Source organism: Lactuca saligna, chromosome 5 (assembly GCF_052625555.1).
Source record: "Lactuca saligna cultivar CGN05327 chromosome 5, ASM5262555v1, whole genome shotgun sequence".
Lineage (NCBI taxonomy): Eukaryota > Viridiplantae > Streptophyta > Magnoliopsida > Asterales > Asteraceae > Lactuca > Lactuca saligna.
Genome location: NC_136421.1, coordinates 127,961,866 through 128,106,044, shown reverse-complemented (window position 1 = coordinate 128,106,044; position 144,179 = coordinate 127,961,866). Strand labels below are relative to the sequence as shown.

Below are 144,179 nucleotides of genomic sequence, written 5' to 3'. Positions count from 1 at the left end.
ATTCGTGTAATCCTTCCCAAGAAGTCCTAAGGATGAATTCCTACCTCTCTCCTCTCTCTTTATACCTTCTCCATTTGCTCTTGGTGTTTGTAAGCCATTAGAGGAGTGATACTTGTGACTCTAAGCATTCCAAAGTCAATTCAAGGAGGAATTGGGATTGTTATTGCTACATAACAATGAAGGTAATATCTTAAACCTAATTATATGTGAATATCGATTTCCATATGCTAGAATTAGGGTTTATAGTCTTGGATTCAAAGCATGTACAATAGACAAACCTAGATCCAAGCATTAGGGTTTGTATGAGCACATAGGATGTCTTATGACCAAAACCCATCAGTGGTCTCAGAGCCTAGGATGGTTTCAGTTGTATTGATGCATTGTATATCTAAAAAATTCGATTTTTGATGTTTTAGAGGCTGGACTCGCCGAGTTCATAGCTGAACTTGCCGAGTCCAGGGTGACTCGACGAGTCCAGGATTGACTCGACGAGTCAACTCGTCAGATAATGCTTATCTCGGGATTTCTTGTTGTTTTTGCATATGGATAGTTACCTTATCATGTTAGATCAACATTAATCCAATTATATGATATATTTGACTATATTTTTGATCTAATTGAAGATATTTATCAATTAATAAGATAATTGTTTCCTTATAAGATAATTGATTAATTATTTTGAGTAAATTGATAAATTGTTTTGCAAGAAATCATTAAATAAATCAAATATGGATAATTATATGATTAAATGTTAATTTAAAATCATTTGTTATTTGATCCTTGTTGTTATGAAAAGTTTCATATTTTCCCCTTTAGGTTTTATAGTTTAAATTTGAACCCAAAAGTTTTGAAGTTTTGAAATTTAAAAGGTTAAAACCCTAATGTTTTGAAAAAGGTTTCAAAACTTACCCTCAAGTTTTAGAATTTAAAAGCTGATTAAAAGTTAATTAGGAATGTTAAATTCTAAAACCCTAGTAATGTTTTGAAAAAGTTCAAATACACCCTTATGGTTTTATTAATTAATTAAGGAGTATAATTAAAAGAGATTTAATAAATCCATAAAAGTTTAGGTTAACCATTTAATTGAATTAAAAGTGTAATTGTTAAAGTTAACCACATAGTATTTTAAAAGTATAAAATGCACCCTATACTATATATAACATTAACAGTCTAACATTATATATATGTATGAGTAAAAGTCAGTCTTACCGTTAGTAGGCCTCATTCACGAAGCTAGTGTATAAGGGGTGTTTAAGGAAATTGCCTATAATATGGCGATTGAATGGGTATCCACTATTACCCACCGTACTGTTGAGTAGTGGAGGGTCGTTAGCCGAACGGGTAGGATAGGACGAAACCTTCCATTATAAGTATAATGAAATACAAAGTAACTAAATGTTTTTCTAATTCCCAGTCTTAGTTACTTAGGCAAAAGTGAATTGATGCAATTCCATGAAATTACACTTTGTGCCCTTGCGAAGACGTTAGTGGAGCGTGTGTGGTTTACCGGCACACTAAATGGTTATAAGAAAAGGTTGCAAAGGGTGACTCAATGTTTGTCATAGTTCGGTGGAGCGTGTGTGGTTTACCGGCACATCGAATAAGTGATTGTAACATGTGAGGGCACCATGTAAGTTTGCATGGTTATTCACACCCGCTTTGTGATCCTCGGCATCCCAGTCACAAACAAGAGGGGCATATCGAGATTTAAACATGCCATTGAAAGTTCAATGAATCTCAAAAGATCTAGGAGTTTTCATAGATTTAAAACTTAAATTTCTTTTTCGTTTTTCATGGTGGAAATTAGTGAAGCGTCATTCACTTACCTTCAAATATTCTACAACTAGATTATGGCATCCCTTTTCTTGGTTGTAGTGTATTGTGTTGGGTCCTAGCCTTGGTATCTCATTTGGGTGATTTACTAAGGACTCAATCGATCAACTAACTTGAATTTGTTTTCTCCCGTTTTATAGATGTCAAAGTTCGACAACTATGGTCTTCCCAAATCCCGTGGAACAAGCATTCCACATGAAGATGATATTTCACGATTCGATCGACGAATAAGAAATCATGCTTCACTTCTTCCTCCTCCTCCTCCAATTATTCTCCCTAACCCACAAGATTGTAAAATTGAAAGGTTCAATATCACTCAAGCCCTTTTGGCAAGTAAACATAAAGTCAGTGTGTGCACACGTCTTAGGGATGAAGTCACACATTGATAGGTTAAGAATGATGGGATCCGTTGTCGGTGAAGAGATGGCTGTTGATTGGGTTCTTCAGTCACTTCCTAACTCGTATGGTGAGTTCGTAAGAGAGTACTATATGATGAACCACGACGTGACCCTTATTGATCTCACCTATATGCTTATTGCTGTTGAATCAGCAATGGTTTGGTGCAATAGAAAAAGCAAAGTTGATTGGTGAATCTGCCTTCAAGACCTCTATGGATATAGACAATGGCAATGAAAGACATGCAATGATCGAAAAGTTTGATCATAAGAGAAAAGCGATGTCTGAAGTAGTTCCATGTGTTGTTCCAAAAGAGTCAATTTGCTTTTATTGCCAAGAGAAGGGGCATTGGAGACGAAGTTTCCCTATTTACCTAAGAGATCTAAGAGATAGGAGAGTCAAAAGTATGACTACGCTTCAGGTAAAATCCACTATCTAACTCCGTTAAGTTCCTATTCATTAATTCTTAATACATGATGTGATAAGATTGCATTTGAATGTTTTGAAGGATCGGTGAAAAGAAAGGAAGCTTGATAAGAGAGCAAGATGAATCTAATCACAAGAGATGGATCTTGATCGCATTGACTTGAAGATTGGATTTTGAGCTTAGATAGTTATGATAGAGTTGTTAGAAATCTTCCTTTTACATAGTTTTCAATAGATTTTACATTGTAAGGACAAATGTTTTTCCGCTGCTTTTATAAATAAAATAAATTTTGACTTATTTATTTGCTTACTTCCTTGCAATGAAATCGTTATGAAAATTGATGTTTGAATATTTCTACAACGAATGGATATGATTCTTAGTTATGTTATTTATGGAAATGTCGAGAATTTACCAAATAAGGAGAGTTTCTCATCGCCCAAAGTTTCAATTGGACTGAAATTTGGAATCACACAACTTGGTTGCATGATGAATGAGAAATTTCATATTTGGAAATTAGACAAATTCGTTGACAAAGTGTCAAGTGAAGGACTAGGAGATCGAGTACACAAAGTTGTGTGTTGATCAAGTTCACCATAAGAGTAACAAAGATATTCATCATTATTTACTAAAGGCTTAGTAAATATGATTACACTTACAAGATTAAGTGTAATTCTGAATTGATTAAAGGGTTTAGATCAATAGTAGAACGAATAAGAAGAATCAAGTAGGCAGAAAGATAAAAGTTTCTCCATTCTAAGAAGAAGGGAGAGTAGCTTTTATACTTTGTAATGGGTCTTAATGATTAAGAACCATATCTCAATTGATCCTCTAAGTAAGTCTTAGTACAATTGTATGTTTAAGAAGAGGAATCAAGGATTGAAGAAATGGTTAAATCAATAAGTCTATCATACTTCGTTCCAATAACAAGTCTTAAAGTTAAGATTGTGACAATGAGTGAAAAGTATTAAAGGTTTTGATAAAAGCTACACTAACTCTTGAATATTTGTTTTGTCAAGAAATGGTTATTGACAAGAGAATCTTATATGTCAAGGAGTCAGTGGGAGTCTTAATGATCTTGAAAGGTTTCAAGAACAAATCAAATAAACCTTATTGATCATCACTAGCACACGAGTTGAGGTTTTGCAACCTATCGTGTTGACATTATTTTGTTTCTGTGCTATTCCAATTGAGTTAATTATGCATGTGAGTTCTATGAGTTCTCATTTTGAACGCATAAAAGGCAAGGCACCTTGATCAATGAAAGGTACATTGATAGGAAAAAGGTGAGATGCTTAACTACTTGGAAGACGTGGTGGACAGTTGTGCTACCATAAGGCAAGAAATCAAGATTAAAAAAAGGCTCGGTCCATATGAGTTTGAATTTGTCGTAAACTATGGTTTTAACAAATTCACTTGGATAGGAACAAATACACCATTTAAATCTAAGTGTCATAAGATTTCCTCCTTCATGAAAATGATTGTGAGGAAATGCTTTCACTACGAAAGATTTTAAAAAGATAGTGATTGTAAAATTGCATTCTCGAATTCGATCATGGTTATGGTATCCCTTTCCATAATTTGAATTGTGAGGTTTGGCAATTAGTCTTAATTGTTAAGACACACATATGAACTATCTAAGGCAAAGGTGTATAAGTTCAAGAAGCCTTGATAAAAGATTATCAAAGCACTAAGTATTAGAAACATGGACTTAAGAAATTCAATAGGTATTGTCTTTCTAAAAGTTAAGATGTTTATGAATACATGTCGAAGCTAGTGGGAGCATAAGTGTTATGTTTTATAATAATCATCATGATAGTGGGAGCATAAAAGTTATGATTGTATGATTATTATGGAAAGTTTTGCAAGTTGGCAATATTAATTATAGAAAACAAGAGTTATACCTTGCAAAGTCGTAAGGGTTGTATAGTTGTTTTGCTATAATTAAGGGAGAGAATATTATGCTTCATTTCAAATCTAAAGGCTTAGGTTGAGAAATGTTAATAAATTTAGTCAAAGGTACATAGTGTGTTCTTAAAATTTCGATTATGATTACGGCATCCCTCTTCACAATTCGAATTTTGAGAACATAGCAAATAAAACATTGTGCATCGTGTCCCATACGCTTCGGGTATAGGATCGATTGCAAATGCTTTAATGTTTAACCATTCTTAAATTTTCCAAATGTCTAGCGCATTTAGAGGGAAAAGGGACTAGAATTGGTTTTGACTAAAATAATTAAACAACTATCAAAGGACAATCCAAAGTTCGACGAGGATTGGTTGCTTGTGAGTAGTTGGAAGCATGGTATTGAATGGACCATATCGACATTATTATGAATAGAAAAGATTCTATTAAGAAATGAGTTGTCATATGGAAAATATGGAAGCGTGTCCATATTGGGAATTGAATATTGAAAATCTATACCTAGATTAGAAACTTTTATGCAAAAGGATGTTCAAAGGAATGTACTTTGAATGAGAGACATCATATCTAAGGAATTATCTTGTAACAATCTCCGATAGAGGACTTTGTAATATCATTGGCAATAGTCTTTGTGACTTTGGTGCAGTGACATTACGAAACGATAGTTGCATAGAATGTTAGAATCTAGCATATTCTATAAGTAACAAGAATTTGATATTCTTTAACTTATGAAAAAAGGATTCGGATGAATATAACAAGAAGACTACTACTGAAACAATTATTTATATTCACAAATGCTTACTTGGATCCCCAACGCCAACATCATCCCCAAAAGATGACGAACCATATAAACTCCTCCTTTCAGCAGCTCGATCCCTATAACCACTATGAGCCTGTTGTTGTTGTTCTTTACCAGACATTGCTGAGTGTACATGTCCATGTACATGTACAGGCGCCTCTGAAAACCGTCTTCTACTACTCACTGTAGCTGGTGGTGGTGTGTAAGACCCCAAAGCAGATGCATCTGTCCTAAATGGCACTGCACATGAATTATTCACTTCCATACTTGTAGTTGTTGATGCAACATTATTTGACCCTACTAATTTTTAATACTTGTTGTCACCTGTATTACATCAAAACAAACAATAATTTAAAAAACAGTTCAAATTTTCATAAATGGTCCCTACTAATTTTTAATCTCAAGGATGGTCCCTGTTCCTGTGGTTTGAAAAATTTTAATCCTCTTTTACAATACCACAGAGGGACCATTTATGAAACTTTTTTAATTTTTGACTATTTGTAGTGCCAATGTTTCCAATGGTACATCTAGAAATATAGTAACACCCTTCTGCATATATTTCCTGACAAATTAAACGCAAACAATATAATTAGCAACACACTTTGCTGACAATTTATATATATATATATATATATATATATATATATATATATATATATATATATATATATATATATATATATATATATGCATACCAGTTGATAGGCTGAACAACAGCACCTCCACCCGTGGAAATCACCGATCCATGCATCGATGATAGCTTCCTCAACACCTCAATATTAAGGAATTATAAAACAAAAAGTATGATATCATCAGTGCAAATACATTAATGAAAAAAAAAAGAGTTTTTCAAGGTCCGAAAAAATTAATAAATTCATCAAAACAAACAATAATTTAAAAAACAGTTCAAATTTTCATAAATGGTCCCTACTAATTTTTAATCTCAAGGATGGTCCCTGTTCCTGTGGTTTGAAAAATTTTAATCCTCTTTTACAATCCACAGAGGGACCATTTATGAAACTTTTTTGATTTTTGACCTCAAGGGCAAACTCTTCTTTTTTACATTACCTTACTCCAATGGAAAACTTCACCATCATCAAACTCAAGTGTCAAAAGTCCAATAGGGTCAAGCTGAATTGATCTCCCCCAAAATTTTGTTCTTATGTTGCTGCCCCCCCCCCCCCCCCCCAAATTTCCACCCTCTACCCTCACAGTGGCAGGCTATCAGGGTAGGATGATGACTCACCTGTCATGTCAGGTCAGGGTAATTTAGTAATTTACAAAAAAAAAAAAAAACTTTTTTCTTTACATGCCAATTTAATTTCATTTAGTTTATTAACTTGACATAACAAACAAAGCATGATACTGGAATGTAATCATTTATTCCATTCTAACATACCAAATGTATAAACAAGATTGAAGTACACCTAAAAAGATACAGACTTTGGTGCATATATCACTACTTTTCTATTTAGTAAAAACAAAAACTTTTTTTCTTTACATGTCAATTTAATTTCATATAGTTTTTTGAAGCAAGTTTTATTTCTTTCATCTTCTCTTTCTCCTTATTTCTTTCATCTAAGTTTGCTGACTGGACCGATGTGTTAACAGAAGAAGGTGCATTTATATATATAAATAAAGTTGTGTGAGAGTAGAATAAGAATAGAATAGATTTATTTATTTAATTAATTAATTACCTGGTGAGGATTCCTATCAAGAAGCAGCATCATAGTAGTAACCAGATGATCTTGTTGCCCATTAGATTGTTTCTTTGTGTAGAATAATACACCAGACTTTATCTTTTTTCTGTATTTGGATCTGTGTTTTATGTATGTTAGTTGTAACAAAGTGTCTAACATTCAGGCTTTATGTTTAGGGAATTTTTACATATGAGAGGCAGCTGAAGGACAAATCAGCAAAAAAATCTTTACCAACATTCAAATATAAAAATACTTACTTTGATTTAAGAAAAAGTCATTATTACATATATTTTTTAGCATGTGTTAATCATATAACATTAACAACATACAAAGTTGAATGGATGAACTAAAAGCTTTATGATTTTCTTTTTCTTGCTTATGCAGGGTATACAACAGAAAAAGAGTAAGCATTATAGTTATTGGACTTAGTTTTATTATGATAACTCTTTCAACTTTTTTCTGAAAAACAATGAGATGAAGAAACTTTTTTTTTATTGTAAATGCCAGGTCATCATATTAATGAACTTTTGGCTCCCATTTCATAATAATGTAGGAGGAGCTTATGGTACTGAAACCGCAAACAAAAAAACAAAAGCAAAGATGATCCTAGCAATAATTAGCAGCATACTATGTAGTATTCCATATGAACATAATAGGAGGACCTCTGGAGCCATGTAATATGGGCTTCCAACTATTTCAGAGAACTTCTCACCTATATATTTAACATCTTGTTTATTAGAAAGTTCATTAAAGATTTCTAACTATTCCAACTATACTCAATCTTCATGTTAAGTAATGTTTTCTAATATAGATCATTGAATTGAATTTGTCTTAAGATAAGGCAGCTAAGTAGAATAAGACAGTAGATTGTGTGTATCCAATAGATACAATGATTAGGAACCTTAATTGTCTACTAATTTCCTGACTAGAAGCTGTAATCCTTAATTTATGGTAATTCTGGAAGGAGAGATATAGTCACCTGGCTTGAAGAAGATAGACATGCCAAAATCAATAGCTTTCTCAGGTCCCTTAGATTTCTCAGGTCCCTTATCACATATCATAAATAATGGATTTTTCATCTTCTTCTTAACTCATTTCTTACTGAACTCATTCAACGATTTCATACATGATCATGTGGGTAATAGATTAAAGATATTAATAATCAAATGGAAGAGACAACTAGCATATGATCCCTTCAACCTTTAAAATAAACAGAAAAAAGTAATTCACTGTCAAAACCATGTTTTCAATTTGTATCAAATCTATACATAAGCTTAGAAATAAGCAAGACACTTTTGGTCCCTATAGTTCTAGTTTTCCATAATTATCTTTTTGGTGATGCTTTTAATAAAAATAAGTATTTCATATAGTATAACTGTAGTTTCCAAGGATGCTTTTAGTAATGTGGATATGATTGCATTATCTAATTTCTAAATAATAGTTATATATTTGTTTGTAGCTAGTCATTATGTCAACACTTTGAAAGAGGGAAATAAGCAAGACACTTTTGGTCCCTATAGTTCTAGTTTTCCATAATTATCTTTTTGGTGATGCTTTTAATAAAAATAAGTATTTCATATAGTATAATTGTAGTTTCCAAGGATGCTTTTAGTAATGTGGATATGACTGCATTATCTAATTTCTAAATAATAGTTATATATTTGTTTATAGCTAGTCATTATGTCAACACGTAGTGATAGAGATTGGATGTACAAAAGGTTAGATCATGGGTATCTTAGCACAGCATATCATGCATCCGTCAAAGGATTTTTGGATGTTGCTTTTTCTAATGAAGCAACTGTTGATGGGGATTATATTAGATGTCCTTGTTATAAATGCAAGAACATGTATTATAAAACAAGAGGTGATGTAGAGCTTCACTTGTTACAAAACGGTTTCACTCCTAATTACACAACTTAGTGGGCACATGGTGAAAGAAATACGATATCTCAGCATGAGGAAGAATCTTCTAATCCGATGCAGGATCCGATGGAAAATGATGATGATGTTAATGGGTGTACACAAATGTTGATGGATGTAACGGAGGAACTCCCGAATCCAAATGCCAAGGGGTTCTATGATATGTTGGAAGACGCTGATGAACCTTTGTGGGATGGATGTGAAAATTATTCAAAATTACAAGCTGCAACAGAGTTGTTGCATTGGAAGTCAGAATACAATATATCTGAGGCTGCTTATGATCACATACTTCCTATAATTAAGCGGATGCTACCCAAAGGTGAGAAACTAGTTGAGAACTTCTATGAGACGAAGAAGCTTTTGAAAAGAATTAGACTCCCAGAAAAAAAGATCCATGCTTGCAAAAACCATTGCATGATATTCTATGGGGCAGATTTTGATTTGACTAAGTGTCGAGTGTGTGATCATGATCGGTACAAGAGTGGCAAACTGCCTTATTTGGTTATGAGGTACTTGCCAATTGCTCCTAGACTCCAAAGGTTGTATTTAACAAAAAAGACGGCAAAGCAAATGACATGGCACTATGAACATCAAACGGAACCGGGTTTGATGGTCCATCCAAGTGATGGTGAGGCTTGGAAGCATTTCGACTCAATGCATCAAGAATTTTCAAGTGAACCACAGAATGTTCGCCTTGGGCTATGCACCGATGGGTTCTGTCCAAATAACTCAAATACGACCCCATATTCATGTTGGCCTGTTTTCCTTTCAATTTATAACTTGCCTCCTTGGATGTGCTTAAAAGAACCATATGTTCAATAAAGCATAGTTATTCCTAGAAAAAAGAGCCCAGGTAAAAATATAGATGTGTTTCTCAGGCCGCTAATTGACGAGTTAAAGATGCTATATACAGACGGTGTTGTCACTTATGATGCTTCGACTAAATGCAATTTCACAATGAAAGCTATACTTCTTTGGACAGTTAGTGACTTTCCTGCTTATGCAATGTTATCGGGATGGAGCACACATGGCAAGTTAGCATGTCCGTATTGTATGGGTGAGTTGGGGTCGTTTCGGTTACACCATGGTAGTAAACCATGTTGGTTTGACTGCCATCGAAAGTTTTTACCTGAACAACACACATATCGGGGTGACAAAACAGGATTTCTGGCTAATAAGGTTGAGCGATCTAGCCCCCCACCAATATTAACCAGTGATCAGATTTGGGAGCAAGTACGACACTTTCAAACTGTTTATGAAGGCAAACCTTTTAGAGAGAAGAATGCAAAATTGCCTGGTTTTACGATTACTCATAATTGGGTTAAGAGGAGCATCTTCTGGGAGCTACCATATTGGCGGAAGTTGTTAATACGACACAACCTTGATCCCATGCACATTGAGACAAATGTGTTTGAAAATCTTTTCAACACCGTGATGGACACTCCGAAAAGCAAAGACAACATGAATGCAAGAAAAGATATAGAAATGTATTGTAATCGAGTGCAATGGCATACATGGAAGAAGGGAAATAAGGATATGAAAAATAGAGCATCGTTTTCTGTAAGCAAAGAACAAGTAGCTAAAATATGCCAATGGTTGATTAAACTTAAATTCCCGGACGGATACGCCTCAAAATTGGGGGGGTGCGTTAATGTAGATGATAATAGCTTTTACAAATTCAAGAGTCACGAGTGCCATGTATTTCTTCAAAGATTGTTGCCTATTTCTCTAAGAGGTATGGTGCCAAACTCAACATGGGATGCAATTACAGAGTTGTGTACATTCTTTCGTGTAATATGTTCAAGGGTGTTACGTGTAGATCACTTACAACGGTTGCAAACTAGTATTGTTGAAACCATTTGCAAGTTGGAAAAAATATTTCCACCTGGATTCTTTGATTCAATGGAGCATCTTGTTATCCACTTAGCTCGAGAAGCTATGCTTGGTGGTCCGGTTCAATATAGGTGGATGTATCTTTATGAAAGGTATATTTTTTACCATACAAAATATTCTACCATAAAACCTATGGAATTTCTAATAAGTCTTTTCCAACATCTTTTTAGGAAATTGGGATCAATGAAAAGAAAGATAAAAAACCATGCAAATGTTGAGGGGTCCATTGTTGAGGCTTACATGATTGGAGAAATAATAACTTTTTGCTCACAATACTTTTTGCCTACAATTGAAACCCGGTTGAATCGTGAGTCGTGTAATTTTGCCCCAGACATTCCTAGTTATACCATGGTCGACTCTCGATTAAGCATTTTCAAAGTTCCATCTCAAAGATTATTCGAAAAAAGTGCTCAACGGAGGCCTTTGACAGATGATGAGATGCGTATTGCTCATAATTACATCTTGATCAATTGTGTTGAGGTTCTACCTTTTTTAAGGTATGTCAAATTATCTATTTTTCCTTGATTTCGTGAAACTCTAAAATTTTTGTTATTTTTTAAGGTTGTTTGAAAATTATGTGATCCAAAGCCAACCTGATATGGATGGTGGAGCATTTGAAAGGTTTAGGGATCAACATTTTGCTAAGTGGTTTAAAGATCATGTGAGTATGATACGAGAAAATTGTGTATTACCAAAGTGTCTTCCCCTGTGAATTAGTTAACAAATGAATTTATCAATGTAGGTTTTTCAACAATCAAATTATATCAATCAACATTTGAAATGCCTTGCACGAGGACCATTACGACATGTTAGGTCCTATAAAGGATACTTTGTCAATGGTTACAAGTTTCATACTGAAAAATATGGTGATGGATGGGTCACACACAATAGTGGTGTATGTGTAAGAGGTACTTGTTACAATGAGACTGAGTGTGACTATTATGGGTTGTTGGATGAGGTCTTGGAAGTAGAATATCAAGGCATAGGGCGTTGTGTCGTAGTATTGTTCAAGTGTACATGGTTTAACCCTACTGAAGGGGTACGTGTGGATCGAAAGCATAATTTGGTTGATATTAAATACAAATCAAGGCTAAGAAATGAAGATCCGTTTATCCTAGCGTCACAAGCAGAACAAGTGTATTATGCACCATATCCTGCAATGAAGGATTTGAAAGATTGGTGGGATGTCGTCAAGACGAAACCAAGGGGTGTATATGATCTACGACAATGTGTTACTGAAGAATATGATGATGAGGATGAAGAGGACCAATTCTTTCAAGAAAGTGAAGCGACTTTACCTTCTACAAGTAGCGGTGCAAATGAGGTGGCAGGACCCCTTTCTCATGTAATTGAAGGAGAAATAGAAGAAGTTAATGACAATGACATTGAGAGAGAAGAGGATGAAGAAGTTGATGATAACTTGGATGATTCATCCGAAGATGATATTGAAGATGAAAACATATGTGATGATAATTCTGATGATGAGTAATTACTAAAAATGTAGAATGAAACAATGTACTTGGAACTATATATTTTGCCTAATGGACCTTATAAATAACTTTTTAGCTAAAATGATCGTTTTCTTTTTCTATATACATTGCACTTTCATTTATTTGTGTATTATAGCATGTTACCTTCTCTTACTTCTATAATTTTCTATTATAATACATACTTGTTCTAACCAATAGTTTATTAATTCTTGATTTTAAGGGTTATTTTTTGACTAATGGCGCAACGAGGAGCCCGTGGTGGTGGTCACAGTTGTAGTCACATTAGTGGTCGTGATGCTGGAGATAGAAATGCATCCCAATCATACAATGATGCAGAAAGTCAACCTTCGTCTTTAGTTAGAGGATCAAACATCTTAGAACAAGTTCCAAGTAACCCATCAAAAAGGAAGTTCATTGAAGTCGATTCTGAAAAGGAGTACTAAAGTTAATTTTACCATTGTTTATGAAAATGAATTTACTTGTTAATGATAATACTAATGCTAATTTTTTAATTTTTAATTTTTTGCAAGATTTACGGATCAGATTTCAGTGATCAGAGCCATCACATGTATACTGAAGACGATGTTTGACGGCCCATGGACCTCATGGAAGAAGGTTGACAAAGAACATCGTGATGCAATGTGGGAACACTTCAAGGTTTGTACTTATTATTTTTATGATTTATCAAAGTAAAAATTGGTATAAAGTGAAAAAGATAATTGTATGCGTGATGTACATGTAGGGTTTGTATGTTTGGCCCGAAGAGACTAATGTTCTTGCTCGCAAGGTATGGGAAGACTGTATGAAGAAACGATTTCCTGACATAATGCGAAGAGCACGTGAAGCATCTTTAAAACTTGCCAAAGCTGCAAATGTGAATGCCTCACTAGAAGGTGATTTAAGTTTGCTAAAGGACTATCGCCCAAATTGGATAAAAAAGGAGTATTGGAAAAAAATGATCAATGAAGGTGATTTAAGTCTGCAAATGAAACTTTTATCACAATCAGGGAAAAATAACAGAAATAAATTAGAAGATGGCTCTATTTCCAAACATACCGGGGGTTCTATATCTATTCGTCAACATAAGAAAAGAATGGTAAGATGTTTGCATCTCACGTTAGTATCCACTTAGATTGTTGAGTTTTGTTTTGTTTTTTAATGTATTACTAATGGATTTTGTAGCAAGCAATGCTTAAACGCCCTCCTACAGGAGTTGAACTTTATGCAAGGTTGCACACTAAACAGTCTACTTAAGAGTACATTACACCAAAGGCAGCTAAAGTTAAGGTATTTTCAATTCTTTTGTAGGAAACAAAACTTCCTACTACTCGGGTTAATGACTTTGTTAAAGCAACTAATTGACAGAAAACAAATCTTTCGTAAGTAGTAATCAACTTACAAAAGAAAAGAAACAAATTATTATCTATAAATGTTTGATCCTCTGCCTAGTTGTAATTAAGTGTTTTGTAAGTAGTAATCAACTTTATGCAAGGTTTGAGTGTTATGAATTTAATGGGATGGAATGAACCATTCTATTCCTTAATTCATGTTACTATTTTTTAATTGTTTTTTGCTATAATAGGAGGCTTATGAAAGTGCTATGGTGGCTAAGTTTGGCGATGATACTAGTTGCCATCCCCTCTTGGATAATGAAACATGGTGTGATGTTTCCGGAGGAGTCAAGAAAGGAAGAATATATGGATTCGGATCTGTGTCTGATCCAGCGAGCTTTTTGGAAGGAACATCTAGTACAATAACATCCCAAGAGGTTCGTTTAATTTTGTACTTTATAAAAATTTCCTATCATAGCATTGTACTTACAAAGTTTCCTATCATGGCATTGTACTTGCAAAGTTTCCTATCATGGCATTGTACTTACAAAGTTTTCTATCATGGTATTATACTTACAAAGTTTCCTATCATGGCATTGTACTTACAAAGTTTCCTATCATGGCATTATACTTACAAAGTTTCCTATCATGGTATTGTACTTTAGGTTGTCTATGAACGTGTACGAAACGAGATGCGTGGCGAAATGGATACTAAAGCTGCAGAAATGGAAGCTAAACATCAACAAATGCGTGAGGAAATGGATGCCAAAGTTGCAGCAATAGATGCCAAACAACAACAAATTGATGCAAAATATGAAGCAATGGAGAAGATGTATGCAGCCTTGCAAAATATGATGGGAAATTGAAAAGTAGAGGTAATATGATGTTAACCATTAGTATTTGATGTTTTTGAATGACTTGTTAACCTTTTTGTATTTGATGTTTTTGATTGTTTTGAATAATGTTTTATAGGAATGAGAACCGATGATGATTTGATGGACATGAAACGAATATAGCAGCTAAAATGTTATTTTGAAGGTTAAACTTTTTTCTGTTTGTACCTCTTTTGCATACTTTGGATTTCTTGGTTCTAAAATGTTATTTTGAAGTTAAACCGTTGTGAGTTTGATGTTATGTGGATAGTTTCGTTTTTGGATGTTTCTTGAATGCACTTTGGTAAACTTTAATAGTTTTGGTATTGTAATGCTTGGTTGTATCATTATTTGATGTTCTTTAATATAATAATTTGATGATTGTAGTATTTTTTTCTTTTAGAATCATAATAAAAAAATAATATTACAAGTTCGTGGTGAGAAAATAAAAAGTATTTTAATGCATGAATTTTGCGAAGGATTAGCTACGGAAAAAAAAAAATCATGTCTAAAGTGTACGACGGATCAGCGACGGAAAGGAAAAAAATTTAATGTATGAATTTTGCAAGGGATTAGTGATGAAAAAAAATTCATGTCTAAAGTTTGCGATAGATCAGCAACGGAAAAAAAAATAGTATATGAATTTTGCAAGGGATTAGCTACGGCAAGAAAAAAAAACTGTTCATGGAAATTTGCGACAGAACAGCGACGGAATGCATTGAGTGACATTTAGTGACATTTAGCGACAGATATTCTGTCGCTACCTTTGTCGCAAGGAAAAACCCGATCCGTCGCTAAAACCCTAGCTGAGAAATTAGCCACCTTTTTATTACCTATGGAGTGAATCTGTCGCCGATCCATTGCAAACAACATTTAGCGATGGAATAGCGACGGATTTTTCCGTCGCTAAAACCCATGTTTCTAGTAGTGTATATATATATATATATATATATATATATATATATATATATATATATATATATATATATATATATATATATATATATATATATATATGGGGAATATACATTACAGCCCCACCTAAGCTTAGGTACTAAACTTCTAAAATATGTCATTTAAACATGCTAGATATACCCGGTTTGGTTTCACTTGGTAAAGATATCATCCTCCACAACATTTTTTTATTTCATTATCGTTTTACCATCCCTGTTTTCTTTCCTCAATTATTGGTAATTACTTTACCCAAGTGAACATTACTAAACCCTAAACCTAAACCCTAAACCCTAAACCCTAAATTTAAACCCTAAACCCTAAACCTAAACCCTAAACCCTAAATCTAAACCCTAAACCCTAAATCTAAACCTAAACCCTAAACACTAAACCCTAAATCTAAACCTGAAACCCTAAACCTAAACCTAAACCTAAACCCTAAATCTAAACCCTAAACCCTAAACCCTAAACCCTATTGTGTCGATCTTGAATTTACATCTTGAATCCATTAACCGTAATCTTTATATAGTAAAACAATGTATTTTCAAGAGGTTTAGTACCTAAGCTTAGGTGGGGCTGTAATGTATATTCCCTTTTCCCATATATATATATATATATATATATATATATATATATATATATATATATAGAGAGAGAGAGAGAGAGAGAGAGAGCGAGAGAGAGAGAGAGAGTGAGAGAGAGAAGAGGGTTCAATTGAGAAAAAACAAGTTGAGAATGAGGGAATCATTCTCACCCAATCATTGAATCTAAGCATAAAAAGACACGGTGGTAAACTTGTAAATATGATAATAACCTTCACTCTCCTAATCGATCATTCATTATCCAATTTGTCCTCCAACCTTAAAAAATCATCCAGATTTCTTCAATTAAACCCTCATCAACGTCATCCAGTGTCATTAGATCATTAGATCAACATCATCGATGATTTTAATCCAACCTTCAATTCTTGTTGAATACACTCATATCTTCAACATTTACGATTAATTATACTCCCAACGTCATTAGATCAACATCATCGATAATCAACAAAAAATCCGCTTCATATCACTCATTCAACATCGATCATCACATAAATTTTCAAAATTAAGGTTAGAAAAATATCAAATCGTTTTTTTTATAATTTCATATAATTCTATATCAATCTACTATTATGTAAGATTTAAATGGTCAAAGTGTCATGTTTTTAACATTTTTAATAAAGTTAACTTGTATGCACTCCAACTGTTAATGAAATGCATATACTAAAATACCACGTTATTGTAACACCCAAGATCAGAAAGGCCAAGTAAGTAAAGAAAACCCTAAGTCAAAGGGGTCAACTCGTTGAGTCCAGGGAGGAACTCGACGAGTCGGAGCGTGATCTGTGTCGCGGATTAAGTGACTGACTCGACGAGTCGGGGAGACTAACTCGGCGAGTCTGGTCTAGGTTGAGAAAGCCCTAATTCCGGGACTTGTACCCTATTTAAGCATCTCATTCTCCTTCTATCAGTCTCATTTGTAGCCCCCATTGTCCAGAAGCTATTCCACGAAACCCTAGTGTTCTCTTTGACTGTGTGAGCCATTGTTGAAGAGTAGGAGTGTTCTTGAAGCCTAGAAGGAGAAGAAAGGGTTAAGGGTTCAAGAGGAAGGTTGTGGATCCAGAAGATTCATCTCTTTAGCTGCTCATTTTGGTAATCAAGTTCCTTCCTTGCCTTGTTAATTGTTGGATCATTTCATGTCCCTCTTTATGAGATTTTGGACCAAGTATGATACACATTGGGTTTGGACGTCCCCAAGCTGAATCCCTTCAGCTCCAGTTGTGTCTTGGCCAGAGAGTCATAAAGTATCATCCTTGAGAGTGTAGGTGATGCGTGGTTGTCTTAAACCTTAGTTTGTGGTGTGTTTAGCCTAGATCTCCTTAGCTACACCTAAAGGTTGCAACTTTACGTGGAGAAAGGGCTTTAAGAGTGTGGATCTACAGTTTGGAGTCCCTGCATGACTCAAAAGCCTCTGAATGTATGAAGGACTGAATAGACTCGGCGAGTCCTTCGAGTGGACTCGGCGAGTAGTATAAAGATTGGGAAGAACTCAACGAGTTGGATGAAAAACTCGGCGAGTCTGTTGAAGTTTGCCTTGGACTCGGCGAGTCAGGTCGCGAAACCCCGAATCGTTCGAGGTAAGACTCGAATCAGTGAGTCAGGTGGACACTCAGTGAGTTAGATAGGTTGCGACTCGGAAATCGGTGGACTCAGCGAGTCATGGGTTGACTCGTCGAGCCGAGTCGCGAATGGAAGGACTCTGAGCATATGAACTCGGCGAGTCAGTAGGCAGACTCGGCGAGTAGGGTTGACCTGGAAGGTTGACTTTGACCAGGATTTTGAATTTGACCAGAGTTGACTTAGTTGAATTGCGGGGGACAGGTAGACTAAGTGTTGCATTGGTATTGGTAGCTCGAGGAGCTAGCAGGAGTTCAAAGAGTTGTCGGGCAGTAGCTAGAGGGTTTATCAGCAAGTTCAGCAAGTGCATGTGAGTTTCCCTTTGTGTGAATAGGTCTAAGCCCACAATGTCGGCCCATGTAGTTATGAGTAGAAGACCCTTGGGTTAGCCCTAGGCACAGTATGCTAGTATGATTTTCAGGACGAGGTCTAGTGATAGCGGGCGGGTGCCCAATGAATGGTTTATATGATAGTTTATACTTATTATCTGTGTGATACTTGTATGTGCCTGGTAAGGAGGTGAGTGTGGGCGAGGTCTCGTATCTCACCACTAGCAGAGTGTGGATGGTGTTCCACATCTCATTAGCAGCAGAACAGGGGCGAGGCCCAAGTTAGGGAAAGAATGAGTGTGGGTTGGGCCTGTATCTCACTATCAGTAGAAGCTTGGATGGGATTCCATGACTCATCAGTAGCCGGACGAGGGCGAGGCCTAGGATAGGAGAGGCCTTAGGATAGGATCCATTAGTATATGTTTAGCTTATGTGTTGTGATATGTTTATGTGCTATTATATGTTTAGCGGGCGAGGCCCAGTGACAGGCGAGGCCTAAGTGAAACAGATCTGTATCCGAGCCGGGCTCGAAGCCAGGCGGGACCTGGAGCGGCGGGGTCATTGTAGCGGGCGAGGCCCAGAATAGTGGGTGTGGCCCAGTATGTGCAGTATCTGGTTATGCATGGTATATGGTAGGTTGGGGAACTCACTAAGCTTCATGCTTACGGTTTTCAGTTTTGGTTTTAGGTTCTTCCGGTAGCGAAGGAAAGAGCTCGGGGTAATCGCATGGCATACACCATAGATTAGACAGCCTGGGAATGTTTTACTCTGATAATGAACATATGTTTTTGAAATTAATACTCTGATTATGTTATGTATTGATAATTATGTTTTATGTAATGTTTTATGAAAGAAATTTTCAGTCTTGAATTTTGTGACGTTACAAGTTGGTATCAGAGCCTTGGTTTGAGGGATTCGGACGTACTCTCGGGTGTGTTCGTACTCAAACTAAGAGATTGGATAAAAAAGTTTTCAAAATGAAAAGACAGTCTTGTAAAAAGCGTTTTAGAAATGAAACAGTTTTAGAAAAGTCAAAACAATTCAGAAAGAAAAGAATTTTGAAAAGAGAAAAGGGGTGTGGTGCATGCAATCAGCCGAGCTCAAGTAAGTACCCCAAAATACCCATACAAGTTATGTTATGATTATCAGTTAATAGAACAACATGCTAGATTAGGACTAACGATCTAGGTAGGATGCCTTATGTGCCTGTTATATGTGCTTTTGAGCTGCATGATAGTGCTGGTTAGATAGTAGTAGGATAGCCTGTTTAGGTTATGCCTGAGTTTATGAGTTTGTGATGCATGCTAGTACAGATTCTTGTTACGAGATTATGATTGCTTGAGTATGTTATGGTTAGATTTCCCCTTATCTGAATGTTGCTTCCTTTGTGCATTGTGGGACTCTGAGTGATAGGAGCTAGCAATTAGGTGGATACGTCTCGTCACATGTGATCAGGTTTGAATATTCTCAGAGTGCTGGATTTGGCCCTATTGCGCAGATCTTGCTTGATTCCAACCGTTGTAGGGACGAGACTTTTACTCGAAGGATTATCTGAGCCTTGTCACATGTGATGGTATCCAGGTGATGGCTAATTGGCATCATAAGGAGGCCTTCAGCGGCTGAGGACTGGTTGGTTTGAGTTAGAGGTTTCCCTAGGGTAAGCCTAGGATGAGGTAGTGTTGGGAGCAGTATTAGTGGAAAAAGGACCTGGTGGAGTCAAAGCAGTACTTGAGGAAAGTACGGATAGATGTGGAAGGTAGTATGGGCCCGTACTACTGAAAGCAGAGGATCTGTACTCGATCCGGGAAAGGCCGAGATGAGACCGGGGATCTGGTAGTGCGTATGTTTGGTCTCGCAATAGTGATAAGTATTCTGATAGTTATTGTGTTATGTTTTCAGCATGGTGACATTACGAGAGAGGCCATTGGGCGGATCAGGCGCCGGAGAGGGATCAGGCTCAGGTTTAGGGACCGAGCAGCTCGAGGAGCGTATGAGAGAGTTTATATCCGCAAAGGTTACGCGCAACATGCTAGACCAGACTCTTGTGATCATTGGCATGGTCCAGGAGGGTATACTGGAGATTTTGGATGAGAGGCTGGGAGCCTTCCGTACCAAGATGATGGCTTTGATGGGAGCGCGTACTTTGACATTCCGAGAGTTCAGGGCTTGCGGGGCACCAGATTATCATGGGGCTAGGGACCCCATTGCTAGCAACAGATGGTTGGCTGATGTTGCCAACGCTTTCCGTACGAGCCGATGTCCAGAGGGGGACAAGGTCAGACTTGCCTCCTATCTACTGAAGGACAGAGCGTGGGATTGGTCGGAGGAGATTGGTCATGTTATTGGTGATGATGTCGCGTTGGACGCGATGACATGAAGCGATTTCTCAGCTAGGTTTAGGGCTAAGTTTTCACCGATTATTGAGGTGCAGCAGTTGGCACGGGAGTTTCAGGATTTGACGCAGACTACTGAGATTGTGGCGGAGATCACTGCCAAGTTCAGGGAGAGGGCCCTTCTGGTTCCGCAGTATGTCATGGATGAGGAGATGAAGAAGGCCCAATATCACAAGATGTTGAGGGATGACATGAGGCAACTTGTGAGCAGGTCCAGCTGCAAAACATTGGAGGATATGATCGCACAAGCTAGAGAAAGGGAGATTGATATGGAACAGAACCGGAAGAGGAAGTCCGATGAGATTCAGACAGTCACGAGTTCGGGCAAAAGGCTCAAGGGGTCAGACTCGAGATTTAGGGATTACCAGAGTCGTGGCCGATGCGGAAGGTGTGGCAGGATACACGAGGGTGCGTGCAGGAGTGATAGTGGTGGAGATTCGGGCTGCTTTAAGTGCGGCCGGACTGGTCATTTTAGCAGGGATTGTACTGTTACCACCACACAGGGATCAGACTTGATATGTTTTCACTGCAATCAGTGGGGCCACAAGAAGGCCCAGTGCCCCAGATTGCTTCCAGCAAGACGGGTGATGGCACCTGCCCCTGCAACTTTGAGGATCACAGACGGTCGTCAGGGCCGTGCAGAGGTGCCTGCGGTAGGAGGCAGGGCTTTTCAGATGACTACCTTAGAGATGCGAGCAGCGTTGGATGTTGCAGGTATGCGACTTCCATTTTCAGTTATTTTTTTGTGCATGATTATATTGTTATGGTTCTGCATCATTATCAGTATGAGTATTTTATTTTTGTGCGGCTTGCTGGTGATCGAGTTATATGCCATCTGCAGACCTTGGATATTTGAATGGTAGTTAAGGGATGGGCTCTATTGGAGAAGGTTACTTAGGATGCAGTAACTGTAGCATGCCTGGGAGGGACTTGGTATGTCTTGCTAGTTCGGAGTCATATAGTTTTAGAAATGGACTGGTTAGATCCCTAGCTATGGTAAGCTTGGGTCCCTCAGCAGATTTATTATGGAATGGTAGCAAGGATTGAGATTTCTTTTCGAGCATTGAGCAGCAAGGTGTAAGCAGGATCGAAGTGGGGGAGAATCCTCCGAGTGTACAAGGGTAAGAGCATGCAGATCCAGAATGGGTACACGGTCTCTAAGAAGGAAAGAGAGTGGCCCAACGTTTGATGGATTGAGGAGTTCAGTTTTGGGAGTTTGAGAAACTCCCCATCAGTTAGTGTGTTTGATGGTGAGGGTTAGTATGTGGTTGGGAATTCAAGTTGGAGTATCGCCTGTAGGACTGGAGTGAGTCGGAATGAAGATCTTCAGGATAGTTAGCATGGGATGTTTTCGCGTTATTAGTTAGCGGCAGAGAAAGCATGTAAAGTATGGTGGAGCGACGGGGGAGCCGCAACATTCTCCAGCAGCAGTCAGAGATGGAAGGAGTTGTAAGACTACGATGTAGCTGTAGCATTCCCTAGTAGCTTCATTAGCAGAGTTGCGGCGAGGCCCTTATCTCCTAGTGATCAAATAGGGATCAAGAATGGGTAGTGGATGAGAATAGTAGGGAGCTTGCATGTATTGCCCTAGAGAGATGAGACCTTGAGAAAGGCCGCTCCAGGATGTAGTTGGGTGAGACCCATGGGTGAGGCCCGTATGAGAGTAGCAGTATAGGTGAGACCTAAGAGCATGGTTGTTCAGTAGTATGGTTGGGTGAGACCTATGGGCGAGGCCCGTGCGAGAGTGGTTAAACAAGTGAAACTAGAAGGATAGAGGCGGGTGAGACCCGTGGGCGATGCCCATGAGTTTTAGTAGCACAGGTGGGACCTGGTAAGGACCTTAGTGTCAAGATAGGGGATCAAGGATCCCAGGATTATAGTGCCAGAATGGCAGAATAGATTGAGCAGTTATAGGTAGTCGAAGTTTCTTCGAAAGTCGCTGGGAGAGACTAGGAGTTGTGTTAGGACTAGTGACCGGTAGGAGATGGTAATCCAGATATTTATAGATTGATAGGGACCAGGGTGGTCTCGGTTCATCCGGTAGGCAGATAAGGAATAACAGAAATTTTCAGTAAGTAGCATTGCTGGTAAGCAGTCTTTGGTGGAATTCAGTTAGTTGATCGTGGGGTGCTCGACACCAAATTATAGTCAAGAGAAATGCCCAGTGGATACTAGCGGTAATGACCTATACTGGAGGTAGCGGGAGTAATGGATTTGGTGAAGGATAGGACCTTCACAGTGACAGAGGGAGTAGTTGATATGGGACGTTGCTTGGAGAAGGCTAGAAAACACGAGGAAAAGAGGGGTGAACCCCTAGGAGGTCCAGCATGAGTACTCGGGGAGTACCAGAAGGATTGTCAGTCGAGTAAGTTGCGTTCCAGGAGGGTCAGAGATAGGGTAAACCTAAGAATATTATCCGCAGGAAGTAATGATAGTCAGAGTGACCGGGTGGAAGGCCGGCAGAGGTAGCCAGCGGGTGTTAGGTTTTGTTAGGCAGAGTATTGGAGGCAAATCTTAGGTCGGTTGGCCATAGTGAACTTCGAGGATGAATTTTAGTTTAAGTGAGGGAGAGTTGTAACACCCGAGATCAGAATGGCCAAGGAAGTAAAGAAAACCCTAAGTCAAAGGGGTCAACTCATCGATTCCAGGGAGGAACTTGACAAGTCGGAGCGTGATCCGTGTCACGGTTTAAGTGACTGACTCGACGAGTCGGGGAGACTAACTCGGCGAGTCTGGTCTGGGTTGAGAAAGCCCTAATTATGGGACTTGTACCCTATTTAAGCATCCCATTCTCCTTCTATCAGCCTCATTTGTAGCCCCATTATCCAGAAGCTATTCCACGAAACCCTAGTGCTCTCTTTGAGTGTGTGAGCCATTATTGAAGAATTGGAGTGTTCTTGAAGCCTAGAAGGAGAAAAAGGAGTTAAGGGTTCAAGAGGAAGGTTGTGGATCCAGAAGATTCATCTCTTTAGCTGCTCATTTTGGTAATGAAGTTCCTTCCTTGCCTTGTTAATTGTTGGATCATTTCATGTCCCTCTTTATGAGATTTTGGACCAAGTATGATACACATCGGGTTTGGACGTCCCCAAGCTGAATCCCTTCAGTTCCAGTTGTGTCTTGGCCCAGAGAGTCATAAAGTATCAGCCTTGAGAGTGTAGGTGATACATGGTTGTCTTAAACCCTAGTTTGTGGTGTGTTTAGCCTAGATCTTTTTAGCTACACGTAAAGGATGCAACTTTATGTGGGGAAAGGGCTTTGGGAGAGTGGATCTATAGTTTGGAGTCCCTGCATGACTCAAAAGCCTCTGAATGTATGAAGGACTAGATAGACTCGACGAGTCCTTCGAGTGGACTCGGCGAGTAGTATGAAGATTGGGAAGAACTCGACGAGTTGGATGAACAACTCGGCCAGTCTGTTGAAGTTTTCCTTGGACTCGGCGAGTCTGTTCTTGGACTCGGCAAGTCAGGTTGCGAAACCCCGAACCCTTCGAGGTAAGACTCGAATCAGTGATTCGGGTGGAGACTCAGTGAGTTGCACAGGTCAGGACTCAGAAATCGCTAGACTCGGCGAGTCATGGGTTGGCTCGGCGAGTCGAGTCGTGAATGGAAGGACTCTGAGCATATAAACTCGGTGAGTCAGTAGGCAGACTTGGCGAGTAGGGTTGACCTGGAAGGTTGACGTTGACCAGGACTTTGACTTTGACCAGAGTTGACTTAGTTGACTTTCGGGGGACAGTTAGAGTAAGTGTTGCATTGGTATTGGTACCTCGGGGAGCTAGTGGAGCAGGAGTTCAGAGAGTTTTCAGGCAGCAGCTAGAGGGTTTATCAGCAAGTTCAGCAAGTGCAGTTTTGTGTGAATGGGTCTAAGGCTACAATGTCGGCCCATGTAGTTATGCGTAGAAGATCCTGGGGTTAACCCTAGGCACAGTATGCTAGTATGATATTCAGGACGAGGTCCAGTGATAGCGGGCGGGTGCCCAAGGAATGGTTTATATGATAGTTTATACCTGTTGTCTGTGTGATACTTGTATATGCCTGGTGGGGAGGTGAGTGTGGGCGAGGTCCCGTATCTCACCAATAGCAGAGTGTGGATGGTGTTCTACATCTTATTAGCAGCAAAACAGGGGCGAGGCCCAAGTTAGGGAAAGAGTGAGTGTGGGTTGGGCCCGTATCTCACTATCAGTAGAAGCGTGGATGGGGTTCCATGACTCATCAGTAGCAAGACAAGGGCGAGGCCTTAGGACAGGATCCATTAGTATATGTTTAGCTTATGTGTTGTGATATGTTTGTGTGCTATTATATGTTAGCAGGCGAGGCCCAGTGAGAGGCGAGGCCTAAGTGAAACAGATATGTGTCCAAGAAGGGCTCGAAGCCAGGCGGGGCCTAGAGCAGCGGGGCTGTTGTAGCTGGCGAGGCCCGAGGTAAGGGGGCACGGCCCAGAATAGCGGGCATGGCCCAGTATGTGCAATATATGGTTATGCATGGTATGTGGCAGGTTGGGGAACTCACTAAGCTTCATGCTTACGGTTTTTAGTTTTGGTTTCAGGTTCTTCCGGTAGCGGAGGGAAGAGCTCGGGTTGATCACATGGCACACACCATAGATTAGACAGCCTGGGAATGTTTTACTCTGGTAATGAACATATGTTTTGGAAATTAATACTCTGATTATGTTATGGATTGATAATTATGTTTTAAGTAATGTTTTATGAAAGAAAATTTCAGTCTTGAATTTTGGGACGTTACAGTTATATTCACATATGAATATGTTTTCTCACCTGAATCAGTACATGATTATTAAAACACAAAACAAATATGCAAGTTTGTATTCTATTTATATGTGAATAACATATAAAATTATATATATTTGTGAAAATACTGTGTAATATTCATATATGAATATACTGTATAATATTCATAAGTGAATATGTCACCTAATATTCACAAGTGAATATATTATGTAAAATTAACATTTGATATACCATATAATACTATGTAATATTCACATATAAAAATATCTTCTAATATTCATAAGTGAATAATATACTATCTAATATCCACAAGTGAATATACTATGTAAAATTTACAAAGTGAATGCATTGTCTAATATTTAAATATGAATATATTATATTTATTATATGTTATATTCATATATGAATGATAGTTAAATTGTAAAAAAAAATTAATCATAGTTTTCATTCCTAAGTGAATAACTAATGTACTGTAGTAAAAATCTGATTCATTTTTATTCACTTATGAATAACGATAGTTGTAACTATAATAAAAATAAATATTTTAATTTATTTTAAAACTATATCAATATGAATGTCTATTTATAAAGAATAAAAAATTATGAATTTTGATATTTTTAAAAACATTTTTTGATAAAAATAGCTCCTTAAAAATAAAAAAATGATAAAAACTTTGTTTTTGTATATATTAATATAATGATTAACATAGTTTAAGAAAACATATTTTGTTGGAAAACACACGTGTATTTCTTTCCCATTTCCGCTGGTACGATGGAGTCTCTCTCTCTCTCTCTGTATATATATATATATATATATATATATATATATATATATATATATATATATATATAGGCTTAGGTTATTTTGTTTTTACTAACTATTGTGTGCCATAATGCACAAATCTGGACCAACGGATGGAATTCATCAATAGACATGATTTGAGAGTGTATGATATTACAATGGGATAGCATGTACCATATAATCACACAAATTTTAGCAAAAGGGTATTTTGGACAATTAACTACAATTATAAAAGGAAATTTTCGGATATTTATGGATAATTAATTCTCTTAATTTTAAAAATATGATTTTTTTATTAATTCAATTTTTATTCTAACATAATTTGTAAAAAGAACCGATTTATTCTGTCAGAATATTTTTTTAGCTAGAATGATGCTCTTTCAGAATTTTATTCTATTATAATATTATTGAATAATAACAAAGTTCTGGAATCCGATGTTGAAAAATAACTACATTGTAACATATTCTATCAGAATAACATAATGTCAATCATAAACTACTAAATAAATTTTGAAAAAGAATACACAAAATAGATTCTTGAACTAATAATATACCAAACAATTAATTGTGATTCTTTGAATAATAACAACATTCTGAAAGAATAACAAGTGTAATTCTTAAAAAATAACAACATTCTTAAACATTGAGTGTGATCATTCTTTAATTCATTCTTCAAACCTTTCCCATCAGTTCTTCAAGCAATTCTTCAAACCATTCCTATCACAAATTCTGTTAGAATGCAACAGCAAAATTCTGTTAGAATACATTATCAACATATAAAATATTAAAATTTTATCAAAATAAAACATCAAAATTCTAGCAGAATTTATTATCAACGTATAAATAATTAACCAAAACCATAATCGGAAGACATGAATAAAAAAATACCTAGATTTCACCGGAGAAGAAGAATCAGCGACCACCACCACATCCTCTCCACCCCCTGATCTGCTTTGATCGGAGCAACAGCCCCACCCCGCTGCTTCTCCCTTTGTTCTTCGGTCTAGTCACTCATCGGAGATCGATACCTCCTCCCCTCGCTTTCTTTCTCTTCTGTTCGCATCGATCAAGGCCTATGAAGATTAGACTTCATTGTTGACTTCTTTGCCCTATCGGAACCCCTCCTGCCTTCTGATCGAACCTCTAGCACATCTCCCCTTCTACGGTAGCCCAAAACCTCCGAAACCCCGCTGAATAGCAGGGACCAATGCTGGGAAAACGAGAGGGAGGATAAATAGTTGTAGACGTGATCGACTAGGGTTTTTTTCAACAGATTTTGACTACATCCCATATTTAAAGGAATAATAAAGAACATATTAATTATCTACCATATTTAAATATGTCAATATTACTATAATACCCTTAAATGATTTATTTAATAATTAATTATTTCCTGAATTCTTATTGGTGCATACAGAGACACAATAGTTGTCAAAACATTTGAACCTATATATATATATATATATATATATATATATATATATATATATATATATATATATATATATATATATATTAAAGTGAATATACCCTTAATGGCTATATAAGCTTGCCTACCCAAACACATTATAATACGTCGTTTTGTTTAATATATATTCATTATAATGTTCTTAAACTTCGATCCCTAACCTGATTTATTTTCAAAATTTTCGAAATTTCACTATTATATTTATCTTACATCGTATCTTTTTGCCGAACAGCTCTACTAGGCTATATCTATTGTAGCTGAAAATGAAAATTATATAAGAAAAAGATAAATGTGTAATATATAAAACTCATGGAAGTAAATCAAGTTAGAAGTTAAATTATAAGAACATTGGATAATTAAAATATATTATATAAAACAAAACGACGTAATATGAAAGCTTTGTGTACCTAAGCTTATATATATATATATATATATATATATATATATATATATATATATATATATATATATATATATATATATATATATATATATATAACAAGACTGAGAAACAAAAAAACGCACACAATAAAAATTTACCCGTGAAAGTACAGTACAGAAAAATAGTGATGTGAATGTGTGTTATTTGTTTTCTAATCTTGTAAAAAAAAAAAAAAAAAAAAAATTGTGTCAGTGTTCTTCTATACTTTAACTTATACTTTATCTAATAAAATTCTATTGTAATCACTTCATATTTATAAGAAGTGTAAGGCAAGGTAACGATTGTCAAATTCCGATGTTTTATGCCAGATATCTTTAGTATCAAGAGTTTTTCTCGTAACATCTTGAGTTGTTTTCCACATTTCTATTTCTTGACTCCAAAGTTGTTCTACAAAAACATCACTCCCATTTTACTAAGTCTAATCACTTTAAATATTTTTGATCTAAATAATCACGACATCACAAGATATAAAGCATTGAGAAATTATTAACCGGATTATTACGTAAATATGAAGAAAGTTATATATATATATATATATATATATATATATATATATATATATATATATATACACGAGATGGTTAACTATTATACACAAATCCAAATATTACCATGTTAATTCATGATATTGAGAACCCAAATCACAAAATAAAATAAAATTGACATACTTATAATTCGAATAAATTATTATACATAAAGTTTACATTTGACATAATTTTTAAATTGAATTAAATTAATGTATAACGACGAGTAATAATTGGTAACATGTCCCTAGAAATGGAATATCAGATGGTGTTAAATGACCACGAGCCAACTTTATTCCTTACTATGAATAAATAGCAGATAAACTAATTAGAAATAAAAATGAAAAAGAAAAAGAATGTAATACTTTTCTTTTTAATTAATTAATTTGAAAAAAAAAAAAAAGAATTTAAGTGAATTAGGTCCATTTTTTGGATCACCGACACCACCGCTATTTTGATTTATTTAATTCTATTTTTCTCACTAGTGAAAAGTATCTTAATATTTTATTAAACATTTGTTTATAATTAGATTTGCTCAATTATTTTTCTTTTGTCCTAGATAATACGGAGAGAGCTTGCAATTATTAAGAGTTGGAGATTTTGAGACATTGTAAGTATACGGATCGATGCTAAGTTATGAATCTATAAACAAAGTGATTTAGATAAAACGAGGAAGACAGAGTTATGTGGGTAAGTGGGTTGAGTAATAATATATTATTTATTATTTATTTAAATTTCTGAATAATTTATATGTATAAAAACCAAAATATGTCAAAATGACATATTACCTAACAATTATATGCGCTTTAATTACTTTATTTTAATTTCATTTGGCTTTCTACTATTTCATTTAACCTTTTAGTCATTAAATTATTAGTAAACAAAAGATAAGATTTATACATGGTGTTAATGACGTCATGATATCACATGGTAGTTAGTGGAACAGAAATCAAGGATCGCAACGTCAAAAGGACTAGACTGCTAAGAAGGCGACGGTGCTAAAACGACGCGTTATCGCCGACGGTTTCATACATTATTTTATTTAGAGTAAATTACATAAATTGTTAATTTAGTTTGTTTAAACGTGTACTTTGAGTCTAAATTTCAAAAAATTGTTAAGTTGTATTAACGTGGTTTTTGAATTTGTTTTTTATATTGAGAAACTAGGTGTGAGATTCGAATATTATACAGCTTGATTAAAAAAGTTAAATATAAGGTGTAGACATTAAGTTTTTTCTAAAGTAAAACTTTGAAATAAATATAAATGAAATGATAAATAAGTAATTCAATCTATACTAATAAAAAATTATTATCGTGTTTTAAAAAAATCATGCTGAATATGAATGTTTAAAAACTAAGTATTTTTTAAAATAATCTTTCAAAATAAATACAATAAATAGAATAAACCACAACGACCATTTATGTAATTTGTTTTAATTAATCTATACTAATAAAATTAATTAATTAAAATTCACAAATGGAATTCATTAAATGCAAATAAGAATTCACAAATGGAAAGTTTACTATATACATTAATTCATATTAATTGCTATGAGGTGACATTGAATGAGTGAAAGTTGAATAAAAATGAAAAATATAAATAAAAATGACAAGTGGAAAAAAAAAATTTAAAATTCTAAGAAAATGATTTGTGTCAAATCTCTAAATATTACTAAAACAAAACCTTAAATTGTTCATTGAAGAAACATCAACCCTTGATTGCATTTCCCTCCTTTACTCTCCACCTTATGATCATTTTGCTGACATCATCCTGATCCAGCATAATACACGCGCCTCCCGAATAAAACTTCCTTCTTACGATTCTTTCCTTCGTTCTTTTGTTTTCTCTCTAAACAATCAACACAATCAGCTCCCCTGAAACTCAATATATATGAACCCTAATCCCTTCCTTCTCGTTCCTGCTGCCGATATGCATAACCCCATCGTTCCCGATTCCCCATCAACTCTCTGCATCGACCATTTGTCGTTCATTACCAAAACAAAAGGCATTGGTTACACGACTTGTTAAAGAGGGAACCCGAAAGACGACATTAGCAATCGGCGATGGAGCTAACGATGTCGGAATGATTCAAGAAGCCGACATCGGAATCGGAATCAGTGGAGTTGAGGGAATGCAGGCGGTTATGTCGAGCGACATCTCAATTGCTCAATTCTGGTTTTTGGAACAATTGCTATTAGTCCATGGACATTGGTCTTACCGAAAAATTTCTTCAATGTTAAGAATTCTGTAAAAAAAAAAACAAAAAAAAAAACCCAAATTTGATGCACAAAGGTATGTTGTATGTTGAATATTTGATTGATTTTGTTGGTTTAATTTTTGCAGATATGCTATTTTTTCTATAAAAACATCGTATTTGGAACCACGATTTTCTTGTATGAAACTTATGCATCATTCTCAGCTCAACCTGCATATAATGATTAGTATTTGTCTCTTTACAATATCTTCTTCACATCGCTTCCTGTCATTGCATTGGGAGTATTTGATCAAGATGTATCTTCTCGATTTTGTCTCAACGTATTGAAAATTCAAATATTGTATCTTTTTTATTTAATGGATTTAATGGAGACAAGACTTATTAGGGTTTTTTTTTTCTTTTCGACTTATGAAAACCTAGAAGAATGTTCTTTTCTCTATTTGGGAGAAGCTTTGGGCATTTTGTACAAGTTGTAAGGAAAGATGTCGATTTTCTCAAGAAGAATTTCAGTCTCCTTCTTGGCCTCGGCCTTATTATCCAGGTTTTGCTTATTCTCACTTTCTCAATAATCTCTATTTTTGGCATAATTTACTTGTAGTTATAATTTCAAATTATTTCCATTTCCACCTTTTTTTGATATCTACGCTAAATGACCAATTTCAAATTAATTTGGTGATCAAAGTGAGACTAATTAAATATGTAAGGGTTGATTATGACAATCATCAATTCTTTTATGGTGGATTAATGATCCATGGTTTATGGGTTATGGATGTAACCATTTGGAGCTCCATGGATAGTCCATGGGAGTTACAAACCCATGGGTCATGAGAAATGAAGAGCCATGATAATTATGGGTCTTCTTAATGAAACCCTAATTGTGACACCACTATAAAAGGAACCCTTTGGCTAGTAAAATCGGACCTAAGGAGGTGACTAGAGAGGGCATAACCGATTTTGAGTGCTACAAGTATTCTCTCAAGTTATTCCAAGTTTTGTGGTGTTGTGTGAAGCATTTGAGGCACAAAATTTGGGGTGCTAGGCTCACAAAGTCTTGAAGGAATCCAAGCAACAACAAGGTATGTATTTCTACTAGTTTTATGTTTTATGTAATCCCCATGCCATGCTAGTTAGGAAATAACCTTGAAAAAGAAATTTGCATGTATATAGAGAAACCATAGATTCAAGGTTATTAGGGTTGCATGTACACTTAGGAAGTGTTAGAATGCTCAAAAACCATCAATGGTATCAGAGCCTAGGATTGTTTTCTGTATACTTGATGCAAAACTGCTTGAAAAACGAAAATTCTGCATTCTGACGACTGTACTCGCCGAGTCCACGGGGAGGACTCGCCGAGTCCATGAACAAATTCATCCTACTCGCCGAGTAGGAAAATGCACTCGCCGAGTAGGATCGAGCTGGACAGATTTTTTCGAGTTTTTGTTGCTAGAAGTGGATTAGAATCATTATCCCAATCTGTTTTGGACTTGTAAAATCTGTTTTTTTTAAATGATAATGATTATGTTAATCCATTTTACATGACTTTTAACAATTTCAAAGTATTATATATGTTTATATGATTTCTTGAAATTGCTTGACATGAATTTGTGTTCTTATGAGTTTTTAGAAGATCATAGGAATTATGTGTAACCACCATGTGTGTTTAATTCTTGATCTTAATTGTATTAATGGTGTCCATAACTTGTCCTCAAGTTATGGATAACCAAAGGTCACTTCTTTAATTTGTGTTTAAAGAACAAAAGAGGTTTCATAAAATGAAGAGTCTTCATTTTTATGAACCAATAAAACTCATAAGTTACAAAATTGAAGAGACTTGGAATAGTTTCAATTCTTGCCCTCAAGTTTTGGAATTTGAAAAGTCTTACACTTTAATTCCAAATCAAACCTTAGATTTTTAAAAGGTTTAAAAATCAACCCTTATACTATTATTATAATTTTATTATATAGATATGTATAAGAAGATGGCGTTCTTACCATTAGTAGGCCTCATTCACGAAGCCGGTCTATAAGGGGGGTATAAGGTTGTTGCCTATAAAATGGTGACTTAATGGGTGTCCACTCTCACCCACCGCTTCCTTGATCGGTGGAGGGTCGTTAGGCGAACGGGTAGGATACGACTTTAAATTCTCATTAAAAGTATAATGAATTATAAAGTAACTATACATTATAAATTCCCAATCTTAGTTACTTTAGGAAAATGTGAAATTGGTGCTAGCCCATAAAATTACACTTTGTACCTTACCAAGTCGTTAGTGGAGCGTGCGTGGTTAACCGGCACACTAACATGGACTAGTAAGAGTGGCAAAGGGTAACTTGACTTTATTATAGATCAGTGGAGCGTGTGTGGTTAACCAGCACATCGATTAGGTAATATTGTTAAGGGTACCAAGTCAATTTGTATGGTTATTCACACCTTGTTTGTGATCCTCGGCACCCCAGTCACAAACTTGAGAGGGCACATTCGAGATTCAAACATGCCATTGAAAAGTTCAATGTATCTCAAAAGATCTAGGAGTTTCAAAAACCAATAAAACCTAATAATAAAATATTTCGTTCTTAGGGTGGAAATTGGTAAATCGTCATTTACCTACCTTCAAATATTTTATAGTGTGGATTACGGCATCCCTCTTCCACCTATAAATAGTTTGTTGGATCCTAGCCTTAATATCTCATTTGGGAGACTTATTAAGGACACTTAATCTAATGAAACTTATCTTCCTTCTATTCCAGATGTCTTTCAATAAAGCTGCTGGCTCAAACCTTACAGGCTCCTTTTCCCTAATGAACTTGTGTGGTAAGGTCATCTTTGATGGATCCAACTTCAATGAGTGGATCAGAAACATCAGGATGATTACCTGCTATGAGGACAAAGAATATGTCCTTTATAGGGAGCTTAAGGTTGTTAATGAAGCCACTGCTACTCCAGAAGAGCTTGCGGAGTTCATTGCACATGAGAAGGATGCCACCAAGGTGTCCTGCATCATGATGGCCACAATGACTCCGGAACTCCAAAAATCTTATGAAGATTTCTACCCCTATGAGATGCACCTAGATCTTATGGAAAGGTACCATCAGAGCACGCGTCAAGAGAGGTATGAAATCATCTCCTCCATGATAACCGCAAGGATGAAGGATGGTGAACCCATCACCGGTCACTTGCAGAAGATGCAGAGGTTCGTTGACCGGTTGCTAAAGCTCAATGTTGACTTCCCTGAGGAATTGGCGATTGACATCATTCTCCATTCCTTACCTTCAAGTTATGATCAGTTTCGTATGACTTATCATATGAATAAGGAGGAAGTCACACTTAGCAAACTTCAAGGACTCTTAAGGACAGCTGAAAATGGCCTTAAGGGTAAAACGGTTGCTACTTCTACTCCTTTAATAGCCCCTGTTCTTGCAATTGGGCAAGGGAAGAGTAAGAAGAGGAAAAGCCCTTCAAAGGGTACCAAGGGTAAGACTCTTGATGGTTCCTCTTCAAGTGGGACAAAGAAAGGTCCCATTACTCCTTCTTCGAACCCAAAGGAAGCACAGTGCTTCTATTGCCAAGATAAAGGACACTTCAAGCGAAGCTGCACCAAATATCTGCAAGATGTAAAGGATGGGAATGTTAAACCCACCCATGCAGGTATTTACACAATATTGTCTAACAACTCATCTAATGCTAATTCTTGGGTGCTTGATACAGGGTGTGGTATTCACATTTGTACTGATTTGCAGGCACTAAGAAGAAGTGAGCAAGTGGAGCACGGGAAGATAAACTTAGTCATCGGCAACAGGAAATCATCACCTGTTACCAAGATAAGAGTTTATTCTTTATTGCTTAATAATGGGTTAATGTTAGATTTGAATAAGTGTTGTTACTCGCCCGAAATGGCGAGAAATATTATTTCCTTTCATGGCTTGTAGAAACAAGGTTTTACATTTTCATTTGATAATAAAAATGGTGCTATTAATGTTTATTACAATGATGTATTTTACTTTAAAGCAATACCTTGTGATGGTGTATATGAAGCCGTGAATGTTGTAGACAATCTAGGAAATAATGTGTTGTATATTGATTCTTCTGATAGCTTGGATGAAGCATCTTTGTGGCATTGTCGTCTTGGACATGTTAGCAAGAAGCGCATAGGCCAACTCCAAAAGGCTGGAGTCTTGGAATCGTTTGACCTCAAGTCAGATGATAGTTGCGAGTCTTGTTTATTTGGAAAAATGACAAAGTCACCCTTCATAGGTACATGTGATAGGGGTGAAGGTTTGTTGGACCTTGTACACATGGATGTGTGTGGGCCCTTCAGAGTTGCTACAAGAGATGCTAATCGTTATTATGTGACTTTTACTGATGATTACAGTAGATATGGATATATTTACTTAATCAAGCATAAGTCAGAAACCTTTGAAAAGTTCAAAGAGTTCAAGCAGGAAGTTGAGAATCAATTGGGCAGGAACATCAAGATGCTCCGATCCAATCGGGGAGGAGAGTATCTTAGCATTGAGTTCCTTGACTATCTTAAGGAATGTGGGATTGTCTTACAATTGACACCTGCCATGACACCACAGTTGAATGGTGTGGCTCAGAGGCAAAATGGAACCCTGCTAGATATGGTTCGTTCCATGATGAGTCGAGCTTCGTTACGAATCTCTTTCTGGGGGTATGCCTTAGAGATTGTCGCCCATATCCTTAATCTAGTCCCTACTAAAAAGGTTGCCAAAACACCTCACGAGATGTGGACTGGGAAAGTGCCCAATTTGAACCACATCAAGATTTGGGGTTGTGAAGCTTTTGTGAGGCGTGAGGCTCATGACAAGCTTGAGCCCCGAAGCGAGAGGTGTATTTTCATCGGCTACCCACAGAGATCCTTTGGTTACCTCTTCTACAGACCCAGTGATAATGTGGTCTTTGTAGCAAGAAGAGGAGCCTTTCATGAGAGAGAATTCATAAGCCAAGGGGACAGTGGGAGGAAAATTGACCTTGAAGAGCTTCAAGAGTCAAGTGGTGAAGGAACCTCAAATACTGTCAGCCAACCTGAGAAGGAAACTTCTGTTGAGCCGATAGACGAGTCTGTACCTCCAAGACGTTCCACTAGGGTGAGGAACACACCTGAATTTTATTATGGTTATCACATCACCACTAAAGGTAATACATTTATCATTGATAGTACACTGATAGATTTGGATGAACCTAATAATTATAAGGAAGCCATGGCAGGCCCTGAGTCTGCGAAATGGAAGGAGGCTACGGACAGCGAGATTCATTCCATGTATGACAATCAAGTTTGGAACTTGGTTGACAATGTACCAGGTCGTAAGACAGTTGGGTGCAAATGGATCTTCAAGAAGAAGACCGGTATGGATGGGAAAGTACACACTTATAAAGCGCGACTGGTTGCGAAGGGCTTTACTCAAACTCCAGGAGTTGACTATGATGAGACCTTCTTACCAGTGGCCAAGATTAAGTCTATTAGAGTGTTGTTAGCTATAGCTGCATTTCATGACTATGAAATATGGCAAATGGATGTCCAAACCGCTTTCCTTAATGGAAAGTTGGCTGAGGATGTTTACATGGATCAGCCAGAGGGTTTTGTCAATCTAAAGTACCCTAATAGAGTGTGTAAGCTTGAAAAATCCATTTATGGATTGAAACAAGCATCTCGCAGGTGGAATCTTTGCTTTGATGAGAAAGTCAAAGAGTTTGGCTTTTCTAGGAGTGAGGATGAGTCTTGTGTATATGTCAGGGCTAGTGGGAGCATAGTTAGCTTCTTGTTGTTGTATGTGGACGACATACTTCTCATAGGAAACGACATCCCAACATTGCAGGAGGTTAAGGCCTGGCTTGGGAAGTGTTTTGCTATGAAGGACCTCGGGGAAGCTGCCTATATCCTAGGGATAAGGATATTGAGAGATAGGAGTAAGAGACTAATTGGACTTAGTCAAAGTACTTATGTGGATAAGGTACTAAAGAGGTTCAGCATGCAAGATTCCAAGAAAGGAGAGTTACCAATCCAGAGTAATGTCAAACTAAGTAAGACTCAGAGTCCGAGTACAGAGGCTGAGATAGCTGAAATGAGTCAGATACCATATGCTTCTGCTATGGGCTCGATCATGTATGTTATGACTTGTACTCGCCCTGATGTGGCCTTTGCTTTGAGCATGGTGAGTAGATATCAAGAGAACCCTGGCAAGGCACACTGGACAGCGGTAAAGAACATTCTCAAGTATTTGCGGAGGACTAAGGACTGGGTCCTTACCCTCGGAGGCAGTGATGACTTGAGAGTGGAAGGATATAGTGATGCTAGCTTCCAAACTGATAGGGATAATTTTCGCTCTCAGTCAGGCTGGGTCTTTATCCTAAATGGAGGAGCTATTACTTAGAAAAGTTCCAAGCAGGAGACAGTAGCTGATTCGACTTGTGAATCAGAGTACATAGCAACAAGCGAGGCAGCAAAAGAGGCGATATGGCTAAGGAACTTCATCGGAGACCTTGGAGTTGTACCAGCTATAAAGGATCCAATGGAAATTTTCTGTGACAGTGAAAGTGCGGTTGCTTTGGCGAAAGAACCAAGAGATCACAGGAGATCTAGGCACATTGACAGAAAATATCATTTCTTCAGACATAGAATAGAAGAAGGACTCCTCATGGCAAAGAGGGTATCATCAAATGAGAACCCGACGGATCCCCTCACGAAGGGACTGAGCAGGGTTAAGCATTTACAACATGCAAGGCGCATTGGGATGAAGGATGATATTAGTTTCAATAATTAGATTCCTGAAACTTGTAAAATGTAATTGACATTTGATGATAAATAAAAGTTGTTATTTATTTATGAGTAAGGTGTTACTATCTTATGTTGATTTTTTACTATGTTTCAATTTTGCATGTTTTTACTTCCAAAATAATTATGTTATGGTATATATCATATTATTCAAACCATCCACAGTCATTCAAACTTTGGAAGTAAGTATTGATTTTAAGACTGTCATGAATTTGGCTTGTACGATTTGTCTAAAGTGCTTTGGACAATGCAATGGTTGCTACAACATTCATGAGTACTCATAAGGGCTGAGTATTGGATTCAATCCACGCTCACTTGTATCACTTCATGGAATTTATCTCGAGTGATCGTGAAACGGTAATATCATATAGATCTTCAAACCTAGAGATATGAGTTGTTGACTATGAATTGGTTATTCATTGATTGTACGAAAACGCATTGGTAAATCGATGTTATAAAACGTGCCTTTGTGAGTAATTCAACAAGTAGTTAGTACAAGCATATCAGTCGAAGTTTATCTGTTCCTTCTAGAAATAGAAACGATATCTAGGCCCCTCGATGATTTGGTTTTGACCCATGTACCAGGCCCGGTTAGAACCTAATTGATGTATTCAATTTAGTTCTATGTCGAAATAAATCGGAGATCGAGAAACAAATGTTGGACAATAAGTAAGACCATGTTCCATGTGTTTGTCCGGCTGATATCATGAGAGAAGAGGATTATATGATCACTTATCTTAAATGGCGTATCATCATCATCTCAGTTCCGAGAGACTTTGAAAGAGCTACGATTGTTGGTCGGATTTTGAAGTCATATTTGCAAATATAGTTATTAGACTTATCCAAGTGGGAGACTGTTGAACTTGACCCGACCCAGCATGGTCCATTTGGGTTGCATGGCATTGCAATACTTGGATAGACTAAATGAGAGAATAAGGCACTTATGATTATTAATATATTATAAGTTCTAATATATTAATAATAGTATTATTTAATTAGTATTTGATCAAGTATTAATCTAGTATTAATTTGGTGATCAAAGTGAGACTAATTAAATATTTAAGGGTTGATTATGACAATCATCAATTCTTTTATGGTGGATTAATGATCCATGGTTTATGGGTGATGGATGTAACCATTTGGAGCTCCATGGATAGTCCATGGGAGTTACAAACCCATGGGTCATGAGAAATGAAGAGTCATGATAATTATGGGTCTTCTTAATGAAACCCTAATTGTGACACCACTATAAAAGGAACCCTTTGGCTAGTAAAATCGGACCTAAGGAGGTGACTAGAGAGGGCATAACCAATTTTGAGTGCTACAAGTATTCTCTCAAGTTATTCCAAGTGTTGTGGTGTTGTGTGAAGCATTTGAGGCACAACATTTGGGGTGTTAGGATCACAAAGTCTTGAAGGAATCCAAGCAACAACAAGGTATGTATTTCTACTAGTTTTATGTTTTATGTAATCCCCATGCCATGCTAGTTAGGAAATAACCTTGAAAAAGAAATTTGCATGTATATAGAGAAAACATAGATTCAAGGTTATTAGGGTTGCATGTACACTTAGGAAGTGTTAGAATGCTCAAAACCCATTATTCTATTCATACAATTTTAATAATCAACTGTATTATTTTTAAAAATAAACTTTAGTCTATGTAATGAAATCTCTTATTGTTCATTTTTTTTAATATTTTTTTTACACTTTTTATCTTTCATTGTCACCTACAGGGAAGTAGAATTCAAGCAACAATAAAAAAAATCGTATTCCTGTATTTGAATCCCTATTCGATGAAGGAGCTGTCCGGGAGATCAGTAACTTCGCTATGGATAGCAATGAAAGCAAATACATGCTTGTCCCTCATAAACATAAAATCAATTTCTACAAAACCACAAAAGTTCGTGTATCCAATGATTTTGTTGATACAATAGATCCTTATCATTTTATCTCTTTCCCAGATTTGCTAGTCAGGAACTTTGACACTTGTGTTGCATTTGGTATGTTATGTTGTTCGTTTAACTTATTTCTATACTTCAATTATTAATGTAGTACACATTTGGATTATTATTACTAATTTATTAAATTTTTTCACATAGATTTTCTAGGTGAAGTTGTGTCAACTGATCCCATGCGAGTCATTGTTGAGTATGGAAGAGAGAAAAGGTTAATGAATCTGGTTGCTTAGGATTTAAGGTACACATTCGTATTATTATTACACATTCCCCCGTTTATATTTATCTTTCATTAATAACCACCATGCATATTTAGTGCTACGAGAATTGCAGTCGCTTTGTGGGGCAGTTTTGCAATGAAGCTGACTACTTACATTTCACAACATAATAATGACACTGCTCCTGTTATTATCCTGCTATGTTTGGCCAAACTCAAAATTTGGGGTGGTAAGTGTTTTTTACAGCAAATTATCATTTCAACTTCAAAGTAATTACTGACAATATTATTTTACTTTTTCTTGCAGGTCAGCCTCAAGTTGGTAATTGTTTGTTTGGGTCTAGATTGCATATAAATGATGATATGCCTCAGATTTTGGAGTTCAAATCAAAGTATGTTATTTACCATATTTAACACATTTATCTTACTAAATCATTACTTTTGTTGAATAACCTCACTTTTTTGTTTATGTAGTCTTAATGCTTTGGATACGAATGTTGAGTCTTCTAGCCGTACATCCCATATCATAATTAAACCTACGTTGGGCAAAAGACCATTTTTCACTCCCCATATTAAGTCCCAACAAGGTTGACCAAAAGTCAAAATGGTCAAAAAGTCAATACTCAACATATTTGACTTACGCCATGCATAATTGATCTGTGCCTATCATAAAGCTACACACTGAGTATAGAGGTTTCACCCTGTATAGAGCCCCTAATCCCATAAACTTCTAATAAGCTCTTAATACAACAAGCCAAACTCTCAAACTTCTAGATCCGATCTAAATGAATGTCTTAATGTATAAAGTCTCTAACTTTGTCCCTTTGCATGGCCAAGATGAACACACAACCAAACTCTAAGTCAAAGATGACTCCTTTTGCTTAACAACTCATGCATGGATGGATAAGAATACTCAAACTCTCATTTTTATGAATCTAAAACCAAAAAATTTCCAGAAGCGGGCATTCAAATGGTCTGGAGTAACCCATACTTACCAAGACCAAGGTTAAGGGATAAAAAGCATAAAAACCCATGTGCTAAGTAGATATAACAAAAGGAACTAGAAGATGCAAGCTTTATACCATATGGACATAGGTGATGAAGTGCAAAGTCTGGATCTACAAATTTTGGAGCTCACACTTTCTTCTCTAATGCAATCCTTCTTCAAGAATGCACACAAAAATCACACTAGTGCTTCCTAAACTCACAATTGGTGGCTAGGGTTTCAAAGGAATGATATGAGGTGATGGAGACTGGTTATGGGAAGGTTCCGAAGAAGTTAGATCCCTTAAATAATGCTCAAAACCTTAGGGTTAGTGTTTTGATCGGCAGCGACTACGCCCTACTTACCAAAATCTATGCAATGCATAAATCATTAAATTCATGATCTGATTTCAGCATCTATGCCATGCGGAGCTCTCCTAAGCCCTGCATAGGACAAAATCCCAACCTCCCAATTTAACTTCCAAAAACCATAACTTCTTCGTTTCAACTCCGTTTTCGACATTTTTTAAATGCACAAAAAGGTATTGAAGAGCCCCACAATTATATCTAGTTACTTTTGGATTAACACGTGTCGAACTAAAACCATAATCCATGAAAGAAGCCCAACATAAAACTTTTCGCATTGTACTCTTCGGTTCTATCACACAAACCAAGGGCTTATATCTCATAACCAATATTATCAACCTCTAATAAGGTCCAAACTTCTCTTCCTCAAAGTTCAAAGCCTTTACATTATCAAATTATGGTCCATCAATCCTGAATGATGGAATATCCTGAAATAGGTTTTTACAACTCTCCCCCACTTAAATTAGATTTCAACCTTGAAATCATTCCTTACTACTTCCTCTACCGCACCAGTCGAACTAGATAGAACTTCTTGAATTCCAATTAAGACTGAGAAGTCATCTCACACCGATGACCGCCTACCAAAACTGATATCGAAGACCAATATCAGTAGAAATTACATACCCTAATGAAGAACGAACCTTAACATTTTGACCTCAGTTATCAAAAGCAAAACCCAACTGTCCTGCCCAAAAATGGAAAACCCTAAACCATGATTAACTTCCTGTCGGACATAACTATTCCATACCACATCCATATAGACTCCACTTCACAAACTAAGCATAATGAATAGCTTCGACCCTGAATTATCTTGCTGATAACTTGGAAAAACAGAATCCCTGACCATTCATCACTGTCAAAACGTTGCATCCGAACATAAGGTGACTCCCAACGTGATTATCAACCATTGGTGCCAAACCAATACATAACCCACATCCTGATAAGCAAAAATTTAAATATTCAATCTATCCAAAACCTCCTGATTCCATGCTGACTTTTTATAAATTAGGATTGAAAGTCCTTAATCGCTCACCAAGACTGAGAATCTCACACATAGTCACACAACGAGACTCTATGCAAGAGTCTAATTGATAAAGGCTACCCTAGCCTATCTATAATACAGATCCAACCTATTGATCGTTGAGCATCCCTACTCCACACTTCTTCTCACACCCCACCTATGCCACACACAGTCGAGTTCCAGCATCATGAGTCATAGACTTACTAATTCAAAATACAATGTGACACCATTTATTCCACTAGAATGTTAAGATTACAGATCAATGTGATCTCGCAACCCTTCCATTATTGGCATGTAAATTTACAACAAAAGCCACATGCCTGAGCATGACCTCAATTATATGAATGGTACACTCACCGAAGATAACATAACCAATCAGACCTCACCTACAAATCTCACCCAAGCTACCATGAGCAAACGAGCCTTACCAATGGGTCTCGCCTAAATTAGCATAACCAAACGGTCCTCGCTCTCAATCAGAAGTTATACAAATCTAACCACCGATACACATATAACGTGCCCCCTACCTAAACCAGTATCCTGGGAATTTATAGCCAAAATCACATGCCCTGTGCTTGACCTCAAGCGTTTGAATGGTTCGCTCACCCAAGATAACATAACCAATTATGCCTCACCCCCGGGTCTCACCCAAGCTACCATAACCAAATGGGCCTCGCCTATGGGTCTCACCCAAATTAGCATAAACAAATGGGCCTTACTCCTAATCAGGAGTTAAACAAGTCTAACCACCGATACAACTCTAACAATCCTCCTACCTAAAAACAGAGTCACAAAATAATAATAAAAGGCTTGACTCAACCCGAACAAAGGTTATGATCCCCTCACAGTCTCAAAACCCTCTCTTGTAATGGCCAAACTCATCCTAGTGGATATTACAAATAACCCACATTCTTTACATACTTCCATAATAGCCATGGGCCCAGCCTATAGTCTTGCCGATTGTCCACAATACCGAGCCAAAAATCAACATCAGTTGAAACCCTAACCTGCTTAATAAAAATCAGGTGTTCGGGTCGTGCTTCGAACCCCAAAGCCTTCGTCAGACAAGAACAGGTGGAAACCCTCAACTTAAACCTAGTCACGGACCTATAATGTGCTAGTACGATGCTTCACATCCTTGGACAACATAACTTGAACCTTCAACATTTTTCTCCCTGAATACAACCGAACAATGAACATTATTCCAGGCATAAACTCCAAATCATGAAAAAACTAGAATTGGCTCTTCACCTGCCCTATAATATGAAATTTTACATTGATTCTCACTACGAAATATTCCCCTTAATCTAAACGATTCTCCTGCATTTGGATTTAGATGCACTCTACCAACCTCATAAACATTGGATTTCCAAACCATCTCACAACCAAACTATTCCACCACTATCATCGTAAGCTTACAAGAAATAAGATTCCAAGACCAAACAATCCAGGGTACACCCGTCCCAGAACCAGGTTAAATACTTTACTGCTCTTGGCAAAACTTTTTCGAATCCCAAGCACCTTCCCTAGATACAATTCCAAATCCTTGTACAACTTCTATTGATGAAAAAGAATGAATAAACCAAATATCAAAATAGATAGATAACCAAAAGGACAACTCACTTGCTACTGGGCGAAACCTAAGCAAGCATACATCAACCATGCTCTCAAGGTATGAATCCGATAACGACTATCATTAGACCCGTGATCTGACCAATCCTTCATTGCTTTGGAACTAAGAATAATCCCTAAGAACCCTAAATTCAAATCCATTATGCTCGCACTGTAACTTCCTCAGACTCAATGCATGGAAACCATAAAATCAATCTGAATATCGATTCTTCAAGAAGAATACTCTTCCTCCACTTAAGGCTTCCCCTACCATTAGTCAACATCTCCCACATGGAAGCCTAAAACTAGCTCATCTAACTACCCTCTAAGCATGGATCTCGTTATGAAAAATGGTATATGATATTATCTCGAATGGTAATAATCACACAAAATAAAGAAACTATGATCCTTAATTGGAAACTCAACTGTAACAACATCAGATGGAACTCAGGTCTCTTTGGCCTGCAACTGAAATGCTTGGCTCCTCACCATTGGAGCCTCCACTCTACACTCACTGATATATATGTGATCCTTAGTGTAGTTAGAGTAGGTACCATCATTTCTCCACTCACCAACCTCAGATAGTAAGCCTTCTTGTGTCCCACCTGACTATAGTGAAAACAAATCTGACTCGACCTCGAGGATAATCCCTGCTAAAATGACCAGTCTCGCCATAACTTAAGCAACCCGTCCATTTCTCACGATAGCTCCCCTCATGAGTCCTCCCGCACTTGGCATAATGGCCTTAACCATGATGGCCTCTCTATTCTAGATCCTCAATCTTAGGCATTTTTTCATGGCCCACTATGGTCTGAATCTGCTCCGACCAGCGCTTCGATTGAAGTTGTAGCTCAATTTCCTGCTCCCGGGCTCCAACAATCATATCATCCAAAGTCTTGCATCTTGACGGGCTCACAAACTCACAAATACCATCCTGCAACATATCATGAAACCTCGTATTGTTCATCTCCTCATCCGCAACGAACTGCAAAACTAATAAAGCCCTCTCCCTGAACTTGTCAGTGATATCCACCAAGGTCTCTATTGTCTAGAGAAGGTCCCAAAAACTCCCATGGAAAATATTTCACCTTATTAGCCAGTGAAAACTCTTCCTTGAATCTCAACACAAAATATGCCCAAGACATGGTTGTTACAGCCTTAGCTCTAAGAGAATAACCAATATCATCCCACCAGTCGCAAGATCTATCCCTCAGACGGAAAGATACAAATCCTAAATTTGATACCACATGGTAGAAAATTCTATGTTAAGCATTATCCATAACATAATTTCACCACATACTAGCAATAAGGTCCTTTTCACCGAAGAACTCTTGGGCTTTGTAAGCCTTAAACTCTCAAATAGAGAGAGAGAGAGAGAGAGAGAGAGAGACCGAATCTGACCGGCCACAACCTTTGCTTGAAAATCCCCAATCCGCTCATCCAACAGCTCCATTATCCCCTCCTTGATGGTACCAAACATCATAGGTTTCATATCCATAATACCGCGAGTGATCTTAGATGAAACCAACTTGCGAATCCTTTCATCAATCGGCTAAACACCAGAGCCTGAACCAGAACAAGAACCTCCTCCAGAAGTTCTAAACACCATACTAAAAGGAAACCATACAATGACCTAAACATACCGAAAGAATCCTCATTCCTCAGGCCTCTTAGAATCCACGTAACTTTCCCTGATTCGAGTACGGGTCCTATACTTTCAGTAGTACATGCCTAATACTACCTTCCAAACATATCCATACTTTCCTCAAGAATAATCCTAAATCCTCTATGTTACCTTCTCATACTGATATTCCTAATATCTGCTAACAACATACTGATCACACTTCCACACTTCCTAGGCTCTCCTAGGATCTATCACCTCACCCTGCTATCAACTATTGAAAGACTCCTACTAATGTCACCTAACTACTTCATGGATACAATTACATGCAACATAACTTAAATAATCCTCTAACTAAAACCTTAACCTCACAACAGTTGACCTCAAACAAGAGCAAAATAATAGGGCCAAATCAATCACTCTAAGATTGTTTAACCTTTGCAACATGAAACCTAACATATTCATTTAAAAGTTAAATTGTATCAATATTATTCCTACAAAACACAAAGCAAGAAACATGCAAGAAGTATAATTCAATTGGGAATAGGGCATCATAAAGATCAGACTGTCCTCACACATAATTCTTGATTATCACACCCCTAGCCGAGGCAGTAGAACATGTCGACTTGTGTGACTTAGTTTATGGATTATGTAACATCCTGACTCTCAGGTATTATATTTATATATTTATTTTTTGGATTTAATCAGTGACTCGATGAGTTGTGTGCCCGACTCATCGAGTAGAGTTGGATTGGTCACGTGGGTTTAATGACATCTCGACGAGTCAAGGACCCGACTCGCCGACTTGGCGTTGTGTGAGGAAACCCTAAATCCTTGGGTTTGTGTCCTATTTAAAGGGCCTTAATCCCTCATATCCGCCTCCCTCATCTCCCTTGAGCCTTGTAAAAACCCCTAATCGAGTTTTAGCTTGTTGTGTGAGAAGGAGAGGCTATCTTGAGCATTTTAGTGCACTTAGAGAGAAGAAAAGGAAAGCATCAAGGCTTGGAGTAAGGAGGGATGTTTGCATCTAGAGGTTCTCAGTGGATCGCTTCTTTTTGAGGTAAAAAGATGTAATCTTGATCATTTTTCTTGTGAGATCTTAGTTCGGGGAGTTCTAGGGCTTTTCCCCATCCTTTTTGTCTTATTGAGTATGTTGAGTAGATCTTGAGTTTGAAACCTAATATCTGAAATGTAGGAGCTCTTGGGAGCCCAAAGACCCAAGCTTTATGGATTTAGTGGCAAACCTATGAGTACTAAACCCTTGTTGGAGCTTGTATTAGCATTATGGAGCAAATATGTCACACATGAACGTAAAGATCGAAGCTTTACGTGACATTCGACCCTTAGGAGACAAGATCTAGATTTTGGAGAGGTGGATCTGCCTTAAAACGTCTTAATGAGAATGCATACTAAATGGACTCTCTGAATCAATGAGTTGACACGACAAGTCAGCTAGGGTTTTCCCCGATGAGTCTGGACATGGGTAACTCGGTGAGTTGTCCACTCGGTGAGTTGATGAGACAACTCAAAGAGTTAATTTGGGTTTTCACGATGTTCTGATGGAACGATGGGGACTCGACGAGTCACATAGCTGCACTCGATGAGTCAGATCAACATGGACAGTTAACTCGAGTTTTAACTTCATTTGATTTTAGGGTTTGGTCAAGGTAGGGATTATGGGGACCATAGATGGGTAAAATAGTCTTTTACCCATTCCAAGAGTTTGAGAGAGAGAATAACTTAGTTTTTTTAGAGTCGTGATTTAAATGTTAATTAGAAATAATTATCTTATGTGTTAGGCGAAGGCTAGTTCGATATTCATGTACGAGATTATTTACTTGCTTGCTTACGAGCTGAGTCTTATCACTATACTTACCTAGAGTGGTAATATTTGTGTGACCAGAGGGTCTTATGTGTTTATATTGAGTATTGTGATATCCTGCATTATGTCTTTTTGATTTATGTTGTTTATTAGCTTACTGAGATAGGACCGGAGGGTCCACCTGAGTTGTGGGACTGGAGGGTCCTGCTGAGACACATTGATCGGAGGGTCTTATTTGAGCATAGCCATGAGAGGCTAATGAGATATTTGTGGTATTTTGGGGAACTCACTAAGCTTCATGCTTACCGTGTTATGTGTTATGTGTTTCAGGTACCTTTCAAGGTCACGGGAAGGCACCGGCTTGATTGTACATACACAAGTTGGAGATTTGTATTTGGAGGATCCTGGATGTGTTATAACAACTTTGAACATGTTTTTTGATAACTTGATATAAACTAAGAATTTTTGTGATTTTGCTAATGAGATTAATGTGATTTTAAATGAAAATTTTGTTTGAAAATTTACGGTGTTACACGTTGGTATCGGAGCCTTGGTTTGAGGGATTCGGGTACATCTCCGTGTGTTTCTGGACTCAAACTGAGGATTTGAGAAAAAAATTCAAAAGAAAAGATTTTTCTAAAATGAGAAAGAGTTGAAAGAGAAAAACTAGTTTGAGCAGTGTGTATAATCAGCCAGGGCCCGAAACGGTGATTTCCCAAAATACCCTTACTTAATTGTGTTATGAGATATTTATGTGATGCTAGGGATGCATGCTAGAGGATAGGCTAGCTATTTCATATTTAGGGATAGAGTTGCCTGATTTGAGATGCCTTAGCCTAGGAGATGTTGTTATCTGATATTAGAATATACGTTGATTAATGGTATCTAGTAAGAATCACTTAGAGAGAAAGTTCTAAGTTGAGGGATAATCTAGGAGAGATACCTAGATGAGCATCTAAAAGGTCTATTGAGAGGGTAGTCTATTAGTCGTGAGATTTAGAGTACTTGTGAATTGGGATCCTAGGAGGAGAACTTGGGGTGACTATAGGTTGGTGTGGAAGGTAGTATTGGGCCCGTACTACTGAACGCATCAGACCTGTATGCAACCCAAGTAAGAATCCTTAGGATGCTATGGAATAAGTAGGGACGGGTTGTCGAGTGTGAGTATGCTCGAACAAGTCTTTGATGATTTTTTTGTTGTGTTTCAAAGACATCATGGTGGGTAGACGCCTCAACCCCGGGAGCAGTGGGACTAGTGATGATGAGATTTGCAAGATGATTCATGAGGAGGTGGCCGCCACCATCCGAGAGGAAATTTAAGAGATGTTTGGGTCTATTAAGACCACACTGATTGAGACATTTCACCAGCGATATGCTGCTGTTACTGAGGCAGTTGTTGCTGCAGCCACCGCAGCTGTCACCATTACTAGGCCACAAGGAGGTGACTCATTGTTATTCCGAGAGTTCAGCAACACAAAGTCACCATAGTTCGATGGGACACAGGATCCGATTGCTACCCTGAGATGGATCTCTAATATTGAGGCATGCTTTTACATGTGCTCATGCCTTGATCATTTGAGAGTTCGGTTTGCACTGAACCAGCTTTGCTTGGGGGAGACAGACTGGTGGAAGTTTGAGACAACCAATTTTACTCCTGTAGACCATGATGTAGTAATTTGGGAGAGGTTCACGCAGTTGTTTCGAGACGAGTATGTTACCCTGGTGGAGAGGGAACGTTTGGCACATGAGTTTCTGTCTCTCAAGAAATACACAGAGTCAGTGACTGAGATTATGAGGATGCTCCACGAGAGGACGTTGTTGTACCCTAAGCACGTGTCCACTGAGCAGGCACATGTGAGCCGATATCTGAGCATACTAAGGTAGGATATACGAGAGTTCATGGCGAACTCATCATACCGGACATTGGCTGATCTTCAGACCAATTCCAGGCAGAGGGAGATTGAGCTAGATTTACATACCACGGAAGAGGAGGAGTCTCGGGGTACGGAACGGAGACCAGTGTAGTCACAGATAACGATGATGCGGGCTAAGCCCACTGATACGAGGTCTGGGGGTAAGAAGGGCCAGACTTGTGGAAAGTGCGGCAAGAGTCACAAGGGATCGTGCCGAGCGTGGATTTTCTACAAATGTGGCAAAGAGGGGCACATTGCGAAGGATTGCCCCAAGGGGTTTGCAGTTTGTTTTCACTATAACTAGACTGGTCATCGGAAGGCTGAGTGCCCCCAGCTCCTTTAGGGATCGGTACAGGGATCTGCACCTGTTTCTTTACATGCTACTGAGAGTCAAGTATTGAAGATTGATACATCGAGGGTTCATGGGAGAGCCTTTCAATTGACAACGGAAGAGGTCCGCATAGCACCTGACCTCGTGATTGGTACGTATTTCCTTATTTATGTTATTTTGAGATATGTTGCGCTTATAGTGTGTTGTGGATAGGTACTTTCCTTCTGATTTATGTCCCTGTTTTGGTTTTATTTGACTCGAGTGTGAGTCGATCCTTCATGTCTTTAGTTTTAGTCGTCACATCAGTATCCGACGTGAGGCATTGAGTCGACCTTTGAGGGTTTCTATAGAGAACAAGCATGGGGTTTTTGCTACTTATATGATCCGTGGGTGTGTACTCGAGATTTTTGGTGTTGAGTTCCCGATAGACCTAATACCAATCGCGATGGGTGATGTTTGTGTCATAGTGGGCATGGACTGGTTGAGTCGGTTTGGAGCTGTGAACGATTGCGAGCATCATACGGCGACCATACGAGACCCTAGTGGGGGAGTGCTTATGGTGTATGTTGAGGGTACCCGATCTAGATCCGCTTTCTGCTCTGCTGCTAGAGCGAGACAGAGTCTACAATAGGTTTATATGGGCTTTTGGCATACGTGATGGATATGCGGGTTGCTACTGAGAGGCCGACTTCTATCACTGATATTCTGATAGTGTAGAGTATCCGGATGTTTTTCCCAAGGATTTTTCAGGTGTGCCTCCCGAGAGGTGGGTGGAGTTCTGGATTGATTTGATTCCTTGACCGATGCCTATTGCCAAGGCACCTTATAGCCTTGTGCCACCAGAGATGCAAGAGTTATCCTCATAGCTCCAAGAGCTACTGGGGAAGGGTTTTATCAGATCGAGTAGCTCACCGTGGGGAGCACCAAATCTTTTTTGTCAAGAAAAAGGATGGTTCACACCGGATGCATATTGATTACCAGGAGTTGAACAAGCTGACGGTCAAGAACCATTATCAAGTATCAAGGATTGACAATTTATCCGATCAGTTCCAGGGGGCGTCTTGGTTTTCCAAGATTGATTTGAGATATGGATATCATTAGATGAGAGTCAGCGAGGAGGATATCCAGAAGACGGCCTTTAGGACTCGTTATGGGCACTACAATTTCGTGGTGATACATTTCAGACTCACTAACGCACCCGCAACGTTCATGGACCTCATGAATCGGGTGTGCAAGCCTATGTTGGATCGATCTGTGATCTTGTTCATCGATAATATTTTGGTGTATTTGAGATCCAGAGACAAACATGAGGACCATCTTAAAAAGATTCTTGGAGTACTGAGGACGGAGAGGCTTTATGCCAAATTCTCCAAGTGTGATTTTTGGTTATGAGAGGATGAGTTCCTAGGACATCTCATTAATTAGAATGGTATATTGGTCGACCCGGCCAAGACTGAGGTAGTTATGAGGTAGGAGGTGCTGAGATCCCTGTACGAGATCAGGATTTTTCTGGGTTTGGTCGTCTACTATCAGAGATTTATCACAGATTTCAACAAGATTTTCATCCCTCTCACCAGATTGACCCGGAAGGGTGTTATTTTTACTTGGGGGCCCGAGCAGCAAGACTCATTTGAGACCCTTCACCAGAGATTCAGTGAAGCCCCAGTGTTAGCCCTTCCCGAGGGAGTGGAGGAATTTTAGGTTTATTTTGTTGCATCTATATCCGAGATGGGTGCGGTGTTAATGCAGAGGGGGAATGTGATACCATATGTATCGAGAAAGTTGAAGCCTCATGAGATGAGGTATCCCACCCACGACCTAGAGCTAGAGCCAGTAGTGCTCGCTCTCAAGGTCTTGCGCCACTACCTATATTGAGTATGGTATATCATATATACGGACCACAAGAGCCTGAAGTACCTTATGGATTAGCCCAACCTGAATACGAGGTAGAGGAAGTGGTTGGATGTAGTGAAGGACTATGACTGTGAAATCTTATATCATCTAGGCAAGGCTAATGTAGTAGCCGACACCCTGAGCCGTAGATCTTAGATACTATTCGAGAGACCCAGGTAGAGGCTGTGAGACCGGAGAACCGCATAAAGGAGCGGGTGATTGGGAAGTTTTCCAAGTTTGATATGGACAGTCGTGGGCTTATGACTTTTCGAGGCAAGATTTGGGTGCCCTATACAGGTGGAGCTCATCGTATATTGATGGAGGAGGCACATAGATCGAGATTCTCGATCCACCTGGGTGCCACTAAGATGTATTTGGACCTGAAGAGAGATTACTGGTGGCCCTGTATGAAGAGGGACATGGCATGGGTAGTTGAGAGGTGCTTGACCTATCGTCGGGTTAAGGCGGAGCACTGGTGTCCACATGGCCCATTACAGCCTCTAGAGATTCCCCAGTGGAAGTGGGAGCAGATTTCGATGGATTTTATCACCAAGCTACCAAGGACCGTGCATGGGGTTGACGCAATATGGGTGATTGTAGACCGGTTGACGAAGAGTTCTCACTTCCACTCCATCAGTGAGAGCTCTTCTACAGAGAAACTGACCGAGATTTATGTAAGAGAGGTGGTAGCATGGCATGTATTGTCGACCTCGATAGTGTCAGATCAAGATGTACACTTTACCTCCAGGTTCTGGATGAAATTTCATGAGGAGTTAGGAACTCGATTGCATTTTAGTACCGCATACCACCTGCAGACAGACGGGAAGAGGGAGCGGATGATTCAGATGCTCGAGGACATGCTACGTGCATGTGTTATGGACTTCGAAGGAAGTTGGGACACCTATTTTCCATTGGCTAAGTTTACTTCCAACAACAGCCAACATTCCAGTATTGGCATGCCTCTCTTTGAGCTCTGATATAGGAGGAGGTGTCAGACTCCCATCTGTTAGGGAAAGGTGGGGCAGCGAGTAATGGGTGGCACTGAGATAGTGCTGAAGATAACCGAGTAGATTCAGTAGCTCAGACAGAGATTACTGACATCCCCAAGTCACCAGAAGAGTTACGCAGATCCGCAACGATCTGAGCTAGAGTTACAGGTTGGAGATTTTGTCCTTATGAAGGTATCCCCATGGAAAGGGATGATCCGATTCAGGAAATGATGCAATTTGGGGCCCCGATACATTGGTTCTTTCAGATTGATCGCCAGAGTGGGTAGGGTAGCTTACTAGTTGGAGCTACCTACAGAGTTGAGTCAGATTCATAACACCTTCCACATGTCTCATCTGAGGAAGTGTGTGGCCGATGAGACGATGGTGGTACCATTAGAGGACATTTACGTGGATGCGAGCCTGAATTATATTGAAAGGCCGACAATGTTCTTGGATCGGAAAGTGAAGGTTCTGAGGAATAAAGAGGTGCCCCTAGTCCAGGTTCAGTGGCAACATCAGAAGGGATCCGAGTGAACGTGGGAGCCAGAGTCCGAGATGCACGATCAGTATCCAGAGTTTTTTCTAGAGCATGACTTCGAGGGGGAAGTTTGATTCTAGTGGGGGAGAACTGTAACATCCCGACTCTCAGGTATTACACTTATATATTTATTTTTGGGATTTAATGAGTGGTTCGATGAGTTGTGTGCCCGACTCGTCGAGTAGAGTTGGATTGGTCGTGTGGGTTTAATGACCAACTCGACGAGTCAGGGAGCTGACTCGCCAAGTTGGCACTGTTTGAGGAAACCATAAATCCCCGGGTTTGTGTTCTATTTAAAGGTCCTTAAGCCCTCATTTCCACCTCCCTCATCTCCATTGATCCATGTGAATAACCCTAATTGAGTTTTAGCTTATTTTGTGAGAAGGAGAAGCTATCTTGATCATTTTGGTGCACTTAGAGAGAAAAAGAGTAAAGCATCAAGGCTTGGAGCAAGGAGGGACGTTTGGATCTAGAGGTTCTCAGTGCCAAGCTTCTGTTTGAGGTAAAAAGATGTTATCTTAATCATTTTTCTTGTGAGATCTTAGTTTGAAAAGTTCTAGGGTTTTTCCCCATCCTTCTTATGTTATTGAGTCCCTTGAGTAGATCTTGAGGTTGAAACCTTAGATTTTGATTGTAGGAGGTCTTGGGAGCCCAAAGACCTAAGCTTTATGGAGTTAGAGGCAAGTCTATGAGTACCAAACCCTTGTTGGAGCTTGTATTGGCATTATGGAGCAAATATGACAAGCATGAACGTAAAGATCAAAGCTTTAAGTGACATTCGAGCCTTAGGAGACTAGATCTAGAGTTTGGAGTGATGGATCTACCTTAAAACATCTAAATGAGAATGCAAACTAAATGGACTCTCTAAATCAATGAGTTAACACGACGAGTCAGCTGGGGTTTTCCCCGATGAGTATGGACATGGGTAACTCATCGAGTTGATGAGACAACTCGACGAGTTAAGTTGGGTTTTCATGCTGTTCTGAAGAAACAATGGGGACTTGGTGACTCATATAGATGCACTCGACGAGTCAGGTCAACATGGACAGTTGACTCGAGTGTTGACTTCTGTTGACTTTAGGGTTTGGTCAAGGCAGGGATTATGGGGACCATGAGTAGGTAAAATGGTCTTTTACCCATTCCAAGAGTTTGAGAGAGAGAATAACTTAGTTTATTTAGATTCGTGATTTAACTGTTAATTAGAGATAATTATCTTATGTGTTAGGCGGAGGCTAGTTCGATATTTGTGTATGAGATAATTTACTTGTTTGCTTAAGAGTTGAGTCTTCTCACTATGCTTACTTAGAGTGGTAATCTTTGTGTGACCGGAGGGTCTTATTTGTTTATATTGAGTATTGTGATATCCTACATTATGTCTTTGTGATTTATGTTGTGTATTATTCTAATCTTACCGAGTTAGGACCGGAGGGTCCATCCGAGTTGTGGGACTGGAGGGTCCCACTGAGACACATTGACCGAAGGGTATTATTTGAGAATAGCCATGAGAGGCTAATGAGATATGTGTGGTATTTTAGGGAACTCACTAAGCTTCATGCTTACCGTATTATGTATTATGTGTTTCAGGTACCTCTCAAGATCACGGGAAGGCACCGGCTTGATTGTACATATATGAGTTGGAGATTTGTTTTTGGAGAATCTCGGATTTGTTATGACAACTTTTGAGCATGTGTTTTGATAACTTCATATAAACTGAGGATATTTTTGATTTTGCTAATGAGATTAATGTGATTCTAAATGAAAATTTTCTTTGAATATATATAGGAAAACTGAATATGTGATCTTGTTTGAATATATAAATCAAAATTTTGTTTGAATATAATGAGATTATAGGAAAACTGAATATATATAGCACAACTATAATAACAAACAAAACTTCAATTGTATATCATCTTGATGTTTGAATACATTGATCTTATAGATAATACTATAGTGATGAAGTTCCTTAAACAGATAGGCAGACATAAAAAAACTGGTAAAGTAGATAGCTTGAAATCCATGACTAACATGTTGTCTGAATTGCTTGATTCCCGATTCCTTGAAAATACATGTAGTTTTGAGGGTCAACATAAGGTTGGTGAGAGTTACAGGTTTTCTGCTAACAACAGTGATACTTTTAAAAATTCTGAAAAATATTTTCTTTATAAGCAAAACCATAATTAAAACAGTGTATGTAACGAGTCTTTGAATAACCATTAAAAACCAAAAGATGTCTTTGCATAAGTAAATCTGAAAGACCCCAACTTTCATATTTTTGAAAGACCCAAACTTTCATACTTCACAATATTATTACTCCAAAACATGCAAATTTTTATATTCATAAAAGCAATATTTTACATTGATAAAGAGATTACAAACTACTGGATATAAACCGACTATTATAAAGTGTTATATATTACCTAACTACCCAGGATATATTAATTTATACAAACATAAACTGGAGTACAAAATTAGTATTACAAACTATTCTAAATCTTTCAACGGTATGTGATCATACTAGTTACTTATCACCTGCAATTGTTAAACATTGACAGGGTAAGCGGTGACGCTTAGTGAGTTCAATAATAGATACAATATAACGTTATGCCATATATATACTTCAATATGGCAGAAGCAAAGAGGAACAACAAAGACATATGTGAAATCATGTGACAAGCGTTCATATCAATCAAAGACTTTATTCAAAGATATACTTTTCAATGCTTGATATACATCAATAAAACATTGGCCCAAATGGCATAGAAGACATGCAATTTTTGATTAACATCTTGTTAGATTTCAGGCTTATAGTCTTGTCTAACCATTTGCCAATGTCATAGAATAGAAGTCATTCTCTTACGGAGACATGCTCTACATGGCTAGAGGCTACGTACCAGTACCAATGTGAATCTAAGTCTTTTCACTGATCACATGGTCAAAGGTATTACATTTGCTATAAACATAGCGAAAATAACACGGGAAAATAACCCGGAATAATATCACTGAAAAGCACATAGCACATATAACACATAACATACAATTGTTCCTATATATTCAACTCACTTTAAATTAACCAGGGGTTAAAATAAGAATTTGGACAGCACTGCAACTTTAAATATGACTTTCTATGTTGAAAACCGGGAGCTTAATTGAAAACCGGGCTCTGCGAAGGTCAGGCTTCAAAACCGAAAAGATAAATTTTCCGAGCTTCTTGGGAGTCTCGGGGCGTTTTTCGGGCTTAAAAAATAATATCGGGGCTTCAGGGGAAGTGGAAATAACCAAAATATGGAATAAGAGGTGAAAAAGTGCTAAAAATCCCACATTAGCCGGGAGGTCTCGCACCCCTAATATAGGTGCGAGCCTCGGATCCGAAGCAGGGAGAAGGAAGCACGTGGCTTGCATGAGAGGTTCGGCTGAGAAGGGTGACTCAGCGAAGCAGCTTGGTGGCAGTGAGGGAGAGGGACTCGCAAAGGGGGAAGGCGAGTCAGCAGCGAGGCTCGGAACAGGTGGCAGCTTCAGCGAGGCTCGGATTGGCTCCAACGATGCGAGGCGCGCGTCGGAAGGCTACTGGTTGCGACATCGATCGAATTCGGAAGCGGCACGCATCATACATGCAAGGGACCGATGCTCTGGGTGAACCGAACTGCGACGCGTGTCGGACACGAGGCGAAATCTCACGAGGCTAGCACTATTCATGCGAATTTTCTCGGAAGATGTGCCCCAAACTTCTAAAATCCATAACTTTCGCATACGAGCTCCGTTTTTTACGTTCTTTATATGCACACGTAGCTAAAATTACGCTCTACAACTTTCTTTTAGACTTTGTCGGCTAATTTTGAATTTAATTTTAATATTATTATTTTTAACAGACCGGGATAGGAAAATCCGTTAAAAATTCATAACTAATTCCTCCGACATCCGTTTTCGTCAGACTTTTTACCGTTGTACTACTAATGACGAGACCTTCAATTCTCGTCTAGGTTGTGTCGGCTAAAAACCACTCGATCTAAAATTCAAGTTTTTAGCTGTCTACTGCTAAGTTGAAACTTCTAAAAATCATAACTTCCTCATACGAAGTCAGATTTTGGCGTTCTTTTTATCGAATTTCTCGGTTTAATGAATACTACGACTTTCATTTAGATCATTAAGGCTAAAAAATAGTTTTATCAAAAACACACTTTTTACATCATTCGGCGTGTCGGTTTTATTGCGGATCTTCGATTGGTCATAACTTCTTCGTTATAACTCGGATTTCGACGAGGTTTTCGTCTGCAAGTTTCTAACGATATTATTTACAACTTTCAATAATAAAATTTTACTTATTTAAAATTTTATATTTTCACTAAATTTCACTATTTGGCTTTTAATTGGAATCTCATAAGACTTCCAATATTTTCTGAGTGATTCTAAACATAGTTTTACTTTATTTCTAGTAAAAACCATCTGCTAGAACTCAACACTCAATTTCACATAGTATTTCACAATTTTATTCATTACAAAACACGATTTCAAAACATGTATGTTACAAAATCCATACTTAAAATTGTGTTTGTAAAGAGTATTTGAATAACCATGGGAAACCAAAAGATGTCTTTGCATAAGTAAATCCATACTTCAAATTATTTTGAGAGAAACCAAATTCATGGTTTTGTAGAGAGTGAGAGAGTTTCTATTTAATGTTTATATTGAGTCATATAACCGAGCTATGTGACTAAGTGTACCCCTATAACACTTCATTCTACATCGTCGTAACGATAATAGATACTTATAACCCGCTTCGATTGATCGGTCGAGGTTGTAGCTAGAAACTGCGGGTAGGGATGTCAACCCAGTATAGATCTATACATACGTATCTCGCTTTGAGGATTAAGGATTATAGTAGTGTAGGTGTGCTAAGTGTTTAGACTTAGCTAATGAATAGTGTCTCACTATAAACCGCTTAACAAAGGTATTTGAATGGCTCTCAGTCCTAACTTATATATGGATAAGTCACTAGGCTTGATGATTTGCATAAAGTTTATAAAGTAGAGTATGTTTGGTTATTACATCAAGTGTAATTTACTCGTTTATATAAAAAGGTTCGTTTCAAAGTAGTGATCATAACTACATGTATATGTTCTAAGTTATAATCATTATAAATTATATATATATATATATGCAAAAATAAGGGAGACCATCTCATGCGGTCCTAGAGGACATCCTAAAAACTCTCGCCCATTGAATCAACATGGATACCATATGCTAATTGACGAAGTGTGGTTGTGTCTTTTTGTAAGGCAGTGAAACTCACCGAGAGGTTGTTGGAAAAAAACCCACACTTTTTAAATCTTCGATATAAAGGTTTGAACATTCTGAAACACCTTCAAAAGTTGTAACCTTAAAAAGCAGCATTATCGTCAAAGTAGTCTTGCATGAACCATTGCTGGGTTGCTTCATCGAGTCTCAAAATATATCTTCGTGTTCTCTGTTCAAAACTTTCAGATTCATCATTGCATAACGCGTTATACGTTTTTCTGCTATTTGAGTAGCACCAATAGTAGCATCAAACATAAATTAATATTCTTCAGAGGATGAAGATGATGATATTTTCTAGTGATTTTGAGAGAAAAAACAATTGAAAGATGTAAGAAATGGATTTGGGTTTGGAGATATAAGGGCTATGAGATTTTCCTCATATGTAAAAAAGAATATTAATATATATATATATATATATATATATATATATATATATATATATATATATATATATATAAGGAAGAGAAAGATAGTAAAAGATAGAGAGAGAAGATGTAGCGAGATCTTACGGTCTGCAGCCAAACCACTCTGTGAGAGTTGTTCCTCTTTGATATCGTGACAAGTGCGGTAGAACCGCAACCACACCCTTAAGTCTAATAAGCTTTTTTAAATGGAAGACTAGAACTTTATCCGTAGTTGATTATCTTATTTTTCTAAATTCGATATTTGAAAGCTTGGATATCGATTATATGTCATTGTTTAAAGTCCCTTAAACGATCTTACGATTAATAGAATCGTTAAGAAGTTGTTTATCAAGTGATATAAAGAAAGGTAAATAGGATATGTTGGAAGAACATGATGACTAGCAAAACAAACGATAGTTTTGGTATTACTATATTTTTCTTTTTTAAATGGATTTTATTGTTTAAGTTGATATAACAATTTCTTTAAAATAATAATGCTTTGTGGGTTTATGAAGATAGATGTATATTTAAATAGTACATACATTTGGTTTGTAACAGCCCGGATTCCCAGTTATTACTCATTCTTATATATTTAGTATTTTGTGAGGAGACTCGGCTAGTTGGAGCTGAAACTCGCCGAGTAGGATCGCGATTTGGACGTGGATTCGCGTCTGGACTCGGCGAGTCCAAAGAGTGGACTCGGCGAGTCCACGTTGTTTAATGAAACCCTAATTCTCTAGGTTTGGAGCCTATTTAAGGGCACTTATAGCCTCCCATTGCGGCTACCAGTCCCTTGAGAGAACCCTAAGAGATCTAATTCGTTTTGGGAAAGAGGAAGTCACTTTTGAGCCTTTGTATTCTTTGTTTAGCAAGAGGAAGGTGGCAAGAGCAAGGAGGAGGTGAGATTCCAGCAGATCTAGAGTCCAGAGGCTTTATTTTGAGGTAATGGTTCAAATCTCCTTCAGTTATAGGGTTGATCTTTTAGAGTTAGGGTTTTATAACCCCTTTGGAGAGTGATTATGTGAAGGAAATGGTCCCTCTTCGAGTTTGTGATTTGGATATGGACTCAAAGAGGTCCAGAGACCTTAACCGTTGAAGCTTTTTGGGTTATTACAGAATCATTGGACCTAGGTGGTTATTTTGGGAACAAATCTCCTTTAGATGCCTTGTGTGGGTTATACAAGCATCAAGCTTCGAACTTTACTTGACATTCATGCTTGGGAAGGCCAGATATATGGTTTGGGAAAGCATATCTGACCTTAGAAGGTCAATAAAGTTTGTGCATGGCATGAACTCGCCGAGTTGTTCTTGGGACTCGACGAGTAGGGTTGGGGTTTCACGTAAAGTGTTCGGCTAGTGGACTCGCCGGGTTGGGGGACAACCCAGTGAGTCAGGGAGAGTCAGTATGGGGTTGAGTCAAGCCGGAACTCGCCGAGTTGTTCTTGAGACTCGGCGAGTTGAGTCGTGGTTGCCCTGCGACTAATGCCTGGTGGAACTCGTCGAGTTAGGGAAGTACTCGACATGCCAAGAGAGGATCCGAAGGAGTCAGTGAAAGCATATAGACTCGCCGAGTTGCTTTGGTGCGCTCGCCGAGTCCGGTTAAAGTTGACCGTTGACCAGAGTTGACCAGTGTTGACTTGATAGGGATAGTCAACCTTAGTTGTAAACGTGTTAATTAGAGATATATTGTATTATAGGAAGATTATAGTTCGGGGGGATTGAGCACGAGTGATTCCAGGGCTTTGCGAGTTATCGAGATACACGAGGTGAGTCTTCTCACTATACTTTACCTTGAGTAGATAACTAGAGTTATGTGATACAGTGCTTGTATGCTCTATATGTTATGTGTTGCGCTGCATTATTCTATGTGATTTATGATGTGCATGTTTACAGAGTTAGAACCTGAGGGTTCACAGAGTTTAGGTGCACGGACCCACAGAGTTATAGCCTCGAGTGGCTAATATGTGTTATATGTGGTATTTTGGGGAACTCACTAAGCTTTGTGCTTACAGTGTTTGGTGTTATTTGTTTTAGGTACTAGTGACGACCATGGGAAGGCGCCGGCTTGATCAATACACACACACGGGATTTTATGTTATGAGATCTTAGGATTTTTGTATGACATGAATTGTATTTCAATCATGGGTGTTTTTACGAATATTAAATGAATTATGTTTTTATAAAATGCGAAAAATTGTTTTGAAATTTACGGTGTTACAAGTTGGTATCAGAGCCTTTGTTTGAGGGATTCGGGTACACCTTCGGGAGTATTTGAACTCAAACTGAGGATTTGGAAAATATTTTCAAACGAGAACCAAATTTTCTAAAAGGAGTAAAAGATTTTTAGAGAAACTCAGAGTAGAAACGTGTGTACGATCAGTCAGCGCCCGAACAGTGATTTCCCAAAATACCCTTATATTATATGTTTTTGAGATTGATATGATGTATTCTCTTGCTAGAGTAGGCTAGGTATTCCTATTAGGACTAGAGTGCCCTGATTTGTGATGGCTTAGCCTAGGGAGAGGTGAGCTGCTATGAGATGCTTGAGAGTGAATAGGTAGCAGCGAGGAGCTTATTAGAGATCTGTTAGAGAGTGATAGAGTACTTGGAATTTGGGATCCGAAGAGGAGGATTTGGGGTGTATACTGAAACGGTGTGCATAGTAGTATTGGGCCCATACTACTGAAAGCATCGGGGCGGTGTATAGTTCAAGTAAGAACCTTCGGAATACCAAGGATCAAGGAGAGAAGAGTTGTCGAGTGTGAGTATGCTCGAATGGATTCTAATTTATCGTATGTTGTATTTCAGAGGTAGATCATGGTGAGGACACGTCTTATGCCAGAGAGCAGTGGGGCTAGTGATGAGGAGATCCGCCGGATCATCCACGAGGAGGTGGCTGCGGCCATCAGGGCAGAGATACCAGAGATGTTCGGGTCTATTAAGACCACGCTTATTGAGACTTTCGACGAGCGTTATGCTGCTCTTTCTGAGGCTGCTGTTGCGGCGGCCACTGCAGTTGTTGCTGCTGCGAGGCCACAGGGTGGTGATGCGTTGCTATTCCGGGAGTTCAGCAACACGAAACCGCCAAAGTTTGACGGGACCCAGGACCCGGTGGCGGCTATGAGGTGGATTTCAGACATAAAGGGGTGTTTCTTCACTTGCTCATCTCCTGAGCATTTGAGAGTTCGGTTCGCGCTGAACCAGCTTCGCTTGGGAGTGAAGGACTGGTGGAAGTTTGTGACAGCGCACTTTTCGCCTGCTGAGCTTGCGGCAGTGACCTGGGAGAGGTTCACTGCCATGTTCCGAGATGATTACGTTCCCCAGGTGGAGAGGGAGCGTTTGGCCTAGGAGTTTCTGACCCTCAAGCAGGGTACTGAGTCTGTTACGGTGATTACCAGGATGGTCCACGAGAGGGCGATGTTCTGCCCTGAGCACGTGTTCACTGAGCAGGCATGCATGAGCTGATATTTGAGTATCTTGAGGTGAGACATTCGGCAGTTCGTGGCGAACTCCTCGTACCGGACATTTCTCTAGCTTCAGGAAAATGCCCGGAAGAGGGAGATTGAGCTAGAGACTCAGGCCAGGGAGGAGGCAGAGTCTCAGGGGAGGGATCGGCGACCGACACAGTCCCAGCCGGCAGCTAAGCGAGCCAAGCCCGCTGATCCCAAATCTGGGAGCCAGAAGGGCCGCACTTGTGGAAAGTGCGGCAAGGGTCAGGATGGAGTATGTAGAGTTGGATCTTGCTACAAATGTGGCAAGGAGGGGCATATGGCCAAGGACTGCCCCAAGGGGTTTGCAATATGTTTTCACTGCAACCAGACCGGACACCGGAAGGCGGAGTGTCCGCAGTTGTGGGGATCAGCTCAGGGAGCACCTCATGGATCTACCTCTGCTGCCATCAGAGTTACTGAGAGTCGGCCAGTGAAGGCCGAGGCGCCGAGGGCACGAGGGAGAGCTTTTCAGTTGACTGCGGAGGAGGTATGCGCAGCGCCCGATGTCATGGCTGGTATGTATTCTTTCGTGTATTTATTTTGATGATTGAGATATTATTCTTATATTATGGTATGCGTAGGTACTTTTCTTGTGAATTCCGTACCTGCCTTGGTGTTATTTGACTCGGGTGTGAGTCGGTCTTTTGTATCTTTGGCTTTTAGTCAGCATATTAGTGTTAGTCGCGAGGCGCTGAGTCAGCCTTTGAGAGTTTCCATAGCTGACGAGAGAGTGATATATGCCACAGAGGTGATCCGCGGGTGCGTATTCGAGATTTTCGGTGTTGAGTTCCCGATTGACTTGGTTCCTATTGCGATGGGTGATGTCTGTGTCATTGTGGGCATGGACTGGTTGAGTAGATTTGGTTCGATTATCGACTGCGAGCGACAGCTGGTGACCATACGAGACCCTAGTTGGGGAGTTCTTACGGTGTACGACGAGGGTACCCATTCTGGATCAGCTTTTTGTTCGGCCGCTAGGGTGAGGCAGTGTCTACAGCAGGGTTGTAAGGGTTTTGTGGCGTACGTGATGGATACACGGGTTGATTCCAAGAGGCCGAGGTCAGTGGAGGAGGTTCCAATAGTGCGTGAGTTCCCAAATGTCTTTCCAGAGAAGTTGTCGGGTGTGCCTCCCGTGAGGCAAGTGGAGTTCAGTATCGATTTGGTTCCAAGAGTCGCGCCTATTGCCAAGGTGCCTTATCGCCTTGCACCTTCAGAGATGCAAGAGTTGTCCTCGCAGCTTCAGGAGCTGTTAGGAAAGGGGTTTATTCGGCCGAGCAGCTCGTCGTGGGGAGCGCCTATCCTTTTTGTCAAGAAGAAGGATGGTTCACACCGGATGTGCATTGATTACCGGGAGTTGAACATGCTGACGGTCAAGAACCGTTACCCGTTGTCGAGGATCGACGATTTGTTCGATCAGTTACAGGGAGCATCTTGGTTCTCCAAGATCGATTTTAGGTCTGGATACCATCAGGTGAGGGTGCGAGATGAGGACATCCAGAAGACAGCATTCAGGACGCGTTATGGGCATTACGAGTTTGTAGTGATGCCTTTCGGGCTCACCAATGCCCCGGTAGTGTTCATGGATCTCATGAACCGAGTGTGCAGGCCGATGCTGGATCGGTCAGTGATTGTATTCATCGATGACATCTTGGTATATTCAAGATCTAGAGAGCAGCCTGAGGAGCATTTAAGGGAGATCCTCGGAGTTCTAAGATCGGAGAGGCTTTATGCCAAATTCTCCATGTGTGATTTCTGGTTGCGAGAGGTCCAGTTCCTGGGACATCTCGTTAAACAGAAAGGGATATTGGTCGACCTGGCCAAAGTTGAGGCAGTAATGAGATGGGAGGTGCCGAGGTCACCCTCCGAGATCAGGAGTTTTCTAGGGTTGGCCAGTTATTATCGGAGATTTATCAAGGATTTCTCTAAGATCGCAGTGCCACTCACCAGATTGACCCGGAAGGGTGTCGCTTTTTCATGGGGCCCCGAGCAGTAGGCCTCCTTTAATACGCTTCACCAAAGGTTATGCGAGGCCCCGGTGTTAGCCCTCCCGGAGGGAATGGAGGACTTTGTGGTATACTGTGATGCATCGATCTTGGGGATGGGAGCGGTGCTGATGCAGAGAGGGCATGTGATAGCATACGCATCGAGGTAGCTGAAGCCACATGAGATGAGGTATCCCACCCATGACCTAGAGTTGGGGGCAGTGGTGTTCGCCCTCAAGATTTGGCGTCACTATCTGTATGGGGTTCGGTGTACGATATACACGGACCATAAGAGCCTGAAATATTTGATGGATCCGCCCAACCTAAATATGAGGCAGAGGAGGTGGTTGGATGTGGTTAAGGACTATGATTGTGAGATCTTGTACCATCCGGGCAAGGCTAATGTGGTAGCCAACGCCCTGAGTCGCAGGGCGGAGAGCACCCCGTTGCGAGGTGTATGTTTGCGTTTGACCGTCATGGCTCCGGTGTTGGACACCATTCATGGAGCATAAGCTGAGGCCGTGAGGTCGAAGAACCAGAAGAAGGAGCGAGTGGTAGGGTTGGTATCGGAGTTCGTTACCGATGGTCGGGGGCTTATGACATTTTAGGGGCGGATTTGGGTGCTGTTTGTGGGAGGGATGCGTACCATTTTGATGGAAGAAGCTCATCGGTCGAAATTCTCGATCCATCCTGGGGCCACTAAGATGTATTTGGATCTGAGGAAAGAGTATTGGTGGCCCTGTATGAAGAGGGATGTTGCGTGGTATGTTGAGAGGTGCTTGACCTGCCGTAGGGTTAAGGCCGAGCACCAGAGACCGCATGGTAAGTTGCAGTCGTTGGAGATTCCCAAATGGAAGTGGGAATAGGTTACCATGGATTTTATCACCAAATTGCCTAGGACTGCTAGGGGAGTCGATGCAATTTGGGTGATTGTGGACAGATTGACGAAGAGCGCCCACTTCCTTGCTATCAGTGAAAGTTCTTCCACAGAGAAATTAGCATAGGTGTACGTGAGGGAAGTGGTATCACGACATGGAGTACTGATTTCGATTGTTTCAGACCGTGATGTGCGTTTCACTTCCAGATTCTAGAAGAAGTTTCATGAGGAGTTGGGTACTAGACTGCATTTTAGTATCGCATATCACCCCCAAATAGACAGACAGAGTGAGCGGACGATTCAGACGCTCAAGGACATGCTCCGGGCATGTGTGTTGGATTTTGGGGGAAGTTGGGATACGCACTTGCCCTTGGCAGAGTTTTCTTTTAACAACAACCATCATTCGAGCATTGGTATGCCACCCTTTGAGCTGTTGTATGGGAGGAGGTGTCGGACCCCCATTTGCTGGGGAGAAGTCGGACAGCGTGTTATGGAAAGTACTGAGATCATACTTCAGAAAACAGAGCTGATCTAGCAGGACAGACAGAGGTTATTGACCGCTCAGAGTCGACAGAAGAGTTATGCGGACAGACGCCGGTCCGAGCTTGAGTTTCAGGTTGGAGACTTTGTGCTCCTGAAGGTCTCTCCTTGGAAAGGAGTGATTCGATTCAGGAAGAGGGGTAAGTTGGGTCCCCGATATATTGGTCCATTTTGGGTGATCGCGAGGATAGGCCGGGTAGCCTATTGTTTGGAATTGCCATCAGAGTTGGGGCAGATTCACGACACTTTCCATGTGTCGCAATTGCGGAAGTGTATAGCCGATGAGTCGGCAGTGGTTCCATTAGAGGATATTCAGGTGGATGCGAGCCTGAATTATGCTGAGAGACCAGTTGCAATCAGAGATCGGAAAATCAAGGTTCTGAGGAACAAGGAGGTACCCTTGGTTTTGGTTCAGTGGCAGCATCGGATGGGGTCCGATATGACTTGGGAGCCGGAGCGTGAGATGCGCGAGCAGCATCCAGAGTTATTTGCAGAGCGAGACTTCGAGGGTGAAGTCTAGTTCTAATGGGGGAGAATTGTAACAACCTGGATTCCTAGGTATTACTCATTCTTATATTTTTAGTATTTTGTGAGGAGACTCGGCGAGTTGGAGCTCAAACTCGCCAAGTAGGATCGCGATTTGGATGAGGATTCGCGTCTGGACTCGGCGAGTCCAAGGAATGGACTCGACGAGCCCACACTGTTTAATGAAACCCTAATTCTCCGGGTTTGGAGCCTATTTAAGGGCACTTATAGCCTCCCACTGCGGCTACCAGTCCCTTGAGAGAACCCTAAGAGAGCTAATTCGTTTTGGGAAAGAGGAAGTCACTTTTGTGCCTTTGTATTCTTTGTTTAGCAAGAGGAAGGTGGCACGAGCAAGGAGGAGGTGAGATTCCAGCAGATCCAGAGTCCAGAGGCTTCATTTTGAGGTAATGGTTCGAATCTCCTTCAGTTATAGGGTTGATCTTTAGAGTTAGGGTTTTATAACCCCTTTGGAGAGTGATTATGTGAAGCAAATGGCCCCTCTTCGAGTTTGTGCTTTGGATCTGGACTTAAAGAGGTCTAGAGACCTTAACCATTGAAGCTTTTTGGGTTATTACGGAATCATTGGACCTAGGTGGTTATTTTGGGACCAAATCTCCTTTAGATGCCTTGTGGAGGTTATACAAGCATCAAGTTTCGAACTTTACGTGACATTCATGCTTGGGAAGAACAGATCTATGGTTTGGGAAAGCAGATCTGACCTTAGAAGGCTAATAAAGTTTGTGCATGGCATGAACTCGCCGAGTTGTTCTTGGGACTCGGCGAGTAGGGTTGGGGTTTCACGTAAAGTGTTCGGCTAGTGGACTCGCCAGGTTGGGCGATAACCCAGTGAGTCAGGGAGAGTCAGTATGGGGTTGAGTCAAGTCGGAACTCGCCGAGTTGTTCTTGAGACTCGGCGAGTTGAGTCGTGGTTGCCCTGCGATTCATGCCCGGTGGAACTCGTCGAGTTAAGGAAGTACTCGACGTACCAAGAGAGGACCCGAAGGAGTCAGTGAAAGCGCATAGACTCGCCGAGTTGCTTTGGTGCACTCGCCGAGTCCGGTCAAAGTTGACCGTTGACCAGAGTTAACCAGTGTTAACTTGATAGGGATAGTCAACCTTGGTTGTAAAAGTGTTAATTAGAGATATATTGTATTATAGGAAGATTATAGTTCGGTGGGATCGAGCACAAGTGATTCCAGGGCTTTGCGAGTTATCGAGATACACGAGGTGAGTCTTCTCACTATACTTTACCTTGAGTAGGTAACTAGAGTTATGTGATACAGTGCTTGTATGATATATATGTTATGTGTCGCGCTGCATTATTCTATGTGATTTATGTTGTGCATGTTTACAGAGTTAGAACCTGAGGGTTCATAGAGTTTGGGTGCACGAACCCACAGAGTTATAGCCTCTAGTGGCTAATATGTGTTATATGTTGTATTTTGGGGAACCCACTAAGCTTCGTGCTTACAGTGTTTGGTGTTATTTGTTTCAGGTACTAGTGACGACCGTGGGAAGGCGCCAACTTGATCAGTACACACACACGGGATTTTATGTTATGAGATCTTGGGATTTTTGTATGACATGAATTATATTTCAAACATGAGTGTTTTTACGAATATTAAATGAATTATGTTTTTATAAAATGCGAAAAAATTGTTTTGAAATTTACAGTGTTACATGGTTGATCCAAAACCACCTATTGGTAAATATGCTTCGAGCTTCAATGCATTTGCGAAATAAAGGTTTTGATTTTACCGTTCTTGACTCGATGATGTTCCTTTAATACAAACATTTCCTAGACTTTGTTACCTTGGCAAGGATAATATTTTAATGGTAAAATACCGGGTATACACGAATGATTAGCAATCCTTTCTATGCAAACTGTCGAGAGTTGGGGCCGAAGAAGGACAATGGACGGATCTTCTAGTTGTTTTGTATTAAGGATAATGGATCATTTGAATCCATTGGTTCAAATACCTGATTATTATCACGTTGTAAATACTAAGTCAAATATTGTTGTATGTATAGATTAGATTAGATTCTATTATCTCTCTTGTAAATTAGAATATTAGTTACCTTGTATAATTGCTTATTTAAAGGCATATATCTAATCAGAATACTCAAGCATTTAATCATATTCGTATAACCTTGATATAGTATCAGAGCACTTCTTGCTCCTTTGAGTTAATCGATCGATCCTTAAACACACTTTCCTATCAAAATCAATGCCACCAATCTTCCTGTGTGGCGCAAGCAGGTCATCGCAACTCTAATTGGTCTAGGGCATGACAACTACATTGTTGGCCCAATGGCAATTCCATCCAAAACCCTAGCATCTGATACTACAAAACCCAATCCAGAATATCGCCCATGGCTTCATCAAGATCAAATCCTACTAGGATCCTTAATTAGAAGCTGTTTTGACATAGTACAACCACTTGTATCCTCAGCTGAGACGTCTCACCAAGCCTTCAAATGCTTAACTGAAAGTTATGCAGGTATATCCAGATCTCACATAATATCACTCAAATCTAGACTAGCCAATAACCCTAAAGGCAGCCGTCCAGTAGCAGAATTTCTTCACGACATGAAAACCACATCGGACAATTTAACCCTTGCACAAAGTCCAATAGATGAAGAACATGTTATTGTTCACATCTTGGTTCAATTAGGTGATGATTATGCCCACATTGCAGCAGCCCTTAAGGTGTGTGATACCACGATCACTTTCACATATCTATTTGAAAAGCTCATGGATTTTGTAAGAACTCTAAAAAAAATCATCCTGCCCCAACAATCATCTCTGTCAATAACACTCAACAAGGACAGCCTAGGTACAACTCCAATGTCAAATCCTACAATGACAATCGCAACACCAACAACAGGTATAATAATACTGGACCAAGATAAACTTGATTCTAAGGACAATCTACAACTTCTCCTCGTGGTGATCGAAACTTATCCTATTGCCAATACTGTAACATTCCTTGTCATGCTACTAAAGACTACAGGAAGCTAGCAAGGTTTCTCAAAGAAAACAACATCACCTTGTCAACGCACACAACAACTCCACCATCAGTGAACACTTCATCAGCAAACTCCACAACATCAACTCACCCCTTGTCACCGCACACAACAACTCCACCATCAGTGAACACTTCATCAGCAAACTCCACAACATCAACTCATCCCTAGTGTAGCACCTGGTTCCCGGTACGTACTCCTTGCTATTTACATTTAAAAAAAAGTGCATTTTCCCTCGGACTCGGCAAGTTGATGGGCCAAATTGTCGAGTAGGAGTGGGATAAGGTGTGGGAATTGGACCTTGGACTCGGCGAGTTGGTCCCCGGACTTGGCGAGTAGATACTGTTTGGGCAAAAACCCTAATCCGGGTGTTTGAACCCTATTTAAACGCTCTAACTTGGCATCCTTTGTCCCTAACACTTCTAGAGAGAAGTAGAGCAAGACCCTAGCCCCCATATTGTTCTTGAGAGTGTTGTTGGCTTTATGAAGGAGGTTTGGAGCTTAGAAGAAGAAAGAGGTGGTTGAAGAGTGCAAGGAAAGGAGTAGATCCGAACTCTACTCAGGGAGAAGCTTCCATTCAGGTAGAAAAGTCCCTACCTTGATCTTTAGGTCATTAGTTACCATTTTTGTCCCAATTTGGTGGTTTTCAAGCCCTAAAACACCAAACTCCATGTGTTGTGCTTAATGATCTGAAAGGACTTCATATCAAGAATTATTGGATGAATTAGAAGCATAAAGTTCTGTGGTTGAAGTGATTGAGATCCCCATTGAGTGTATGACCTCATTAAGAGTTTGGTTTTGGCCTTATGATCTTATAGGGCCATGCATGCACGTAAAGTCTGCAACTTTACATGATAAGCATGCTCAAGGAACATGGATATGTGGTTTTGAAGCGTTGCATGTCTCAGATTTGGCCTATATGGGAAATGGCTCATAGGAACTCGGCGAGTTCGAAGGAGGAAGTCGGCGAGTTCCATGAAGATGGCCTTAGACTCAGCGAGTTGGATAAACAACTCGGCGAGTACTATGAAGATTGTTTGGAACTCGGCGAATTGTTCTTAAAACTCGGCGATTCGGGTCGCGAGTCGGTTCAATCGTCCCAAGTAATGAGTTAAGGGTGATTCAGTGAGTGGGAAGAAGGACTGGTCGAGTAGGACCGGGTTAATAGGAGAAGGACTCGGCGAGTCTATGTGGTGACTCGGCGAGTCCAGTCAAATGGATGTTGACTTTGACCAAGGAGTTAACCTTGGACCAATGGTGGGTCAGTCTTTTGACCTAAGGGTATTTATGGGTGTCTAACCTATGTTTATGATTTATCGCCAGAGGATTTGCGATTCAGCAGTTAGGCGCTCAGCAAGCAGATTTTAGCAGCTACTTTCGAGGTGAGTTACCTTCCAGTAGTGGTGGATCTAAGGCCACAATGCTGGCCCACCAGTAGGAGACGTATGATAGATGATTGTCTTTGTGATATCATCTAGGTTTGCTACTACCTGATATGTTATATGCTAGCATGATATGTTGTATATGATAGTAGTAGAGTTCGGTTGTTAGGACCGAAGGGTAGTCAGACACCCCAAATATGTCTGAAAGTATGTGATGATATGTTTGCATGTTGGCTTGTTATGTTATATGCGATAAAGGTAGTAGGAGGGGACCACTCCCCGAGTTCGGTTGATAGGACCGAAGGGTAGTTCAGGAACCCCAGATATGTCTGATAATATGTTATGTTATGATATATGTGATCGTAGCAGTAGGCGGTGAAATAGTCCCCGAGGATCGGTCGTTAGGGTCGATGGGTAGTTAGCACCCCATAATGGCTTGACATGGGTAGTCAGCACCCCAGAACGACTTGACACGGGTTGGTCGGCACCCCAGAATGGCCGTACCAGGTAAGTCGGGCACCCCTAAATTGCCCGGAAGTATGTATGATATGTGATTGTATGGTATGTGGTATGATGGGGGAACTCACTAAGCTTCGTGCTTACAGTTTTCAGTTTTGGTATCAGGTACCTCTTCTTCGAAGGGGAAGGAGCTTGCGCGTTTGCGGCACATCACACACACACTTTGTATTCCGCACTATGAGATCTTCCTGGGGATTTGTACTCTGACATTGATATGTTTTTATAAACTGGTTTCCAGACACGCACATCTTTTATGAAATGATATGATCGATGAATGTTTTATTTCTAATGTTTTGCTAAGTATGTGTTTTAAAAATGAAATTTTTGACTCGTATTTTGGGATGTTACAAGTTGGTATCAGAGCCTTGGTTTGAGGGATTCGGACACACCTTCAGGGGTGTCTGGACTCAAATCGAGGGATTAAAATAGTTTGAAAAAGAAAATGTTTTCTAAGAGTTTTTAAGAAGGAACGAAGTGTGTGATTTGCGCGACCGGCCGAGCTCAAGTAAGTATTCCCCAAGGTACCCACACAAGCTTATGTTATGTTTATATGTTTCAGTAGAACAACATGCTAGAATAGGACTAAGGATCTAGGAGTGATGCCTTATTTGCCTACTTTATGTGCTTCAGTGTATGAAAATTGCATGCTAGAGTTGAGTAGACGGCAGTAGGATAGCCTGTTAGGGTTATGCCTGATAGTATGAGTTTAGCACTGTATGTTAGTTTAGTCTCTCTCTATGAGAGCGGAGTTGCTTGAGATTTTTTCCATTTGTCCGAATGCTACTTGCTCTGTGCTTCGTGGGACTCTGAGCAATGCGAGTTAGCCATTAGGTGAATACGTCATGTCACATGTGATTAGGGTTGAATAATCTTAGAGTGTTGGATTTGGCCCCATTGCGCAGCTCTTGTTTGAGTCTAACCGTTATAGGGATGAGTCTGTTACTCGAAGGATTATCTGAGCCTCATCACATGTGATGGTATTCAGGTAATGGCTAAGTGGCATTACTCGGAGGCCTTCAGCAGCTGAGGACCGGGTAGGGTGGAGTCAGAGATTTCCCTACGGCAAGCCTAGGATGAGTATAACAGTGATTAACAATAGTGTAAGGGATCTGGTGCAGTCGAGGCAGTCCTTGAAGAAGGTGCGGATAGATGTGGAAGGTAATATGGGTTCGTACTACTGGAAGCAAAGGATTCGTACCCGAACCAAGGAAGGCCAAGATAAGACCGGGGAACTTGTAGTAGAGGTGATCCCTCAAGAGGTATCAGTATCACTAACAGGTGTTATTTATGTATTGTAGAATGGTGGTACTATATCCAAGGCCGATAGTTGGCAGTTCAGGAGAGGGATCGGGTTCGGGATCAGGTTCCGAGCTAGTAGATTAGAGGCTATGCGAGTTCATCGCGTCAGAGATCACCAGAGGCATACTTGAGTTGACCCCCATCATCTTCGGGTCGATCAAGGAGGGGATATTTGAGTTGATGGAGGATCGCCTCAGGGCGTTCAGGAGCGATATGGCATCTGGCCAGTCAGGATCTCGCACACTGTCCTTTAAGGACCTCAGGGGCAGTGGTGCGCCGGATTTTCATGGGGCAAAGGACCCCATAGCTACCAAGCGATGGATCGCAGACATTGAGTCTGCACAGTTGACTAGCTTCTGCCCTGAGGGGTCGAAGGTGAGGTTTGCAGCAGGGTGTTTACGAGATCGATCTAGGGATCGGTGGGAGTGCGTTGGTGACTCGTTGGGAGCCTCGGCTGTGGAGGCTATGACCTGGTGGGACTTTGTGACCAGGTTCAGGGCAGAGTTTGCACCAGCTGTCGAGCTTCAGCAGCTGGCCAGGGAGTTTTTAGATATGAGGCAGACGACAGAGACCGTGGTGGCGATCACCGCCAAGTTTCGGGAGAGGGTGTTGTTGCTGCCCCAGTACGCGGGTGATGAGGATATGAGGAGGACCCGCTATCATGATATGCTACGATCTGATATTCGGGAGCATGTTAGTTTTCAGCTTGCCCTACCCTGGACTCTATGATTGCCAGGGCGAGGGAGAGGCAGATAGATCTAGAGCACATACGGAAGAGGAAGACAGAGAATGGAAAAACAGGAGGGGCTTCCGGGAAGAAGCCCAAGGGATCAGATGGTAGGCCGAAAGGCCAGTCAGAACCGAGCCACTGCAGGAAATGCGGCAGGCCTAATGAGCGGGCATGTAGACTGGGATCGTCGGGCTGCTATAAGTGCGGCAAGGCAGGGCATTTCAGCAGGATTGTACCGCCCCTGCACCTATGATACAAACGTCTGAGTTGCTGTGTTTTCACTGCAACCAGAGGGGCCACAAGAAGGCAAATTGCCCTCAGTTGACAGCACCCGCGCCAGTGAAGGCGCCAGCTCCTGCGACACTGCGGATCACTGATGGACGGCAGGGCAAGGCAGAGGCTCCAGTGGTGAGGAGCCGGGCATTTCAGCTGACTACCAAGGAGGCACGCGCCGCACCCGATGTGGTGACAGCTATGATTCTTTCCCTCTATTTCATTTCATGCTGTTATGGTATTGATATGTGCTCTGTGTATATGCTTTAGGATCGTTCCATGTGAACGGTATCCCAATTCAGGTGTTGTTTAAACCAGGTGCTACACGATCGTTTGTTTCTCTTGCGCTTAGCAAGAAATTGACTGAGTCTTCAGGCATGTTGGATTGCCCTTTTGAGGTAGAGATCGCCAATGATTGATCGGTGCGGGCATCAGCGGTGTTCAGAGATTGCGTTATGAGATTATTCGAGGAACGCTACTTTATGGATTTGGTTCCTATTCCGTTGCGTGGGAACAAGGTGATTATAGGCATGGATTGGTTGAGCCCTAATGGGGCGGTGATAGATTGCGCACAACAGCTAGTGCGAATCAGGACCCCAAGTGGGGGAGAGTTGGTGATCCACGGTGAGAGGCCACAACGTGGACCCACAGTATGTTCAGCATCGAGAGCCAGGCGCTACCTTCAGCAGGGTTGCATGGGATATGTCGCGTATGTTGTGGATACCCGGGAGGCAGGTAAGGCAACGGTGAACGAGGTTCCAGTGGTGCGAGACTATGTTGATGTGTTCCCGGAGGACCTTCCTGGAGTACCTCCAGAGCGACAGGTAGAGTTTAGGATCGAGCTAGTCCCTGGTGCGGCTCCGATAGCCAAGGCACCATATCGGTTGGCTCCTCCTGAGATGCAGGAGTTGTCTACACAGCTACAGGAGCTGTTAGACAAGGGATTCATTAGACCGAGCAGTTCACCCTGGGGAGCCCCGATCCTGTTTGTGAAAAAGAAGGATGGATCGCATCGGATTTGTATTGATTACCGGGAGCTAAACAAGGTAACGGTGAAGAACCGTTACCCACTCCCGAGGATTATAGACCTCTTTGATCAGTTGTAGAGAGCATCTTGGTTCTCCAAGATCAATTTGCGTTCAGGTTATCATTAGATGAGGGTCAGAGAGGAGGATGTGCAGAAGATCACGTTTCGGAAGCGTTATGGCCATTATGAGTTCGTGGTGATGTCGTTCGGGCTCACCAATGCTTCTTCCGCGTTCATGGACCTCATGAATTGCGAGTGTAGACCGATGCTGGATCGGTCTTTGATAGTTTTTATTGATGACATCTTGGTTTATTCCAAGACGCAGGAGGAGCACAAGGAGCATCTGAGAGAGTTTTTGAAGACCTTGAGGAGCGAGAGCTTGTACGCCAAGTTCTCCAAATATGAGTTTTGGTTGCGCGAGGTGTAGTTTCTTGGACACCTCATCAACCAAAACGGGATTTCAGTAGACCCGGCCAAGGTGGTGGCCGTGATGAGATGGGAGGTTCCGAAGTCTCCATCCGAGATTCGGAGTTTCCTAAGATTAGCATGCTACTATCGGAGATTCATTCAGGATTTCTCCAAGATAGATGTACCCCTGACACGGTTGACTAGGAAAGCCATGGTCTTTCGATGGGGGCCTGAGCAGCAGGCAGCGTTCGAGATTTTGAGGCGGAGATTGTGCGAGGCGCCAATCTTAGCCCTGCCCGAGGGCGTAGAGAATTTTGTGGTTTACTGTAATGTGTCTACCTCAAGTTTAGGCGCGATATTGATGCAAAGAGGGCATGTCATTGCCTACGCTTCGAGGCAGCTGAAGCCTCACGAGGCAAACTACCCAACGCATGATTTAGAGTTGGGGCGGTGGTCTTCGCCCTCAATATTTGGCAACATTACCTCTATGGAGTTCGGTGTACCATTTACACGGACCACAAGAGTTTGAGGTACCTCATGGATCAGCCGAATTTGAACATGAGGCAACGTCGGTGGCTTGATGTGGTGAAGGATTATGATTGTGAGATCCTTTACCACCCGGGGAAGGCCAATGTGGTGGCCGATGCACTTAGCCGCAAGGTGGCGCCGATCAGGGATATTTGCATGCGGATGACAGTGGTGACTCCGCTTTTGGAGCGGATTCGGGAGGCCCTGAAGGAGGAACATCGGAAGAGTGAGCACATAGTGGGTCAGGTTTCCTCCTTTGACTATGATAGCAGGGGATTACTGACATTACACTGTAGGGTATGGGTGCCATACCTCGGAGGCATGCGCCAGATCTTGATGGAGGAGGTGCACAAATCCCGATTCTCCATTCATCCCGGGGCGACGAAGATGTATAGGGATCTTCGTCTAGACTATTGGTGGCCATGCATGAAGCGGGATGTGGCTTGGTACGTTGAACGGTGCTTGACCTGCAAGGAGGTGAATGTCGAGCATTAGAGACCGCACGACAAAATGCAACCGTTGGATATCCCGTTGTGGAAACGCGAAGATATTATGATGGATTTTATCACAAAGTTTCCCAGGACCACGTGAGGAGTGGATTCTATATGGGTCATCGTGGATCGATTAACCAAGAGCGCCCATTTTATTCCGATTCAGGAGAGCATCTCGGCCGAGAAGTTGGCCGATATCTATATCAGGGAGATAGTGGCGCTGCACGGGGTGCTAGTATCAGTGATTTCAGACAGAGATGTGTGTTTTACTTCCAGGTTTTGGAAGAAGTTTCATGATCAGTTGGGCACTCGTCTGCTTTTTAGCACTGCCTTCCACCCACAGACGGATGGTCAGAGTGAGTGGACCATCCAGACTTTTGAGGATATGTTGTGGGCATGCGTGCTAGATTTCAGTGGTAGTTGGGATAATTACCTTCCTTTAGCTGAGTTCTCATACAACAACAGCTACCACTCCAGTATTAACCGTTATCACTTCGAGATGTTGTATGGACGGAGATGCAGGACCCCGATATGTTGGGGAGAGGTTGGCCAGAGGGTCATGGGAAGCACCGAACTGGTGCTCCAGATGATAGAGAAGATTCAGCAGGTTCGGAGCAGGCTTCAAACTGCTCAGAGTCGGCAGAAAAGTTACACCGACAAGCGCCGTTCAGACTTGGAATTCCAAGTCGGGGATATGGTTCTTCTGAAATTATCACCATGGAAAGGCATCATCTGATTCAGAAAGCGGGGTAAGTTAGGCCCAAGGTACATCGGGGCATTCAGGGTTGTAGCCCGGGTGGGCAAGGTGGCGTATAGGTTGGATCTACCAGCCGAACTTAGCCAGATCCACAGCACTTTCCACGTCTCTCAGTTGCGGAAGTGTTTGGTGGATGACTCGGTAGTGGTTCCATTGGAGGATATTCAGGTTGACGACAGCTTGAATTAAATCAAGCGGCCAGTGGCAATCCTCGACAAGAAGTCGAAGGACCTGAGGAACAAAAGGGTGGAACTCGTGAAGGTGCAATGGCAGCACCCGAAGGTTTTGGAGTGGACTTGGGAGCCGGTGGAAGAGATAATGGACCACTACCCCGAGCTGTTTCAGGATCGAGCGGCAGACTTCGAGGAAGAAGTTTAAGATAAGTGGGGGAGATTTGTAGGACCTGGTTCCCAGTACGTACTCCTTTCTATTTACATTTAAAAAATGCATTTTGCCTCGGACTCGGTGAGTTGATGGGCCAACTCGCCGAGTAGGAGTGGGATAAGGCGCAAGAATTGGACCTTGGACTCGACGAGTCGGTCCCCGAACTCAGCGAGTAGATCCTGTTTGGAAAAAACCCTAATTCGGGTGTTTGCACCCCATTTAAACTCTCTAACTTGGCCTCCTTTTTTCCTAACACTTCCATAGAGCAGTAGAGCGAGAACCTAGCCCCCATATTGTTCTTGAGAGTGTTGTTGGCTTTGTGAAGAAGGTTTGTAGCTTAGAAGAAGAAAGAGGTGGTTGAAGGGTGCAAGGAAAGGAGTAGATCTGAACTCTAATCAGGGAGAAGCTTCCATTCAGGTAGAAAAGTCCCTACCTTGATCTGTAGGTCATTAGTTACCATTTTTGTCCCAATTTGGTGGTTTTCAAGCCCTACAACACCAAACTCCATGTGTTGCGCTTAATGATCCGAAAGGACTTCATATCTAGACTTATTGGATGAGTTAGAAGCATACATTTATGTGGTTGAAGTGATTGAGGTCCCCATTGAGTGTATGACCTCATTAAGAGTTTGGTTTTGGCCTTATAAGCTTATAGGGCCATGCATGCACGTAAAGTTTGCAACTTTACATGATAAGCATGCTCAAGGAACATGGATCTGTGGTTTTGAAGCATTGCATGTCTCAGATTTGGCCTATATAGGAAATAGGTCATAGGGACTCGGCAAGTCCCAAGGCGGAAGTCGGCGAGTTCCATGAAGATGGCCTTAGACTCGGCGAGTTGGATGAACAACTCAGCGAGTCCTATGAAGATTGCCTGGAACTCGGTGAGTTGTTCTGCAAACTCAACGATTTGGGTCGCGAGTCGGTTCAATCGTCCCAAGTAATGAGCTAAGGGTGATTCAGTGAGTGGGAAGAGGGACTGGTCGAGTAGGACCGGGTTAATAGGAGAAGGACTCGGTGAGTCTATGTCGTGACTTGGCGAGTCCAGTCAAATGGATGTTGACTTTGACCAAGGAGTTGACCTTGGACCAAGGGAGGGTCAGTCTTTTGACCTAAGGGTATTTATGGGTGTCTAACCTATGTTTATGATTTATAGCCGGAGGATTTACGATTCAGCAGTCAGGCGCTCAGCAAGCAGATTTCAGCAGCTACTTTCGAGGTGAGTTACCTTCCAGTAGTGGTGGGTCAAAGGCCATAATGTCGGCCCACCAGTAGGAGACGTGTGATAGATAATTGTCTTTGTGATATCATCTAGGTTTGCTACTACCTGATATGTTATATGCTAGCATGATATGTTGTATGTGATAGTAGTAGAGTTCAGTTGTTAGGACCGAAGGGTAGTCAGACAACCCAGATACGTCTGACAATACGTGATGATATGTTTGCATGCTGGCGTTTTATGTTATATGCGATAGAGGTAGTAGGAGGGGACCAGTCCTTGAGTTCGATTGATAGGACCGAAGGGTAGTTCAGGCACCCCAAATATGTCTGAGAATATGTTATGTTATGATATATATGATGGTAGCAGTAGGCGGTGAAATAGTCCCTGAGGATCGGTCGTTAGGGCCGATGGGTAGTTAGCACCCTATAATGGCTTGACATGGGTAGTCAACACCCTAGAATGGCTTGACACGGGTAGGTCGGCTCCCCAGAATGGCCGTACCGGGTAAGTCGGGCACCCCAGAATTGCCCGGCAATATGTATGATATGTGATTGTATGGTATGTGGTATGATGGGGGAACTCACTAAGCTTTGTGCTTACAGTTTTCAGTTTTGGTATCAGGTACCTCTTCTTCGAAGGGGAAGGAGCTGGCGCAGTAGTGGCACATCACACACACGCTTTGTATTCCGCACTATGAGATCTTCCTGGGGATTTGTACTCTGACATTGTTATGTTTTTATAAACTGGTTTCCAGACACGCACATCTTTTATGAAATGATATGATCGGTGAATGTTTTATTTCTAATGTTTTGCTAAGTATGTGTTTTAAAAATGAAAATTTTGGCTCGTATTTTGGGACGTTACACCTAGATGTTTGACGGTGGGGCTTCCCATCATGTTGCTTCCAGTCCAACATCATTTCACACTCTGTCGGAATATGGAGGACCTGATGACATAGTCCTAGGAAATGGTAATAGTCTTCCTATCTCTCTCATTGGGCACACTTCTCTTCCCACTCAATCTTGTTCACTTGACCACAATAATATTCTTTATGTTCCAAAATTAAAACAAAACCTTATTTCTGTGGCTAAAGTATGCAAAACTAATCATGTTTCTGTGGAATTCTTTCCTTACCATTTCATTATTAAGGATCTGCGCACGGGGGCGTGTCTAATGCAGGGAGTGAACATTAATGATATCTACTATGATTCCATCAATTTCCCTCGTTGCCTTCCTCGTGTCAACTCAGTCACCACTACCTCTCTTCAATCGTGGCATCACACGCATGGACATCCCTCCACCAAAGTCTTCAAGATGCTGCTTAGAAATCTTAATCTACATTCCAATAAAATGTTCAATTCTTCATTTCATTGTGATTCTTGTTTGATTAATAAAAGCCATAAACAACCACTTGGTCCCAATACATTTCATGTTTCCAAACCACTTGAACTTATTTACTCTGATGTTTGGGGTCCTGTTCAAAAATCCAATGATGGATACACTTATTATGTGATTTTTATTGATTACTACTATAAATATACACGGCTCTATCATATGCAATGAAAATCTGATGTATCCACACTTTTCCATCAATTCAAAAGTCTGGTCGAAAAATACTATGCCACACCCCTTGTTTCTATCTTTAATGATAATGGAGGTGAGTATGTTGCTCTCACAAATTACTTTCAAGAAAATGGGATCTCTCACTTAACTACTCCCCCGCACACTCTCGAATAAAACGGTATTGCTGAAAGGCGTCATAGACATATTGTTGAGACGAGTCTCTCTCTTCTTCATCATGAAGAGTTACCTTTACCATTCTGGTCCCATGCTTTCCAAAAGTGGTTCATCTTATAAACCGATAACCAAATTCAACTCTCGAGTTTCAATCTCCATATGAAAAGCTTCAAAACACCTCTCCAAGTTATCACAAACTAAAGCCTTTCAGTTGTCTTTGCTTCCCGTGGCTGCGACTTCATCCTCCCACGAAACTGCATCCTCGATCCACATGATGCATCTTTCTTGGGTACTCATCATCCAAATCAACCTATAAATGTTATGATCTAATCACTATTGAAATGTATCATTCCCGTCATGTTGAATTCATTGAGCATGAATTTCCCTACCCCACTACTAATCCTACCATCTTACCACCTACTACCACAAACTTTATACCACCCACTACCCCTCCACCCACCCGACCCTTACATACTACTCCACCTCTCATATCTACTGATTCATCACCCAGTCCACCAATACCTCAGCCTCCCCGTCTACTAACAACGAGGTGGCAGAACCTACCTTCCATTCATCTCTAATTATTCAAAATCAGCCCATATCTCCTTCCGCTCCACCTACACCTCAGTCACATCCATCTCTTCCCATTACTCGATCAAGTCAATTTCCTCCACCCCGAAATCATAAACAAAATCCTAAATACTACAATTCCAACCTCATCAATTCAACCACACTCCATCCAATCCATACCACTATCGAACCATCTACTCATAATGAAACACTCAAAGACCCAAAATGGTGTCATGCCATGGATCTCGAATTTAATGCCTTTCTCTAAAACCAAACTTGGGAACTTGTCCCACCTACAACTCACACACCTACTGGAGCAAATGGGTTTTTCGAATCAAATGAAAACCCGATGTCTCCATTAACAAATACAAAGGCTGCCTTGTTGCCAAAGGTTTTCTTCAACAATTTGGAAAAGATTATTTTGACACGTTTAGCCTAGTTACCAAACCAGTAACCATCTGTACTATCCTCTCCATTGCCTTATCCAAAAACTGGCCATTGCGTTAACTTGATGTAAACAATGCCTTTCTCCAAGGTACTCTTCATGAAGAAGTCTGTATGATACAACTACCTGGGTATACAAACCCTATTTTTCCTCACCACATTTTTAGACTTAAAAAATCTGTGACAACCTGAAAAAAAAAATTCTTTGTAAAGTCCAGCCATTCAATTCAACTGAGTATCAGACTCGTTTATTCTATCTTTTAGAATTGTTTAGAGTCTGTTTTAGGGTTCAAAGCTCATTACACATGAGTGTACGGCCATACATGTGTGTGCGGCTGTACACCCATGTTGGCCGTACACCACTTCCATAAGAGTGATATCCTTCCGTTTCTAAGTCATTTTTTAGTTTCCAAGTGAAGAACTCGAGTTTTCTCTCAACTATCATCAAGCTTTTCACCCGATCTTCAAGAATGTAAGCCTTTCTTCCGTTGTGATTAGTTGTTATCCTTCTTCACCTATTAACAACCTTTGATTTCATCCATGGAAATAATCTTTTGGCTAGATCTTCAAATCTTCATCCATTTCACCAAGAACACACACTTTTTCTTCATGATTGTGAAACCTTTTGAACCTCCAAATCGTAAGTACTCCTTCCTTATGCTTAGTACATGTTAGGAACACTAGTTTAACACCCTAAAAATGACCAAAACACAAGATCATAAGGAGTGTACATCCGTACAACCATGTGTGGTCGTACACCCCTCAAAACACCCCTAAAGAGCCTCCAAAATGCAAATCTAGCTTCAACACTTGATGAGCAATAGTCCCACAAGCTTCCCTATCATTCAAGAAAACTTTTGTGCACTTGTTACCATGAGTGTACGTCCGTACACTCCATGGCCGTACACCCATGGCCGCACACTCCATTTAGTGGTCGTACACTCCCCTTTGATGAATCACATATTATTCTAACACTTCGTCCAAGTGTTTCCTAGTCCCTAAAGGTGTTTCCTTGCATGTGGTTGCTTCTAAACACTATATTCATGCCAATATATGCCATTATATGTAATTTAGGACTCGTTTGTGTCTCGGGACTTCATTCATGGAACTTCTCATCCTTACGCGCATATTCCTTTGAATCACGCACATAAGGTGAGCTCATACCCCTACAACCAATCTTTTAACTATTTTTAATGCTTTTAAGGGGGGGGGATACAAGTTGAACACAATGTTAATTGTGTAAAAGTTTTTTATAAACATCTTTTAAAGGATTGCTTATGCATTATTAAGTGATCAAAATTTTTCAAAAACTCTTTTAAAGTTAGGTTACTTTATAGTTTACAAAACTCCATTTTTAAAGTATAATCATGACTTAGTAGATAAAATGAGTCTTTTCTTCAAGTCAGTATCAGTTCAAGTTAACATACTAGTAAACTATAATAGGTATAGTTTAGGGGTTCAGTTCATACTATAACAAGTACAGGGAGGAACATACTATAACATGTACAGGGAGGAACATACTATAACACTAACAAACAGACAATTCAAGAATTACACACCTATACGATTTTCCTAGTACTCTAGGAAGACATCATATCCTTAACTCATTTTTTATAACAAATTAAGGTGTTAATATATCTTTTCGGGTTTGCGTTAACACCACTACGATTACACCTACCATGGTTAGCAAGCACAAGGTGATAAAACATAATAATATATCTTACCGGGTTTACGTTAACACCAGTACGATTACACGTACCAGGGTTAGCAAGCATGAGGTGATAAAACATAATAATATATCTTTCCAGGTTTGCGTTAACACCATTACGGTTACATGTACCAGGGTTAGCAAGCACGGGTGATAGCAATATATTGAATCGAAATTAGTTAGACAGATTACCTTTGTAAAGTACCAGACAACAATAAATATAATACATAAACTTCCTAGTAACATGAACATTAAGTAGAAATGGACCTATAATGCTAACTTTATGATTCTTTAGTGTATATATCAAGGATATATATTAATCGGGTCTAGGAGATAGTAGGACGTGTGCTTTCCGCTTCACTCCTTGTTCCTTGTTTGATTGTGGGCTTAGAGCAGATGCACCCAGTCTACTATCTATCCGATCTTAGTTATATATATATATATATATATATATATATATATGTGTGTGTGTGTGTGTGTATATATATATATGTATATATATATATATATATATATATGTATGTATGTATGTATGTATGTATGTATGTATTTTGTATACACCAAGTAATCATAAGGAGTACCAGGTATAGGTCAGGTCATAGTATACTAATTCAAATACATCGTTTTCTAGTACAAGAACATACTTTTCAGATAGAACACGTAGTAGACTAAACCAGGAATTTATCAGTAAAAAGGGTTTAATCCATTTTATTAAACCAGTGTACTTAAAGGACCTTTAGTTGTTAATTCCATAATACCTTAGTTTATACATTAGAGTTATATATAATTAATATCTGATAGGCAGTTGGATGTGTGCTCTCTGCCTTACTTCCTGTTCCTTGTTTGGTTATGGGCTTAGGGCAGATCCACACAATTAACTATCCGTTCGATATTAGATTGTATATAACTAGTGTAAACTAAGTGATTATAAAAGGAACTACCGTGGTTACTATTTTTATTAAAGGAAATAAGGGTTTTTCTTAAAGAATGTTTTCATCAAATATAAAGGAACTATTACAATTAACTTTGTAGGTACCGAATGAATACACCAGGGTTATATACAGTAAAGATCTAACAACTAATGGCATGTGTGACCTCCGCCTCATTCCCTGTTCCTTGTTTGGTTGTCGGCTTAGGGTTGATTCCCACAATCGATTGGTTGTTTACTCTAAACTGTATATAACTTGTATCCATTTAGTACCTATAGAATGGAAGGTAGAGTCGTTTTTACTTATCTTTCATCATATCAGAAGATATAGGATCTTCTGGAGGAACATGCGAACTTTTCTAAAAAGAACTTTCAACTTACTTTACATCACTAAAATATTATGAACTCACCAGCATTTTGTGTTGATACTCTCTTTCAAAATAACTTGTATTCTCATGAAACTAGCAGATAGGTACGCGCATTGGGATTCAGAATATGAAGTTTAGTAGCTTCATGTCTTATTTTGTTGTTTACTTTTGGAGTCAATCTCTTGTGAATGACTACTTGTAAACACTTTAATATTAATGAAATGGTTGTTTATTACTATGATTGCTATGATATATGTGTTGTGATACTAAACATGATCTCCTCCACCTCTGAATGTTTCTGCCGTTCCGGATTAGGGGTATGACAGATCCATCTATGGCCTCAAGCAAGCCCCTAGAGCTTGGTACACTGAACTCACCAACTTTTTACTTCAATTTGGCTTCAAAAAATCATTTGCAGATGCCTCTCTCTTTGTCTACAATTGTTCCAATGTTACATGTTACTTCCTTGTCTATGTTGATGATATAGTACTTACTTGCAACAACAATGATTTTCTAGCTCACTTCATTCAAGCCCTAACTACCAAATACTCTCTCAAAGATCTTGGCATGCTTCATTATTTTCTAGGTGTTGAAGTCATTCCTACCTCCTCCAGACTCTTTCTCTCACAACATAGACATATCCAAGATGTTCTTACTCAATTCCATATGGATGGTGCCAAAGAAGTATCCGCTCCACTTAGTGTGTAACATCCCAGAATCGCAAGAGTAGAGTTGAAGGGCTAAAAGTGTAAGTTTTAGTGGGTGACTCGGCGAGTCCATGGATAGACTCGGCGAGTCAGGTCGCGACCATGGTCGCGTATCAAGTGGCCTACTCGGCGAGTCCAAAGATGGACTCGGCGAGTAGGTGTTGTATGGAGAAAACCCTAATTTCCGGGGTTGAGCCCTATATAAAGAGCATTATATCCCTCCACAGCCTCCCTTATTCCCCCCTTGAGTTCCAGAAACCCTAAATTCGTGGAGAGTTCATTTGTGGAGCAAATTAGAGCTTGGAGAGGTGTTGGTTGGAGAAATATTGAAGGAGAAGTGGCTTGGATCAAAGGGCTTTGCTTGGATTCGAGTTTGGTTGCTATTGAGGCATCTTTTGGATGTAATACCTTCGTTCTTGGGTTGTATCTTCCTAGTTTCTCATTTTGGGGTAGTGTGGGGTGCTTGGTTGTGTGACATCTTGATGTTTGGGGTATGGATCTGAGGTTGCTACCTCAGATCTAGAGTGGGGATGATCTTAGGAGCATTAAAGCCCCTGTTCTTGTGTTGTTAATGAAGCTACCATCTCCCAAACCTTGGTTCTAAGGTGAATAAGGCTTAGATCTCTTTAGATTCACGTAAATTTTGCCACTTTACGTGATGGATGGAATGTAGGAGGTTGGATCTATGTTTTGGATCAATTGCATGGCCTGAGATGCTTCTGTATGGATTCAGACCGGCGGTACTCGATGAGTCACATGGGTGGACTCGACGAGTTGCTTGAAGATGGCCTGGAACTCAACGAGTTGGAAGAACAACTCGGCGAGTAGGTTGAAGATAGCCTTGGACTCGGCGAGTCTTGTCGAGGAAGTCCCAATATTTCTGGTTGAGTCGATGAATCGGTGAGTCAAGGGATGACTCGGTGAGTTGGGTGCGGGTGGACTCAGAGTTGTTGGAATCGACGAGTCTTGGGGTGACTCGGCGAGTTGGGTCGCTGATTGAAGGAAGTTCTGAGCATATGGACTTGGCGAGTCATCGGGTTGACTCGGCGAGTAGGGTCAGTCAGGGGTTGACTTTGACTTGTCCAAGGTTGACCAGTTGTCTTCCAGGGGTATTTTGGTAATTAAGGGTATTTATTGAGTTGTATGTTTTGATGTTCAGTGGAGGAGTTCATGTCAGAGTTCGGAGCAGCGGGATCTTATCCTTTCAGCCGACAGTTTCGAGGTGAGTTATCCTTACTATATCAACGGGGTCTAAGGCACCAAGGCCGGCCCTTTATTGGATTGAGATTCGGATATGGTTATTATGTTATTGTTTCATATATCTGCATCCTGGTAGTTAGGATGGTACATGCTAGGAGACCTTGTTAAGGTCAGTTTCCTGATATACAGAGTGATGCTATGCTAGTGACCGGTTAGGTCGGTAATCCGGTTAGGGTAATGATATGCTATGTGATCTGCTTGCTCGGTTTGTTGACGATGACTGTTATATGAATGTATGTTTGGTGCACATGGTTATTTGGACTGGAGATGGGTTGAGGCGGGTCCTGCTTTGTGCTGTAGGCCAAGATTCCCAAGGCGGACCGGTTGTTCCGAAGGCCCAGCGAGCGGTCCGGATAGGCTGTAGGCCCCACGAGGGCGGACCAGACGTGCCGAGGCTCGGAGAGTGGACCAGGCCGACTGAAGGCCCGATGCGGGTGGACCAGTCACACTGTAGACTCAGAGAGTGGACCAGGTGGGTTGAAGGCCCGATGCGGGCGGACCAACCCCACTGTAGACTCGAAGGACATGACTAGACCTGGAGGATGGATCCGATGGACTGAAGGCCCGATACGGTGGACTAGTCACACAATAGACCCGATATGCATGGTTGTTCTATGTTCTGTTATGTTATGTATGTTTTATATGTTTTGGACCGGAAGGTCGCAGCCTGGAAGGGCGAATACGTGGTTGGTATTTTGGGGGTATCTCACTAAGCTTTCGGGCTTACAGTTGTGGTTTAATGTTTTTCAGGTTCTTCAGGAGACTGTGGCAAGGCGAAGGCGCGATCGTACCGCTCCTCATGATTTTGTAACGATGTCATTCTGGGAATACTGTAATGATTGTATTGAAAACCTTTTTGTAAACATTTTAATGGAAATCAGGTTGTTTTGAAAATTTTAAATTGGTTGTATTTTTCGGATGTTACAAGTTGGTATCAGAGCCTTGGTTTGAGTGAATTGGAGGAACACTTGTGTGACTCCAGTCTCAAATCGAGGAGGGTTTTCAAAAAGAGAATTGAAAATGGTTTTCAAAATAAGTAAAGGAGGACGCGGATGTACGATCAGCCGGAGCCAGTAAGTAACCCCAAAATACCATACATGACAATTGTTTTATTGAGCTTTGATAGAACAGCATGCTAGAGTTAGGCTTGGGATCTTCAGGATTTCTTGATGAGTTGCCTGATTTATGATGCCTGCTAGCCTAGGGTTCCTTGTGAGAGATTTCTAGTGTTCCTCTAGTTGTGAGGATAGAGCGTTGTTATGTATGTCGCTAGGGTGTTGTGGGAGTACTTCCTACAAATATAGGTAGGTGTGGAAGGTAGTATGGGCCTGTACTACTGAAAGCACGGACTCATACGCGTATCAGGGAAACCATGACCTCTAGGGTTGGGATGAGAGCTGGTTCCCGGGATAGTGGAATATGTCTGAGATTTGGTGTTTTATTTTCAGTATGGAGATTTCAGGGCACGCTGGGAGTGGATCCAGGTCAGGATCAGGAGCAGGAGAGGGAGTTCCGGGTGGGTCTGTACAGCCAGAGGTTGTCAGTCAGATGAGTACGCACGAGTTGGATGCAAGGATTCGTGAGATCCTGCATGATGAGGTTGCTGCATTGTTTCGGGCTGAACTGCCGGAGTTGTTTGGTTCGATCAAGACCGCCATGGTGGAGTAATTTGATGAGCGCTATGCGGCTCTCATGGAGACGGCTGCCGCGGCGGTTACAGCAGCTGTAGCAGCGGCATGGGGAGGAGCTAGTAGAGGTTTTCAGTATCAGGACTTCGATAATACGAAGCCTCCCACTTTTGATGGAGTTCAGGATCCGATCATTGCTATGAGATGGTTATCAGATGTGGAGGGATGTTTCTTCACGTGTTCATGCCCTGCTGATCAGAGGGTGAGGTGTGCTCTGAACCTGTTAAGGCTCGGGGTAAAGGATTGGTGGAGATTGACCACGGGGTAGTACTCGGATGCGCAGAGAGCTGCGATTTCATGGGATCGATTCAGAGAGATGTTCAGCACTCGTTATGTTCCGCAGGTCGAGAGGGAGAGGTTGGCTCAGGAGTTCTTGGAGCTGAAACAGGATTCGGAGTCGGTGACGGAAATCACCAGGATGTTTACTGAGCGGGCAATGTTTTGCCCTGAGTTCGCTTCGGAGTAGGCTCAGATATCCCGATATCTGAGTATGCTAAAGAGAGACATCAGACAGTTTGTGTCTGCGCAGGGGTGCGAGACTTTGCTGGAGTTGCAGGAGGCCGCCAGGCGGCGTGAGTTAGAGATTGAGTTGCAGATGCGTGAGCTGAGGCAAGCTCCGGTTCAGTCGCAGTCGGCGACGAAACGGTCTAAGACCGTTGATTCCAGGATGGGAGATCAGGGTAGCCACGTCTGTGGAAAGTGTGGGAGGGGTCACGTCGGGGTTTGTCGGTCCGGTGGAGCATGCCGCAAGTGCGGAAAGGAGGGACACTATGCGAGGGATTGTCGACAGTCAGTGCCGGTTCGAGATTTGAGGATATGCTATCATTTTCATCAGGTTGGACATTTGAAGGTCAACTGTCCACGGCTTGCTGCAGGACCGGTGCAGGCTCCAGCACCGGCTACGTTGAGGATCACAGGTGGAGGTCAGCGTGGAGCGGAGCCCCCAAGGGCTTAGGGTCGTGTTTTACAGCTTGCTGCTACGGGTATGTTCTTTTGCTGTTTTTGATTATTTATGATTATCGTGGAGTATTGTTATCTGTTAGTTTCGTTGGTTGGTTATGGAATTGCGTTTCGGGTTTTCGTGTGGTATCCCCTGAGAGTTTGGCGAGTTGCGATCGAGATTTCGTTTTGGCATCCTTTGTTCCCTGACGGATCGATATGGTTATGGATTAGTACGTCGAGCTATCGTTGATTATCTTTGTGAGGATTAGTGGCGGATGCGGCGTTGGTTTGAAGGCCGGTTAGATTTTGCAGTCTGAGTGATGGATATTTGGAGATTGGGTTCCTTGCGAGCGGGTTGTTCAGTGTGGAAACATGATTTTCTATGAAAGTTGTTAGCACTGGTGAAAAGCATTTTGCGTGTAAGTGTTGACTTTCTGCAAGGTTGCTTTAGGAGATCGGTGATGGCGACCGGTGATTAATTGTCAGTGTCTTAAGTGGGGGAGAATTGGAAATTCTCCAGATGATCGTTGGGCCTGAGAGGTTGTTTAGCTGCTTGGGGAATTCAGCGATACTTCTATCAGTCGAGAGCAGGCTCGTATGGGTGAGTAACAGGTGTGCGGGGCGGAATACAGACCTAGAGCAGTTGATTGCGGAAGGAATGGGAGCAGGCCGGGATCGAGTAGGTATGATGGAGATAGAGTTCGGAACCCCTAGAGGGCTAGAACGGTATGCACGGGAGGATTTCTCGAAGAGATAGTTCGGAATGATGAATGATTGTTGAGCGGTCCGGATAGACTGAAGGACGGTAAGCGTACCAGTCAGGCCGAAGGCTCGGAGGACGGTCCAGTCAGATTGGATGAAGGTCCTGAGAGTGGTCCAGATTGGCTGAAGGCCTGGGGAGGCGGTCCAGTCATGCTGAAGACTCTACGAGTATTGTTGGATCGGTTCGAGGTTATGGGTTTCGTATGTTGCAGTGGGATTACATTGGGAGGTCTGGCCCCGGGTAGCAATTTTGAGCAGTGAAGGTCGTGCATGGGCTTGAAAGTCCCTGTGATGAGAGTCAGCGGAGTGGTGATGCATGGATGCCGGGTACGCTTTAAAGAGGTAGTGTAGCGTGGGATGAGCACCATAGTGCCTGTCATGGTGACTGGGCGGACGAGTGGTTCCTTGGTAATGAAAGAGGGAGGAATGAAATTCCAAAAGGGAGTGCGAATTCACGGAAGTGAAAGCGGCAGTGTAGAGTTATGATTGGAGTGGTCCATCGATGGTCTTTGAGTAGTGTGTTGCGGCGGTAGAATAAAAGCTCATTCGACTTGATATGTTGCTCTGGGCGCGGAGGGAATATCGCGGTGTAGAGCCAGGGAGAGGGGTTCGGAAGGGATACAGAGAAAGAGTCTTGGACTCTCGGTGAGATTCTGATCAGGATCTTGGGTATGTATCAGCGGTTCATCCTAGAAGGATGTTTGAGGATATCGTCAGTGTATCAGGTTATCCAAACCTGAGGGTGCTAGAGCTAGATCTGCATGTGTGTGTGACTGCGAGAGGAGAACTCGGGGGAGTTGCTCCGAAATGGAAGAATGGGTCTTTCGTCGACATGGGATGGATATAGTGGAAATCGGATTGGGGATCCGATGGTTCGTGGCTTTATAGCTATATGAGTCAAGTGAAAGATGAGAATTGGAGCAGTAAGGCATCATGGGTAATTCTCGGTTGTTGAGTGTGGTTATCAGAGGGTACCGCTGGTGCTCGGTTTGAGTAGGTGGCGGGGACACCGTATGGAAGGAGAAAGTGAGCTTCTGGTTTCTATGATTGTACCTTGAGGGACTTGGTTCGGTCAAGGTCAGGTGGCGCGTCGTGGGAAGTAGTTTGAAGATGAGATGCCGTAGGCTTCGGGGACGAAGCCTAATCTAAGTGGGGGAGAATTGTAACATCCCAGAATCACAAGAGTAGAGTTGAAGGGCTAAAAGTGTAAGTTTTAGTGGGTGACACGGCGAGTCCATGGATAGACTCGGCGAGTCAGGTCGCAACCATGGTCGCGTATCAAGTGGCCTACTCGGCGAGTCCAAAGATGGACTCGGCGAGTAGGTGCTGTATGGAGAAAACCCTAATTTCCGGGGTTTAGCCCTATATAAAGAGCATTATACCCCTCCACAGCCTCCCTTATTTCCCCCTTGAGTTCCAGAAACCCTATATTCGTGGAGAGTTCATTTGTGGAGCAAATTAGAGCTTGGAGAGGTATTGGTTGGAGAAATCTTGAAGGAGAAGTGGCTTGGATCAAAGAACTTTTCTTGGATTCGAGTTTGGTTGCTATTGAGGCATCTTTTGGAGGTAATACCTTCGTTCTTGGGTTGTATCTTCCTAGTTTCTCATTTTGGGGTTGTGTGGGGTGCTTTGTTGTGTGACATCTTGATGTTTGGGGTATGGATCTGAGGTTGCTACCTCAGATCTGGAGTGGGGATGATCTTAAGAGCATTAAAGCCCCTGTTCTTGTGTTGTTAATGAAGCTACCATGTCCCAAACCATGGTTCTAAGGTGAATAAGGCTTAGATATCTCTAGATTCACGTAAAGTTTGCCACTTTACGTGATGGATGGATTGTAGGAGGTTGGATCTATGTTTTGGATCAATTGCATGGCCTGAAATGCTTCTGTATGGATTCTGACCGGTGGTACTCGACGAGTCACATGGGTGGACTCGACGAGTTGCTTGAAGATGGCCTGGAACTCGACGAGTTGGAAGAACAACTCAGCGAGTAGGTTGAAGATAGCCTTGGACTCGATGAGTCCATTTGGACTCGGCGAGTCTTGTCGAGGAAGTCCCAATATTTCTGGTTGAGTCGATGAATCGGTGAGTCAAGGGATGACTCGGTGAGTTGGGTGCGGGTGGACTCAGAGTTGTTGGACTCGACGAGTCTTGGGGTGACTCGGCGAGTTGGGTCGCTGATTGAAGGAAGTTCTGAGCATATGGACTCGGCAAGTCATCGGGTTGACTCGGCGAGTAGGGTCAGTCAGGGGTTGACTTTGACTTGTCCAAGGTTGACCAGTTGTCTTCCAGGGGTATTTTGGTAATTAAGGGTATTTATTGAGTTGTATGTTTTGATGTTCAGTGGAGGAGTTCGTGTCAGAGTTCGGAGCAGCGGGATCTTATCCTTTCAGCCGACAGTTTCGAGGTGAGTTATCCTCACTATATCAACGTGGTCTAAGGCACCAAGGCCAGCCCTTTATTGGATTGAGATTCGGATATGGTTATTATGTTATTGTTTGATGTGTCTGCATCCTGGTAGTTAGGATGGTACATGCTAGGAGGCCTTGTTAAGGTCAGTTTCCTGATATACAGAGTGATGCTATGCTAGTGACCGGTTAGGTCGGTAATCCGGTTAGGGTAATAATATGCTATGTGATCTACTTGCTCGGTTTGTTGACGATGACTGTTATATGAATGTATGTTTTGTGCACATGGTTGTTTGGACTGGAGATGGGTTGAGGCGGGTCCTGCTTTGTGCTGTAGGCCAAGATACCCAGGGCGGATCGGTTGTTCCGAAGGCCCAGCGAGCGGTCCGGATAGGCTGTAGGCCCCACGAGGGCGGACCAGACGTGCCGAGGCTCGGAGAGTGGACCAGGCCGACTGAAGGCCCGATGCGGGCGGACCAGTCACACTATAGACTCAGAGAGTGGACCAGGTGGGTTGAAGGCCCGATGCGGGCGGACCAACCCCACTGTAGACTCGAAGGACATGACTAGACCTGGAGGATGGATCCGATGGACTGAAGGCCCGATACGGCGGACCAGTCACACAGTAGACCCGATATGCATGGCTGTTCTATGTTCTGTTATGTTATGTATGTTTTATATGTTTTGGACCGGAAGGTCGCAGCCTGGAAGGGAGTATACGTGGTTGGTATTTTGGGGGTATGTCACTAAGCTTTCGGGCTTACAGTTTTGGTTTAATGTTTTTCAAGTTCTTCAGGAGATTATGGCAAGGTGAAGGCGCAATCGTACCGCTCCTCATGATTTTGTAGCGATGTGATTCTGGGAATACTCTAATGATTGTATTGAAAACCTTTTTGTAAACATTTTAATGGAAATCGGGTTGTTTTGAAATTTTTATATTGGTTGTATTTTTCGGATGTTACATAGTGCCTCTAATCCCTTGACTCTTTATGAGAACATGCCAACCGTTGATCCTACTCCTTATAGAAAACTTGTTGGATCTCTCCAATATATTGCTTTCACTCGTCCATACATATCCTTTGCTATTAACAAGCTATCTCAATTCATGCACAATCCTTGCCAATCTCATTGGCAGGCTCTAAAACATCTCCTCTGATATCTCAAAGGTGCAATCTCCTTTGGTCTGTTTCTCAAACGCCATGCTCCTATCTCTCTCTCAGCCTTTTCCGATTCCGAATGGGGTGGTATCAATGATGTCGAACGTTCTACAACAACTTACATTCTATACTTGGGGTCTAATATTGTCTCTTGGCGATCCACACAGCAGAAGTCAGTCTCTCGGTCCTCTAAAGAAGCAGAATACAATGCACTTGCGAATGCATCTGCTGAACTAGTATGGTTAAAGAACTTACTCCATGAACTTGGGGTTCCAATCAGTGAACCTCCCAATCTTTTTTGTAACAATGCAGGTGCTACTAATGTGTTTGCTAACCTTGTTTATCATTCTCGGATGAAGCATGTTGCGCTCGACTATCATTTTGTGCGTGAGCAAGTTACGGCTGGCCAGTTACGTGTAACTCATCTTCATTCTCAAGAATAGCTTGCCGATATGCTCACCAAACCACTATCTAGAGCTCCGTTTCTCTGAAATAGATCCAAGATTGGTGTCTCTGACGGATCCATCATCTTGCGGGAGCGTATTAAGGATAATGGATCATTTGAATCCATTCGTTCAATTACTTGATTATTATCACGTTGTAAATATTGAGTCAAATATTATTGTATGTATAGATTAGAGTAGATTCTATTATCTCTCCTGTAAATGAGAATATTAGTATCTTATATAATTGCTTATTTAAAGGCATGTATCTATCAGAATACTCAAGCATTTAATCATATTCGTATAACCTTGATATTTTGTAGTCTTTAATTTTTTTTAGAGTACATATACATATAGTGTTTACTTGGTATCCTATATTAGGCTTTTATTAATGATAGTACATTGAGCGTGCTATTTCGACGATGGAACTCTTTAGTTGCTCTAAAGTTTAATGTTTTGGTCTGGTGGTTAAGGGTGAAACGAGTGTCTACATGTACGAATCATGGTTAATAAAGGGATTGATGTTGACTCAACTCTTTGTCATGTATGTTATTCTTCTATTACGATCGTTGGTCATATTCTCATCGATTGTCCGATTGTCAAGTATTTGGAGTTTGATTGCAAGGTGGTGTGAGTACTTTGACTAGTTGACTCTTAATACTTTTACGGATTTAATTTCTTGGCCGAAGAAAGCAAAGTAAAGTGTGGTGCAAAGATTTTTGTATATGTAGTCACTATGACAAGTATTTCGGTTATTTGAAACCTTGAAAACAATATTATTTTTAGAACGATTAAACCCAAAATGGCAGAGATTTTTTAATAAGCTAGTCTATCATTCATTATTGGAGATAAACTATAAGGGTATTATTGTAATTTTATAATAGATAGTCGGTTAGAATCTGTTTAGTAGTTCGAACCGTTTTTTTTCCTTCATGTATAAAGATGTAACAGCTTCATTGTTGAAAGTAATGGACTGTTTACTTTTATGTGAGATGTAATATGGTATTAAAACATAGAAACGCTCAAATTTCCGCTTTCAATTCATTTGTTTCTTGATTAATAGAATGAACGAAAAGTACAACTTAAAAAATGAATTGGTTGGATGTATAATTTTAGTTTATCCATCTTTAATTTATACGAATTGGTTTGTTACATAACCTAGTTTAGCCATCTTTAATTTACAACTAGGTGTGGAGCCCCCGCGTTGCGGGGGTCAGATGTGATAATTTTATCTGTTGTTTATTCTTTGTAAATGTTATTTGATCAACTATTTGTTTATAGTTTGAGTATTGTTATAGGGCACTAATATTGTTTGCTCATGGATAACTATTTTGTTGTCGGATAAGCTATTTATTAAAATATATACTTCATGGGTTTATCATTTGGTTGATGGGATCGAATTGGAGAGCCGGATTCCACAGATCAAATACTTTATGGGTTTTTCCTCGTTAAGTGTTGTCTAAGTATAACAAGTGTTGTCTAAGTATAACATTGGCCACCTCAAAAGACATTTATAAAATGACAACACACGTATCTAAAAAAAGCAAAGTCACCACAACAAACAAAGAAAACAAAAAACAATCAATTTGTTAATTAGTGTGTTACAATATGGTAATAAGTTTAATCGTCGGCTTTGTTAGATTCCCTTAGCCCTGAGAAAAGAAAAGGAAAAAAAAATATATCAAAAGTTTGAAAATCAAATAAATATAGTCAAGAAATGAAGACCAATAATTTATCATACCACATTTTGAACATATATAATAGAAATTTAACAGATTTTGAGAGCAATGATACAATTAGTAATCTAATGGTATTTTGTTAACTAAAGGCAGATCAAAAAACCAAAATTTTATAAATAGCCATAACCAAAACACGAAATTGACAGTAAACTCAAATAGACATAATCAAAATTTAAAATCAAAATTTTAAATGGCCAAATGATAAAAAAAAAAATTAAAACGAAATGGGAGTCATATTCAAATAATCAAAAAAGTACGTTGGTATTTTTTGACAAACGTAGATTAGTAAAATAAGACAAAAAATGAAATTTAAAGACACAAAAACGAAAATGATCATTTTAATAAAGACAATAATTACAAAGAAAAAATGGTTTCTATTTTACTTACTTTAAAATTTTCATATCTAGAAATTGAAAAAATATATGTACTTAATTGGTCAAAATGACGAAAACCGTTAAGATTCATTCTTTCGTACTTGTAATCCAAGTTTAAATAAACCAAATGATATTTTTTTTGTCTAACCTGATTGAAATTAACAAAATAACCATAATAGAAAATTTAACCAAAAAAAAGACTTTTAAATTGTCAAAATAGGCATTAACGGTTTGGATGCTCGTTTTTGTTCCTGTAATACAAAGTTTATATTAACCAAAATACTAATTTAAGTTTTCTTCATTGAATTAAATGAGCCAAACGATAGAAAACGATAAGTTTGACCTGAGTGATGAAGATAGCCTTAAATTTGATGTGTTTAAGGTTATATAATTATGACCTATAAGATATCAAACTGAAACGCAACTGTTATTTTTTGAACTTGAACATAGTTTCTCAATTGAGATTTATTTAGTACAATGGTATAATAGAAAAGAGTGGACTCTCTACCTCTTCTCAGATGCGTCTTCCATGTGCTTTCATGTGGATATCGTCTCTGTTGTCAAATGCTTCCCATGTGTAGGGGCAATGTCGTCCTGAAGCTGTAGAAAATTGGTTTTATTAATATAAAAAGTGTGCAGGGGCAATATGGTCCTAAAACAAAAAAAATAATTTTTTTAAGCACCTACAATCCCTCTGGAATAAGGTGATTACGTGATAATCAACCACCAAAACCATAAAGAACCCATTAAAATCGCTAAAACCAACCTGTATTTTCAGAAAACGTTTGTCACTTAGTAATGCTTGCTCCTGTTTCTGCGTGTTTCTACAATAGAGACAGATGGTTGGAGTCCCGTGACCACCAAAGCATCAGATCAGTGTGTTAGAAATGGAGGTGAGCCATCGTTCGGGTAAAGAGGGTAAAGAGGGTAAAACGGTAAAAATAAAGAGATACCTTTGTAGTAAAAGGTCTAATATCTGCTTTAATTTGTCTTATGAGATTTATTTCAACTAAAAAAGCCCCACCTAAAAAAGCTCCAAGGTGTAGAATTTTATAAATTCTAAAGTGAGATAAAGATATGAAAATAATTATAAAATAATTAAATAAATAAATAAGAAAAAAGAGAAGATTATTTACATACCTATAAGGAGGGGTTATTTTTTCTCATGAAAAGGAGAATAGACACTTCTTTCACTGTTCCTAACCAATACAGGTCTTTGTGTGTCTACTAATTTGATGCTTCATACTCACTGGTAAGCGTTCTTGATCACATCTGAAAATGAAAAAAAATCTGAACTCATATTAATCCATGACTTCTCGGAAAACAAATCATATGTCTCATTGAGGCAGTTTACCAAACATGTTAATTGCAAGTATGCAAAGCATGAACGAATAAAAAAAACGTACCTGTATAAACGGTGATGATTTTAGAGATTTAGGAGTCATGTAGAAAAAAAAAAGTTAATAATGTAAGATTATAAGTTTAAACTGATAATTATTTGTAATTTTGTTACATCTAGAAACCAAAAACAAAATGAGTAGCACCCAACAAAATCTTACATCTGAATCCACAATAGTTATATGTTTTGTATTATCGTCCTTAAAAGGATGATAAAAGTCTGTAAAAACAAAAACTTGTTTTATCTAAATATAAAGAAAAATTTTAAACGTAACAAACTTCTTCTAATAAACAATAATGTACGTACTCAACCAAACTAAAGTCACTTGTCAAATACACAGCTTCCAGAAAGTAAAGAGCAACCACTTGCAACCAAAACATTTTTGCATATCAAACCAAAATTATATACTAAAAAACACATTGTTGGTAATCATACTTTTAGTAACATACATGGCACGCTGCTTTCTCCAAATGACAAGAATATTTTTCATCCGTGTGATCCATGTAAATTTGGAAAAAGAAAACAGTCAGTAGCGATGGAGGATCTTATTGGAGGACTCTGGGTGAGGGGGTTGGTGGAGAGACCAAATTTGACCAGGTCAAAATATTTGAGTCGGTGATGGACAGGGTCAATGTTATTAAATGAAGAAAAATAATGGACCGAAAGTTTGAGAAAGGAAAATAAATTCGCAAACAAACAAAGGTTAAGTAGATTGACGTAGTTAATAACTTCAGTTGAACTAATTGAAGAAATATCACAGTGTCAAAAGCTAAGATCTCCAAAATGCACTCAGATCCATCAAAACACACAGCACAATTTTGTACTAAAATTGGAACTCCTTAGATCAGCTCTTCTAAAATTTCTCATAAAGCATACATGGATCTGATTTTGAGGTAATTTGTCTGAAACACAAGGAAAAAAAGTGTAAACACTTTAATCACACAATTTGTAAAGATATTTGACATGCTCTGTAAAATATTCTTGTATATTCAACAACGACAGGCGTCAACAATGATTTTACATACCAATTCCCCAAGCTGCCCTTTCACTAAACTGTTTGACTAAATCAAACTTAGAATATATATAAGTTGATTGTTGAATTTATTAATTTGTGTGGAATTAGAGAATGAAGAAGTATGACAACAAAATTCTCATATATGGTCTCTTCCTTCAACACACAGACGCTCAAACCAAACAAAAGAAACACATGAATAAACAGGATGAAGAACCTGAAATCTTTTGGTGACGATTTGCAGCGTAAAAGCAACTTTCCTAAAATTATTCCAACACCGGTGGTATTTGGGGACTAAGGGTCAGGGGTCGCCATTCCTGGCGGCAGGCGAAGCTCCTCCGGCGAACGACACACAGTCAAAATTTCAATGTTTCACATAGTATGCTTCGTGATGACATATGGGTTGTTGATGATACAGATGGAAATGCCCACCTGAGTCGTGGATTTCAAGACCTAGATATGATTTTGCAAACTAAATATCGATGAAAAGAGTCAGAGGGGACTACCTGAGGATTTCTTCGCAATATCCAACCCATTATGTCTTCAAGGCACGTCAATAAATGAGTCGAGTGGTCCGATTATTTCCCCTTTTCTTCTTCACACTGGAATCGGAGGTCTCTTCCCTGTCGATCTTGTCCAATGGAAAACAAATTCGTCATATATGAAGAACATTACAGATTTTTGGATATGAATAGAAACTATCAATTCTAGGGTTTCATGTTTACCTTGAAGATCATTCCATTAAAAAATCAGTGGTTCCTGTTGCTTAACTAGAGTAAAATCCAACCAGCACCGTCCTCTACCTAAGTGGGAGCGGTTCATTCCTCGATACCTGCTGTAGAAGAATGCGAACCGGACATAGAACACATAAATAGTGTAACAGTGAGCTTATCTGAAGTGGAGGCAGGCCGGTGGTGGTTTTCTGTAAGAAGCGAAGGCGAAACAGTAGGAATGGAGAACCTGGGGAGACGATGAAGAAAGAGATGTGTATGAAGAGAGAGGCGGTGGAAAATTCCAGAATGTGGCTAAGATAAACATCAACAAATCCGATGGACGATGAACGACACGTGTCCACAAAGAATATGGATATTGACATAAAATGACCATAAAGACAATTTGAATACACATACATAAAGGGGATATTGACATAAAACGACCATAAAGACAATCTGAATACACATACATAAAGGGGGGGGACCATTCTTGCCAAAAAAACATCCCACTTCACTATTCCTAAAAACTATCCTCCTTTAATATATATGAGGTGTGGAGCCCCCGCGTTGCGGGGGTCAGATGTGATAATTTTATCTGTTGTTTGTTCTTTGTAAATGTTATTTGATCAACTATTTGTTTATAGTTTGAGTGTTGTTATAGGGCACTAATATTGTTTGGTCATGGATAACTATTTTGTTATCGGATAAGCTATTTATTGAAATATATACTTCATGGGTTTATCCTTTGGTTGATGGGATCGAATTGGAGAGCCGGATTCCACAGATCAAATACTTCATGGGTTTTTCCTCGTTAAGTGTTGTCTAAGTATAACATTGGCTACCTCAAAAGATATTTGATAAAATGACAACACACGTATCTAAAAAAGCAAAGTCACCACAACAAACAAAGAAAACAAAAAAAGAATCAATTTGTTAATCAGTGTGTTACAATATGGTAATAAGTTTAATCATCGGCTTTGTTAGATTCCATTAGCCCTGAGAAAAGAAAAGAAAAAAAAAACATATCAAAAGTTTGAAAAGCAAATAAATACAGTCAAGAAATGAAGGCCAATAATTTATCATACCACGTTTTGAACATTTATAACAAAAATTTGACAGATTTTGACAGCAATTATACAATTAGTAATCTAATGGTATTTTGTTAACTAAAGGTAGATCAGAAAACCAAAATTTTATAAATAGCCATAACCAAAACACGAAATTGACAGTAAACTGAAATAGACATAATCAACATTTAAAATCAAAATTTTAAAAGGCCAAATGATAAAAAAAAAATTAAAACGAAATGGGAGTCATATTCAAATAATCAAAAAAGTACGTTGGTATTTTTTGACAAACGTAGATTAGTAAAATAAGACAAAAAATGAAATTTAAAGACACAAAAACGAAAATGGTCATTTTAATAAAGACAATAATTACAAAGAAAAAATGGTTTCTATTTTACTTACTTTAAAATTTTCATATCGAGAAATTGAAAAAATATATGTACTTAATTGGTCAAAATGACGAAAACAGTTAAGATTCATTCTTTCGTACTTGTAATCCAAGTTTAAATAAACCAAAAGACATTTTTTTGTCTAGCCTGATTGAAATTAACAAAATAACCATAATAGAAAATTTAACAAAAAAAAAGACTTTTAAATTGTCAAAATAGGCATTAACGGTTTGGATGCTCGTTTTTGTTCCTGTAATACAAAGTTTATATTAACCAAAATACTAATTTAAGTTTTCTTCATTGATTTAAATGAGCCAAATGATAGAAAACGATAAGTTTGACCTAAGTGACGAAGATAGCCTTAAATTTGATGTGTTTAAGGTTATATAATTATGACCTATAAGATACCAAACTGAAACTCAACTGTTATTATTTGAACTTGAACATAGTTTCTCAATTGAGATTTATTTAGTACAATGGTATAATAGAAAAGAGTGGACTATCTACCTCTTCTCAGATGCGTCTTCCATGTGCTTTCATGTGGATATCGTCTCCGTTGTCAAATGCTTCCCATGTGTAGGGGCAATGTCGTCCTGAAGCTGTAGAAAATTGGTTTTATTAATATAAAAATTGTGCAGGGGCAATATGGTCCTAAAACAAAAAAAAATATTTTTTTTAAGCACCTACAATCCATCTGGAATAAGGTGATTATGTGATAATCAACCACCAAAACCATAAAGAACCCATTAAAATCGCTAAAACCAACCTGTATTTTCAGGAAACGTCTGTAACTTAGTAATGCTTGCCTCCTGTTTCTGCGTGTTTCTACAATAGAGACAGATGGTGGAGTCCAGTGACCACCAAAGCATCAGATCAGTGTGTTAGAAATGGAGGTGAGCCATCGTTCGGGTAAAGAGGGTAAAAGGGTAAAACGGTAAAAATAAAGAGATACCTTTGTAGTAAAAGGTCCAATATATGCTTTAATTTGTCTTATGAGATTTGTTTCAACTAAAAAAGCCCCACCTAAAAAAGCTCCAAGCCGCAGAATTTTCTAAATTCTAGAGTGAGATAAAGATATGAAAATAATTATAAAATAATTAAATAGATAAATCAGAAAAAAAGAGAAGATTATTTACATACCTATAAGGAGGGGTTATTTTTTCTCATGAAAAGGAGAATAACCACTTCTTTCACTGTTCCTAACCAATACAGGTCTTTGTGTATCTACTAATTGGATGCTTCATACTCACTGGTAAGCGTTCTTGATCACATCTGAAAATGAAAAAAAATCTGAACTCATACTAATCCATGACTTCTCAGAAAACAAATCATATGTCTCATTGAGGCAGTTTACCAAACATGTTAATTGCAAGTATGCAAAGCATGAACGAATAAAAAAACGTACCTGTATAAACGGTGATGATTTTAGAGATTTAGGAGTCATGTAGAAAAAAAAAAGTTAATAATGTAAGATTATAAGTTTAAACTGATAATTATTTGTAATTTTATTACATTTAGAAACCAAAAACAAAATGAGTAGCACCCAACAAAATCTTACATCTGAATCCACAATAGTTATATGTTTTGTATTATCGTCCTTAAAAGGATGATAAAAGTCTGTAAAAACAAAAACTTGTTTTATCTAAATATAAAGAAAAATTTTAAACGTAACAAACTTCTTCTAATAAACAATAATGTACGTACTCAACCAAACTAAAGTCACTTGTCAAATACACAGCTTCCAGAAAGTAAAGAGCAACCACTTGCAACCAAAACATTTTTGCATATCAAACCAAAATAACAGAAAACAAACCAAAATTATATACTAAAAAACACATTGTTGGTAATCATACTTTTAGTAACATACATGGCACGCTGCTTTCTCCAAATGACAAGAATATTTTTCATCCGTGTGATCCATGTAAATTTGGAAAAAGAAAACAGTCAGTAGCGATGGAGGATCTTATTGGAGGACTCTGGGTGAGGGGGTTGGTGGAGAGACCAAATTTGACCAGGTCAAAATATTTGAGTCGGTGATGGACAGGGTCAATGTTATTAAATGAAGAAAAATAATGGACCGAAAGTTTAAGAAAGGAAAATAAATTCGCAAACAAACAAAGGTTAAGTAGATTGACGTAGTTAATAACTTCAGTTGAACTAATTGAAGAAATATCACAGTGTCAAAAGCTAAGATCTCCAAAATGCACTCAGATCCATCAAAACACACAACACAATTTTGTACTAAAATTGGAACTCCTTAGATCAGCTCTTCTAAAATTTCTCATAAAGCATACATGGATCTGATTTTGAGGTAATTTGTCTGAAACACAAGGAAAAAAAGTGTAAACACTTTAATCACACAATTTGTAAAGATATTTGACATGCTCTGTAAAATATTCTTGTATATTCAACAACGACAGGCGTCAACAATGATTTTACATACCAATTCCCCAAGCTGCCCTTTCACTAAACTGTTTGACTAAATCAAACTTAGAATATATATAAGTTGATTGTTGAATTTATTAATTTGTGTGGAATTAGAGAATGAAGAAGTATGACAACAAAATTCTCATATATGGTCTCTTCCTTCAACACACAGACGCTCAAACCAAACAAAAGAAACACATGAATAAACAGGATGAAGAACCTGAAATCTTTTGGTGACGATTTGCAGCGTAAAAGCAACTTTCCTAAAATTATTCCAACACCGGTGGTATTTGGGGACTAAGGGTCAGGGGTCGCCATTCCTGGCGGCAGGCGAAGCTCCTCCGGCGAACGACACACAGTCAAAATTTCAATGTTTCACATAGTATGCTTCGTAGATGGAAATGCCTACCTGTGTCGTGGTTTTCAAGACCTAGATACGATGTTGCAAACTAAATATCGATGAAAAGAGTCAGAGGGGACTACCTGAGGATTTCTTCGCAATATCCAACCCATTATGTCTTTAAGGCGCGTCAATAAATGAGTCGAGTGGTCCGATTATTTCCCCTTATCTTCTTCACACTGGAATCGGAGGTCTCTTCCCTATCGATCTCGTCCAATGGAAAACAAATTCGTCATATATGAAGAACATTACAGATTTTTGGATATGAATAGAAACTATCAATGCTAGGGTTTCATGTTTACCTTGAAGATCATTCCATTAAAAAATCAGTGGTTCCTGTTGCTTAACTGGAGTAAAATCCGACCAGCACCGTCCTCTACCTAAGTGGGAGCGGTTCATACCTCGATACCTGTTGTAGAAGAATGCGAACCGGACATAGAACACATAAATAGTGTAACAGTGAGCTTATCTGAGGCGGAGACAAGCCGGTGGTGGTTTTCTGTAAGAAGCGAAGGCGAAACAGTAGGAATGGAGAACCTGAGGAGACGATGAAGAAAGAGATGTGTATGAAGAGAGAGGCGGTGGAAAATTCCAGAATGTGGCTAAGATAAACATCAACAAATCCGATGGACGATGAACGACACGTGTCCACAAAGAATATGGATATTGACATAAAACGACCATAAAGACAATTTAAATATACATACATAAAGGGGATATTGACATAAAACGACCATAAAGACAATCTGAATACACATACATAAAGGGGGACCATTCTTACCAAAAACATATCCCACTTCACTATTCCTAAAAACTATCCTCCTTTAATATATATATATATATATATATATATATATATATATATATATATATATATATATATATATATATATATATATATATATAAGAATATGTATATTTTTTAGTATCTTATTAGGTATCTAATAAAATTATTTTTAAAAATCAACTAAAAATATAAATAATAGAACCAACTACCAAGGAGCAAAATCTTATCGCTTGCAACATATTACAACGAAAAGATGGATTTATCTTGTCGACATGCAATCATTTATGAACCAAGAGGTTGACCTAAAAGACAATCATTGTGTTATGGTATTCTATTTGATAGAGGTTTTACATTTTAGATTGAATGTTGTAGGGTTTATTTCGTACGGTTATAAATTTTATTAATTTGATAATACTAATTTTTAACTATTAACCAATATATAGAGTCCGATTTAATAAGTTTTTTCTAGTAACAGTGTAAAGTTGGTATTATCATAGATTTTTACACCTTTTTTTTGAACCGGCAATAAAAATATATAATATTTTCATATACTAACACCTAATTCCACTTATATTCATTACGACATTAAAACTCTCAACCTCAAAGAGAGAATACACGGACACCACCTTATATCGTTGGGCTAAAAATCATTTGTTATAGATTTTTACACCTAAGTTATCAAAACTCCGTTCTAGAAATGTTATAAAATTATTTGCTTATTTTTGAAAAATCTTCGTTGACACGCATTGACAAAAACATTGGTGTTATTGTTAATTATTTCATACATTTCGTTTTATTTCGAGGTTATTTTTTTAATGCGCTAAAACCGATAATGTTTGTAATCGTGAGTATCGGTTTTATTTTTCTATATCAAGTTATCAACGATAGACATAATATAATATAATTTACTTTTATTTATTAATCTAAGAAGAACATTAAGATATAACTGTATTTAGAAAAAAATGAGAAAAAGAATTAGAATATGAAACATCACAAATAGTACTGTTGATATTATATTCTTCCAAATAAATATTTATTTTAAACCATATATGATCTAGCATAACTCTCAAATTTTTTAGTGTCAGAGTGAAGTGAAATGTAAAATATAGTAAGAGGTTGTTTGGATAAGCTTAAAAAAATGTTTTTCAATTTATTATCGGTTTCAAACCGGTATAAGTTATTTGTATATACAGATTTTTTTAAAATAACTTGTTGTGTGAAAACCGGAGATAAGTTATTTTTTGATAAGTTATTAACCGTGAATTTATTAAAACTCTTTATAACTTATAAGTGTTCAACATCTTTAGAATGTTTTTTTTCTAGTCATTTTGACAAACATTGAAAAGAACTTATTAACTTATAGCGTTTCTACGCCGGATAATCTAATCGAAACATTTTCTTAAAAACTTTATTTTGACAACGTCATAAGCTAATAAACTATAAGTCAAAAAATGTTTATCATTTTAATTTAGTTTAGCTAAACATCCTCTAAAATGTCTTAACTAAATAAAACCTAAATAATGTTTTAAAATAAAATAAAAAGACTTAAAGAAGTAGTTTTAAGTTAAAATAAAAATCTATAAAGATATTAAATTAAATATTATACTATGCACTATGGCATTTGCGACTCAGACCGCCGGGGGGGGGGGGGGGGGGGGGGGTAACGCCCGCAGATCCGGGCTAATCAATTTACAGGCAATAGGGTTGAGAATGACTTTTCGACAAAAGATTATTTAGAATAAATAATCTTAACCAAGTTTTAGAATATGTCACAAGGTTCTGTACATATAAAGAACGCCGAAATCCGAGTTATAACGAAGAAGTTATGGCCCGTCGAAGTTTTGCGACGGAACCGGCACGACACCTGGAAGCGTAAATAGTGAATTTACGATGGAGGACTTTTTAGCCTTAGTGATCCAAATGAAATTCGTTGAATATGTTAAACTAAGAGCATCGATAAAAAGAACGCCCAAATCTGACTTCGTATGAGAAAGTTATGATTTTTCTAAGATTCGGCTTAGCAGTGTACAACCCGAAACTCGAATTTTAGGTCGAGCGGTTTTTGGCTTACACGACCTAAATGAGAGTTGAAGATCTCATTAATAGGAACTCAACGGTAAAAAGACAGACGAAAACGGAGTCCGTATGAAGGAGTTATGAATTCTTCGCAGTCATTTAACAGTCTAAACACCTCCTACTATTAAATTTGAGACCGGTCAAGAATTAGCCGACGGAGTCTAAACGAAAGTTGTAGATCTTGATTTTACCTACGCGTGGATATAAAGAACGTCGAAAACGGAGCTTGTATGCGACAATTATGATTTGTCTAAGTTTGAAGGCTGATACGCGATAGAGGGTGATGTGGCACCACCAGAATTGGACACGTGGCACCACCAGAAGGTTGCCACATGCACCAACTCGGCGAGTCATGACTCAGACTCGGGGAGTCCACCAGTCAGGCCTCCTATAAATAGAGGTGTTGGGCATTCACTTCTCTTCACACCTCTCCAACATTCTTTCTCTCTCTAGCCTCCCAAACCCTCCCTAAAGCCTAGGTAAACCCCCTAGCACCCGAAGGAAGCCCTGAGTCTCCCGGAGTCCCGAGAAAAAGGGTCTTTCGGCTTGGAAACGCTGCTCCAGCGAAACCCGGTTTTCGAGAAAACCCACTGTAAGTTAGCTATGCCTACCCTATCTTTAGTATAGCTTATGTTTTAATATATTAACTTTATTAGGAACTTATAATAAGTATTTTGGCTATTATTATGAGTTATATTGAGTGTTATTTAATGCTTATATAATAATAATAATAGCTAGACTATTAATTAGTCACGGTTATTGTTAGACTAAACCCTAGTGGTATTGGTACTAGGTTTTATCGAAGGAATTTGTTTTGAGAATATCGAAGCGCTGTCCGAGTGCTGAGTCACCACCTTTCAAGTGAGTGCATGGTCCCCTTCAACTTACACATAGATATGAAGTATTTACTACGTGTTATGTGTGCATATTGTCTGTTTACTTGCTGTTTATGCTCGGTGAAAGATTTTATACATGTTTTAAATGATTTAAACTATATATGTATTTTATATCTACGAAAATGTTGGGGTAAAACATGGGTAGATATAATAGATGAAATATGAGTTGGATGATGAGTTGAGAGGTGATATAGACTATGAGGTGTGGGTGAGAGGTGTACGATGTGAGAAGCCTTTTTCCCAAACAATGTCCCCGCCATTCAGCAGAGTATGGATGACAACCACGAACTATCCTAGATAGTACAGTAGAACACTAGCAGGCTCGCAACCTGTAGGTGTTGTAAACGATGTGTTCACCCGGTGTACTCTAAACCTTGGTGATCATGCATACTTGATACCTAGACCCTGGCGATCATGCAGACTTGGTGCCAAAACCCTGGCGACTATGCAGACTTAGTGCCTATTGTATAAATTCTGGCGACTATGCAGACTTAGTGCCTAAACCCCGGTAACGATGGACTTCGTGCCGATTCCTTAGGATGATCCTTAGGAATGTATGAACAAGGAATAGTTGATTATTAGGGTAGATCCTTAAGAATAAAGCAGATAATGGGGATGGGTAATTGGGTTGATTGTTTGATTGTTTGAACATAATAATTATATTATTGTGCGTTGAAAACCCTATGTACTCACCAGGTTTCCCAACCTGACCCACTCAGTTTATTTATATCACAAGTGTTGATATGAAGTCACATTACACTGAGAGATTTAAAGAGATGTAGATCACTAGTGTAAATAAATGTAAGTTCTGTTTATGCTTATGTTTCTGTATTAACGATGACATCCCAAATGTTTTAAAATGAACAAAGTACGTTTCTTTGAAAATGTTTTAAAAACGTATTTATCATGTTTTTCTGGGAACAAATTCCGCAACATTTTTATTAAAAGAAGTACTCTGATTTTTATAAAGCATAAACAAAACCGGTCTTTTCTGGCCGTGATTTTGGGGATGTCACAGTTGGTATCAGAGCATTAGTTTAAGCGAACTAGGAATATGGATTTATTTCTAGACTTAAACTTAGAATGATAAGTGATGATTGTGAGGAGTGTGTCAAATAGATTTACGTAATGCACCTGAATAGACACAAGCACTAGCTTATTTTAGGAATGATGCCTAAATTCCTTTTACGTGCTAAATGATGCTATAGTTTGATCGGATCTATGGTCTGTTGCCGACCGGATCTGGAAACCTTATGTGTTTAGGATTCTAAACGTACGAATACGATATTAGAACTAGCATATAAATGTTTCGGAGTGGTAAAGATGATTTAAACGTCAATCTTAAGTAAAGGTCTAGATTCACCTTATTCGGTGTATAGATCAAGATGGCAAGGACCCGTAGCGGAAACATGAATGCAAATGGGAACCGAAACCAACCCCCAGTGATTAAGCAAATACCGGTTGTGGTAACCGCTGCTGAGCCAATAACAATGGCCGGAGTGCAAGCGATGATCCAGGCGATGTTGGATCGTCAAATGGAGGAAACCAGACGTTTGCTCCAGCAAAATCGAGAAGAAGCAACCATACATATCGAACAACCCGAGTTGAACGAAGGGCAGACTGAGGAGGGAAACTACAGTGGGACTGTTGGTCAAGCCAACCCACCGATAGTTAGGCAAAACCACCAGGATTGAGGAAATGATGGACGTGGATGAAAATACAAGGATTTCATGGCGTCCAAACCACTAAGTCTATCTGGAATCCCGACGCCGGTGGAAGTCATGAGCTGGATCTCCGAGATGGAGATGATGTTTGAGAGTTGCGAGTGTAGCAACAGGCAGAAGACCGCTCTCGCGATTCCTTTGTTGAAATATGGAGTACTAAGCTGGTGGAAGCTACTAGCCGATTCGATGCCCAAAGGAGAAGCGAGCAAGATGTCATGGGAGGATTTTCTGGTGTAGTTAAAAATGCAGTACTTCTCTGAGCAGGATCTTCTGGAGATCAACAACGAGTTTCAGAATCTAAAGAAGGGAAAGATGAGTGTCGTCGAGTATGCTGCAAGTTTTACAGAGAAAATGAAGCTTGTTCCTTATCTAGTTCCAACTGAGCTCTCCAAGGTCAATAAGTTTTCCCATGGATTACCAGCAGACTTTGGACCAATGGTCAAGCAAGCAACCACTTTGAAAGGACCCATCTGGGCAGCCAGGAATGTTGAGACCCAGATTAGGGAAAAAGGTCTGGAGAGAGCTGAAGTTGGCGAGAAAAGGAAACATGAAGGATCATCAAAATCCAACAAGGAAAATAAATTCTCAAAGATCGAAGAAGGAGGAGGAGGTGAAACCAACTGGTGCGAGAATTGTAAAAAGAAGCACTTCGGGAAATTTAGCGGGGAGGTGACTTGCTACAAATGTGGAAAGATAGGGCATTACGCCAGCAAGTGTGCGTCCAACAAGAAGGTGTGTTATGGATGTAACAAGGAAGGGCATATTTCCAGGGACTGCCCGGGGAAAAATAAAGCAGCAGGACCAGAAACGCCACCGAGGCCAAGGGCATTCCACATGATCCTCGACGAAGCAGAAAACCGTGCAAGGAATCAATGATGAGGACTTCATACCGAAGATTAAGTTATGCAGTAGCCATAGTGTCGTATGATGTAGCCTATTAGAGGCATATTCTAGGGTGAACTTGAACACCTATGTAATAGTTTCAAGAAATAATAAAACCTTCGTTTTGTTATCTGATGTGTTAAAATGTTATGCGATTTTCTTGTATGGTGACTTGGGAAACTGCGGGACAATAGTTGGGACGAGTATTAGTAGGTGTGAATGGTAGTAGAGGCCTATAATACCGGAAGCACAGGACTCACACTTGGATCAGGGAAAGTTACAAGGTTACCAAGAAGCCAGTAATTGATTTCATTTTATTCAAGTATGTCGTTACCATTATTTCGGTAATGACTAAGAAGATTGTTGTTATCCCGACCCTAGTGGTCATATCACATTTAGTCTGACTACGATGAGTAGGTTACGTGGTTAAGAGAACCAAGTTTGATATAGCGTCCAACTTAAACCAAACGATTAAAAATCAAAGCGATCAATAGAAGTATCGCGCTCGTTGGTAGCTAGAGATGCTACATGTTAAAGTATGATTATATCACATTAGAACATGAAGGAAGGCTTAGTTTGTTTTAGAATTTAACTCTAAGAGACCTGAGTCTAAACGTGCATCACATGATGATAGGTCATAATTTGGAGTCTAACCTGAGGTAGAGAGCAGGTGCACGATCAAGTACTGCTTACAGTCAATAAGTCTAAGAGATAGACTCGAAGGAATAAAGAAGTTATAATTATTACCTAGGATGAAGAGATGATGTATGGAGTCATTATACGAGCCCTGTTTCGTTCATAATTCCGAGACATAATCATCCTAAGGGGGAGATAATTGTAACGCCCGCAGATCCGGGCTAATCAATTTAGAGGCAATAGGGTCGAGAATGACTTTTCGACAAAAGATTATTTAGAATAAATAATCTTAACCAAGTTTTAGAATATGTCACAAGGTTTCCGTACATATAAAGAACGTCGAAATCCGAGTTATAACAAAGAAGTCATGGCCCGTCGAAGTTTTGCGACGGAACCGGCACGGCACCTGGAAGCGTAAATAGTGAATTTACGATGGAGGACTTTTTAGCCTTAGTGATCTAAATGAAATTCGTAGAATATGTTAAACTAAGAGCGTCGATAAAAAGAACGCCCAAATCTGACTTCGTATGAGGAACTTATGATTTTTCTAAGATTCGGCTTAACAGTGTCCAGCCCAAAACTCGAATTTTAGTTCGAGCGGTTTTTGGCTTACGCGACCTAAATGAGAGTTGAAGATCTCATTAATAGGAACTCAACGGTAAAAAGACAGATGAAAACGGAGTCCGTATGAAGGAGTTATGAATTCTTCGCGGTCATTTAACAGTCTAAACGCCTCCTATTATTAAATTTGAGATCGGTCGAGAATTAGCCGACGGATATAAAGAACGTCAAAACGAAGCTTGTATGCGACAGTTATGATTTTTCTAAGTTTGAAGGCTGATACGCGATAGGGGTGACGTGGCACCACCAGAATTGGACACGTGGCACCACCAGAAGGTTGCCACATGCACCAACTCGGCGAGTCATGACTCAGAATCGGCGAGTCCACCAGTCAGGCCTCCTATAAATAGAGGTGCCGGGCATTCACTTCTCTTCACACCTCTCCAACATTCTTTCTCTCTCTACTTTCTCTCTCTAGCCTCCCAAACCCTCCCTAAAACTTAGGTAAACCCCCTAGCACCCGAAGGAAGCCCCAAGTCTCCCGGAGTCCCGAGAAAAAGGGTCTTTCGGCTCGGAAACGCTGCTCCAGCGAAGCCCGGTTTTCGAGAAAACCCACTGTAAGTTAGCTATGCCTACCCTATCTTTAGTATAACTTATGTTTTAATATATTAACTTTATTAGGAACTTATAATAAGTATTTTTGCTATTATTATGAGTTATATTGAGTGTTATTTAACGCTTATATAATAATAATAATAGCTAGACTATTAATTAGTCACGGTTATCGTTAGACTAAACCCTAGTGGTATTGGTACTAGGTTATATCGAAGGAATTTGTTTTGAGAATATCGAAGCGTTGTCCGAGTGTTGAGTCACCACCTTTCAAGTGAGTGCATGGTCCCCTTCAACTTACACATAGATATGAAGTATTTACTACGTGCTATGTGTGCATATTATCTGTTTACTTGCTGTTTATGCTCGGTGAAAGATTTTATACATGTTTTAAATGATTTAAACTATATATGTATTTTATATCTACGAAAATGTTGGGGTAAAACATGGGTAGATATAATAGATGAAATATGAGCTGGATGATGAGTTGAGAGGTGATATAGACTATAAGGTGTGGGTGAGAGGTGTACGATGTGAGAAGCCTTTTTCCAACACGATGTCCCCGTCATTCAGCAGAGTATGGATGACAACCACGGACTATCCTAGATAGTCCAGTGGAACACTAGCAAGCCCGCAACCTGTAGGTGTTTTGAACGATGTGTTCACCCGGTGTACTCTAAACCTTCGTGATCATGCAGACTTGATACCTAGACCCTGGCGATCATGCAGACTTGGTGCCAAAACCCTGGCGACTATGCAGACTTAGTGCCTATTGTATAAATTCTGGCGACTATGCAGACTTAGTGCCTAAACCCCAGTGACGATGGACTTCGTGCCGATTCCTTAGGATGATCCTTAGGAATGTATGAACGAGGAATAGTTGATTCTTAGGGTAGATCCTTAAGAATAAAGCAGATAATGGGGATGGGTAATTGGGTTGATTGTTTGATTGTTTGAACATAATAATTATATTATTGTGGGTTGAAAACCCTATGTACTCACCAGGTTTCCCAACCTGACCCACTCAGTTTATTTATATCACAAGTGTTGATATGAAGTCATATTACACTGAGAGATTTAAAGAGATGTAGATCACTAGTGTAAATAAATGTAAGTTCTGTTTATGATTATGTTTCTGTATTAAAGATGACATCCCAAATGTTTTAAAATGAACAAAATACGTTTCTTCGAAAATGTTTTAAAAACGTATTTATCATGTTTTTCTGGGAACAAATTCCGCAACATTTTTATTAAAAGAAGTACTCTGATTTTTATAAAGCATAAACAAAACCGGTCTTTTCTGGCTGTGATTTTGGGGATGTCACAGGGGGGGGGGGGAGGAGAGGTTCATTACTTGTACCTATCAATCTATAACGATTTATTGATAGAATTTTTTTTTTAACTGAAAAACATTTCATTAAAGAAAAATCAAAAGCTTAAGAAACGCACCCAAGACAAAGTTCATAAAAAACAAGATAATGGAGAATTACACCACATATGCCACTTAAGAGCATTAAATTTAGATTTATTCTTAATCCAATTAAATGTTAGCATGCTAATATCATCAACAATCACCATTGTAGATCGTCTCTTATTCCTGGAAACACTTGTGTTTCTAGCTTTCCAAATCATCCAAATGGTGCAATACATTAATGATAACTTCAAATTTTGAGTCTTTTTCTCATTATTAACCTAATTGAGCATCCTTTCCAAATCAAGAGATGAAAAGGGTTGTTGCGGAAGAATTCCAGACTACTCCACAAGCCACTTCCATAGTAATGACACATAACCACAGGAAAAGAAAATATGATCCAACCCTTCATCAAAATCATGACATAAAGTGCATAAGCTGGACGATACCGCTATACGACACCTCATTAGGTTAGGAACCAAAGGAATCCTATTTTTTTTTTTTTTTTTATCATTCTTCAGACAAAAAAATTGATCTTCAGCGGGATCCAACCAATTCATTTGAAAGAAGTTGCCATATCCGTAACATGATTCTCCAATTGAAAGAAGTTGCCATATCCATAACATGATTCTCCATAACATGAAACACCCATGTAGTTTTCCTTTCACCACATTAATTTTAAACTTCCACGATTTTTCAATTTCTTTCTAATAATAATTATAATTTGGTTAATAAGGTTAAATAAATATCACACCTAAAGTGTAGTCATATTTAAACTAAATTTCAATATTCAAATAATATATTTACTTCTACTTATAAAGTTATGTTTTTTAACTCTTAATATATTATATTTAATTTAATAGTTTTAATATATTGTTTTATGCAAAACATTATCATTTTAAAGATATAACTTTAGAAAAGATTGTGTAGAATACTTAAATTATTACTTTAAATATAAAATTACAATGTCAACTTAAATATAAATTTTAGTTTAACTTAAACAACCCAAAAAATATTTTGTAAATAGTTAAAAGTGATAAATTTTACTGTCTTTCTAATAATGATTATAAGTTGGTTAATAATGTTAAATAAATATCAAACCTAAAGTGCAATCATAAATAAACTAAATTTCGATTTTAAAATAATATATTTACTTTTACTTATAAAGTTATGTCTATAACTTTTAACATATTATACTCAATTTATTAGATTTAAAATAGTGTTGTATGTAAACCATTATCAATTTAAAGCTACAACTTTTGAGTAGTTTAAAAAAAATACTTAAATTGTAAATTTAAATATAACATTACAGTGTCAACTTAAATATACATTTCAGTTTCATTTAAAAAAACTCAAAGAATATTTTGTTAATAGTTAAAATTGATAATTGATAAATGCAAAAACTAAATTGTAATATCAATTTAAGTAAAATACTTTTAAAAGATGTTTTTATAATCGTTAAAAGGTTTCAAATAAGTAGTTTAAAATAATCAATATATGATATCAATTTAGTACACGAATTATCATATCAAATTTAACAACAATGTTATTGTTATATTAAAAAAAAACCTATATTTATAAAGATTTCAGGTATTTCTGTGCAACGTACAGATATTCGTCTAGTATATATAAATTCTTTGATTGATGGATTATTATACTTGGAGAGTAAATAGAAATAGAAAATTTAGTGTTAGTAGGTTTAAACCTATTCTTTCATTGCATATGTAGTTTTTTGTTAGCTCTATGCTAATTTCTTAATAACATCATTCATCTATTAGAAAAAATTACACCTAGCTAAAACTACGCAAAATAAAAAATTAATTTACCTTGAAAACAATAATATATAAAATCAATCATCATCAAAATTACCAAAAATAAAAAATAGATAAATGAACAGTTTTGAGATTAATTACTTACGATAAAAGTTAAATATAATATTAAATAAAAACAATGAACGAATGTATTAATGCACAATAGTTAAATATAATAGTAATACACGTCAAGTTTTTAATATAAGCATGTTTCACTATCACTAATTTATTATACATCAAAGACTTTAGACCAATTACTTTTTATAATTGTAAGTTATTTTTTATGATAGATTTTCTAAGAATTTCATCGGTTCATGTCATGATGCAGGCGTTCGTTCATCTGCCTCTTGAAGAAGAGCTCTAACATGGTGCACATATTTAGCAAAGAAATTTTGAAGTGATAAGAATAAGCTTCATAATAATGAATATGAATACAATTTTACCAAAAAAAAACCTATAGAACTTTGAAACCACAACAGAATCTCTAAAACAAACTCATTAAAAGAGATTAAAATCAAATTTTTTATATATAATTAATAATGCTTAATTTTTTATATTGTTAACGGATATATTTAAATTATTTTTCATATGTAATAATATATTATTATGTTACGATCATGGTAAAGAATATCACAAACATAATCAGTTATTTGATGACATCGCGCGGATTAAACTTTTATTTATTCTATAACTAGGTGTGAGATCCATTTATTACATGAGTTTATTTAAAAGAAAACTAAACATAAAATTATAAAAATTTAAAAAGTTTGAATTTATAAGAAGAGTGAGAAAATATTGAATTATAAAAATTAAATTGTTTTTTTTTTCTTTTTTAAATTTAAATAAATAAATTAGATAAATAAATAAACAAAATTAATGAATTTTCAATTTAGTAATTTTGAAATTAGAAAGAAATTTAATTAATAAATTTGATATGCATATACTATTGTATTTAAATATTATCTATAATTTAATAAAATGAAAAAAAATCATAAAATGACATATAAAATAAAAATTAATTTAAAATAATCACAAAATTACATATGAAAAAATAAATAATAATGTAACATGTGACAAAAGATCTTTATTTATTAGGAATTATATTTGTAAATATAATAAAATCATAATATTTTATGAGTTTACCAAAAAGAATAACTATATTAATTTTGGAGAAATTAAAACCATTGCTTTTCAACCCAATAAGTCGTTTCAAATCATATGGAACGAATAATTTTTAAAAAAATAAACTTATTGTCGTGGTATGGGTTAAATTTTAATGTTGTAAAATTAGAATATTAAAATATCAGTGTTGAAAAACTCTTTTAATTAAAAAAATAAATTATTTATATTTTAGTTTATTTTAACAGTATATAAACGTCAAAAAAAAAAAAAAAAAAAAAACAAAAAAGAAAATAAAATTACATACTACAATGTTTGGTCTAATTCTTTATTAGCATATCTCTACAAATATAATTTAAATCTTAAAACATTTTACCTCTTTGAAAACAAACAACACTCAAATCATAAACAAAAATTTATACACATCAATTGTATTTTTAAGTAAGGTTATAATGTTTGTTTGCTCTATCAAAACCGATTCTTATTCATTTTTCTTAAGTACAATACGCATTTATTAACCTTTGGAGAGTAGTACACTTCCAGCTTGATTCACAAACATTTGGTCATGGCCTCATGGGTGGACCCTTTTTTTTTGTTAGAGGATGAAAAAATGGATTCCAAACAGTAGAGGGTCCAACTATTTTTCTTATAAAATTTAAATAAGATCGTTTTTTATACATTTTATTATTCGAAATTAAAAAAAAAATAATAACTGTTTAAAGTTATTATATTTATAAAATTATCATTTTTTATGAAAACAATGTTGTAATGCGCTTCATAAAATATTATAAAGAATATTATTTTATAGATAAAGAAATACTAAATATATGACCATATTAATAGTTTTAGTTTATTAGATTTTCAAGTTTAATCTCCAATTTTTTCCAGTATGGTCCCAATGGTTTTAATTTTTTGTAGGGTTGGTCTCCTAGCAATGTAAAGATTTATCTATCCTTATTTGTTTATTTAATATTTTTAATCCAAATTTGATTAAAAAAATATAATAACAATTAATACCCAAATAAAACCTTACCATGCTTTCTAAATTTACATATCCTCCTTCACCCCTTTTAATACCTCATTTTTATGTGCGGAGCTTTATTAGGGGAGGGTTTTTTTTACAAATAGCCCCCTATACTTTTATTTTATACAGTTAATCCAAAAAATATAAAATTTTGGTGGTGGCCCCCTTGCTCATCGATTGTTATACATATTATATTTTTGACCCTCAAATTATATGTTGAAGCTTTGCCCTCTGCTCATTTTCTCTCCCCAATAGTCTTCCCTTCCATCACCACCTTTTTTATCCATTCTTTCTTACCTCGTTGAATACCCTAGTCTCATGAATTCATAAAATCATCTTCTATGTTCCTCATAATGGGCATCCAAATGCATTCCAACCTTAATTTCTTACAACATAACAAATTATTTTGTAATCCATATTTATAGCCGTCAATTCACCTCTAATCTTGATTGATTCTGAGTCGTAGTAAGACAAGAATGATGAGTGAGATTAATGATTGTGATGACATCAAGAAAGACATTCATTTTTATTAAGGAATCTCCAAAGACAAAGAAAACCCAACAAACATTTGAATCATTGCCAGTTACAACAATTAAGAAATTTTAGTAGCCTTAATTCCTCAAAACATAATCCAAATAGATGCTCATTAAATCAATGACAACTATTGGAGGTTTTAGTTACTTTATCGTCATGACTAACATCATTGGTACAATCGCTAAAGCTATATGCCACACATATTCATCGACGATTCTCTCTTATCGGTTTGTATGTGTTTTATTTTGTTGAAATTATGTCTCTTTAGATGTTGACCCTTATCTAAGAGCTAGAAATAACGTCATACATTATTGTTAAACCTGAATATGTGGTCACTCTAAATAACTATTTCTTTTAGATTTGTTAATCTATTTGTGGATTTCTACCCTCCGTAATTGATGGTGGTTACTCTACACTTCTATTGTTGTTCTATTGGTATGAAGTTCACTTTATTTTAATAATCTTGGCTTCGTATAAAACTAATCGAAGGATCAAATACCAAATTTTGGGTTTGAAATCCTATCCGGTTCTCTTGGTTTAGATAAAATGAAGGGTGTTGGGTCTGATGGTGTAATCTGGAAAATAAAAGAAGGTTAAGGGTATTTATAGGTAAATAAGCGTGGGGGTGTGTATGTGTGTGTGATAGGGGGTAAGGGGGGATTTCCAGAGCTGGTGTTGGAGTAGACATGAAGCAAAGAGAATAAGGGAATGAGGTTGGGTATAAGTATCTATTGTTTCAACATGTGAATGTGTTTTTAATTATTTTTTTAATGTTTTTCCTTGTACAAATATCATTTAACAAAAATTAGAAAATAAAATATAAAAGGTATATCTGCTTCACCTAGCGAAAGAAGATTCATATATGTGGTCCTTTTTGGATTTCTTGGGCCAAAATGTGTCATTTCTATGAGCTAAGAGTCTCTTAGAGCACACGGGGTGACTCTCTTTAACCTTGAATTCTTCATGTGTTTGAACTAGATCAAACCAAATAGCTCTGTATCTTAGGAATATCTACTTCACCTGACAAAACTTATAAAATGCTTCCAAGTTTTTCAATTCCTTCCATAGGCTAAGAATAATTATATCTAGTATGATTCTAAAACATCATTAGAATAAAAGCAATGCTTCTACCAAGAATTATGTTTTGTTCTAGTGGTAATTTCATGTTGTTTAGGAGTAAGGCCTTTAAGACTGTACAATTTTTTTTTATCTCTTTCAAGAGTTAAAATGAATAAGTTATGATTGTTTCAAGTTGGATAATCTATGAAACCCATCACCACAACATGGTGAGTTGGGACATTTTATGGACTTAGGGCTTTAGATCTTGGATTATTAGGGTGTCTTAATGGATAAAGTTGGAATCAGTTAAGACCTTTAGAAGAATCAGATCTGAGCTTTTGAGATCTAAAGGTTAAGGGTTAAGGATTTAATCCATTAAGTTGTTTTGGATGCTCACCACATCATGGTGGGTGGGTGGTCGCGGTACGATGTCATGGATTTGCTTACGTATGTTTTGTCATTTAATTACCACAACGTGGCTATAGGGTTGGCCATGACATGGTGGGTCAACTGTTGAGTTTTGGACCAATTTTACTTTTGGTTAAATTTGGGTAGAATTGAGTATTTGGTTATGGATTGGTCTCAGATGGTATTAGGTTGCCTGTGCTAGCCGTTCTATTATTGAGGTTGACATTGAGCTTTTATCATTTGGTTCATGTAAATATTTTCACTGTATTACATATATCATGTGTTGTATGTGAGTCGTTGATGGCTCAAGGTTGCTAATAACCAAACTATGTTTATATGAGTCGATGATGGATCGTGGTTGCTGATAACCTACATATATTGTATTTTATTTGTGAATGAATTAGGGTTGTTGATAACCCACATCTATTGTATTTGAGTTCTAATAACTCAAGTTTACTAGTAACCTACATATTTTTGTATTTCACTTGTTGATAACACATGATTGCTGATAACCCATAGTTGTTAGATATGTTTAGCTATGTTGTGTTATATGTGATATTTTGAGGAACTCGCTAAACTTTGGCTTATAGTTGTGGATTAAATGTTTTTAGGTACTTCAAATGATCATGGGAAGGTGCAGGCATGACTGTACACACACATCATCAGTTTTATGATTTGAGATTACGTGATATGTTCATTATTAGTTTTATATATGGATGTTAGTTTATGAACACATGGTTTTACTTTGAATGTACCCTTATCAAAATGATTTTTTTATGCTAGTTTAAAAATGAAAAAAAATATTATGAAAAATAGGATGTTACAAGTTGGTATCAGAGCCTTGGTTTGAGAGATTTGGATGAATACTCGTGTGATTCCAAACACAAACTAAGGATCTGAGAATTTTCACAACTCGTTTGAATTTCAAATTTAATAAAATGAGAAAGGGAATGTGATGAGTACAGTCAGTCAGATCTAGAACTTAAAAGTGGTTTCCAAAATATCAATACTTGTTATACTTGATGATATATAAACTGTTTAAAATGCATGCTAGAATTTAGGCTAAGGATATGCTCAGGGTTGCATGCTACAACACATACTTAAGAGAGATGCCTTTGGTGCCTGGTATACAAACTATTAAAAATGAATGCTAGTGGATAGGCTAAGGATCCCTCTAGGAATTGCATGATAGAATTGCTTAATTTTTGTGATGCCTTGTAGCCTAGTAGATTGATTGCTTTGTAATACTCGAGTTTAGGCTGATGTTATTAATTACTATGTGTACGCATCTTGGTTATGCGTAATTAGGATTCTATAGCCTTAGAATGGTTGATTTAGCCATACTTCATGTTCCTTGTTCGATTGTGGTCTTAGGTTAGAATCATTTATTCGACTGTATATCTAATCTTGGATTATGTATGAATTACATACACGAGGTGATTGATAGTGTTGGAAGAGGCTTCTAGCAGTATGAGAGTGTGGTCGAGGATAATCCTAGAAGGAGATTCTAGGAAGATTAGTGATGTGTGATCAGGGGAGCATGTGAGTATATGTATAGAATGTTTAGCGGTAGTGGTGTGTTGCGACTTAGGAACTTTGAGATTGTTCTTGGGACAAGTATGGATATATGTGTATGGTTGTGTGGGCTTGTACTATCATAAACACATGATCTATCTATGGATAAGGAAGAGTCAAAGGGTTATTATAGAGTGGGTTGATAACAGATAGTGTGGTATAACACTAGGGTTAGTTGTTGCCTATTTCTGTCTTTATCGGTCTTTCAGTTATGGCCGCTCGGGATAGGGATGAGTTTGATAGTTATTTGGGCCTAAGTGGTAATGGCAGATGAGGTTTGAAGGGTTCATAATAGTGTGAGATAGCTAATTCTAAGGTCTCGAGGGACTTTTTCGAAGTAGTGCTAGTTTGATTCGTAGGACTTAAGTAGGAGGCCATTGTGATGATCGATTCACGGATTGCAGCCTGAGGCTAGGTGGTCGGCCGATGGGTTGGGATGTCATTTTCTATGACTTGGTTATGTTCATCCAGCCTCATTTGTTTAAGGAAAAATAGATCGGATGTGTGCCAGTCGATAAATAAAAGAAAGGGACGATGCTCTTTACATTAGTTTCTGCCACAATATGTAAAGTCTGGTTCACTGTAAATCATTTCCATATTTAAATATAATGATGCTTGACTTGATTGTTCTTTGATTCGGTGGCCAGAGTTGAGATCATGTTGCAAGTTGGGCCTTTGATCTAGTTTTGAGAGGACTGGGTGTTACTATTATACGTAAAGAACTTGATACCAAAGGACGGACTAGAAGTCGGGAAAATGAAGAGGGAAGTGGTGCACGACCAATCACCACCGTTAGATTAAAGAACTCAATGATTTGTTATTCGCTCAGTAGGTTTAGGGATCCGCAGATGGGGTGACAAGTGGAGGAAGGACGCAAAGGGTTACTTATCATAAGGTAGCATTGAGATGTTTCTGATTTGGGTAAGGGAGTTCTACTATTATGCTAGGTTTGTCGAAGCTATTACAAGGGATTCTTGAAGTTTCAGATGAGGATGAGGTTGGGGATCATTTCGTCAAGTGAAAGTTTGTAGTGTGCAATGTTCAATCATTATGGTGCATCATCAATCAAATGGTGTCCTATGTGAATTCGCCAAGTGTGAGGCGGTGTTGCTGTGGGAGTTTCTGAGGTCTCCATCTGAGATTCAAAGTTTCCATGAGAATGACTAATTATTATCCGAAGGTTTATCCTATTCTATGTTATGAACTCCTAGAGTCAAGTTTGGTATGTATTTGTTTGATCCGATTTAAGGATGTATACTTCGCATACATCATTCGGTGGTAGTTCGAACCCTAAGTGGGGGACAAATGAGTATTATGATCAGAGTACCAATGAATTGTTCGATTTTTTGATTTGGGTAAAATAGGCCAGGGAATATACAGTTCAAGTATGAAAGGTTTTGGTTCCAAATTATTGCTACATAAGAGAAGTAAAGTAGGCTACCATCATAGTGTTAGTGACTAAGAAGTATTCACGTTGCTTTTTTTAAGGATTTGTCGGATTCCTTGGTGGTCATGGAGAATTCAAGGATTGGCCGAATTATGAGTGGTGATAAATTTTTCGTCAATATTATGTATTCCGGGATATACGAGTTTTCCTTGCAGCAGAAAGCAACTGGGTAATGAAATCATTTTGGTCAGTAGTTCCTTTCGAAAGCTAGGATTCTTGATAGAGCAGCTTTTGAGCCGCTCAGGTTGTATATCAGAAATAGAGGATATGGTTAGATTGTATTATGGGTGTCGGTTATCTTTGGTTAATGGGTCGTGGTTGATCTGTTGATCAGCTTCATATTTCATTATGTGTATTTCTATATGGGATTCATCAAAAAGCATATGAGATCATTAAGTTTAGTTTATGGGTTTATTTTCAATCGATTGGTTATTCTGTTCCACGTCAGCATTTGGAGGGTCGTTCGAGGGTTTTGAGCAGTAATATTTAAAGGAGCAGTTGGTGTGTCCATCCTTCAGCAAGGCTTTTTCAATAGTATATATAGGTTTCTAGGTAAGTGTGCACTTTGTTGTTGGTTGTAGTATTTTTGTTTCTAGAAAGTTTGGGTTTTGTGGTTGTCTTTGGATAGTGAATGTTCGGAAGTTGCAGTAATGTTGTTTAATTTTCAAGTGTGATCGTGGGTTTATGTAGAGTCCAACCAAGTTGGTATTTGGGTTTATCCGATCAGGGTTCTAACAAAATTTGTTGATATTTTTTCGAATTTTCCACCATGTTTGTAAGTTTTATCAGGTTAGTTGCGCATGGGTGGGATATGTTCAGTTTCATTTAAGGTGTGGGATCTTACTTCGATTGTTTGGAAGAATGTTTTTGTTAGTGGTTGAGGTTCTTCATTTCATTAGATCCACTAGTACTCTACCCTTTGGGTAAGGTTATAATGAAGATGGAATATAGTAGATTTAGGGATGGTTACGTGATCCCCTTGGGAGTGTGTATTGTAGTAGTTCATAATATATTGTTATGAGGATTTTAGGTGGACTCAATAAGATAGCCTGAGAACATTGGATATGACTTTTTGCATGGTTCTCGTCTGATTTATTACTTTTGGGATGGAACAAGTATTCAACTTTTTATCTTATTTCCTAGTCATGTGCAATCACGGTGTCATCTGGCGATGTGTCGGTAGCAGTTTAAATTGTGGTGGGGTTTGTGTGTAATAGAGTTGTATGGATTGAGTTACGTATGGAAGGTGTTGGAGTAATGTTAACTAGGTTCCTACAGGTCATTGGAATGGTGGTTGTGTGCCTATAGGACCATTGAGGTGTTGTTCGTGAATCTTCATTCCCATGGTTGGATGATCGCAGGAACAATGTTGAACAGTGAGCTTCTCATTCCAATTATTGGATGGTGTCACCACATATTATAAACCATCATGGATATGAATTATATGAATTGGCCCCAACAATCGTGTAGTGCAATCTTGTTTGTTTGGTTCGATAGTATTTTGATATAGTTGAGTGTTTGAGCAGTATGAAAATACTACTTGTGCTTCGTGACATCCCCTATTTTTCAGAATCGATTAAAACAATTTTTCACGCATTATGAATTGAGATGCCAAAATTCCTAGATAAATCAAAATTTTTAAGATAACGAAACTTTTTTTTATTATTATTAAAACCTTGAGGATATCATTCGTTCATATCCAAACATACATTACAGCATAAAATATAAAGGTCCGAAAAAAGTTATTATGTGCACATCTCTTTATTACACTCAACATCCTAACTAGACTATAGTAGCCTTGGTTCCACTACCCGGATGTGTAAAAATGAGTGGGTCAGGTCTGGGAAAACCTAGTGGTCCACTACAAGTAAAATACCCTTTAATGACACTTGAACAATGAAACACACTGATTTTCGATACACATTTTTTTGTATGTCCTAAAAATAATACCAACTTTCCAAATATTGAAGGATAGAGGGCACGTATTTGTACGTGCCCTAAAATTATCGTCCTACAAAAAAAATTACAAACATGGAGGGTGCTTATTTTAAATGTGCATCCTCTGTGAATGTCACTTTATAGTTTTTACTCAAAATGCAGGTTCTCAAAAGGGGAAATGAAATCCTCTTAAAATTCTAAAAATTTTAAATACCTCGCTTGAAGATCTCCTTCATTCTTCTCTTCCGTTCTCTCTACGAACCCTAACCATGATACCATCTCTGCTATACAGCTCTAAAAACTTATATAATTTTTTTTCTTAAAAACGCATGTCCATTCCTGAAGATCAAAAAATGGCGACCAGCAACTAGGGCTTTTATTTCCCCCTTACATATAATCATGATTTTCATCCAAAGTTTCAAAAACACTTCCCTCGCGTATGCTTTTCTTCTTCAATCTCACATCCATTTAGGGTTTTGGCATACAAGAACTATATTCGACTCATCACACACTAGCTATTAAGGGAAGACATCAAAGCATTCATATGTCAGATGTAAGTGCATACAACAGAAGACGAGGGTTCTATACCCTCAATTCGAGAAGTATTGATCGAGAACTGCAAGAATGCCGTTTAGACTAGTTAGAGAGAAATTATGATATAAACACTTAATAAAATGTTGTGTGAGTAGACTTATGTTTTAGATATGCATCAAACAAGTCTCAAGTGACATCTTCAATGGTTTCATCAAGTGGAAGGACATGGATGGACTTTCCATACTTAACATATGGACATTGGTGAACAGACAAAACATCACCAAGGCGAATCCTTAGGTTTGTCCTCATAACCTTGTTCATTCTGATTTTTGGCACATCACATGTTTTCACACCTCTACGGGTGCAATTTTGTTCTGATATGATGATTAGGTCAACATAACGTCTCAAAGATGAAGGTTGTCTTCCCAGTCTAATTTATTGATTATTAACGGCTCCTCTATCTCCCATTGGTGATATCCAACTTTGGTCTTCACCCACATTTGGTATGTTAAATCCCTCAACAATCATCTTTAGTGCTAGCTGAAAAAGAAGATGAAAATGGCGTCTTCATTAACTGTAACATCTTGTTCCAGATTGTTTTGTGATTTAAGCTGATGGGCCGTAATCTGAATATGAGAAGGTTTCGAGATTTTTAAGGAGAAATGTTTAGGCCTTCTTGGATATGGATAGGGTAGTGTGTGAAAAAAGGGTTCGTGTTGTGCTTTAGGTCCCAAGGGTATTGGCAAGCATTGGGTTGGGCTTTTCATAAATTTTGGATCTGAGCTCGGGTGGGCTCTGGGATATATATATATATATATATATATATATATATATAGATATATATAAGTTGATAGAAGTGTAGAGCTTGTTGTTACCTTTTCGTGGATATAAAGTTCGCCGAAAACGGAGATCAGATGAGGAAAATATGACACTTGGAGGTTTTTGACATAAATGGTCCCATAAGGAGAAAAGTTGGCATGGGAGGCCATGCATGTGAAATGGAAGCGCGTGGGTACACCCAACGTAAGGTTGGGTTACACCCATCGTATAAGGGAAATGGTTGCAGGTGCTCCTTGGCGTATGCCCAACGTACGTCCAGAGTCCAGAAACCCTAAATGTAGGGTGTGCCACTATATAAAGAACATTATGGTTCGAACCCTAGCCTCCATGTTTGTTCCCTAACCTCAGAGAAGCCCTTGAATACCTCATATCTTCTTCCTTTGGGAGATTTGGTCTTTAAAACGTTCACTGGGTGATGTAAGCTTGGGATTTGCAAAGAAGGAAGTTGGCCAGGAAGAACTTGGGAGTTTGGAGCTCATGGATCTGGAATAACATCATCATTTGGAGCTCTTTTGAGGTATAAATTCATAACTTTATTTTAGAATGCATAGATCTTGTGTAGTGGAGTTTTGGAGTTGTTTTATTCCCAAGTTTCGACCTTTATGTTGGAATCTCGTTTTTGAGCTTAAGGTTGCCACCCTCAGAGCTAAAAGGGTCCCTTAAGTAGTAAAGTTTCAATCTTGATGGTCCTAATGAGTTTATGCATGATATCTAGCCCTTGTTACGGAAGTATGTTGTTGCCTTTTGAGTTTGAGCTTATTTGGTGGAATGCGAGTCACCAAGATTATACCTTTAAGGATTAAGAGGATGATAAGGACCTGGATCTGAGTTTGTAGCCTTTGGAATGAAGTAATAAGCACTTAATGGAAAAAGAGCTTATCAGGATGGTTACGCTAAACGTACGTGCAGGTACGCCCAGCGCACTTCCTAGCGAGTTGGTACGCTTAGCGTACATAGGTGTGCGCCCTGCGTAACTTGTCTGTGTTGGGCTTTGTGTTTTGGGCCCTGCTTTGGGCCATGCCTTGGGTTGTTGTGCTATCAATAGTCTAAAGGTATGGGCTACAGATATATTTGGGCTTGGGGTGAGGCCCATTGGAAGGAGTGGGCCTAGTTTAGTAAAGTGGGCCTTTAGTGGGCTTGGGGAGTTTATCTAATGTTGGCCCTGCCATTTAGTTTGAGATTTGGGCCTTAACAGGACACATTTATTATTGGGCCTTAGGGGCCCAATGGGTTTAGGGCATTGATTAGTTGGGTATTGATCAACCTCTAGACCTAATGAGTGAGAGTTTGGACTTAGTTCTAATTGAGATAATTGTGAGTTTGGCACAGAGTTAGTGGCCGGTGCGTAGCAATAACATTTATAGGGGTTGTTCGTCAACCGAGGTGAGTCTTCTCACTATACCTTACCTTGAGTGGTAGTTATGTGTGACCGGAAGGTCTTATGTGTTTACATTGAGTATTATGTTATCCTGCCTTATGTGTTATGTTGTGCATTATTTCTTTGTGATTTATGACATGCAGAGTTTTACAGATTAGACCAGAGGGTCCAATGATTTATAGGGCCAGAGGGTCCTCAACCAGACCAGACCGGAGGGTCCAACGAGCTAGATTGTACACAAAAGAGAAAATAGTAATGAATGATGTATTTTTGGGAAACTCACTAAGCTTCGTGCATACCGTGTTATGTGTTATGTATTTTAGGTTCTTATCAGGATCGTGGGAAGGCTACGGCTCGATTGTACACGAAAGAGAAAATAGTAATGAATTAGGATCATGGATTTTGATAATGTTTTGAAAACTTTGTTGACTATTAAATGGTGTTTATTTAAAATAACATGTATTTTATGAAATTAAAAATGAAAATTTTGGTTTGAAAATTACAATGTTACAACTTGGTATCAGAGTATTGGTTTGAGGGATTCGAATACAAATTCGGGTATATCTGGAATCAAACTAAGGATTTGAGGAAAGTTTTCAAAAGAAACGATTTTTCTGGAAAGGATTAAAATACTTCAAGAGAAAACGGAGAAGAGCAGTGTATATAATCAGCCAGCACCCGAACTGTGATTTCCCATGTACCCTTACGTTGTGTGTTATGAATGGTATGTGATATGTTATGCATGCTAGATAGCAGACTACATACTTCATATTTTAAGGATAAAGTGGCCTGATTTGTGATACCTTAGCTTAGGAGTTACTGCTATCTGTGATTTGCTTTTGAGTATGTGTAGAGTATGAGTATCCAGCAGGAATCCCTTATAGAGAGGGATCTGAGTAGAGGAATAATCTAAGAGAGATACCTAGATGTGCATTTGAGGAGCCTACTGAGAATGTAGTCAAATACCCGTGAGGGTGGAGTTGCTTGAGCTCCGTGGTATCTTTTGAGTACGAGTATAGTAAGGGGAGTTGTAAGATAGAGTGGGTATATGTGTTGATAGAGATTATTCGATACCCGAATCCCGCAGGCTTTGTGATTTGTGGAACTCTCAATGATGGGAGTTAGCTACTAAGTGAATATGACAATATTTAGGAGGTAGACAGCTGGCATCATTAGGAGTTCTTCAGCAGCTGATGGCAGAGAAATGTGAGCACCTAGGAAGAGCCTAGGGGGTGATCATGGCCACATGAGTGTGCTGACAGGGTAGAGCATTTCATTGGGGAGCGAACACATGTAACGGGATGGACAAACAAGAAGGTTGAGCAGCTACTTAGGAAATTTGGGATAGTCCGTGTGGAAAGTATGGGTAGATGTGGCAAGTAGTATGGGCCCGTACTACTGAAATCAAAGGACCCATACTTGATGCAGGGAGTATTTTGGATATTCTAAGTAGCAGGCTGGGAGGTGACGCCATGGTTCGAGTACCATGATTGGTAGCAGATTGAAGGGTGATGTCATGGTTCATGTACCATGCTAAGTAGCAGCTGGATTGGTGAAGCCATGGTTTGAGTACCATGCTTTATAGTGGATTGAGGTGAGATAACATGGTTCGAGTACCATGGTTTATAGCAGACCGAGAGGTGGCCACATGGTTCGAGTACCATGACTGTGGTGGTTAGTGTTACCGGTTCTACCAGGTATTCCGTTGTGTTGGTTATACTGAGATCGGGTGCAAAAAAGTACGAGGTCCGAGGGGCCATGTGGAACAAGTTCCAACGAAGCATCACTTGTGAGGGAAGTTGAGATAATTCCAAGGTATTTTTGGTGATATGTCAAATGAAGTTGCAAGACTCAAGGATGAGTAGAGATGGAATTTATGGAGGATTGCGACTTAAGTTGGGCAATCAGCCGATGATGGAGATGTCACTTTCAGTGACTTGAGTGGTGCTATTTCTGTATCCTGTGGGAAACATAAGAGGTGTTGAGATTTATGTTTTGAGCTTGGGGATAAACCTTGCGGGTTAGCATTGATGGAGATCTTCCCTAAGAATTTATGGGCAGTATGTCTGCTGCAAGGCGATGATATAGCATGAGCAGGTGGTCAGTGGGGACTGAGATAGTCAAGGACTAGGGTGCACTCTATTTGAGTATAGTAGGGCATGTGCCAGCTGTAGCGTAAGACGATCAAGAGGACTATATCGGGTTAGTGGCTCTTATTGTCTATGATGGGTATCAAGTGTGAGGACTCCTCTCTTATGATAACTCACGTGATGGAACGTTGGTTGAGGAGTCGATGATGAGGGGTATCATAGCTCATCATTGTCAAATTATGAGTCAGGGATTACTACTAGATAGTTGAGATGTCCGGTAATGGGATGGAATGAGATTCTATATAATTAGAGGCAATCATAATGAGAAGTTTTTAAGGATGTCATTTGAAATTCGGGATACATGGAGTTGTGGGGTCTCCATCGGGGAGACCATCGAGCATTGAGTAGTACCTTCCAAGGGTAAGTGTGATGTTCCTGGTTGAAACAATCTGTGGAATATTTTATTCATGCGCCGATTGGTGACGGTTCGAATCCTAAGTAGGGGAGAACTGGGTATTTTTTTGACACGATCAGAGACTCGCTCAAGAATGGTTAAGGAGTTGGATACAGAGACATGCACTATGGATTCATGAGACCAGGGTTGCAGAATGAGTTAATGCATGTTGTACGTGTTCAAGAAAGGATGAGTGTCTGCACGACAGGTGGCCATTGGTCAAAGGCCTTGTGGTAGGTAGGAAAGTTTTTGGCTGTAATGGTGAATTCGAAGTGGTTGGCTCGTGAGAATACTTCGGCAGTTAAGAAAATTTGGTTTGATGAATAGATTATTCTATGCTCTTTGGAAATGGTCAACTTCGTATTCTGAGTCATTGGCGATTTCTCCGTGTTTCAAATTGGGAAATGGAGTCTTCTGGGTTACAAGTAGCACGAAAGGAGGATCGGTTGCGAGATTTCGAGGAAGCAATATGGTATCTGAGTATGATGCCACGAGTATGAGATCAGTGGTAAAGTCAAGACATTGCGAGGTGCGATGATGGTGCACTGGGGTATCCGAGTATAATTTCCTAAATATCAGATTATTTTGAGTTTTAAGTTTCAAATAGGAAGTGGTGTATCAAGTATCTACAGTTCCAGTGGGAGCCCTTTGGTCAATTGACATCAAATGAGATTATTCGAGAATGTGGACAGCAGCAGGAAAGGTGTTTTGTTAAGACGGACATCATCAAAAATAGTGATGCATAAATTGGGAAAGTTTGTACACCTATCTATGGTTGGTCCATAGGGCGTGAGTTAATGATCGAAGTATAGCGTTGACCTGAGGATAAGATCGTGAATTGATAAGAGCAAGTGTAGTAAGACAGCGGCGAGCTACAGTTTCAATGAGTTAGTGAAAAGGGGTGTAGTGATGCTGCAGGGAGAAGTAGTACTCACTAGTCAGTGAAAGGTTGTTGTGATACTGCTGGGAGCCGTAGTACTCACTAGTCAGTGAAAGGTTATTGTGATGTACTCACTAGTCAGTGAGGGTTGTTGTGATGCTGTGGGGAGCTGTAGTACTCATTAATCAGTGAGAGGTTGTTGTGATGCTGCGGGGAGCCGTACTACTCACTAATTAGTGGGAGGTTGTTGTGATGATACAGAGAGCCGTAGTACTCACTAGTCAGCGAGAGAGTGTTGTGATGCAATACTCTTTGTTCAGAGCATGACGCGAAAGAATTTTGGGCTGGCGTAGCTCTAATATTTGAGTTTTTGAGAGCCTGGTGGTCGAACCAGGGGGAAGAATGGGGTATCCATTTTGTCGGGAATTGTTATATTCTAAGTTGAGTTATGGTTATCGCAATCAAAGGGAATTGAGGAAGTGGTGTACGCACGAGTTACGGGTCATGAGTCATGAGTTGAGTGGTTCATCGGGACGAGTGGTTCCAAATATGTGTCAGACCAGACTCCCGAGTTTGAGTTAGTTTCGGTGGTGCGTTGGGTAGGAAAAATGAGATTCCGGATTCAGAGATGGGATCCATTGTAACACCGTAAATTTCAAAAAACATTTTCATTTAAATATAATGGTTTAATTCTTAAAAATACTTTTCTTAAAATCTCATTCATAATCAAATTACAAAACATAACTCCATTTTCACTTGCATAATAAACCAGGATCCTCAAAACATGGCTCTTTCGCTGGTGTCTACAATCAATCCGGTGCCGTCCCGTGATCCTGAGAGAAACCTGAAACACATAACACAAAAAATTGTAAGCACGAAGCTTAGTGAGTTCCCCAAAATACCACATATAACACATATTAGCCACTCGAGGCTATAACTTTGTGGGTCCGTGCACCCAAACTCTGTGAACCCTCAGGTTCTAACTCTGCAAGCATGCACAACATAAATCACATAGAAGAATGCAATGCAACAACAATATATATAAAACACTGTATCACATAACTCTATTTACCTACTCAAGGTAAAGTATAGTGAGAAGACTCAACTCGCGTATCTCGGTAACTCGTAAATCCTTGAAATCACTAGTGCTCGATCTCCCGAGCTATAGTCCTCCTATAACACAATATATCTCTAATTAACACTTTCCCAACTAAGTTTGAGTAACCCTATCAAGTTAACACCAGTCAACTCTGGTCAATGGTCAACGGTCAACCCCAACTCGTCGAGTCTGGCGTGGACTCGTCGAGTCTCTATGGGGACCCGATTCCTCTGAGTCCCTTCCGACTCACCGAGTCACTCACCCAACTTGGTTACTCAACCCCTGGTTCGAAATCCCTAAACAACCCGCACCAACTCGTCGAGTATGCCAATGGACTCGGCGAGTGCATTCCATACACAACCCCAAACGACCTTCTGAGGTCATATCTGTTCCACTAACTCATAGATCCAGTCCTTCCAAGCTTATTTATCACGTAAGTTCATGTCTTTGCACTCATATCACACCTAATGACTCATAAATGGTGATTTGACCTCAAGCACCAAGATCCCAAACCAAAACCTCCATGGATTCATAAAAAGCTTGGGCAAAGGGACACTCTGGACCTCCAAGAGTCCAGATCCAGAACCTAACTCACTTAAGGGACCAAAAGAGCACTAGATCTAGCCACAAAAGGGCTTAATCAACCCTAAATCAACATGAACATCACCTCAACAGAAAATGGTTCGAAAATAGTACCTCAAATGTGATGTTCTGGACCTTAGATCTTCAGGAAGTTAACCTTCTTGCTTCCTCTTGGCTAAATCTTTCTTTCCTTTGCTAGACAACACCTCCAAGGTTGATAATGGCTCCTTCTCTCACTCTAAACGCTCAAGTGCACTAAGGTTTCACTCTCGGGGCTGGTGAGCACAAATGATGGCCATAAGGCCCTTTAAATAGGCCCCAAACCCGAGAAATTAGGGTTTCATTAAATAGCGCGAACTCGTCGAGTCGACCAATGTGACTCGTCGAGTCCGGTCATTAATCCGGATGAGAAATCGTGTCTCTACTCGGCGAGTCTACGCACCAACTCGCCGAGTTCTTCCACAAAACTCAAAATAAAAAGAATAAATGTAATACCTGAAATTCCAGATGTTACATCCATGCAGAAGGGTGCTGATCTTCATCTGATATCTTAGACCAGAGTGGATCGATTTCTAATGGGTTGTGGTCTTCGGCTTGGGATAAAGCAAACTATGTGACTTGGGTGTCGCAATGAGCTGAGATAGTTATTGTGAACAGGAGCGTTGTAAAGTCATTTTATTGGGTGTGCACGGGGTAGCCCTTGGAGGTTCAACCGTTGGGTCAGGAGCTGATCCGATACTTTGAATTGGGACTATTTTATCCGAGTATGTTGTTCGATGAGCAATTATCACGGTGATATTCGGCATTGGCGGTCTATCGGGGAGACAGAACACTATAGTTTCTAGTTCTGAAATGTCAGGGAAGGTATCTTCATGGAAAAAGGGGTCCATCCTTCTTCGGCTTGGGAAAATTTTATCTGGTTTCGGATGTCTTGGGAGAAGGATCGTCGAATGTTAAGAGATTTTCCGGTTGTGCTTCTTGGGTTATTTGTTTCGATCTATGAGAAGAAAAGGAACGATTTCTAGGGCGAAATCTAATTTAACTGGGGGAGAGTTGTAACATCATGTTCCAGATTGTTTTGTGATTTAAGGCTTGTGGCCCGTAATCTGAATATGAGAAGTTTTTGAGAATTTGTAAGAGAAATTTTTAGGCCTTCTTGGATATGGATAGGGTGTATTAAGTGAGAAAAGGGTTCGGGTTGTGCTTTAGATCCTAAGGGTATTGTCAAGTGTTGGTTTGGGCTTTTCATAAATTTTGGATCTGTGCTCAAGTGGGCTCTGGGATATATAAGTTGATAGAAGTGTAGAGCTTATCGTTAGCTTTTCATAGATATAAAGTTCGCCGAAAACGGATATCAGATGAGGAAGATATGACACTTAGAGGTTTTTGACATAAATGGTCCCTTAAGGATAAAAGTTGGCATGGAAGGCCATGCATGTGAAATGGAAGCGCGTGGGCATACCCAACATAAGGCTGGGTTACACCCAGCGTATAAGGTAAATGGTCATGGTGCTCCTTGGCGAACGCCAAGCATACGTCCAGAGTCTAGAAACCTTAAATGTAGGGCGTGCCACTATATAAATAACATTATGGTTCGAACCCTATCCTCCATGTTTGTTCCCCAACCTCAGAGAAGCCCTTGAATGCATCGTATCTTCTTCCTTTGGGACATTTGGTCTTCAAGAGGTTCAGTGGATGGTGTAAGCTTGGGATTTGCAAAAAAGGAAGTTGGCCACGAAGAACTTAGGAGTTTGGAGCTCATGGATCTGGAATAACATCATCATTTGGAGCTCCTTTGAGGTATAAAGTTTATAACTTTCTTTAAGAATGCATAGATCTTGTGTAGTGGAGTTTGGAGTTGTTTTAGTCCCAAGTTTGGACCTTTATGTTGGAATCTCGTTTTTGAGCTTAAGGTTGCCACCCTTAGAGCTAAAAGGGTCCCTTAAGCAGTAAAGTTTCAATCTTGATGGTCCTAATGATGTCATACATGATGTCTAGCTCTTGTTATGGAAGTATGTTGTTGCCTTTTGAGATTGAGCTTATTTGGTGGAATGCAAATCACCAAGATTATGCCTTTAAGGATTAAGAGGATGATAACGACCTGAATATGAGTTTGTAGCCTTTGGAATGATGTAATAAGCAAGAACTTAGTGGAAAAGAGCTTATCAGGATGGTTACGCTGAGCGTACGTGCAGGTACACCTAATGTACTTCCCAGCGAGTTGGTATGCTTAGCGTACATAGGTGTACGCCCCACGTAACTTGTCTGTGTTGGGCTTTGTGGTTTGGGCCATGCTTTGGGCCATGCCTTGGGCTGTTGGGCTATCAATAGTCTAAAGTTATGTGCCAAGGATATATTTGGGCTTGGGGTGAGGCCCATTGGAGGGAGTGGGCCCAGTTTAGCAAAGTGGGCCTTTAGTGGGCTTGGGGAGTTTATCTAATGTTGCGCCTATCATTTAGTTTGAGATTTGGGCCTTGACAGGACACATTTATTATTGGGCCTTGGTGGGCCCAATCGGTTTAGGGCATTGATGAGTTGGTTATTGATCAACCTCTAGACCCAATGAGTGAGAGTTTGGACCTAGTTCTAATTGAGATTATTGTGGGTTTGGGACAGAGTTAGTGGCCGGTGCGTAGCAATAGAGTTTGGGTTGTTATTCAACCGAGGTGAGTATTCTCACTATACCTTACCTTGAGTGGTAGTTATGTGTGACTGGAAGGTCTTATGTGCTTACATTGAGTATTATGTTATCCTGCCTTATGTGTTATGTTGTGCATTATTTCTTTGTGATTTATCTCATGTAGGGTTTTATAGATCAGATCAGAGGGTCCAACGATTTATGAGGCCAGAGGGTCCTCAACCAGACTAGAACGGAGGGTCCAACGAGCTATATCAGACCAGAGGGTGCAACGAGATATGGGACTGGAGGGTCTCGCTGAGACACATCGGACTGGAGGGTCCTGCAGAATTATAGCCTCGAGAGGCTAATATATGTATGTGGTATTTTGGGGAAACTCACTAAGCTTCGTGCATACCGTGTTATATGTTATGTGTTTCAGGTTCTTATCAGGATCGCGGGAAGGCTGCAGCTCGATTGTACATGAAAGAGAAAATAGTAATGAATGAGGATCTTGGATTTTGATAATGTTTTGATAACTCTGTTGACTATTAAATGGTGTTTATTTAAAATTACATGTGTTTTATGAAATTAAAAATGAAAAATTGGGTTTGAAAATTATAGTGTTACATTAACATAAGTTCACATATTTGATATTGGGTATATTTCTTCCGAGCCAGTTGAGGTATTTATATTTCATTTGTATTTCTTCTAGGATTTTTTCCTTTTAAAACATCTTTCTTTTTGGTCTATATTCTAAATTATAGTTTTTGTTCCCATGGTATATTAAGAACCATATATTATCACCATATTTATTTATGAAATTAGGGATAAAACAACTACTATCTCTATTTTATTCTCGAGAAAGCCATCCTGGTTACCTGAAGATTTGGTAAGACATTCTTTCTTTTTGTTAAACTGATATTTGTTACTACTTTCCTTGATAAAAAATTTAATAAATATTTTTTAATTTATTATTAATTTTGAATTTCTATTTATAGATGTATGTAGTTTAACTTATAAAATTAATTTTTAATTTCTTTTTATAGATGTATGTATTAAGTAATTTTTTTCTTCAATCTTGTATGATTCCATGATTCCATCTCAACTTTCTCTTTATTTATTGTTATGAGTTATAACTTATAAAACTAATGTTTTTTTTAGTATTATCTATACAAGACTTGCAGAAAAAAGGGGTCCATGTGACGCTGAGGTCACATGGGGATCCACTTACATCTGAAACAAGTATATACGTGGTGGACACATTAGGGTTTTTTTTTTTTATTTTTTATTTTTTTTTATTTTAAATAAATAAGTGTGATTTTGGTATTTCAGTTGAATTCTCATAGAATTAAAATATTTTCTTTAATGTAGGAGAATTTAGTGAATTTTACAGATTTACACCTATAGCTGTAATTGGAATTTTAAAGATTTACCCTTTTTAATTGTCTTTTATTATTCTGATTCAAGTTTGTAAATTTGCAAGTTCTCATTCTGATCAATGATGGAATTGAGGGAAGTGGATTGGAGTGGCCAATCTTGCAAAGATGGTATGCACCATGGGAGTGGTATACAGTTTCACTGATCACACTTGCTTGTGGATTAGGGTAAGTTTGCTTATCTTTGTTTACATGAGTCGTAATTTCCATACAAACCCTAAGTTCTTAAATGTAGCTTGTATATGCATTAAAAAGTTATAAAAAATCACTATAAACCTTATGTTAAAAGAAGATTTATCTTATCCTTTTTTTAATTTCGTATTTTTTTGGGTGAATGTAGTATTCTTTATAATTATCACTTTACCTTTGTGTTTGTGTCGATGCAATTTAACATACAAATGTTGGTATTTAAAGAATGACGGAGAATTAAAACAATGGAAAAAACCGAATTTGCACTATGGTAGTTAATAAAAAAGGTGCTATTACATTGTGCACATGTAACAAAGATCTAGATTTCCAAAACAGTTTGTGTTTTATGTTTGTTGTTCTATGGATTACGAAGATTTATTTTTCTAGTTTGACTAGTGTTAATAAAATAATAATTAAATGTGATTTATTTTGAATATTAGTACATTTATTTTATGAAATGGATTGTTTTGTTATATAAGTATTTTATTTTGTGTTATGAGACTTTAAATGTGTTTGTTAATTTTAAAACTAGTAGATCTATCAATATATATATATATATATATATATATATATATATATATATATATATATATATATATATATATATATATATATATATATTTTAAAACGTTTAAATTTATGACACACAAAAATGTGTGTCTTATTTCTTTATGACAGGGGCTTTAATACTACACATTGTGAGTCGTAAATGCGCGTCATATGGTTACGACACGCAAATGGGTGTCGTCTTCTTTATCACAGGGCCTTCCTTGAAATGCATTGCATGTCGTAAGAGCGCATCGTAAGTTTACGACACGCAAGTACGTGTTGTCTTCCTTTATGACAAGGACTTCCTTGACATGCATTTGCATGTCATCTGTGGCTTTTATGACACACAATGCGTGTCATTAAAGAGTATTTTTCTAGTAGTGAAACGCGTAGGGTTTTCAAGCCCATAATAATTTAATGATAATAAGTAATATCATTCCTGCAAACAACGTTGTCAGATAAAATATATAAATTCTGACCTAGGATCAGCTACCCAACCTAACCGACCTTCACAGATCCTAATTCGAAAATCATATGGAAGAATAACCTTACCTGATGAGTTGTGTGAGTATACGTTTTGATGGGTTTTATGTACTCTAACATCCGTATAGTGCACATACAACCCTAATGCTTTGGGTCAATGTTTTCTCTAATTATACATGTAATATTCTTTTTCCAAAGCTTGAAGCGTAATTAGCATGCAACTTTGATATATGTATCATAAAAACTATTTAGAAGATTACCTTTTGATGTAGCTTGTAGAACTTGGCCTTATAAGAGCTTAGCACCGCAAGTGTGATGCCTCAAACAAGTCACAAACACCAATAAACAATTAGAGGACAAATGAGAGAGGCTTAGGAGATCCTAAAATCGGCTATACTCTTGCTATCATGCTAGTGTGTCCCATTTTAGGGCTTAAGGGAACATACTTATAGTGTAGAATTCCAAGAGTCATATGAAAACCCTAATTCTTACACTTAGGACTATGATCCAACAATTGATTTGGATTATCACTTAATGAACTTTCACATAAGCTTAGTCCAACACAAACCAATCATGGATTATTAGCCCACACCATATGTTTCAATGATTTACATAATCAGTCCCTGTTTATTTAATCAGTCTCTTTTGATCACTAAATTAATTCCAAATTAATTTTTGATCAATACTAATTAAATAATATGAGTTCTCAATTAATATATTATTCTGAGAATATAATAATAAATCAAAACTATCCTCTTTCTCAAATATCCATCTTATCAAAATTTTCTGATGAAGGCAACCCGAAATGGACCATGCTACTATCACGTCAAGTACATACCAATTATAGTTATGGGCTTAGACACCTAATCCAACATGTTTGACTACTCAAGCAGGGGTGTCCTTGGTTAGTGTAAATTATGTAGGGCAACCAATATTCATAGATTTGATAAATATGGTATCCTATTTTATCAAAGTCTATAGGTTATAAGTCCGTGATAGCAATGTAATTAACTAGACTGGCTAGAATAGTCAAGTGATGTCATCTATTCTGGTCGATGAGCCATCAGTCCCTATTTATTTAATCACTCTCTTTTGATCACCAAATTAATTCTTAATCAATACTAATTTAATAATATGATTCCTTAATTGATATATTATACTTATAATATATTAATAAATCACAACTAACCTCTTTCTCAAATATCTATCTTATCAAATTGTTCTGATGAAGGAAACCTGAAACGGACCATGCTACTATCGGGTCAAGTACATACCCATTATAGTTATGGGCTTAGACACCTAATCCAATAGTCCCCCACTTGGATAATTCTAATAACTATAACTGACAATGTAATTTCAAAGTCCGATTAGCAATTGTAGCTCTCAAAAGCCGTTGTCGAACTCTGATGCATCCATTAGATAAGGAATCATATAATCCTTTGTTCTTCAAGATATCATGCGGAAAAATACATGGAACATAGTCGTACTTATTGTTCTGCTGTTTGTTTCCCGATTTCTGATTTGTTTGACATAGAACTTAATTGAATACATCAATTTAGCTCTGATCGGGCCCGACACATAACTCAAAACAAAATCATGAAGGGGCCCAAGATATCGCTTTCGATCCTCTTAGGATAAAAGGAACATATAAACTTTGAATTATATAATAATACATAATAATACATTTTATAACATCAAGATATCATTTTGTACTAACTACTCGTTAAATCATACATAATAATACGTTTTATAACATCAAGTTACCAATGCGGTTTGAATCATCAATGTACAGTCAACTCGTAATCAACAATTCATATATCTTGGTTTGAAGACTATACGTTTTATAACATCAAGAGCACTCATGAATGTTTGTAGCAAACTTTTTCAATGTCTAACACCTTAGACAATCTTATAAAAACCCATTAATGATAGTCTACTTTCATAACCTACTTCCAAAGTATTATATACTGCGGATGGTTTGAATAATCTTATTATTCTGGATGTCAAAACATGAAAAAAGTGAAACAATAGTAAATAATTGACATAAGATAGTATCCTTACTTATAAATAAAACTCCTTTTATTCAGTCATCAAATACCAATTACATTTTAGTTATTACAACTTTTTAAATGTCTATCTAATCATTAAAACTAATATCGTCCTTCAGACCGATACTCCTAGCATGCTGCAAGTGCTTAACCCTACTTTATCCCTTTGTAAGGGGATATGTAGGGTTCTCCTATGACGATATCCCCTTCATTATGAGGATTCTTTCTTCTACTCGATGTCTTATGAATTGATTTTTTCCCTCGATGTGCATGGATCTGCCATGATCCCTTGGTTCCTTGCTAAGGCGACCGCACCCCCGTTGTCACAGAAAATCTCCATAGGCTTCTTTATAGCTGGTACAACTCAAGGTCTCTGATGAAGTTGTTTGCCTCATGCGACACTTTGCTTACTGCTATGTATTCTGATTCGCATGTTGTATCAGCTACAGTCTCCTGTTTGGAACTTTTCCAAGTTACTGCTCCTCCACTTAAGGTAAATACCCAACCCGACTGAGAGCGGAAATTATCACTATCGGTTTGAAAGCTAGTGTCACTATACCATGTCACTCTTAAGTCATCACTCCCATCGAGGGTAAGGACCCAATCCTTATTCCTCCGCACATACTTAAGAATGTTCTTTACTATATTCCAATGAACTTTAAGAGGGTTCCCTTGATATCTACTAACCATGCTCAAAGCAAAGGCTACATCAATGCGATTGCATGTTATAGCATATATGATCGAGCCAACTAAAGAAGCATATGGTATTTGACTCAATTCTGCTATCTCCACATCAGTACTCGGACTCTAAGTCTTACTCAGTTTGATATTGCTCTGGATAGGCAATTATCCTTTCTTGGAATCCTGCATGTTGAAACGTTTCAACACTTTGTCCAAGTAGGTACTTTGACTAAGTCATATTAGTCTTTTACTCCTATTTATCAATATCCCTATCCTTAGAATGTAAGCAACTTCCCCAGGGTCCTTCATAGCGAAACACTTTCCAAGCCATGACTTAACCTCCTGCAAGGTTGGGATGTCCTTTCCTATGAGTAGTATGTCATGTACATATAATACCAGAAAGATAACTATACTCCCACTAGCTTTGACATATACACAAGATTCATCCTCACTTCTCGAAAAACCAAACTCTTTGACTTTCTCATCAAAATAAGGTTCCATCTGCAAGATGCTTGTTTTAATCCATAAATGGATTTATCAAGCTTATACACTCTACTAGGGTAGTTTGCATTTGCAAACTCCTCTGGATGACTCATGTAAACATCTTCAGCCAACCTTCCATCAAGGAAAGCGGTTTTGACATCCATTTTCCATATTTCGTAATCATGAAATCCAGCTATGGCTAGCATAACCCTTATAGATTTAATCTTCGCTACTGGTGAGAAGCTCTCATCATAGTTAACTCCAGGAGTTTGTGTAAAGCCCTTCACAACCAATCGTTCCTTATAAGTGTATACTTTCCCATCCATGTCGGTCTTCTTCTTGAAGATCCATTTTCACCCGACCATCTTACGACCTAGTACATTATCAACCAAGTTGCAAACTTGATTTTCATATATGGACTGAAACTCGCTATCCATCGCTTCTTTCCATTTTATAGACTCGGGGCCTACCATGGCTTCCTTGTAGTTGTCAGGTTCATCTAAATTTACCAGTGTACTATCACTAATAAATGTATCACCTTCAGTACTAATATGGAAACCATAAAACTCAAGTGCCATTCTAACTCTACTGGAACGTCTCAGAGGTAAGGACTCATTAACTTGTTCAACTGGAGTTTCCTCCTCAGGTTGAGCGCTAGTGTTTGAGGTTCCTTCATCACTTAGATCTTGAAGCTCTTCAAGGTCAATTTGCCTCCCACTGCCCTCTTGGTATATGAGTTCTCTTTCGCGGAAAACCCATCTCCTCACAACGAAGACAACATTGTCACTCGGTCTATAGAAGAGATATCCAAAGGACTTCTGTGGATAGCCGATGAAAATACATCTCTTACTACGAGGTTCAAGATTTTCGTGAGTCTCTCGTCTTACAAAAGCCTCGCAAACCCAAACCTTGATATGTGCTAACGATGGAACCTTCCCTGTCTACATCATTTGAGGTGTTTTGGCAACCTTTTTAGTTAGGACTAGATTAATGATATAGGCGGCAGTTTCTAAGGAATACCCCAAGAATGCGATAGGTAACAAAGCTCGACTCATCATGGAACAAACCATGTCCAACAAGGTTCGATTGCGCCTCTCAGCCACACCATTTAGATGTGGTGTCCTAGGTGGTGTCTATTGTGAAACAATTCGACATTCCTTAAGATAGTCGTGGAACTCGATACTAAGATACTCACCACCTCGATCGGATCGAAGCAACTTTATCATCCTGCACTATTGATTCTCCACTTCTTGTTTAAACTCTTTGAACTTTTCAAAGGTTTTTGACTTATGTTTAATTAAGTAGAGATACCCCTATCTGTTGTAATCAGTGGTAAAATTCACATCGAAGAAATTAGCATCCCAAGTTGCAGATCTGAAGGGTCCACACACATCAGTGTGTATGAGATCCAACAAACCCTCACCCCTTTCACAAGAACCAGTGAAGGGTGACTTACTCATCTTTCCAAGTAAACATGATTCACACGTGTCATCCGACTTTAAGTCAAATGACTCCAACACTCCATCCTTTTGGAGTTGGGCTATACGCTTCTTGTTGACATGTACAAGATGACAATGCCATAAGCATGCTTTATCCAAACCATTGGATGAATCGATATGCAACACAATATTTCCTATGTTATCTACAACCATCATAGTTTCATATATATATATATATATATATATATATATATATATATATATATATATATATATATATATATATATATATCATTACAAGGTAATGCTTCAAAATAAAATTTACCATTATAATAAGCATTAATACCAACATTCTAATTATTAAATGAAAAAGTAAAACCTTGTTCATACAAACCATGAAAATAAATACTATTTCTCACCATATCAGATGAGCAGCAACAATTATTCAAATCTAAATTTAACCCACTACTAAGCAATAAAGAATAAACTCCAATCTTTGTGACAGGCGATACTTTCCTATTCCCCTTGATCAATTTCATCTTCCCATTCTCCACATCCCCACTTCTTTTTAGACCCTGCAAATCAGAACAAATGTGAAAAGCACATCTTGTATCAAGGAACCAAGAATTAGCATGTGATGAGTTGTTAGATATAATAGTTTAAATACCTGCGAAGGTGAGCTTGATCTTCCTATCCTTTATGTCTTGCCAGCATTTGTGGCAGTTTCGTTTCTAGTGCCCTTTTTCATGACAATGGAAGCATTCTGTTTCCTTTATATTGGAAGAGGGTTTAGTAGAACCAACTTTGGTCCCACTAGAAGAGGATCCATCATGGGAGTTTCCCTTGTGGCTCTTAGAAGGAGTCTTCCTCTTCTTTCCCTTACCATGTGCAATCGCCAAGATAGGGGCAACAGTAGTAGAAGTAGGCACAATAGATTTTCCTTTTAAACTGCTTTCAGCAGTTCTCAAAAGGCACTGAAGCTTGCTTCGAGTGATTTCCTCCTCGTTTATATGATAGACCATTTTGAACTGATCATAACAAGGATGTAACAAGTGTAGGATAATGTCAATAGCCAACTCTTCATCGAAGTTGACATTCAGCTTCAGCAAGCCGTTCACAAACCTTTGCATCTTTTGCAAGTGGGCTGTAATGGACTCTGTGTCCTTCATTTTTGTTGTAATCATGGAGGTTATGATTTCATACCTTTCCTACTAAGCACTTTGATGGTGCCTTTCCATCAAATATTGGTGCATTTCATAGGGCCAAAAGCCCTCATAGGACTTTTGAAGCTCAGCAGTCATGGTAGCAATCATGACACACGACACTTTTGTCGCCTCTCTCTCATGCGCCTTATATTCAACAATTTGTTTGGGAGTGGCAGTGGTTTCATCAACCTCCTTTAGCTCCTTATCGAGAACATATTCTTTGTGCTTGTAGCGAATGGCTATGCAGATGTTTCGAATCCAATCATTGAAGTTCAATCCATCAAAGGTGACCTCCCACATAAGTTAATGAGGGAGAAAGAGCCGAAAGGGATTGGGTTTGAAGCAGTGTTCGAAGTAGAGATCTGAAAAGAAAGATAAACTTTAGATTAGATAAGGATCCTTATTATAACACCCAAATGAAATATACAATATTCTACAATTCGGAAGAGTGATGTTGTAATCCAATTGTAAAATATTTGAAGGTAGGTAAATGACAATTTACCAATTTCCACCATAAAAAATGAAAATGAAGATTAAGTTTTAAATGAATTGAAATTCCTAGATTCTTTTGAGATTCATTGAACTTTTCAATGGCATGCAAGTTTGTGACTGGGATACCGAGGAACACAAACATGGTGTGAATAACCATGAAAATGTTTTTGGTACTGTTGATGTTACTTATTACCTAATCAATGTGCTAGTTAACCACACACGCTCCATTGATCCGTGATTAACATCAAGCTACCCTTTTCCACTCTTGCCAGTCCCAAATTAGTGTGTCGGTTAACTACACACGCTCCATTAATGACTTAGCAAGGTGCAAAGTACAATTTCATGGAATAGCAACAACTTCACATTTTTCCTAAAGTAACTAAGATTGGGAATTTATAAAAGCTTAGTTACTTTATAATATCATTATACTTATTAATGATGATTAATGTCCTATCCTACCTGTTCGGCTAATGACCCTTCACCGGTCAAGAGTGTGGTGGGTAAGAGTAGATACCTAATGACGGTCATATTATAGGTCACTTCCTTAAACACCCTTATAGACTAGCTTGGTGAATGACGCCTACTAACGGTAATATTGACTTGTCTTATACATATATATATAAGTATTAAACTTTAAATCTTATAATAGTATAGAGTTGAATTTTAAACTATTAAAATTTTAGGGTTTGGAATAAAAGTTTCACAAATGTGACTATTCAAATTTCAAAAATTGAGGGCAAGTTATGAAACTTTTCAAAAACACTTGAGTTTTAGAATTTAATTTGACATAAATGAGACTTTCCACTTTATATAACTTGAGGGCAAGTCATGAAACTTTTCAAGACCTTTTGAATTCCGTAACTTAAAGAGATAAAGTTTCATGAATGAGACTTTTCATATTTCATAATTTGAGGACAAGTTATGAAAATCTTCAAGAAACACTTAGATCAAATTTAACTAGCAAAAATAATCATATAATTTATCATTTACCAATTTTACCTAATACTACTCATATAGCAGGATAATTTCAAATTCTACAAATAATTAGTTTTTCACAAAATCATGTAATTATCTTAAAATTTAACTATCATCATGTTATTGGATGAGGATAACCATTACCATATCATTAAAACGAATTTTATGAACCAAAATAGTTTGCGGTAATGATCCTAATACAAAACAGGCCAAAAACTCGAAAAATATGCTAACTAATGATCCAACGCATCGAGCCAGGCTATGGACTCATCAAGTTCATGGTCAGATTATCCAACTCGTCGAGTTTCATGATGGGACTCGATGAGTCCAGTATTCAGACAACAAAAATAATAATTTTTCAACTTTAAAAACAATACAATTGCATCTATATAACAAAAAACACCCATGGCTATGATACCACTGATGGGTTTTATGTACTCTAACATCTCTATGGTGCACGTACAACCCTAATGCTTTGGATCTAAGTTTTCTCTAATTATACATGCAATATTCATTTTTCCAAAGCTTGAAGCCTAACTAGCATGCAACTTTCATATATATATATATATATATATATATATATATATATATATATATATATATATCATTAAAACTAGTTAGAAGATTACCTTTTGATGTAGCTTGTAGAACTTGGCCTTATAAGAGCTTAGCACCCCAATTGTGATGCCTCAAACAAGTCAC

General features: G+C 38.7%; 2 protein-coding genes and 1 long non-coding RNA gene across 3 annotated transcripts; 2 read left to right on the top strand and 1 right to left on the bottom strand.

Moving 5' to 3' along the window:
• Positions 1-5,367: 5,367 nt before the first annotated feature.
• Positions 5,368-7,237, bottom strand: LOC145045705 (uncharacterized). The gene is made up of 5 exons (XM_078994022.1): positions 7,076-7,237; positions 6,074-6,150; positions 5,874-5,940; positions 5,693-5,702; positions 5,368-5,618 (listed from the first exon to the last, which is right to left on the bottom strand). The coding sequence occupies exons 1-5, from the start codon at positions 7,235-7,237 to the stop codon at positions 5,368-5,370; spliced, it is 567 nt and encodes a 188-aa protein (XP_078850148.1).
• Positions 7,238-12,740: 5,503 nt separating this feature from the next.
• LOC145045503 (uncharacterized) lies at positions 12,741-13,150 on the top strand. Its single transcript, XR_013681838.1, has 3 exons — positions 12,741-12,817; positions 12,912-13,038; positions 13,124-13,150. It is a non-coding gene; the product is annotated as an uncharacterized LOC145045503 (long non-coding RNA).
• A 26,139-nt stretch (positions 13,151-39,289) lies between these two features.
• On the top strand, positions 39,290-135,105 carry LOC145045704 (uncharacterized). Its single transcript, XM_078994021.1, has 9 exons — positions 39,290-39,461; positions 39,561-39,627; positions 39,733-39,863; positions 39,941-40,025; positions 40,108-40,145; positions 134,544-134,549; positions 134,659-134,739; positions 134,869-134,906; positions 134,965-135,105. The coding sequence occupies exons 1-9, from the start codon at positions 39,290-39,292 to the stop codon at positions 135,103-135,105; spliced, it is 759 nt and encodes a 252-aa protein (XP_078850147.1).
• The last annotated feature ends 9,074 nt before the right edge of the window (positions 135,106-144,179 follow it).

Coding starts and splice junctions, on each gene's coding strand:
- LOC145045705 (XM_078994022.1), bottom strand. CDS start 7,237: ATGTTAGACACTTTGTTACAACTAACATACATAAAACACAGATCCAAA. Junction 6,151..7,075: donor TTGATAGGAATCCTCACCAG/GTAATTAATTAA, acceptor CTTAATATTGAG/GTGTTGAGGAAGCTATCATC. Junction 5,941..6,073: donor GTTGTTCAGCCTATCAACTG/GTATGCATATAT, acceptor TTAATTTGTCAG/GAAATATATGCAGAAGGGTG.
- LOC145045704 (XM_078994021.1), top strand. CDS start 39,290: ATGGATAGCAATGAAAGCAAATACATGCTTGTCCCTCATAAACATAAA. Junction 39,462..39,560: donor TGACACTTGTGTTGCATTTG/GTATGTTATGTT, acceptor TTTTTCACATAG/ATTTTCTAGGTGAAGTTGTG. Junction 39,864..39,940: donor CAAACTCAAAATTTGGGGTG/GTAAGTGTTTTT, acceptor TTTTTCTTGCAG/GTCAGCCTCAAGTTGGTAAT.